Source organism: Aulonocara stuartgranti, assembly GCF_965226115.1.
Source record: "Aulonocara stuartgranti genome assembly, chromosome: 3".
Classification (NCBI taxonomy): domain Eukaryota; kingdom Metazoa; phylum Chordata; class Actinopteri; order Cichliformes; family Cichlidae; genus Aulonocara; species Aulonocara stuartgranti.
The window spans coordinates 42,345,905-42,489,206 of NC_138941.1; the positions used below are offsets into that span (position 1 = coordinate 42,345,905).

The 143,302-nt window shown below is 43.4% G+C and overlaps 5 protein-coding genes across 16 annotated transcripts in view; 2 read left to right on the top strand and 3 right to left on the bottom strand.

Moving 5' to 3' along the window:
* Positions 1–1,208: 1,208 nt before the first annotated feature.
* On the top strand, positions 1,209–11,937 carry rbm14b (RNA binding motif protein 14b). Of its 5 annotated transcripts, none has more exons than XR_014274560.1 (6): positions 1,211–1,456; positions 3,978–4,088; positions 5,540–5,892; positions 6,143–7,190; positions 7,370–10,727; positions 11,455–11,937. XR_014274560.1 is itself a non-coding variant. In XM_082523430.1 (5 exons), the coding sequence occupies exons 3-5, from the start codon at positions 5,544–5,546 to the stop codon at positions 7,698–7,700; spliced, it is 1,728 nt and encodes a 575-aa protein (XP_082379556.1). In that variant the 5' UTR covers positions 1,211–1,456; positions 3,978–4,088; positions 5,540–5,543; the 3' UTR covers positions 7,701–11,937. The 5 variants fall into 5 exon arrangements, 3 of the variants coding, with proteins under 3 accessions (XP_082379557.1, XP_082379556.1, XP_082379558.1); XR_014274561.1 differs by having other exon boundaries at positions 11,516–11,937; XM_082523430.1 differs by having other exon boundaries at positions 7,370–11,937.
* A 3,283-nt stretch (positions 11,938–15,220) lies between these two features.
* Positions 15,221–52,122, top strand: actn3b (actinin alpha 3b). The gene is made up of 21 exons (XM_082526434.1): positions 15,221–15,615; positions 36,033–36,147; positions 37,352–37,471; positions 37,570–37,656; positions 39,595–39,682; positions 39,895–39,973; positions 40,410–40,491; positions 41,431–41,516; positions 41,736–41,828; positions 42,276–42,506; positions 43,226–43,373; positions 44,227–44,377; positions 45,443–45,551; positions 46,578–46,718; positions 47,040–47,222; positions 47,801–47,935; positions 48,104–48,283; positions 48,396–48,542; positions 48,761–48,826; positions 48,952–49,110; positions 50,653–52,122. Exons 1-21 carry the CDS (start codon positions 15,481–15,483, stop codon positions 50,809–50,811), a joined length of 2,694 nt encoding a protein of 897 aa, XP_082382560.1. The 5' UTR covers positions 15,221–15,480; the 3' UTR covers positions 50,812–52,122.
* On the bottom strand, positions 51,253–64,480 carry prkd4 (protein kinase D4). Of its 2 annotated transcripts, XM_082526436.1 has the most exons (19): positions 64,321–64,480; positions 63,761–63,927; positions 60,333–60,471; positions 59,598–59,729; positions 59,344–59,498; positions 58,978–59,173; positions 57,454–57,537; positions 56,782–56,935; positions 56,387–56,510; positions 56,184–56,261; positions 55,585–55,795; positions 55,447–55,472; positions 55,296–55,368; positions 54,915–55,021; positions 53,615–53,776; positions 53,369–53,467; positions 53,028–53,295; positions 52,612–52,697; positions 51,253–52,419 (listed from the first exon to the last, which is right to left on the bottom strand). In XM_082526436.1, exons 2-19 carry the CDS (start codon positions 63,914–63,916, stop codon positions 52,255–52,257), a joined length of 2,415 nt encoding a protein of 804 aa, XP_082382562.1. In that variant the 5' UTR covers positions 63,917–63,927; positions 64,321–64,480; the 3' UTR covers positions 51,253–52,254. The 2 variants fall into 2 exon arrangements, with proteins under 2 accessions (XP_082382562.1, XP_082382561.1); XM_082526435.1 differs by having other exon boundaries at positions 55,296–55,472.
* Positions 64,481–64,654: 174 nt separating this feature from the next.
* klc2 (kinesin light chain 2) lies at positions 64,655–77,793 on the bottom strand. Of its 2 annotated transcripts, none has more exons than XM_082526450.1 (14): positions 77,555–77,793; positions 74,419–74,664; positions 73,641–73,968; positions 72,300–72,516; positions 72,005–72,194; positions 71,674–71,847; positions 71,017–71,116; positions 70,153–70,202; positions 69,942–70,009; positions 69,333–69,441; positions 68,906–69,055; positions 68,594–68,718; positions 67,920–67,977; positions 64,655–67,774 (listed from the first exon to the last, which is right to left on the bottom strand). In XM_082526450.1, exons 2-14 carry the CDS (start codon positions 74,644–74,646, stop codon positions 67,691–67,693), a joined length of 1,881 nt encoding a protein of 626 aa, XP_082382576.1. In that variant the 5' UTR covers positions 74,647–74,664; positions 77,555–77,793; the 3' UTR covers positions 64,655–67,690. The 2 variants fall into 2 exon arrangements, with proteins under 2 accessions (XP_082382576.1, XP_082382575.1); XM_082526449.1 differs by lacking the exon at positions 77,555–77,793 and adding an exon at positions 77,052–77,396.
* Positions 77,794–82,828: 5,035 nt separating this feature from the next.
* Positions 82,829–143,302, bottom strand: part of pacs1 (phosphofurin acidic cluster sorting protein 1) — a 72,003-nt gene continuing 11,529 nt past the window's right edge. Inside the window, exons 1-24 of one of the 6 annotated variants that reach the window (XM_082526228.1) lie at positions 125,088–125,163; positions 110,641–110,728; positions 107,966–108,055; positions 106,038–106,163; positions 99,525–99,669; positions 99,320–99,411; positions 97,843–97,920; positions 94,573–94,632; positions 90,622–90,782; positions 90,052–90,145; positions 88,765–88,848; positions 88,413–88,534; positions 87,799–87,934; positions 87,365–87,469; positions 87,134–87,240; positions 85,736–85,890; positions 85,382–85,492; positions 85,192–85,294; positions 85,063–85,105; positions 84,931–84,973; positions 84,708–84,849; positions 83,723–83,961; positions 83,136–83,255; positions 82,829–83,051 (exon numbers count right to left, since the gene is read on the bottom strand). In XM_082526228.1, the coding sequence (XP_082382354.1) occupies positions 82,933–83,051; positions 83,136–83,255; positions 83,723–83,961; positions 84,708–84,849; positions 84,931–84,973; positions 85,063–85,105; positions 85,192–85,294; positions 85,382–85,492; positions 85,736–85,890; positions 87,134–87,240; positions 87,365–87,469; positions 87,799–87,934; positions 88,413–88,534; positions 88,765–88,848; positions 90,052–90,145; positions 90,622–90,782; positions 94,573–94,632; positions 97,843–97,920; positions 99,320–99,411; positions 99,525–99,669; positions 106,038–106,163; positions 107,966–108,055; positions 110,641–110,697 (2,532 nt within the window). In that variant the 5' untranslated portion in view covers positions 110,698–110,728; positions 125,088–125,163 and the 3' untranslated portion in view covers positions 82,829–82,932. Of the gene's footprint in view, positions 83,052–83,135; positions 83,256–83,722; positions 83,962–84,707; positions 84,850–84,930; positions 84,974–85,062; positions 85,106–85,191; positions 85,493–85,735; positions 85,891–87,133; positions 87,241–87,364; positions 87,470–87,798; positions 87,935–88,412; positions 88,535–88,764; positions 88,849–90,051; positions 90,146–90,621; positions 90,783–94,572; positions 94,633–97,842; positions 97,921–99,319; positions 99,412–99,524; positions 99,670–106,037; positions 106,164–107,965; positions 108,056–110,640; positions 110,729–125,087; positions 125,164–143,302 lie in introns of those variants that run through there. The other 5 variants (XM_082526226.1, XM_082526225.1, XM_082526224.1 and 2 more) reach the window with 5 other exon arrangements.

The window sequence follows — 143,302 nt, forward strand, 5'->3', positions numbered from 1 at the left end:
GTGTTTGATTTTAAAAATATTTAGAAAAAATCTGTGATGAAGGGGGAGACCGTCCCTCTCTCTGTGATCAACTCTGCAGGAGAGTTTAAAACGAGCCCAGGAGGGAGAGTGAAATTCCTTCCAGAGTGAAAGGGGGCGAGGGGGGGGGGTTAAAAAGTGACAGAGGGAGTCCTTGAAGGATTGTGTGCTCAGCTGTTTTTCTTTCCAACATGGAGAGTGAGGTTAGTGTTCCTTTATCACTGCTGCAGAGGGCGTTTGAGCCACACAGAGAGGGCAGCTGACAATCTCAGACACCCCCTCTCTGTTATCTTTTAGGAAAGTCGGACGGGTGAATCATGAAGTTGTCCAAACTGCTGCCCCTGCATATACCTCAGCCACATGTTGGTGCGCTGTCTGTGTCTGTGGCACATTTTGGATTGATTTTTTTTCCTCCAAATCGAGCATCTGTCTTGTTCTGCTGATGCTCGAATAAGTTTATCGAATTTCCCAGTAAATGTTCTGTCATTGTCCCTTTCTGTTTGAAGTGGCTGGGCTTTGAATGAAGACTCATTGTTATAGCTGGACACCCAAAAACAGCTGTATTTTTTTAATCTAATATCAAAGCAGGAAGCACAAATCCAAATGTTTGATTTACAGCTAAATAAATCAACACAACTACGGATCAGTTAATAAGTGTGTCTTTTTAATTGGGACCACTAGTGCTGTGTGATACTGTAAATACAGGGCCAGGATTACTGATACCGATACTTTTAACCTATAAAGGCAGCTTATGTATTAGAGAGCAGTGTGTCATGCTTTATGAGATGAATCATCATCAGTCTGCAAAATCTGCACACGTCAGTGACCTAAAAACATAGATTTTCACAATACACAAAAGTCTATTACCACACGCTTCGAATGTGGGTTTTGGCGACCTGAAACATAAATGTTTCTGAAGCAACTTGTCTTGTTTAAATTTGCTATGGGCTATAAATAAAATAATAAAATAGGGTTTTGGACACTTTCCTCTAACACACACCACCACCTATCTAATAATAAATAAATAAATACATAACACAATTCTGTGGGCTACATACTCAACAAATAATACGTAAAAATATCGATCTCATCGTGCCAATATCGATCCATTACCAATACCGGCGTTGATATCGATACTATCGATATTAGGATCGCACATAAACAATAATCCTGCACTTGGATGTAAACGTGCCATCATTAATTGAGCCCCCCTCGCTTGTTGTTTGGGGGCTTTGTTCATCTGTAAAACACAAAGGCTCATGCGAGTCTCTGTGTGTGCTTGAGTCATTTTGGTGGCTCTTCTTTTGTGAGGATTCAGCATCCTCCCGGTGCAGCAGCAGCAGCAGCAGCAGCCCTCCCCCTCTGCAGCCTCTCCAGCAGTATGCCCGACGTTCAAACGGAAGCAGGCGCTACCATTTTGAAACACAGCACCGCTTAGGTAAGATGGTAGATCCTTTTATTTAATCGCCTTTTCTGCACCCTTATTCTCATGTGGGAGCTCGTTAAAGCCCGCCGTCTAAAAGCTGTGAGGGGGCTGCTGGTTTCGGCGCTGTTGTAGGGACGGAGAGCTTTAGATCGCCTCGCCGTTTCACTGTGTTCATTCCTGTGCGGGAGGAAGAAGGGGAGGGAGAAAAAATGTGTTGTTACATTGTATCGATCTGCCACCGAGAGTCATACCGTTGTATCAGGTATTAGTATTGATCATCGACGCCTCGCAATAGGAAGTGAAAGTAAGTGTGTTTAATGCGTGTCCGTGGCTGTTTGGCTGTCGGGACTTTGTTTGGCTTTGCTTTGAATCGCCGAGCGGAACCAAACAAGCATCTCGCTCTCTCTCCCTCTCTCTCTCGTGTCTCCATTCACAAAAACACTGACAGCCTGTCCGACCAACTCGTCTCGTGTCTTTTTGGTATTTGTGAGCTGGTAAATAAAGCGAGCTGTGGGAAATATGTCGACTCAGCGCCGTGCTGCGTCATCACAAAGCAGCTTTCCCCCACCACCACCTCTGGTTTATGCTTCACTTGAACCCAGTGTTAGTGCAGCAGCCATACTGTATGTGAGCGGGGTTCACCCAGTATGGAGAGCGGGTATCTGTGGTGGTACTGGTGGTGGTGCTGATGGTGTATTCGGTAAACTCAAACCAAAAAAACTAGAAACCCAGTTGTGTGGTGTTGGGGTGGGGAGGTGGGTTGTCCTGTAAAACATGTACAGGCTGAAGTGAAGGAGATCCCTACTATGCTCGCTTCTTGCTCCATATTTTTATTCTTGGGCCCTGTTCACGTTATTTACAACTGAAGAAATTCCTGGTGCAGCCAAACTGTCTTCTGATTGGCTGCCCCTCGCAAACAGAAGCTTCCTGTTAAATGCAGAAACAATTCAAAATCCTGCTCCTCACATACAAGGTCTTGGATATTCAGTCCCCATCTTATCTTAATAACCTTGTAGTACCATATAACCTTATTAGGGCAATTCGCTCTCGCTCTGCAGGCCTACTTGTTGTTCCTAGAGTATTTAAAAGTAGAATGGGAGGCAGAGCCTTCAGTTTTCAGGCCCCTCTTCTTTGGAACCAGCTTCCAGTTTGGATTCAGGAGACAGACACTATCTCTACTTTTCAGATTAGGCTTAAAACTTTCCTTTTTGATAAAGCATATAGTTAGGGCTGGACCAGGTGACCCTGACACCTCCCTTATTTATGCTGCAATAGGTGTAGGCTGTTGGGGGACTCCCATGATGCACTGAGTTGTTCTTCTTCAGTCACCTTTTTGAATCACTGTGTGTTTATACACCTCACTGGAACGATGTCAAGCTCTCTTCCACAGCATGTCTTTGTCACAGATGGCTGCCCCTCCCCGAGCCTGGTTCTGCTGGAGGTTTCTTCCTGTTAAAAGGGAGTTTTTCCTTCCCACTGTTGCCAAGTGCTTGCTCAAAATGATTGTTAAGCTTTTCTCTGGATAGTTATGGGGTCTTAAAATTACAATACAAAGCACCTTGAGGCGGCTGCTGCAGTGATTTGTCGCTATATAAACAAAACTAAATTTAAACCAAAGATGAGCGGAGCTTCTGTGCTCATATACAGAGGTGTGTCATCTTCGGGTCAGATGACACAAAGTGGTTTCTGGCATAGAAGGAAGTACTGTGTGTATTTAGAAAAGAGCCCAGTGACAAGATTGTGTGTAAGTGGACATGGAGGACGAGGTGGAGGAACTCTGAGACTTCTCAGACTGACCATGTTGGATATGTATGCTCGGAGTTCCTTTCTGAAGGTGCAAAATATAGGGAGGAAAATATATAAATCAAGTGTGCAAACTGGTTTACTGTTTGTGACACACAGTTTACTGCTAATTTAAGATTTAACGGAGGACAAAGCTTGCCCTATTTTTTGTGTTTAACATTGAAATGAACTGATTGCGCTTGTGCTTGGAAAACGGAACAGCTTTTGTAAACCACACGCAAAACTTACCACACTTACAAGTACTATTTGGGGATTGCGCTAACATGCTTTTTCCACCCCGTTCAGTAATTGTGTCTTTAAACTGACTCTGAAACTGTGGACACAATCTCGCTGTCTGATGTCTAATGATTGAGAAGTCATTATCCAAAGAGCGTACGCGGGGTAATCCTCCTTTCTGACTCTCAGAATCACCAAATTTTGCATTACTGTTTGCTAAAGATCTGTTTTTCACTGTGTCAGTCTCATTTTTCTTTAACATAATTTTGTATTATTTTATCATATTCCATATAAAACTTTGTAAATATTCAATATGAGCCCCTGTCCTGTTTATTGTAGATTATACTACTTTTATTATTATTCTTAATGCTGCCGAAAACACGAAGCATTAATATGGGTAAAATACATCTTAAATGTAGCCAAAATCAAAGGTTTATTTACTCAGATAATTAATCATTAAGTAAAATATCCATCTATCTAGTCATCTTACAAAATTCACTTATTTTCTTTGCAGCATGACCTAAAACAAGAGACGCTGGGTCCACTGGAAGCGATTTGTTCCTCTCGTGTCACTTACAAACTGACGGCTCATCACTTGCAAACGTTCCAGGATCCGGTTGCCTAGGTAACCCACTAATATGCATACTGACAGGTCATATGGTAATCAACACTATCCTGTGCTCACACTGACAGTTGCCTGGAAGTTGAGAAAAGATGCTGAAGTCACCAGCTGTCCTCTTTCACTTTATGTGCTCCATGATCACCACATTGCTTCTGGTGTGGATGCATCTTAGGGCCGGGATTATGCTTTCCCCGTCAGTCCGCTAGGGTCCATTCAGGTCCGCTCCACATAAACGTCATCATCAAATGGTGAGCGAGTCCACAGTGGAGTATAGTCGAGGTCTTAGTCATCAGCAGGGTGTTTACCGAGGTCACAAAGCGAGGAAGCAGAAGACCATTTTCCAATAGAGGCCTACGCAACCAGAAACCACAGACGTCGCCCCCTGCTGGCTATTAATATGAATGCATGTTTGAGGCACTTTGACTTAGCTACTTATCAGAAAGTTGAACGCTACATCCATATTTGTGCCTGAGATGACCATATTAGGCATATTTCCTCTAGTGAGATCACACAGAACCAGGAATCGACAACACTGTATCAAACTGAGCTTTTAAGCCTGATTTATCTCACAGGGATTATTTCTACATATGTGGACCTCATTACAAGAAACTTTCACCACAATTAATATGAACATTCGGTGTTATAACGGTGTATGTGTGACAGAAAAATGAGGAAAACTGTGATAGGTTCTCTTTAAAGCACCCGGATTCATGAAAGTCACTATAAATGCGTCGTGAGTTTAGGAGCAGCACTGCTCCTTGAAGTTGTTGGTGCAAAATGCTCCTTTCGCCTGTGTCTCCTCTGTATGAGGGTGACTCATAGCTGCATGGGTAGTCACAGCCTGCTTCTCGCGAGTGAGAGCGACGTCTCCTTAAGCGAACTCTGTGATCTCTGTGGCATTTATTGTAAATGTTTAGCGGTTATTCGCTAGCACGATCTCCACTGCTCTGTTTTTACATAATATGACTTTATCTGACCTCAGCGGGCAACTCTGAGGCAAATCTGTGGTCAGTGTGGTATTCAATTTGAGGAATTTGAATGTTAATCTGCCTCCTCATTCATGCATAAAGGTTCTTTATCAAGAGTGTGTGTATATATGGGTGCGTTTAACGTTTTCTCCAAATAGCAAGTTTCTGGGTTTTTCTCTTTTACTCTTTAAGCTAAAAATTGATCGCTTCTTTCATCTGTGATTTTTTTTTTTAGTCGTCTAAAAATAAATAAAAGCTTTAGGCTTGAGATAATGACATTTCCAAGCTTTTGATGCTCATACACTGTGTCTGCTTTTCACCCCTGTAGTCTTCTCCTTGTCAGACTAACGCTGAGCCAAAGGTGTGTCTTCATGCTCACTCAGTAACTGTCACGTCTGGGGCAGCTGATAGTCATACCGTGTTGCTAATCCTTTCACTTATCTCTAAACAAACAGTCAAAGCGATGCTCCCTCTGTTTCTCCACAGCGCCATGGACAAGAGCCACACAGTGAAGCTCTTCGTGGGTAACCTGGCATTGGACACCACGCAGGAAGAGCTGTCGGCCATCTTCGAACCCTACGGTCAAGTGGTCAGCTGCAGCGTGCTGCGGCAGTTCGCCTTTGTGCATCTGCAGGGGGAGGGTGCTGCGGAGCGGGCCATCCGGGAGCTCAATGGACGGGAGTTTCGTGGTCGGAATTTGGTGGTGGAGGAATCGAGGGGGAGGCCGCTGCACTCCACCAAGGTGTTTGTGGGTAATCTGAGCGGCATGTGCACCACAGAAGACCTCCAGCAGCTGTTCCAGACGTTCGGGAAAGTCCTCGAATGTGACAAAGTCAAAGGTAAGCCAGGTCTCTACTCACAGTTGAAGTGAAGTTAAAGTTTAGATTCTGTTTTATGGTTTAATTACAGCTGCTGAATTGCTGGGAGCGCCTGAAAAAGACTGCAGAGTGCAAAGTTCAAAGTTAAAGCTAATGCCCCGATTGTAAAGTTGTGCACTTTCCTTTGGCACAGTTCATTTTCCTAGTAAGCAAATGTGATCCTTATTATTATCAGTGCACTGAATCACATCCAGCCATTGCTTTTCCACAGGCTATGCTTTTGTTCACATGGAAAACAAGGAAGATGCGCTACAGGCCATCGAAGCCCTGCACGGCACCTCCTTCAAGGGCCGGCCCCTGTCCGTAGAGCTCTCCAAGGTCCAGCCCAGCAAGCAGGCGCCGACGGGGAAGATCCCGTGTGTGAACTGTGGGAAGCAGGGCCACTATGCTGGAGAATGCCCTGTGGGGAAACCTTCTCTGGAGCAGTACCAGAGTCAGGCAGCGGTCTTGGCTGCTGCCGCCGCTGCGGCCGCCGGCCTACCGCTGCAGGTCCAGCAAAGCGTGCACAATTCAGTCTACAACACCTCCACCTTTGATCCCACTTATGCTGCTCTCACAGGGATTACCACCGGGACACGCACAGATGGGAACCCGGTAAATCCAGCTGTTTATGGTGCCCTTGCCAGCCAGGTGTACGGTGCCAACGTTGCCAATCAGCTTTACGGAACGGTGGCCAATCAGGCCGCTCTCACGTCAGGGGCCACGCAGGTATACAGCTCCATGACACCTAATATTTACGGTCAGGTGGCTGCGTCCCCAGCAGCCGCCGCTGCTGCTGCCGCCGCTGCCGCTGCCTACACAACTCCGGTTTACACCCCGACAATGGCCAACCACCCCGTCTATCTGGCCGCGGCTCCTGGGATAGAAATGCCAACAGCGGCAGCCGCCATTAATCCTGCCTACTCTGTAGCGCCTGCGATTTACAGCGCCGCCGCACCAGCCTACGCTCAGTTAAGCGCCATGGGAGCAGCGGACCCGACTACGGCTATCTTTGAGGCTGCCAGGCAGGCGCATTACTTCGCCCAGGGCCAGCAGGTTGTGGCTGAGCAGCAGACGGCAGCTGCCGCCACAGCAGCAGCTGTGGCAAAGTCCGGAGAGAGGGATCGCAGTCCACTGCGAAGGTCGGCACCTCTGCTTCCGGACCCTGTGATGAAGCCATTTATGTACCAGAGGGCCAAGCCACGCCGTCCCCTGCTCCCCACGCCAGCTGGTCGAGCAGCTGAAGAGGCAGTGGAAGCCGCAGAAGACCCCATGGCCAGGTAGGATATAATCTTTGATTCTGTTTCCTGCTAAGCAGCAGATGTGAAATAATGACAGAGATCGTTAACTTTCATGTTTTTTTTTGGTTTTAGCTCATGGTTCACTGTTCACTGCAAACTATTTTCTCTTCAACTAAATTTGTCCTTAACCTAACCATCTCTGTCCTCCCCCGTCTTAGGTACTACGCGGAGTACTACCAGCAGCTCCAGCAGTACCCACAGTTCCAGTATGCCTACGCATCACCGAGCGCAGTGACCGCCATCCCTGGCATGCCGGGAATGCAGGCCATGCAAGCGGTCCAAGCAGTTCAGGCTGTCCCCGCGATGCAAGCCCAGCCCGTCACCACGCTGGACGCACTCAGGCCAGTGGTCCCCGCCGCTGCGGCAGTGGCAGCCGCCATGGCTGCGCCCAGGGTGTATGAGCCGCCGTTGCCGCCGCCCACGCGCAAGGAGGCCATCCTCCGCCGCCCCGAACTCTCCCTTCACACGCCTGAGCCCCCCTTCCGATAGTCGCACACAACTCTCTGCCCGCCCCTCCCTCTTTGCCCTGAACCCCTCCCACCCTTCACCCTCCCTCACCCGCCCCAATCTCCTCTTCCAACCCCAAACTTGACCACCTTACAGCAGCTGTATGTACGTGTGTGTGTGTGTGGGTGTGTGTGTGTGTGTGTCTGGGGGCTCTAAGTGTGTGGTATTAAACTGGGGACTCCTTGGTTTATTAACCTGCTTTAGGAGAAACTTGATACGCCAGCCTTGGTTCAGTTTGCACGCACACACAGTGCAGCCACCGAAAGGGAGGCTTTCATCTGTCGCGCGGGCATTCTTTGTGCTTCTCAGTTTTACTTTTTTATCGTGCCAGTCTCACACGTGTGCCAGTATTAGGCCGACCCGCTCGGCCGTTTCATATATGCCTTTATTTCCGCAAACCCAGTTATGATTTTCTAAGGCCGAGACCTTCGATTGACGACATCAGCCATCCTCCTTAGGCCTAGATGATCAGTTAGGGCAGCTAATTTGAAACCTTTTTTGCCTTATGTTGAAGAGTTTCAATTTGCAACGTAACCAGATGGAAAGTCAGGGCGACGCTCTCGCGCGTGACGGCTGCGCTGCGTCGCGTCCGGCCGAACCAAGGTTGAGTCTTCTTTGTTTTTTGGTTTGTTTGGGGGTTTTTTTCGAGGGACGTTTTGTCTTGAATGTGACGTGGGCTGTGACGCGTGTGAGCGAGTGAGAGGTGAGGGCTTGCTGACCTTGCAGCGCACAAACGCAGCAGCAAAAAAAGAAAATAAAACTTTGCCGAAAAGGAAAGGAGAGAAAAAAAAGAGTAAAGCACACATAAACGTACTGTAATGTATGTTTGGATCTCCCCTTTGACTCCCTTTTTTTTTTTCTGAACCCCCCCTCCTCCCCTCCCGCTCCACCCTTACTCTAACTGCAGCAATGAAAGACACTGCTTCACCTCTCCCTCTCTCGCTCTTTGTAATTACAGCTGCCTACCTCTTACAGCAAATTTCAATGTCTATTCTTTTCTATTGTGTTCTCTTATATTGTCGGCAGTTCCCGCTCCTTGTAAAGGGACAGGGTCAGCAGTTTAGAGGGGGAGGAGCCAGATATTACCGACAGTGACTTTTTTTTGTAGATGTTCCGTATGGAGTCCATCATTTTCAGAGGCCTTTTTTAAAAATAGTGTAAATGTGTTTTTTGTTGTTTACCTGTGACGTAAGTCAGCCTGGGATGTGATGAACTGTAAACGGTGGTGAAAGGAGGGAGAAAAAAATCAATGTGTTACTACTGAGGGAGCAGTTTACAAAAGGATCTTTTAATCGCATCCTGTTGGAAACCACGATGGTATGTGACAAGCTCAATCATGTGCCTATAAAGCCTCGAGTGAAGTGCATTAAGTGGAGGGACCTCCCATTTTTAAGTGCTTTTGACATTATTTTTTAATCGTTTCAAGGAGGGCGGGGGGAGCCCGACCTCCAGAGCTTTAGTATCCAGAAGGCTTGGAGAGCGAGCGAAGCTTTCTCTGGGATTTGTTTCACAGCTCTTAAAAGAAAAAGCCACAAACCGAGCCTTCACGGGTTCGTTACTTTACTAACTGCTGGTTAAAGCAGAAACGACAGTGATAGCACCAATGAAGTGAGAGGTGGGGCAGCGTCGTCCACGTGCTTCTTTGACCCTCCGAATACCAGACCAGCTTTAGATTGCGATTGCAAAAAAGGGAAAAGAGCGAAAGTGTCTGTTTTAATATATCTGTTAGAGCTTGTAGAACTGGACTTTGACGAGTGGCAAATCCCACCCGCGTAGCTCTGCGTTTCATTAAAACAGCCACTTTCAAAGTATTTTGCAACTGCTATGTGACGGCGGTCTGCTGCACACGCCCCTTTACTGCCCTCCCGTTCCCCCCTCCTCCTCCCCTCCTCTCTCTCCCCCTGTGTTTTTTTTTTTCTTTCTTTCTTTCTTTTTGTTTTTTAGCGGTTGAGCGACTTCTTTGCATCTCACGGTGTAATCTCTCTCTGTGTCGTATATACAGAACACATACCAGTTGCATCCTTTGTAGAACTATGTGGTTTGCGAAATGTCTTGTTTGCCATGTTTGAGATCGTATTTTTTAGAGAAGTATTTTCATTTTTTTTTTGCCTTCTTTTTAAGAAAAATATAAAAAGTCAAAAGTTTAAAAAAAAAATCATTCAAAAAAAAATCAGCATGCTTTTTATTGAGAATATGTATTACTATAAACCTTATTATAATAAAGAATGTTTTGGCTGACACTAATGTGGTAAAAGAAAGCAAAGGGTTTGGACATTTCCCCTTCTTCTTCTTCTTCTTGTTTATGTTGTTCTTCTCCCACTATCTGTTTCTCTTGTGTAAAATGACCACCAGACCCATTTGACTGGGGACCCAAGGGGGAGACAGGTGTAGATGCTGGCCCAGCTTTGCTCTCTTTGGTCGGGGTAAGTGCAGGTTGGTGCTCCTTTCCTCTCTCCAGCCTCTCAAACTCAGTGCAAACCAACTCAACCAAAGGGTTTTGGGGTTCATTTGCATTTGAGAACATGCATTTCAGCGATTCCTTCTGGCTCTGTAACATTAAAAGTTAAAAAAAGGATTTTTCTTGTAGAAATGATGTTTTGGCACAGTGAGAGCTGGGGAGAGGCACACAGATAGAATGGCCTGGGTGCATTTTGATCTGTGGAGCAGTCCTGTTTCCTTGGGCGGGGGGGTTTGATGGGTGTGTGTCTGGTCTGGTCTGGTATCTCCCCTGCTGTACCAAATTCTCCCTCTCCGTGTGTCTCTGTGTCCTCTCTGCTCTCAGACCTGCATGTGTGATAATCTGTAACTCTGCCGCACAAACAAACAAACAAACAAGCCCCACGTCAGTCCAGCTCTTGACTAACTATCTCAACTGAAATAGGTCACCGTGCCGCCTGGAACGGCCGGGGTGCAGCCGTGCGTGAGCGTGGCGGCGTGAGCCATGGGGACGACTTTTAGCGCGACGCCAACGCAGCGGGAACTCGTTCTCTCTCTCTCTTCACCACCAAGGTAAATAAAAAAAGTTTACAAAAAAACAAAACGCAACAACAGCAGGAAAGAAATCCTAAAGAGCACTGACTTCCCCTCTCCCAACCTGCCGCCCCCTCCTTTGACTGTGCCTTGAACAAACACTCCTTCCCCACCTCCCTCCTCTCCACACTGCCATCGCCACCTTCCTCCCCCACCTCCCCCAGTCCGTAACTCCTCCTCTGCTGCAGTGGCGGTGCCGCGGCTACAGCCTTGGGCTTCTCCTCTGTGGGTTTGGTGGGCAGGGTTTGGGTGGGGTTAGGACCCCTGCACAGGTCTCAGTCAAGTCTTGCAATCAGCTTTAGGAGGCGACTGGCGCGCCCTCTCTGTCCTGCTGGTGTGTGTCTGTGTGTGTGTGTTAAAGAGAAAACAGCTTCTTTTTTTGTTTGTCTATTTTTCTGTGGGCGGTATTTCATTGATTGGTGAGGCTTGACACCCCCACCCCACACACCCTCCCCCCTGCCCTCGCCACCGTCGTATTCGCCGCCCTTGCCCCTTCCCTGCCCGCCCCGGTTCCCTCCTTCTTCCCCCTTCCCTCTCTCATACCTCCTCCTCCTTAACCCCGCCCTCCTGTGCGCCTCTCCTTTCCGCCGTTCACACACAAATACACAGCGCTTTTTTTTTTTTTCTTCCCCCCTACTCCCGCCGCCACCGCCGTCGCCACCACCACCACCTTGGATCTGGGTTTGTGGCTCTGGCTCGGACTCAGACTTCCCAGAACCACCCACCTAAACCCAAACTACCCACCCACCCTCCTTTTGTTACCGTAGTGGCCTGGGCGTGCCAACGGACAGTGTATGTGTGGTGGCCCGCCGCCGGACTCAGTAACACGACACAGAGAGACTTCAGTGTTGGACGAGCCGCTTTGCTGAAACTGTTGAATGATGGGTTTGCGCCACACAGCTGTGGAAGGAATCGTAACTCCCATAAGACCTTAGCGCCATGACAAAACGAGATAAACCAACAGGGGGTTTGCCTTGGGTCCCTCACAGCCTGTGTGCCAATCAGAAACGTCCTATAAGATCGGCTAATGAGGCCAGTCTGACCTGTAGATTCTCACCAATCTCGGGACTCCTGTAGGACTTTTCTGGTACGGCAGCTCTGTTTCTCTAATCCTAGTGTCAGCTGGACCGGCTGGATATGTGCTATGAGTGACTTGTATGAGGTGTGGCTATTAAATAATGAGACGTCACACCGGTTTGACTCACAGAAGCTCTGTTTTGTTGTTTAACAGCCACGCCTCGTCTACATTCTTACCTGTTAAGACTATTGATGCACACACACAGTCCCGCACACACTCGCTGTATGTCAGATGAGTTTGTCTCACATTTGCTCCGACCGCTGCGAGACGGAGTCGAGACAAGCGTGGCGCTGCCTTTCTGTCCGCCTAACAAACTAAAAGGAGGTGGGGAGGATTGAGTAGATGACTTACTGATAAGGTGAGTTGGTAGTGGAAGGATCCTTTGGCCCAATGCTACTTTCTAACCTCACCTTTCTGATCTTGGAGCATCCCATAATAGAGTCACTGGCCAGAACCTTATCAAAAGAGAACGTTGTCGCACACGGTGTCTGTGCTAATAATAACGAGCCCTAGAATCTGATGTCTCTGTTGCTTGGATACAAAGTGCAAAAAAAACTGATTTTTTTTTTTTGCATTCACAGACACATTAAGTTTTTTTAAAAAACACAAATGATGAGTTCATCATGTGTGGATGCATTTAGAGGCACATAGAGGCCAGTTTTATTTCTCTCCAAAGGACCGCTGTGTAGGACTTAGTGGCGTTCGAGGACTGGACGTGTAGTGCAGGATCCATAGTCCTACATTAGTGCACATTTGCCTAGAAGGAAGGATTGTGGGTATTTGACAGATGCAGAGGCCATGTGTAGATGTGGTGAAAGACCAAAAAGCACATATCCTGATATCCTGAATGCTGATTGGCCGAAAAGCTGGCTCGAACAGGAAAGGGAGCAATAGTGCAGTTCACCACAAAGAGGAACAACTGTGTCCATTTTCATTGCTTTCAGTCACTCGGTTTCACTTTACTACAAAGGACCAACGAAAGCACAAAAACAAGGGTAGCCTGTGTCACTAAATGCTGCACACATTTACAACCAGGCTGCCATGGCAACAGCACGCAACCACAGCGTGAAGTTGTGAGTCTGCAGACCTCAGCGTAGCACAGATTAGAGAAAACGTGAAGGGCTCTTTACACTAGTGAAAACAAACACAACTATGAGTACTGCATGTAATACTGTATGTAATATAGTCACAGGCGATTGCCCCCTCCCTGAGCATGGTCCGTCTGGAGGTTTCTTCCTGTTAAAAGGGAGTTTTTCCTTCCCACTGTCGCCAAAGTGCTTGCTCAAAGAGGGTCGTCTGATCGTTGGGGTCCTCTCTGTTAATGTAGGGTGTTACCTTCCAATCTAAAGCACCTTGAGGCGACTGCTGTTGTGATTTGGCGCTATATCGATAAAATTGAACTGAGTACTGTATTCTGTTTCCACGAGTAAATCCTACACACTGGTCCTTTAAGCAGTGCAGCTGATGAAACCCCTCCTCAGCCTCCATGATCAGGGCACACCGTGCTCCAGTTTTTTTTCCCCCTCCAGCCACCTCACCCCTCCCCTCCAACTCTGCCGGCTCCTCACTAAAAAGGCTTCTTCTGGTGCTTGTGAGTCTAGGCTTCCCGTGCTTGGGTGAATGCAGCCACGCATCTCTTAAACACCCCGACCCCCCCGCGCACCCTCTTGCTCTGAATTCACAGACAGAGCTGCAGCCTCCTCTCTACTTCCACTTCCTCACCCAAACTCCCCCTGCCTTCTGTGGTTTGGACAGCTGAAGAACTGAGATACTCTGCACACACACACACACACACACACACACACACACACACACATTTATATAGATATATATTTGTGTATTGTGTTGTTTTTTTGATGGGATCCCACAGGGTACAGCAGACACCGGCAGAGATGTACATCGGGAACAGAACCCACTCCGGCTTAGGTTTGAGCCCAGCCGTCACACTGTAGACCGTGATGCCTTTTTTAGTTGAAGCAGGTTTCATTAACGAGACTTTTCTAGGTCATCTAGCACAGATGTGAATCACAGAATCACACTTCTAATGATGCTTATCCTCTCTTCAGATAAAAGCGTCAGGAGTGTCTTATCTCACACGTTACCTCGTATAGAGGGGGGCAGACAGCATGTGAATGCCAGCAGGATGCAGTGCAGCTCAATACAAAAATCACTGCATTTATTGATCATTTATAAGGTTTTTTTCCCCTCATAACTGCAGTAATAGTGTGTTGGCTGGCATTAGAGTGAAAGGCGTTCATGTTATTTTGTCCACCCTTCTGCCCTTATATGATTACAGGCCACCTGAGGCCAAGCCCATCTTTTTTTTTCTCCCTCTCCACGGACCATTTCATTGTCAGCAGTCCCACGGTGGCATTATGTTTAGCCATTTCAGTTCCCTCGTCTCAGCAGCTGCTCAGTCACAAACCTAATTGTAACCACAAATAGTCGCGCAGTAGCTAAGCTTCTTCAAGTAGGTTAATGGACCAAGCTTAGTGTAGTTAAACGAAACGCCTCAGTTAATTACAATATTAATCGTTCTAGTTTCCAAAGACGTCAGGGGTGACAGAATAGTGTGTCATCTCAAGAGGAGAGCAATCGGGATCTGCTCCTCTTTCAAAGAAATCGAATCCAGCACAACGCTGAACGATGAGGGGATTTTCACACCGTGAATGTCGGATCAAACATTTGCGTCAACATGTTTACTGTGAATGACAAATCCTGATATGAAGACAATTATACTGTATGGTTGTGTGTGCATATATTTATGCCTTTTGGTCTGTATTTCTTAAGATGTTGAGGTATTTTTTTTCAGTCTGCATGAACAAAAATCATGAATAAATCTTTTTGTTTCTCATATAATTTGCCTGAGTTTGTTGTTATTTGGTGCTTGATCCTTTGCTGTGTAGTTTAGGACAGCAGGAACTATGCATTTTACCTGCAGCCTAATTTTAGAGTGAGGAATAAGATGGCGTGAGCTGCTGCCAGTGAGAGCAGTGCAGGGAGGAGCTGCTTTGCCTGGGGTTAGATTGAGCTGGAGCCAGAGGGGAGAAGTTGTCAAAATCTCAGAAATGGGTGTCTTAATTTTATTGACTCATGTGGGGTTTGTTTTTTGTTTTTTAAAGAATACATGACTCAGTTGTTTGAATTTGTAGGTAGGCTGAAAGCACAGAGGCCTGGCTTTGCCATTGAGGATCATTAACAGCAACAGGTGCATTGCACAGGCCATAAAAACCTCTCTGCTGAAAGGAGGCGTTATTGACATACTTCCACACCACTCACGAGCCCCCTCATCCCTACCCGCGGGAGACCACCCCGCCTTTCACACCTTTTTAGGCCCAGAACCTGATACCCACGCTGTCGGTTCTCATACTTATTGGGGTGCGGTCACGTGTGCCACTTTTGACCAGGAAAGGAGCACCGGCCAGCAGGGTCTTCTGGTAGTGGGAGCACCACCTCCGCACAGGCACCTCGCACCAGTGGAGTCTGGTCTCTGCAGCCCCTAACTCTCTCTCTCCCCCCGCGAAAGCGAGACCTCTAAGTCTCAAGGAGGTTGTTTGGCCTCACGGCGTCATCTTCGTCGTTTCTATTGCTGATTATTTTTTTTATTACCAATAAGCTGAGGGGGACGCGTAAAGTCCTGACTGAGGCGGAACCATGACAGCTGTCGAAACCCAAATAACATACACCAACTCCTACACGATCCAACATGAAGACGCGTACATGACCCAGGAGGAGGACTGGGACAGGGATCTGCTGCTGGACCCCGCCTGGGAGAAGCAGCAGCGGAAGGTAGGTTTGGATAAAGCGGTTTCGAGTAGCGCTTGTACCGACGTGCGTAATTACGCACAGATCGAACCTCTTCGCTCGCATTCAAGTCAGTGAGCGGCGCTTTAAAAAAAATGCTTTTAACACGTTAACAAGGCAGACTGAATTTAATTTGGGAGTCAGTGGTGTTGGTCTAATTGTGTGAAGTCTAATATGAAACTGCGCCTTCGCTGGCCTCACACCTGGCACTTCAGTCCTGCTTGAAGCTGTGTGGGCAGATATTTTAGGCTGTGGAACTTTCTCAGTGTTGTCTTTCAGTTACCCCTGATTGCCTTGCAGACTGTCTAAATATATTACCACCTCCCGGAGGTTTTTGTTTTCTTACTTTGCCTGCGTTTTTTACTTAACTTTTAAAGTACATGCGAGTTTATAGGGATATAAGGACATTAAGCCAACCTGGAGATAAGGATGCAAAGGATGGCGTAAAAGCAGAGGGGAAATACTCACAATAATTATACCATTTGTTAAGTTACATTAGACCAATATAAGTATGCCTTTTTTAATTATCTATACCACAACTTCCTGTTAAAACAGCCTGTTATGTTACTGAGGAATATTACATTTTATGACTTAAAAAGTAAAGCAACAACTCTTAAAGTATGTCTTTAATCTTATTTTGAAACCCATACTGAACGAGAGTTGGGGCGGGGTGGGGTTAGGCCAACCTTTAAGGTCGCATGGAGAAAGAGCATGACAGGTGTGTTTAATGAGCTGCTGGAGCAAAAGTCAAGTGACACAGGTGATGTCTGGCACGGCACACTGGGACAAAAACAACACTGGCAAAGGTTAATGAGCTACACTTTTGTCTTTGAGGTGTTCACCTTGCACACAAATGACCCACTGCGATGTTTCAGTTCAGTGAACAGACTGAACTGATTTTCATGTTTGGTATTTTTGATCCTAAGGGTTTGTAATTGGTCGCCATGTTGGATGACCACAGCCTTCACCTACCAGGAAGCCCGGGCTGGAAATAGCCATCAGGAAGATTTCTGTTTCATATAATGAAAGAGAGCTACTAAAACATATTCAAATTAAACAGGAAGTTTCAGCTGTTTGCCGCACCTGACTCAAAGTCATTAGCCTTCTCTTCCTAGCTGGCATGTCAGAAATGCAAAGGGAGCAAGGATACATTCAGTTAACATGATTTCATAGAGATGTTAATCCTGTAAAACCAGAAATAATTACCAGCAAATTTTAAGCTCGATTTTTTTTTTTTTATTGAATCTGGAAAAAAGAGAGTAAAAATAATTGTGCATATATGAGAGTTAAGTTGTATCATTTTTAGCTACATTTGGCTTTTTTGTATAATTTATTGCTCACAGCCTGTTAAACAAAGACATGTTTTAATATAGTCAAAAGAAACTCATAAAATGTGATACAGTTAATGTTATAAGGTTTCACTTTTTTTTTTAAAGGTTTTCTTGTGTTGCTGTACAGTTTGGCTCAAGAAAAGTAAAAGCTGAGACTTTGGCTTCAGCTAATGCAGAGACGGCACATGACTTTACTCTAAAGATGACACATTTGGACAAATGAGGTTTAAATCAGCAATAGAACCTTCAAAAAGTTCAACATAACTTCCAGCTGCTGTTTGTGTTCAGCTGAGCTGAAGAGAGCAAAAAGAAAAATCACCTTTGTGAAATATGTCTAATATTCTTTTTGAGTATTTCAGGAATCGCATGCTTCTATTCCCATCTCTGACAGTTATTGAAGTGTAGGGACCGTGCTTGCTTCCATATCCTGCTGTACTCAAAGACATAACCTAATCTAACCTGTAACCAGCACCTAATCTGGGTATAGATCAGTGAAACGGGCACATTTTACGGCATCAGCTGCAGTGAATCTGCAGAATTCTTCCGTCAATGAAAAATGTCTCCCAGAGCTGAAGTGCAGTGACAGGCTGAGAGACCTCAACAGATGGTAGCAGAGAGGAGAGAGAGAGATGGATGGCAAGGCTGTTAAGTATACACCCCGGGTTGGTTTCACAGACCCACAAATAAACGTCTTCCTAAAAATACTTCTTAACTTGCTTGGCTCCAACTTGCCCCCGTCCCCCGCTTACTTTCTCTTTATCGCTGTGTCTTTTCTTTGAAAACTTCCTTCGCCACCATTTTTGGAATATTTGCACATCTCTTGTGATTGTGCCTTTTTTAAACTGATTAAAAATGTTGCCTTTCTTACTTTGTCTCATGCGGACCACCAGCCTTTTACGCTCGGGGTCATAAAACAGGCCTTGAATAAACCTCTACAGCCCAGCGAGTCTTTAGTCTTCACCCCTCATCCTCCCCGGGGAGCCGGTCATGGTACTCCACTGCACTCCTTGGCATGTAAAATCTAGCTTAAGGAGCTGATATCAGCCCATAAATATAGCCGGCGCTTCATTCTGCAGTGCCGAGAATATGAAAGGGAAGCCTCGAAGCACCTGTTGTCTCCTCTGTCCCTGAAATTTCAGTGGAAAAAGCCGCTCACCACTTGCTGCAGTAGTAAAATGTTTGTCAACACACAGTGATGCCGAATCTGATACCACACATTAGAAATGGTGTGTGTCTGAATTGTACATGCTGACACTGGTTTATATTTATCATAGAGCATGGCTCCTTCTTTGCTAACTAAGTGATTCATGACTTGATTTGGACGAGGCATTTGATTTAAGAGGAGCTGGCAAAAATTGTGTTAGATATTGCATCTAGGGGAAAGCTGTCGGAAGGAAATATGAGATATGAAAGGCCGGAGTGATGAGATCTGGCTGCATCTTATCTTGGCGAGCTTCTCTCCTCAAAGCAACTATAATCCTGGAAATAAGGAGGGCTGATCCAAGTGGATGGAGGAAACCGGTCCGGTTAGAGCCAGAAGTTCTTTTCGTGGGCTTTCGGAGCTTTATTGATGTCTGCCTCAAACAGATGACAGGCTGACAGGTCCAGCTCCACCGCATCTGCAAAAAGAAGTGATTGCTGTAGGCGCAATCAATATCTGTTTAAAGATTTACTCTCACTGCAGAGGGCTGCAGAAGACTGCGCTCACAAGAACACATGGAATGGCTTTTTATTTGAAAAGGCGATGCTTTCGTCCTCCTGTGCAGTAGATCCCTCTGTTGGCACGCAGCACTGAGCTAACTAGAAAGTAGAAACTATCATTATGCTAAAAAATAAATAAATGAATAAAGATTCAGTGCTATGACTTAAGTCATCTTCTGTTTCACATTGTTAAAGAGTTCAGCTGCTAATTCACTAAGTAAAGCTGCCTGGTGACGCTCATGTTGGCAGTAATCTAAAAATATCCATTACATGAGGTTATCAGCAGCCGTGTGCTTAGCTGACCTGTTAGCAATAAAAGCTCAGTATACGTACACACAGAATAAATTAGACTGGGCAAGTTGAAAAGTATTTAAAAAGAATAATAATCATTTATTTTTCCCCGCACTGACACACTGTTGGTAATATAGGAGAGGTGGCTTAAACTGATACCTAGTTTTAGCCTAGCTTCCATGTGCCCACACAGAACTGTCTGTGCAGCCGTACTAAAGACGGATCGATATCTTAGGCGACTATAACATTCAGTATTAACCAATCACAGATAAGAGTGGTGCCAAGTCGAGCTGTGTCTTCTAGTTAAGTTGCTATTTTTTTACGATCAGTAGCTGGTAAGACTCCGTGATTTTTTTTTTCTCCCCTTTTCAGTATTTTCCCTCAACCCCTAACCAGTCTCAGCAGATGGCCCCGCCCCTCCCTGAGCCTGGCTCTGCTGGAGGTTTCTTCCTGTTAAAAGGGAGTTTTTTCCTTCCCACTGTTGCCAAAGTGCTCACTCATCTTCTGATTGTTGGGTTTTCTCTATTATTGTAGAGTCTTTACCTTAGAGTATCAAGCCCCTTGAGGGAACTGCTGTGATCAAGTGCTACAGTAATACAATTGAATTGAATTACACTAACACACTATTTTAATCGAGATCTAATGAATGGGTGTTCGACGAAGTATCGGGGGAGGACAAGTTCTGCGTGATGAGGCCCAATCAGGAGTAAAATGCAGGTATCTGTGTCATCTCCACTCCAACACAACACATCATGTTCTTGTTCTGCAAACAGAAGCATAATTAGAAAAGGGGAAATAATCATATAGAAAAACCCTTTTCACAAATCCTGTTGGAAAACACACTAAATCTCTCAACATGTTAGAAAAAGAGAAATCTGCAAAAAATTTGGGCTAAATTTAATCAGTTCCCCCGTGCACATCGAGGCCTTTGTAAAAACGCAACAACAGCCTCTAGACATGTTTTAAAGTAGAATTCTATTATTAAGTGGAAGCCTCTCATAGTCTATCATATCATAGTGTTTGTTTATTTTCATTTTCTACAGCAGCACTGAGTTTGTCCAGTCATCTCACATTAAGTGATCTTCAACCTAATTCTAAGATCAGATCTTTATTTAACATCTTTGTTGTCATTGTTGCAGAATCAATGAGAAATTGTTTAGCAGCACAGATCTAAACTATATATTAATAACAATATAAAAATATACACTCTCACACAGACTTACAATATGGTGCAACATCATAATTATGAACTCTGCTTCTAAGATTTGCAGTGAAACATTTGTTTTCTCTCTGCTTTCCTGTTGCGTTACATTTTCTTTCACACGGTGCAAAATGAAGTGGTCCAAACAGCGTCCACCATCAGAGCCAACTGTTATGACGTTAGATTGAGTAATGTGATATTTACCCACTCAGCCTAATGTAAAGTCCTTCTGTGTGGGCCAGGAGAGATCTTAACAGGCTGAATAATCCAGTCTATTCTTGTCTAATCTCATTTTATTACATTTCAACGAGGGATCACCAGCGTGGCAGGCAGACCGGGTCGTTGATATCTCATACTTGATGCTCGGAGACGGCGCTAAAGCAGTGGACCTCCTCAGAGACGACGATTTGAAAAAGCATCATGCGGACATTTATGTTAAAAAATGAATCTCCAAAGATTAGCGACATTAATTATGCCTTAAATGTCAGCAATGCTGCAGCACGGCTCCACATAAAAGCTACTTATCAACTTTTCAATGCTTCAGCAGCCTGGCTGCTGTCTGCTACCTCGATGCTCATCGTTAAACTCAACAATCACAGCATCATCGAAGCATTTGCATCATATATCATCAAGTGAGTTGATGAAAAAAGGTAACAGAATGGAGCAGAGAGTCTTTCTAGAGACTTCATCTGCTCCACTTTATAATAATTTGCATCTTTATTGCAGATCTGATTTGTAATTTGGCTCATCAGGCCCCCTTTACTCATCCCTGCTCACCGCCTGTGCTTCTCTACCTAATCCCAAGATGCATCTGAGAGAAGAGGCATCTTACGTTCCCCTCCCATAATTCACTCAGTCATGTGACATGTGAAGGAACAGTAACACCGCTAATGTGATCGCAGTGTGTTTTAATTTCCCAGACCTGTGGAGCTTGCACTTATTTAGGAGCTCAGAGGAGACGTTTTGGTGCTCGCAGCCAAAGAAAAATTGACAGGGATGCCATCTGAAACATAGTTGCTGCTTCTACAACACTTTATCACAATAAAGCCCTTTGTCGTATCTGTATTGATCACTAAATAAGACATTTCTTAAAACAAGAGAATTGCCCTGCAAACTTTGCAGAACTTTTTCAGTTTTACTCTTAAATTGTGTCCATGTATACCGTATCTGTTTTTGTGCACCTGTATGAGAGCTCAACGTAAGCGGAGAGGTGAGAGAGCCCGCAGTCAGATCAAATAGCAGTTGCTATTCTAGAAGTTGTGTCCATGTAGGGAGGCTTCTATAAACTGCTTTAGTGCAGGCGCAGGAGCCCGAGGAGGCAGTGGGAATGGCTGAGGACTGTATCTCTTATGTGTGTGTGTGCGTGTGTGTGTGGAGGGCTACTTCTTCATGGTGTTACACTGTATGCACTGCATGATTTGTGAGTTCTTGTAAGGAATGAAACAGTCTGATGGCAGAAAGTTGTTGCAGAGTCTTGTAACGGTAAAAGCAGATACATGATACGAGCATGGTGCAGCGTCGGAGTCAAAAGAAGAAATGGTGATTGATGAGCTGTGAGAGCCGCCATCTTGATCTAATCACAGCCTGTATGGAATAAAAGGGTATAAAGTGGTAGATGAAAACTGCCGGAGTGACCACGGCGGTGCTGCCTTGCAGTTCTGTGCATCAAACTGAGCTAAAGCAGCACGCAGGTATGTTTGAGTTTCACACCTCCCAGTTTCAGCTGTTCGTACTCCTCAGGCTCATTCCTGGTGTTGAAAATGGAGAAAATGCTGCATGAGAGAAGACAACAGAAGCCCGCCAAGCGCCGTGCCCCTCGGTAACTAAACACACCTAGAGGACAGATGGCCAAACACCTGCAAAATGTCACCTCAGGTCCAGGCAGTGTGTATGCTATTGAGTTTTCATGTAGTAATGAGACGAATGAGACACCTGAACCTGTCTTTATAAAAAGTGAGCTAAGCTCATAATGTTAGGGCTGAGTGCTTGCTGCATGCACTGGATATTTATAGGCCGCAGAGGATGAGATGGTGAGTCTGTGCCTCATGATAGGACTGAGGTCACAGGGATATCATTATGTGCTTTATAATGGCTTTAAAAGCTGTATGCTATTCTGTGGAGGCAGCTCCAGTTTCAAATACCAAAAACCAAAGCAAAATAACAGAGTTATTTACTTAACTGACAGTCAGCTGTAAATGTATATATTTTACTTTATTAAAGGTTTTAAGACGAGCTTATGGGTCGAGTGTTGCACAGCAGCAGCCTCCAGGTTCTATATTCATGCAAAATGACTTACAGATGTTCCTATTAAAACGGCGTCTTTATTAATGTCTGTGAAGGTTCTCAGTCATCCAGGTCATCGTAGTCAAAGGAGCTTGGAAAGAAAAGCGTCTGGACTTCTTTAAGTTGCTTGAAGACGTTTCACCTCTCATCCGAGAAGCTTCTTCAGTTCTAAGGTCAAATGGTGGAGAGTCCAGTGGGAGTTTCCCCCCACAGAGGGACAAAAGGACCCCCTGATGATCCTCTAATCACCTGAGACAAGGTGGGAAACTGGGCGTCCCAATCAGCCAGAGTTTCGGGTGTGTTCATTGTGAAACCTGGCCCCACCTTATCATGCGAATTCCTGAGGTCAGATGGCCCAGGATGTGAGTGGGCGTTAAGGCGTCTGGGACGGGATCTCAAAACGGACTCTCCACCATTTGACCTTAGAACTGAAGAAGCTTCTCGGATGAGAGGTGAAACGTCTTCAAGCAACTTAAAGAAGTCCAGACGCTTTTCTTTGCAAGCTCCTTTGTCTTTATTAATGGTTAATGTCGAGAAGAGTTCTAGCAGGTCATATTTAAAAGAAATACCGAAAAGAAAATTAAATGGCAAGAAAACGTAATTTTTATTTGACTAATTTTACCCTCGTGTGTCCTTCCGAAACAGATGTGGGCTTTTTATCATCGGCCTGCTCCAATGATTGCTTATGTCTGAGCTCACCACATGGATGCAAACTGAGGAATGACGAAGCAGCCGTCATGTGTGCTCATTCTGGCTTTAGCTTCACAACCCGCAAATAACAAAATGAAACCAGAGTTGTGGGATCGCCTGACCCGAGGATTCAATAGCCTTTTTGTGGTTCTCTAATGGAGGCCGAAGTCAAAATCACAAGGTCATCTGTGACTTGCTCTTTTGGCTAAATGAATGCTGAGAATTGTAGCTGGGGCGCATCTACTAGAGGCAGCCTCAGATCAGTTTCACACACCATTTTTTTTTTTCACGGTCGAGGTTTCTGTCGAGATGGAATTAGCTGACCCCAGATCTGCCTGGAGAGTTTTGCCTCTTATTACAGAGAAAGAACTTGCCTACTGAAATTAGAAACAACCCCCCGCCACCACCACCACCACCACCCCCCCCCCCCCCCCCCATCCTCAGTCGCAGGCGCACTGTCATAAATCCTCCGCAACCACTTACACCAATTTATCTCCCCTCAGTCTTCAAGTCCAGAGCTCATTAAACGACAAAAGAGTCGACATGCAGCCACCGTGAACCTGTACACTCACCTTTATTCTCCACCATCAATCACACAGTCAATTCACCTGCTCACTCATGTACCAAGAAAGAGGCTGAAAGCTGTAATAGAGTGAACAATGCAAGATAAGGATGGCGCGAGTGTGTGTGTGTGTGTGTGTGTGTGTGTGTGTGTGTGTGTGTGTGTGTGTGTGTGTGTGTGTGTGTGTGTGTGTGTGTGTGTGTGTGTGTGTGTGTGTGTGTGTGCTGCAGTGCCAGCAGAAAATAAGGGTTATTATATACACCCCAGCTGACAATTTAAAGTAACAGCACTGTGAAAAAAAACTTTTCACTTTGATTGGTAGTTTTTCAAGTAATTAAAGTAGTACATCAGACATTGCTTCCACATAGCTGGCAATATAAAGAGAGCTTTACAAGACTGCTGGCTGGCTTTTGTGTTATCTGGCATGAAAGTTCACACTGAAATTCATATCAGCCACAGGATTAATCAAGTCCTTTTGTTTGCACTGTGAGTTTGTAGTTTTGGGTGAAATTACTCAACAAATATTGGATGGTTGTCATTTAATTGCTTTTTGTAATCTCTGACTCCTGCCACAGTCAGTTTAGAGCCAAATACCACAGACTGTATGTAGAAGATGGATGTAGCCACTAGGGATGTCACCAGAGCCAATACTTATACTTTTTGATGCCAAAATCCTGAAAACACGGTGGTACTGTGGAGACAACACGCCACTACAAGTATTCTTGTGCGTCCTTACATGATGAAGGGCACCCACAAGCACAAGGAAAAACTACATGTGGAAGACGGCGACTAGCAAAGCCGCTGAGATAGCTTTGCCCCAAATTATCGATAGCTGGATATGGAAGTACGTTGTGTTATGCTGAAACACACGTTACTTTTTTGTTTGAGAGAACTTTGCCGTTTAGAAATCAACCAGCGCGCCACATGCTGAACCGTTTGTAGTGGCTAATGTTGTGTTGGGGATGTAATGAATCCCAAAGATTTAGTATTTGGTGCTAATATGAGTAGAGTTAGCTTGTTCCTAATTCAAGATGAAATTAAAGAAAGATGAAACAAAATGTGTATTTAGACAAAAAATATTCCTTATCAACATTATATTTTATTGACAATAAACAATAAAACGTTAGAATCTTTGCCGAGTAGCCTGCTAATGTTAGCATTAGCTTTTATTGTAAACATTTTACAATATGGATCAAAGCTGACTTCACATCAGTAATGCAGCTGTCTCAAACTAAACATTATAGTGTATTTCAGGATAAAATGAGAAGGATGACACTTTGTACCTTTCTAAATATGAAGTTAAACTTACTATTATTTAAACAGATCTGAATGTTGGCCTTTTAGCTGCTTTGCTAAATTGGAAGGATTTCCTTCCTTGGTCTGAAAAACCAAAAAGTTTGCATATTGCAATTTGGAAATCAGTTATTATCCGATGATGTGGGCGTCCGTTCAGCATGTAAGGGTAGACTAGGACACATGTAGCTTTATACTGCCCCCTTCAGGTCTGGAAGACCACTTCGGTACATACCCTGCCAACGGCTACGTTACCAAAGAAAAACAAGTACCGTAAGTATCGGTTCTGGTGACATTCCTACTTTGTATATATTTTATATATCTTGCTAATTAGCAACCATTTTGTGAGAAACATGGCATTTGGCACTGACTGCTAAATGTCTCTTATCGTGAAATCCCAACTAGCCACTATAAATCATGTTAGAGGTCACATGACTCACATTCTGAGGTCTATAAATTTTACTTAATTAATTAATTTGATGTGTAAATGTAATTTTCTCATAGATTTACATTTACAACCAGACAACCTGCCACCTGCTGGCGTTTAGGTGGGTTTTGAAGATACTTTAAATTTTCATATTTCAGACCAGAAGTTCTCCATCCATCTTTCACGCATCTGTCTCTAATGATTATGTTCCCACAACACTGCAAGACAATCATATGATGTACAATATACGTGATATCTCTGTCACTGAGGAGAAAATGTCCCTTAAAAGTCCCAAAGAGGCAATTATGGATTCTATATGTTTACTTCACTGTAGTTCCATCTGTGTGGGCAGCATTATTGTCTGCTGATTTTATTACCTCTGATTGGATTTCCCCTGCTCTCTGCAAGTTTCTTCTTCTGCACTGCAAATTAGTTAACTTTACCCTGGATCATTTGATTTGGTTATTCGACCTCTCAGGACAAACTGTTGATAATGATGATGGCTGACATCGGCCTGTTGATAACTGTATTGCATTGTTGTGGCTGAGTTACTTCGTGGCAGACAGAGAAGCTTATATAAAAGCATGAATCACAAAAAGCTACCAGACAACTTTAAATCATTTGTCCCCGAAGACGCTGCAAAGTGAACTGAGATGACGTGCAACTGAGGGAAATGCCAAGAATCTGTCCTCTAAATAATTGCGTTCACTTTTCTGTCCTTTCTCTTCTTTTGTCTTTTTTACATAAAACCAACATTTTGAAAAACGTGCATCTGTGCTGCTGCCAGCATTTCCAGTTCACATCGTACACTCGTGCATAGATTGCGCTTGTAAGGGTATGCTGTTAAATTCTGGCTGGCATTTGTGGCTCGCATCATCATTCTGGTAGTGCAGCAACCTGGAGCCACGCAGCAGTGGAACACAATGTGAGGCAGCATAATGGAGCCGGGAGGGACACGATGTTTCCCCTCCTCCTCACGGAGTCGAAGCAATTAATATGACAACTCAGACAGATGGTTGTGTCAGAGCGAGTGATTGACTAAACCAGGTTAGCCATCCTGTCCCTTGGGTGGTGTTCAGACATGGACACACAATAAATGGAATACCTGATCTGGAAGCGACTGCCAATCTCTAAGGTGGCAAACTTGAGTGCTCTGAATCCGATCAAAATGCAGCACATGATGCCGCTTATCCAATATGTCCATACAAAACTCATCCTTAAATCTTTAAACGTTACCATAATGGGTGGAGTGCTGTTGTCTTTCCCCACCTGTTCACTCACCTGTTAAAGTCTCACGTGCACCCAGCATATCTCACTGGCATCTGGCACCTTGCACACACTGTCACACACACTGACTGGACGAGGTGTCCTAGTCCCTTTTATCCTCTAAACGCAGGCATAAATCCACAGGTTGGGACGCACCGGTGTTGCATTGGCGGCCAGCGCTGGCCTTGTTGTCAGCAGGATCTTTGGGTATAAGGCTGTTAATCCTTCACAGAGAAGCAGCAGAAAGGAAGGCTGATAAATTCATGCTGGGTACAGGTTCAGACCGAAAATGCAACTTAGAACTGCTCGTGCAGTACTTTTACCTGACACTGGCTGATATCCATCCATCCAGTAACTGCTTAACCAGTTCAAGCTGGAAAAATGTGAATCTTCATTTGCTTTTTCCCCAAATATGAGTCACTGTTGGCTGAGTCTGTTGCTTTATGCAGTTCTTTCTTTCAAATTCAGCTGGTGCCAGTTAACCGTTTCATCCAGCTTTGTTTGTCCACTGATTATTTACTTTGATTAGCTCGTTATTTTCCTTTTTCTTAACAGATATGAATTGAATTTTGTGTGGTTTGGTTTTATTTGAAATCCAATCTAAGCATGTGTCACAGCAGTGGTCAGCTGGCCTGTTAGAGGTGTGTTTAGGATACATTACGTCATTTTCCCAAATCATCCCCGTGGCATCGAAGTTCAGGGCTCCGGATCTCTTTTTGAGGGGTGGGGTGTATTTAAAGACTATAAGGGGGGCGGGTGGGGTGAAGTGCTGGTGGTTCCTAAATATTGGTGACACCTGTTGTGTGTTGTAACCGTTAGCCTCCTCCACTTCAGTCCTGTCACTTTATCAACTCTTAAAACCTCGGTGGAGGAACTTGGTGCAGTTGTTGTTTACTAGAGAGCTCTGATGTGAGGAAAGTGATGTCAGACACACATAGCTGAAAATATAGTTCCTCATTGTAAAGCTCTAGTTTTGCCATTAAGAGGCTGAAAGGAAAAGATGATGTTTCTAATTCTCTCCATTAGGTGTAGCTGACAGCTGAACACCTTTTTATTAGTGTGGATTTGAGTTTGCCTCTCTCACACACACGCCAACAGTCGTAGTTTCAGAAGTGCTGTGATTTTCTTCTTTACTGACACTTGTTTGAGATGACGAGCCTTGATGGGAGTGTTGTTTGTCCACTCAGAGCTCATATGGCTCAACCGCGGCTGTTCCAGTCTGTCAGAAGTGTCGTGATTGAGGACTTACATAAGCGCCGTCAGTGTTTTCATGTGCAAATCCTGGAAATGTCATCATGTCAGCAGCTCTCCAAAGTATTTTACAAATGTGAACAGCGGCGTCGATGCAAGAGGCTTATTTATTTGGGTTTTTAATTTTTTGGTTTTTGAGTGTGATCAAGAGGAGAGCTCGGCAGTGCTCACAGAGAGCAGGCTGTGCACTTTGGCCATACAGTGACACAGAAACACAGCCTGTGACATTTCCTGCTCTCTCTGTCAGTGTAGTTAAATCACAGCAGCTTGTGTGGTGCAAGCAAACCTCACAGAATATTTTACTGAGTTATTTATGCATTATATGTAAATTAAACCAAAAACTGATGACGAGACGGATTATTGTAGCTTAAAAACGCAGCGAATGAAATGAGCAGGAGCAGTTCAGGGGTTGTGTCTGTGTGTGTTTTTAATAAGTACTGACCTGTGGTCTGTTGACTCTGGAAGCTGCAGCTTTTGATTGCAGAGGGGGAAAGGGTGCATCTGCTGCTCTCTGTGCAAACAGTCATTGCTGCCCGACAGGTGGACTGACGTGCTCGCGGTTCAAAATCGACACGGCTATAAATAGATTTATGGCTTTTGGTAGTTTTCAGAGCAATAATTGCATCTTCAGTGCTCACAGCAGTATATACATTATTTTTATTGTCTTCCTCTGAATTTAATCTTCCTCTGGATTTAATCTTAGCCCTGAATCACAAGCATAAATACCTCGTAAATAAAAGAGCGCAGTGTTTTCATGCATGTGAGTGAGCTGTCACCGGTTTGTACATGGGTGCTGAACAGTGTGACCAAAGGTAGCTGTAGTGGACAGGTGTGAATGGGGTCCCAAATGTCAGCCCTGCAGGCAGGCTATTTTTAAAGTGGCACAGACATAAATACCTGGGCTAAATTAAGGCTGGGCACATGCAGGTGTACTGTGGGAAGACTGGCTCTTTCCTTTCAGACCACACGAACAGATTTTTATATAAAACATACTGACACAACATCATGTGAACACTTTCCTCATATGTTTGACTCATTTTGGATGATTTAATAAAGTCTGATTTGTAAACGCTGCTCAAACTATCATCAAAATGAATGATTAGCTGCAGTATGAAACTGCACTCTCATTGGATAATAAACAACCACAAGTATTAGCCAATAAGCATGGGGTTTCACAGTCATACCTGCCCCTTGTCGTCACATTGGGGTGGGGGGTGCAAGCAGAAATGCTCAGAAACTATGAGTGATGCCACAGGAGCTACGCTGGGCTAGGCCCATCTAAAGAAGGCAGCCACTCAGTCTCTTTACGTCCCATGACTTTTCTCATGTTTTACTCTGGACTATTCACCTGATCTGGTTGGGAAAGACCTGTGATTGGCTCCACTCATAAGCTCAAATCCTAAACATCCAGCGCAGAGACTCCACTTCAGTCACAACATGCTGACAGGTTATAGATTTTCAACAAACCCTTTGCTTTCTGTACTATGGAGAACTCAGACTTTATAGAGCTGGGCTCAAAACACTTTAGTTACAAACCACAGGACAAATGCTAGAGAATGAAAAAGAATACTTTTCTGTGCACCCTCACCATTATTCTTTATTTAAACTAACGAAAGTTGAAAGAATGAGGTTAGGGGCTTAGAGTTGAGCGCAGCAGTGAAAGCGTCCTGTCTTCCTCCATCATGGCCTCGCTAAGTGATGCTCTAAAACGCAGCACTTACTGACAATAACAGAGACTTCCGAAAATGGTTTACAATTGATTTAACTGCTTTTCTACCACCAAGTGCTGCCAATTTGTTTTTCTAACGCTCTGCTTGTTGTTTTTAATTCTGCTCCACATCACAGACCTTATAATTTCCCTCCACAATCAGCAGATTAAAACGCACCAAATCTTAAGACTGGCACACAAAGAAATGCAGAGATGATCTGCGCTGGCAGTGTTCCCTGTAAGCCACATCGCTGTGCACATTTTTATTCCAGACAAACATATTTCTGTAATTGGATCAGCCTCGTGTGATCGAAGGCACTAATTAGTGAAATCAGCTACTGTAGACTTTTGTAATTAAATCTAAACACTCTTTTGGGGGAAAAAAAAAGGCCTGCAGCCAGCGACGCAGTAGTGCAAAGAGGTGAGGTGTAAGCTGAGCTTGTCCTGAAGGTTTATGTAATTATGCATCTTATTAGAAGTGATTTATATTTATTTATCTATGTATTATTTTCTTATTTATTTAGATTTCCTTAGGAGAGGCTGAGGCAGAGAAATCGAGCTATGAAAGTGCAAAGACAGGGTTGATATATGTGGAGCAGCACTCAGTCTGGACTAATCATCAAGTCAACTACAGCTGACTGTGTGTGTGTGTGTGTGTGTCTGTGTGTGTGATGGTCAGCTGTGGAAGGCTATTTTGTGCACGCAGGGCGCTGAGATTTATGCGGGAGGTAAACTCAATATAATCCCACTTTACGGCCGCCGTGTCATGCGGCACTCACTTTATGATGGAAGGCTTTTCTTAAATGTAACCTCATTAAAAGAAGCATTACTAAAAGCATCTCCTAACGTTTGACATATCGACATTCTAATAATCCTTCATTTTAAATATAGTTTTATAATCATTAGCCGACATTTTTCATAATAGCAAAAAGGGTTCACAGCTGGAAGATGATGTTTAAGGTGTCGGGGAAAAGAGGATGTTTTTGAGCTTTGGCACTGATTCTTCAAATTATAATCAATCAGTCGTCTTGATATCATTTTTACATTCATGTCTTTTTTAATGAAACGTGAGAATCGTCAGTCTGTGTTCCTACCCCCACCTATGGCCGAGCTCACGAGGGTTAATATGTGAAAGAATGATACAGTAATGTGCTTCATATAAAGAGCAGCAGGCAGGGCTCAGAAGGGAGCTGCTACTCCTCTACCTTTAAAGGAGCTGGCTGAGGTGGTTTGTGCGTCTGATAATGATGATGCTTGTTCCAGAGTGAGGTGTTCTACCTACTGGAAGGAGACCAGGACACTCTGGAGAGAGTACATCTTCAAGAAGGTGTCTATGGAGCAGGCGGTCTGGGCATCTCTGGTTAGCGGTCGTGCTGTCATCTACTGGAGCTAGAGCTCCAGCTAGTGGCAGCTAGCTCCTAACATCTTAGCAGCTAACGGGCATTGTGTAGTCAGAAAGTATGAATATTAACTCTAACCAGAGGTTGTTCTGCCACTTGCTGATGAGGGCACCAGCCTTTAATCATCTAGTCTACATTAGTCGTGCTTATCCCTCCAACAAAGTAATTAATCTGCATCTTCTGCTAGCATGTGTGTTCTTTTCAGGAGCCGTAAAGAGCTTGCGGTTGCGTCAGCTCTGTGATGAACAGCCTGGGTAGCTGACATTATCAGGAGCTCATAGCCCGTTGAGATGGGAGGAAGAATGTGTGGGAACGTGTGTGTGTGTGTCAGATGTATTTGGAGGGTGGGGGGTCTGCAGCCCTGGGTCTCCTGGGGGGACGTAGTCATGACGGGCATTCAGCTGGGCTACACTGTGACCTCATTTTACAAGTAAAAAGGTCCCAGCTGAGCTGAGCCAGGACGGACCAACAGGTGCAGACAGACAGAAGAAAGAAGAGGGGAGGGGGGAGGATGCTGGGATGGAGGGTGACTTCATGCCGGCGGACTTTGACGACCACCACAGGCGTTACAGCAGACCGAGGAGGGGCCGGCTGGCGGGTGGGGGGAGATAATGAAGCGGTACAGCACAGACGGAGAAAAGTATCAGCTGTAGTTTCACATGTGTCACAGTTAATTGTTGTTTTTTTATCTGAGGCTCATGCAGCGTTTTGGATTTAATGAATCTGTGATTGTGTTTGTGTCTCCAGGTTAAGTGAATCCTTAATTTCACTTAGCGCCACGTCAGCTTCTAACAGCTTTCCCTTTGATGTAGACGCGGCATCACCCCTCTCATCTTTCCCACACTTTCTCAAGTTATTATTTTATATCTCATCATATTCTTAAATCCATTCCTTCCTCCTCCTCCTCCTCCTCCTGTCTTGGACTCTTACAGTTCACCTCAGGAATCCTGCCTTCTCAGCTGTCCACTGGTGTCCCATGGCAATCCGATTTAGCCTCCGCCACCTCCCCTCACTCCTTGCCCCTCCCCTCCCCTTCGCAGCTCTTTCTCCTCCTTTTCCACCTATTTTAGCCTCCACACCTACCGCCCACCTCCCTGCCTCCACCTCCTCCGTTCTCCGTCACACACCTCCTTGTCCCCTCTCCAGTTTGGCCGGGTGGTCTGTGCGTGCTGGATTAGGAGTCTGTCTAAATTTGGTCATGCATGGCAAAGGAGATGAGCACCTGCTGGTTGGACAGGCGGTCTCTTCTCCCCTCCAGACCCTTACATCAAATTACAGCAGGGCTTGGGCATTCCTGTCACTCCTCTCCGCTCCTCCGCTTTGCTGCTTCTTTGTCTACGAGTCTCCTTTTCTTTGACCTTCAATCTCAAATTCAGATTGAATCCATTTTTGATTTCCAGGTGTGACAAATTTAGTTTCCAAATGTCCAAATCTGGCAAAAGACAGTGATTCTAATAGTAAAACTACTTGTACTGGAGTATAAAAATACTTGGTCAAAAGTAAAAGTTTTCTTCTGTGCGATTACAAATTAGGCCAGATCGCACAAAACACTAAATCTCACAGAATATTTAACTAAATCCAAACAGCTGGTCAATAAAACCCAAAACACTGTAATGGGAAACATTTAAAGTAGCTTAAGATGGAAATATTATGCAAAGAAACCAAGTCTCTAATTTGCATTTAAATAAGGTACTTCCACTGATGACCGTTGATCCTAAGATCACATCAAAAGTTCTTTTTTATAGTCTTCAAAAAAGTTTTTTTTTTTTTTAAGTCAAAAACATGCATTCGAACTCATAATGTTTAGGTAATCATTTTTGGCCTTTTTTTAATGTATACATGACCCATGAATCGCCTGAGCCTAAAAAAGGCTTCTAGTGGTGATCAAGTGTTGTGAATACACATAACAGACAACTTAGCAAAGAACCGATTTTAATTTGTATCTTTAGGAAATTTGTTATTAGCAGCTTCTCGTAAAAACACACAACTTGTTCCCATTTATTTAGCTGAATTTAAGCAAAATACCAAAGATTCCCAAAGGGCTGTAAGCAGAAACCTTGGCATGGTGTGCAGTCTCTCCTTTAAAAAAAATAGGAAACTGGACTAGTGGAGGACATAAGAAGGCCTCTCAGGCCTAAGATGCTCTCTGCAGCAGATGGACAGTATTTGAAAGTCATATTCTTAAGAAATAGGGGGGAAAAAACCTAGCAAAGATCTGATACAGGACCTCCATTCGGCTCTTCAGGTACTCCATTTAGTGTCTCAGTGGAAGGGTGGCTGTGAAGAAGCCATTCTTAAGAAACATGATGATTGAGGTATCCCAAATTGCACAAGAACTGGACTGAAAATCGATAGCAACAGGTGTGATGAAGTCACGAATCCAGATTTTACATCATCGGTATGTGCACAGGTCAGGAGAGAGGTACAACTGTGAGTCTGCAGTCACCCGTAAAACGCAGTGGACCCTCTGTCATGGTTTGGGCTGTATTGCAGCCAGTGGTGTTGAAGATTTTGCCAAAATTGAAGAATTATGAGCACAGAAAGTACCACCAGATTTTGAGCACCATGTAATATCATCTGGAAACGGCTTCATTTTTCAGCAAACAGACTGCCATTGCAATAAAAGCTGTTGTGGATTGGCCTCCTTAGAGCCCTGACTTCAACACTGTAGCAGTGTGGGATCATTTCGACAGAGAACAGAACAAAAGGCAGAAACATCCAAGGAAGAGCTTTGAATGTCCTTCAAGAAGCCTGGAGAACTATTCCTGCTTAAAGAAATGGAAAGACTGACTAAGAGAGTTCAGACTGTGTTGAAGAATAAACGCGGTCAAACTGAATATTGGCTTCTAAGCAACTCTGTATAAAGTATATTATAAATCATCACATGCTTACATTGCATCTGTTTAATTATAAGAAACTTTCAGCCCATCACCAGTCTCCTCCAGGAAGGAGAGAAAATCAGTGTGAGTGAAGCAGAGTCAGCCCTGAAAACTCTTTATGTAACGGTTTATCTATAAAATGTCAAAAAAATGATGAATATGTTCAGTTTGCATTTACATAACAGCGGGCAGAAAATCATTAGAGCTGTGAAACAGGAACAAGGAAATTTGCTTCAATTAGTCATCAGGTTAATTCATTTTTCACTCCATCAACTAATTAGATAATCATTTCAGCTCTAGAGCACATGCAGAGATGAGCAGTGTCTACTCTCCCCCACATGCTGTACTTTCCCTTCACTCTAATTTGCTACTTTTTCTCCTCTTCCACTCAGACATCTCTCTGTCTTATCTGTGTCTCTGGTACTTTGCGTCTTTGCTTTTCTGTCCGCGCAGGCAGATGCAGACGCGAGGCCCGGAAGCTCATATAGGCATAAACACACACCCACTTACTTTAAAGGGCACATGCATTTTGATTCCTGGGCTATTTAATGTGCTTTGCTGTGTTGGGAAATTTATGTTTTTACCTACTGAGCACAAACCCTGTTTCATTGCTACTTTATACATCTCCCTCTCTCTCTGTGTCTCTCCTCACTCCACCCACACAATCATCTGTAGTTAGTTATTCAGCTCATGTACTTATTCTGCTTCGACACCCCCGCATCCTCCAAACCCTGGCAAAGTTTTGGCTCTACAGCAGAAGCCCTAACGCACACTCACACCCCTGAGTTTGAACACAAGCGCACACACACGTTTTTGTTTTTTTTTTCAGATTAAAGCTAAACAGCATGGAAAGCCTCTCAGAAATACCTTTCAGCAGCTGATTGATTGATTGAATGGCGCACTGAATTGTCCCCTGCACGTACGCCTGACGCCATTAGGCAGTTTTCCAGACAGACCGAAGGCAAGCACTCAGCGCTTAAGAGCCATTTCTGTCTATTACACACGCCACCATCACTCAGTGAGCAGCTTGGTTTCCAAAACGGGTGATTTGTAGCTACTGAAAGACGTATCGCCCGAGTAAAATGTGTGATTTTTTTTTTTAAATTTATTTATTTTTTAATAACAGGTACCTTCCTGAACACTTGCAGACTTCACTTTACTGCACTTGAATGTCCAGCTGTTGAAATGGATGGCGCTGATGCTGAGGAGTCTTTTGCATGTGTAACAAATGACCATTGAGCAGCACAAGTTTGTTTTATTTATTTATCGAGGCTTCAGTTCACCAGCTTAACGTGGCAGCCTCTACCAGCAGCAAACGTATACCTTCTAACTGACAACTGGCAGCCCACTGGCAACCCCAGCAACTCCCCCCACCCTTTCCACCTTGGTCTCTCCCAGAATCTTTAAATAGTCTTCAGACCCCCTGGGACACATGCTAATCAGCAGAATTAGTGGCTAGTATTATCTCTTTATCCTCATCATGTGTCTGGAAAATAGAATCATTAAAATGTTCAATAAATAATCATTAAATATTTAAGAGTTCTCATGTGAAAGTATGTTTCGTGGTGTGCACATGTTTCCTAAAGTGCAGAGTCCTAATTAAAATGCAAAAGTGTCCAGAAATGCATCCATTATTAGTTAAACCAAGCATACAAATGACTCAAACACCTCTTGGTAATTATCACATGTTAGTTCTGCAGATTACACCTGTTTATTACAGTGAGCGTCGTTCATCCTCTTATGAATTCATCTGGGAAGTTCCACAGCTTCAAAAAGCACACGTCAGAATGATCTGAGCCCAAAGTCAGATTGAACTAAGATCAAGCGGCCGTCAAACTGACACAAGTGTCAGAGTGTGACTGCGCCCGCTCTCCCTCAGCAGCCGCAGTCGCAGAAAGGTCACAGATTAAAGAGGACAGCTCGGGCCTCGCTAAGCATTTTGTGACCCCGGTTTCAAAGGGGAAGCATCAAATTGTGTGTGTAAAGTTTGTAAAACCGTGTGTTTCTGGCTCTCTGTGTGATGTATGTGTGTGCGTGCACGGCAGGTCAAGTCTGTGAATGCAAATGTGTAATATGTGGTACATATGACCTGTGAGCCTCCGTCTCTTCTCTCCTTTAGACCTTCACAGCTTGGTGTAACTCCCACTTGAGGAAGGCCGGGACACAGATTGAGAACATTGAAGAGGATTTCAGAAATGGCCTCAAACTCATGCTGCTGCTGGAGGTCATATCAGGTGGATGTCATTGAGAGCACACACCCATGCATGTATACACATTTAAAAACTGAATGATACCGGATCACATACTTGGATTTGGCACATCCTTGTGGTAAGAAAAGAGCAGATCTTTTGCTATTTTGGTGACACTTCTTTTTTTTTTTTTTTTTTTTTTTTTTTTGTCATTTTCTTTGTAGAATGAGACTGATGTTGATTACTCAAACTCCTAAACATTGTTGGTTTCACTCCCACTCTGTACCTTCTTCCATCTATAAAATCCAGCAGTCATCATCACTTTATATATAATTTTCTATAATTCCTGTCAGACTATAGTAATGATTTACTCATTTGCATAATGATGGAGAACAGCAAAAAAATCTGTTTTAAAACAGTTAGTTGAAAATAAGAAGACTGTATCTCAAAGATGGAGACGTTTAAAAAAAACAAATAAAGTACTTGCATTCTTTCTTGTGGCCACCAGGGGGAGACTGAACAAAGTCTGACTGTAAAGGAAATCTAAGAGGAACATTAAACTATCACTCACGTGATTTTATGACATCAATGAAAACTTTCAGTGTTAGTTTCTATTTCAAGTTTTAAGTCATATTTTTTAAATTTCTGACTGTTGTATCAGAAAGAATCATCTAACGAACATAGAAACTTGTGGTAAATTTTAAAATGTATGGCTGAATACTTCCGTCGCTACCTGCCAGCAACCACGTGAAACTCATGAATCCGCGCTTTCTAACAGTACGTGTGTCAAATGTTACCAGTGAACGCTGCAGGATTACAGCTTTTTGGAGTCGGATCATTCTTTTTAATAAACTCTGTATAGGATAAAGTAGGCGGTTCTACCTTGTGATTGACTAGTTCGCAGCATTTCCCTGGTAGGTCTACTTGTCTTTTGTGATGTCTGGTTTAAAAACGAGCAAACCAAAAAAACTGAGATGGTGATGATCAAAATCCAGAGCTAGAATATTGAAAACTGTAGACTACATAGTAACAGGTGGTGTCACATTGGCTACATCTCTGCAGGTTTCATGAATGGAATTACTCTTATAATTCATAACTGTGTTCTTTGGTAAATAAACTAACACAAACAAGTAAAATTGAGATCACATGTTCTTGGAGATGGTGTATTTTTCCTTGACACTTAGCTTAAAAAATAACTACTGAGCAGCTTGATGGACGAGCTAATAAATCTGTTCCTCGTCTTTCTCAGGTGAGAGGCTGCCCAAACCCGACAAAGGCAAGATGCGTTTCCACAAGATCGCCAACGTTAACAAAGCTTTGGACTTCATCTGCAGCAAGGGGGTCAAGCTGGTGTCTATTGGTGCTGAGGGTGAGACAAGACCTTTAAAATGAGTCTGAGTTTTATCTGATTAATTCATCAGGATCTGCTAAGACGAGTAACACGCGTCCGTGTGTTTGGTTTTGTAGAAATCGTCGACGGTAACGTGAAGATGACTCTTGGTATGATCTGGACCATCATCCTGCGTTTTGCCATCCAGGACATCTCTGTGGAAGGTGTGTTTCCATAAAGCAACACTGAATTTTTTAAGCTTAAATTAACTTTTTTAGTGGTTGTCACTTAAATAGTGAGATAATGCACGAGTTATGAGTTTGCAATTAGTCTTTGCAAGAGTTTGGCCAAACTGCTGGAGCAGTCACCATGCCTGAGCACAACAGACAGAGACAGTTGTCTGTGTCTCAAATACAGTCACGTGAACGCAAAGTTAAACACATCTTGCTAGAATACACAAAATCTCTGTGTGTTTATTTGTTTCTTTGGCTGCCAACTCCTCCCACACAATCAGGAGCTGAACAACCAAACTTGGCACACAGGTGCATCTCAGGCCCCTGAAGCACCGTTTTCAGCTTTACAACACTTTATAAAAGCACCATATCATTTTTATTTCACAATAATAACATTTAGCTTATATCCACAACTCTTAATTTGTGCATAATTTTTTATGATGCCAAAATGTTGCCTGGCAACCACCTAGCAATGAGCTAAAATGACCTGTGTTTTTGCCTTTATGCACTTTATGAAAGCAAACCAACAGCACGAGCACTGCAGCTTGGATATGTCTAGTCAGTCAAATCTGTGAAGGGCATTCTGAGTCATCTTCTTAGGAAATGAGATAAACCACACACACACACACACACACACACACACACACACACACACACACACACACACACAAGTGTATATATACTGTTAAAACTGTAGATGCTCATATTCAACATCTCCTTGAGACTTCTCAGCACTCAGTTTCAGACCATTCTACTCTCAGCTCTGTATGATGTCACTAAGAGCAGATATCCTAATATGGTCATCTTCTGTTTGCAAAGGAAAGCCAATCAAAGAGGAAGAGGAAATAAAATGTCTAGTTTCTGACAGAGAATGAACCAAGGCCCAGTTTTAGCTAAATAAAGCTTATTTCAAACTGTATGGTCATGCAAAGCTATCTTAAGTAATGTAATAATATCTTAAATTGCGTGCACACTAGAAATGATTTGCAGCACCATAGCAACCAATGACCACAGAAAGTGAATGACATGCAGCAGAGCTACAGGTACCACTGTGGACAGGAAGTGGGCACGATCAGAAGTAAACTTTAGCCAAGCAACTGAAACGACTACCCATGAAAGTTAAGAACCGCGATGATTGGCACATGACCTGGTAGTAAATATATTAGAGGGTCACCTAGGCAACGGCAGCCTGGAATATCCTAAGCAACCAGCCGCGGGCTTCAAAGCGATGCACAGAGAGTGAAGCGCTTCCAGTGTGGATGCAGTTTTAGAATAAAACGATGAAGCTGGAAATGAGTGTAGTAGATTTAATGCCTTTAACTCTGTGCGTGCGTGTGTGTGCGTGCGTGTGTGTGGGTGTGGGGTGATTTGTTGCTTCCTTGTTTGGTAATCCCACCCCTGGGCTGCATTTGCACCTCATGCCATTTTATTTTAACCTTAATGCTGTCAGCAGGTCAACCCACAATAAATTCTTGTTTACAAAGACTCCGACCTTGTTCACTCTGTCCTTCCACACTCCGCCCCCACACCCCCCACACCCCCACGCCCCCACTTACCTTCAAGTCATCTCCTTTAGCTTAGCTTTTATTGCTTCCGCTCTTCAATCTTCTTCTGCTGTCATACAGCTTGACTTTCTTCGCCATCGACCTCGCTCTAACCTCTCATAACTCCTCTTCCCTCCACTAGTGCAGGAAATTATCTTTAAGCCACCCGTCAGACGAGCTTGAGAAATATATTGACTGCTGCTAACATCATACAGCTTTTTTTAATGCCAGATCTTGATCCTAAACATCTTTGTGCAGTATTTAAACTTTTGACAGCCCCAATCACTCTCTGTCATCCTCTTCCTGACTGTTATTCTTCTTCTCTTAATGTTCAAAATAACACAAACCCTCATCTAAAATCATCTCCTCTTCTCAACTTTTTCAGAGACCTCTGCTAAGGAGGGTCTGCTGCTGTGGTGCCAGAGGAAGACTGCCCCCTACAGGAACGTCAATGTACAGAACTTCCACATTAGGTGGGTGAGCGATGCCGACCTGTGGCATCAGCAGGGAACTGCAATCATTCAGCTTATACTTCTGTCTGATGCTGATTTCTTTTCCTCTTTATGTTTTCCTCGCTCCATGTCACCCACTGATCATCTACTCTCCTTCTTTTCTCCTCACGCCTCTTTGCCTGCCGCTGTTTCCTCACTCATGCCTCCCTCCTTCCTCTTCTTCTTCTTCTCAGTTGGAAGGATGGCCTGGCCCTGTGTGCCCTCATCCACAGACACAGACCCGACCTCATTGACTACTCCAAACTGAGAAAGGTGGCCCATCCTTCTCTACTTTCCCCTCTATTTTCAACCTTTATACTGAACCTTGATTAATGCAGTCTTTTTATGTCTTTTCACTTTCATCATTGAAGCTCTGTTAGAAATATTTTTTCCTGTGAACTGATTTCAGCTCATTAAAAAGAACCCAAAAAGACAACCCATCACAATACTGCACTTGTAGATCACAAGCTTGATTAAGAGTGTTAATAAGAATATTTGCCAAAATTGCATCCCTTAAAATTGGATGTGATGCGACAGAATTGGAAACTGCGCTGCTGTTTGCTCGCCAAAATATTGCCAAAACTCTGAAACTGAAACATTTCTTAATGAGGTTTATTTCTCGCCTTCAAAACACTCATCAGAACTGTCGTGGCTGGCGTGCTTCCCCGTGTAGTCTTTTGTGTGTGACACTGATTGTGTGTTTCTTCAGGACGACCCCATCGGTAACCTGAACACCGCCTTCGAGGTGGCTGAGAAGTACCTGGACATCCCGAAGATGCTCGACGCTGAAGGTGAGGCCACGAGACGTCAACGTGACGGAGCAGTGCAGGAAGCGGGTTCTGTCTTGTTATGCTGACACACACGGTGATGAGCTCAGCTGCAGCGAGATGCATGATGGCAGACACGGTGGCTCCGGCTTGCTCGGAAAATTCAATCATCTTCATTGAAAAAACGAATGCATTTTAAATCACTTTAAATGCATCTACTCAGGAACCAGCGGCTCTGACCTTGGAAATATCACTGCTTTGTAGGCAGATGTCCTAAAACGAGTGATTAATGCAAGAATAAATCATAATGCTCTTTACGCTTCACGGTCACATTTTAATTCAGCATATTTAACTGAGGTGGGAGTCACCAGTCACCAAGTTTGCAGTTACACACACTCTGTTTCTGACAATTAACTGCAATAAAAACTCAAAACTCACGTCTGTTGCTGTTTACGTCAGTAATTCACATTTAACTGTGACAGTTGCACTCAGTAAACCTCCTGGTCTACAGAAATATAACGAGGACACAAACAGCTGGCAGCCAGTTAGGATCAAAGATCCGTTCAGACTGATGGCAGCATGTTGGTAATCTGTCTGCATTTCTAAGTTATTTGCAAACCTTGATCAGTCTCTCTGAGAGTGACTGCAGTCAGTCCAGGTCAGACTGTGGCTGCTTCCTACCAGGTGAGATGAGTTCTGGTTCTTTAGTGAAATATTTAGTGTCCCTGCATCGATACAATATTGCCACACTAAGCTGTATCAAATTTTTAAATATTTAATAAAAATGTTATTTAAAAAATGCTTTTTAAACCTGACAAAGTGGCTTTTCAGAATAAAATGCAGTAAAAACGAATCAAACGTCTGCTCTGCTTTCCTGCCCTGTGGATCATTCTTTCAAACCTTTGCCAAGACTATTTTAAAATAATATAATAATAAAGCTCAACATTGTTTTTGCACCTTCAGATATCGTGAACACACCCAAACCTGACGAGAAGGCCATCATGACCTACGTGTCCTGCTTCTACCACGCCTTCGCCGGCGCAGAACAGGTGAGCTGGTGTCGCCTCACTTCTCCACGTTTCATGCCGTTATTTTTCTGTGGATCGACGAGCTCGGAGCACAAACCGAATGAGCAAGTGTTCCCTTTGTAATTGAATAAATCAGATGACACACGTGAAACGCGGTCATCGTGACGTAACGTCAGCGCTGAGTAAACGTGCGAGCTGCGTGAATCTGGGTAAATCAGCTGTTGCTACTCTCCCTCTCAGGCCGAGACAGCTGCCAACCGTATCTGCAAGGTGCTGGCCGTCAACCAGGAGAACGAGAAACTGATGGAGGAGTACGAGAAGCTGGCCAGCGAGGTGAGAAACCGCTGCGACCGCACAACTCCCACTCTCAGTCTGTCCCACACTTCTCCTCACTCTTTCTGCTCCTTCACTGAAGTCGTTTTATGAAAATCGATTTTTTTTCTCAGTTATAGAAGCATAAAAGGGAAAGTTGACAACTAAGCGCATTTATGCAGAAAGTGCGGTGGAATATGAGCAACTTTTTCCTATGTACGGAAATGAAGGGTGGCTCAAGACTTTTGCACAGCATTGTATCTTTAAATAATCAAAAACATGCGAGTAGCTGATATACAAAGCAGCTAGAACTGATGCACAAACATGACCCTAAATAAAGACTTTCTTTCACTAAAGACATACAGAATATAGGTCATAAAGGTCATATGATGTGTGTGGGTGTGCATGTAAACTGCAGACTGAAGTAATCAGAGTACTCTGAGTAACCTTTGCGTTTCTCTTCTGCAGCTTCTCGAGTGGATCCGTCGCACCATCCCCTGGCTGGAGAACCGCGTGGCGGAGCAGACCATGCGCGCCATGCAGCAGAAGCTGGAGGATTTCCGTGACTACCGTCGCGTCCACAAGCCGCCCCGCGTGCAGGAGAAATGCCAGCTGGAGATCAACTTCAACACCCTGCAGACCAAGCTGAGGCTCAGCAACAGGCCCGCCTTCATGCCCTCTGAGGGCAAGATGGTGTCGGTGAGCAAGGAGGACGACTTAATGCATCACTCAGGATTTTCAAGCTCACACATCAGTTGAAAGATTAAATTCTTTGTGTGTTACTTTGGAAAGGATTTTATGAGACGTAGAGTTTGAAAAAAGAGACCAAAACAACAAAGTCACACTTCAGTTGGTGGTTAGACACGGGCACTTCTGTTCGAGGTGCTCTTTGAAAACGCCAAAGCACTCCCCTTTCAAAATAAAATCAAAATTCCTTCATTTTCATGGCAAGGTTATGTAATGACTCCAACACATCATCGGGGAATAAAACAGAGATAATGAGCACACTGAATCTTTTCTAGTAGTTTGTCACCAACAGGGACTTCCACATATAGTGTCCCACCAGCAGGCAAGCTTCCACCTAAGGGTGAGTGGAGTACGATCCAGCCCAAACATTCACCCAGATTCAGCTCAAATTAGTCAAGAAGAAGGATAAAAGGATAAAAAGAAAAAAATAGTTTCTTCATCATCTTCTTTGTATAAAGCAAAACTTCAAAGAGACTCTCTTTTCAGCTACTGCTTTCTGAGAAATTTACAGATATTAAAAACCTCTCGAGGTCTACAATCTCAAATCAATTCAGAGTCAGAGTACGGCGGGCCGCCACGAGCTCTTAATTCCCCTCGAACGTGTCGATAATACGCCTAACACTCCTCCTCCTCAGCACAGGGTAATAATGAAAGCGCTCCCTCTCCTTCAGGACATCGCAAATGCCTGGAAAGGTCTGGAGCAGGTGGAGAAGGGTTACGAGGAGTGGCTGCTGACAGAGATCCGCCGCCTGGAGAGACTCGACCACCTGGCCGAGAAGTTCAAGCAGAAGTGCGCCATGCACGAGGCCTGGACTACAGGTAGGTGGTGGATAGATTTTGTATTTTATTTAGCTCACAATATAACGCACTTTAAAGCGAGTGCTGCCACTATATAAATAAACTGAATTAAAGAGAGATCTTCGCACCAAGCAAAGATCTCATATCACTCCAGTTTTTGGTGATCGGGCCTTTCGGGCAGCGGCACCGAGGTTGTGAAATTCTCTCCCGCTGGTTTTACGCTGTGCAGACGCCATTGATTCGTTTAAAAAGCAGCTGAAGACATTTTTATATAGGCAAGCTTTTAATTAATTTGTTGTATTTTACTGTTTTACATTGTTATTTGTTGCATTTCCATTCTTTTCATTTTCTTTGCTGTAAAGCACTTTGTGATTTATCTGCGAGAAGCTCTTTATAAAAAATGTTACTTACTGTTTGCTTCCTTAAAGAGTGACAAATGCGGATCCTTCTTAGCGTAGTCATTTACACAGTGACTCGACGATTGAAAGGTCGCCTTTTTGTGTAAAGAAACATTTATCGAATATTAAACATGCTCTTGTCCTCTCCTCGTTGTTTTTATATTTGACGTATCAAACTATTCTTGTTTTGTAGCTTTTTTTTTACCTCCGTTAATCGCGAGTCTTCACACTTTACTGTGTAATAAGGCAAAGCAGCAAAAGATAACCCTCAAAACCACATCAAAGCACCATAAATGGCCCAGTAAGATTATACAGAGCAATTAAAAAGGATCTAATGATTCATGGGGACACTGAAACGATACAGCGAGTGGGAGATATAAAAATCTGAGCGAGAGCTGTAAAACTTTAAAAGCTTGTGGGCCCGACTTTTACTTGTTACCGTCTTTAAAGTAACTGTGTGTGTGTGTGTGTTTCAGGTAAGGAGGATCTTCTGTCCCAGAAGGACTACGAGTCGGCCTCTCTGATGGAGATCAGAGCCCTGATGAGGAAGCACGAGGCCTTCGAGAGCGACCTCGCCGCTCACCAGGACAGGGTGGAGCAGATCGCCGCCATCGCTCAGGAGCTGAAGTGAGAGCGTGTGACGAGATGTGTCCTAATGCCGGACGTTAAGGTCACGGGGAGGAAGAGAGATGTTGAAAATCATGATGGGTGGGGGCGGGGGTGGAGAAAGCATTATCCCAATTATTCTGCATAATGGGAAGAAGAGCAGGGGAAGAAAGCGAGTAGCTGAAGTGACGGCAGGGATGTCGAGAGCAGACGAGAACACGAACGCAGCCAGGAACAAAAGATGCAACAGATGAGTGGAAAATATTAATGAGAGATAAGAAAGATGAAAGGGTGCTTCACGAGAGAGCGGAAACCTCTGATCTCGCCATTTACTTATCCTCCGCAGCTCCTCGGGGCTTTTTTTTTCTCCGAGATAGCCTTGAGATGATTTCTTTGATGTTACAGTATATGAGCAGATCGGCACTGTAAAGCTGAAAAAATGTACAGTATAATTTATCAGCGAGGACTTCAAAAGCACAAATCATGACCTCGGTATCAAGAAAGAAAAGTTCTTAGATGCCCCTCAACTCAAAGGAGGGCGAAATATCTATGCATTTAATAAAAGGGCATCAAATATTCGGGTTATTTGGAGAAATGAGATCACTTCACAGAAGAGTTTCCTCAACTTTACCTTACTTTAGATCAGGGGTGTCAAACATAAGGCCCTGATCCGACCCACTGGACGGCTTTGGAAAATGTGAAAGAGGACAAACATTTTAGACTTTGAACTGTTGGCTATTCATACCACACCAAAGTAATTTAATTATAGATTTCTCTAATTTTACACTTCATTTTTTAATATTTAACTCCAGAGAGCTTAAACTTTATCATGTAGAACAACTGAGACTCACTGTTTATATTCAGCTTGTTTTTCTTATATTAAGAAATCTCATTGGTTAAACGTGCAGCTAAATTTCTTTACACTGACTGAAAGGAGAGTTTCACTCATCTGACAAACGTGATTATTCGTAATGATGATTTATTAGCGGGTTTAGCTGAGTTTCAGCTAATATTATTACCATTTTGTAAATATTTGTGTGATAATGGTCTATGTACTCGTCTGTTTTGTTGTTTGTCTCTCTCCAGTGAGCTGGACTACCACGATGCTGCTACAGTCAACACCCGCTGCCAGGGTATCTGTGACCAGTGGGACAATCTGGGCACTCTCACCCAGAAGAGGAGGGATTCACTGGAGGTAAAACTAAACAGCAATCAGCTGCTTATGTAAACAACTCACTGAACACGTTACAGTTTTTTTGTCTGGAAAGACAGCTGGGATCGTCTCCAGCCTTCCTGAGACTGAGCTGGATGAGTGGAAATGAGTGCATGAATGATGAGGGAGGCGATGGGGAGGATGCGGGATGCACAACAGGTGGTGCAAAACTGCTGATTGCAGTTATTGTACACAGCAGGGGCTAGCAGCTGATTGGCTGGGAGGGTGTGGTCAGGCTTAGACGATTGGATAATAAGAGTGACACTAAAAAAAATTACATAAATGATTTTGAGAGTGTGGGAAACTAAAAATAAAATAACATGTTTTACACAGAGATAAAATTTTGATTAGTGTAATATGAATCTGAGTTTTGGTGATTAGAGGCCAACACTCGGAGCAGGCGGCAGTGGAGGAAAGTCATTTCAGCTTCAGTTGTAGTGCACAGGTCCAGAGATCTGAGTACACTTTTATATGGTTCGAATATTATAAATAGAAACTCAACAATACGCTGCGAGCAAGCAAGAAAACACCTCCAGCTGAACGAGTTTCTGGGGTGGTAGTCTGCCTCAGGGAGAGCAGGGGGTCAGGAGGAGAGTGTAGGGACAAAAAGGAGAGAGTTGAGAAGCAGCAGGTAAACCGTGGGCAGCTCTCTGAGATCAGAAAGCAGCGGAAACATGGTGGGAAAGAGGACAAAGGAGCGTTTCCATGTGAACAGACTGAAAAGCAGAATACCAGTGATTACAGGAAGTGACAGAGTTACAGGAAGTAGGCAGAAAGATCTGGAAATTGTGAAGTTGTGAGGTTTTATAAGCACAGGACACCAGACAAATACAGCTAATGTGATTCAGGGCGTCTTGATTTTTATCAGCAAATTCGGCTTAATGTTTTCACGATGCTCAGCGAGCAGTGACAAAAACAACACGAAGAGTGCAAATGGCAGATTCCCTCCGTGTTTGTATGCACACGTCTGCTTCAGCATCACGAGTGTGTTTCTGTCTGTGACGGCAGCGTGTGGAGAAGCTGTGGGAGACCATTGACCAGCTGTACCTGGAGTTCGCCAAGCGTGCGGCACCCTTCAACAACTGGATGGACGGAGCCATGGAGGACCTGCAGGACATGTTCATTGTCCACAGCATTGAAGAGATCCAGGTAACCATCTGATTCAGTTTTATTTATATAGCACCAAATCACAACAACAGTCCCCTCACACTGTTTTATATTGTAAGATAGAAACCCTAGAATAATACAGAGAAAGCCCAACAATTAGACGACTCCCTGTGAGCAAGCACTTGGCAACAGTGGGAATGAAAAACTCCCTTTTAGCAGGAAGAAACCTCCAGCAGAACCAGGCTCTTTTCTTTTTCTCAGACATTTAAATCTGTACCAAAGGAAGAAGTTGTACAAAAAAACATACACTCTGTCTTTCTTTTTTCTAATACACCACCTTATATTTGTTTTCCTCCCGCACAGAGTCTGATCACAGCTCACGACCAGTTCAAGGCTACTCTGCCCGAGGCCGACAAGGAGCGCATGGCCACTCTGGGCATCCACAACGAGATCCTGAAGATCGCCCAGACCTACGGCATCAAGCTGTCCGGGATCAACCCGTACACCAACCTCTCCTCCCAGGACATCAGCACTAAGTGGGACACTGTGAGTCAAGTCAAACGGACCCCACAAACACAGCGTTTGTAGAAGGAGCAAATTAATTATTATATCGCAGACACAATGAGGAGCGTGGCTGCTCTTTAATCTGCTTTCAGCAAGTTAGCATTATGTAGCAGCAAATGTCAACCTGGCTCTCTCTCTCTCTCTGTGTGTACACTCCATTTGGTCATCCAGCTAATATTAGCACAGTGCAAAGATAGCGACAGGTCAGGAATAGTACAGTACATGTGGGTTAGAGTGACACTCAGCACTGCTGGCTGTGAGGCTCTCAGGGGAAATCAAAATAACTCCACAGGACAGCCTGTCGGTGCAGCCGTAGTGCGACACACATCAGACCATCTGTGCTCAAGAAACAATTTTTTTTTCTTTCTATCTGGGCAATCATGAAGTTACAATCTGGAGTGAAAAACTATGTATACAGACTTGGAAAAAGTGACAGCAACATTCAGTTAATTTAAAGATGCAGTGATGCAAGCGTAGAAATGGAAGAGGTGACAACATGTTTAAGTAAACTGTAATAATGTAAGTTACACACAGTCACCAGATATAAACTGTGTGTGCAGGTGAAGCACTTCGTGCCCCTCAGAGACCAAATGCTCCAGGAGGAGGTGGCCAGGCAGCAGGCCAATGAGAGACTGAGGCGCCAGTTCGCCGCTCAGGCCAACATCATCGGACCCTGGATTCAAACCAAGATGGAGGTACGAGATGGGGGTGCTTGGGTAACCAGTGCTGTGTGTAAATCTGCACGGTCGGATCAACGTGATCTGTGGGAACAGTAACGCTCAGCTGTTGCTACAAAATAATGCAGTAAAATATGTGAAAGTATGGTGAGTGCCGCATTTCCTCATTGATTCCTGTCTCTGCAGGAGATCAGCCACGTGTCTGTGGACATCGCCGGCTCCCTGGAGGAACAGATGAACAGCCTGAAGCAGTACGAGCAGAACATCATCAACTACAAATCCAACATCGACAAACTGGAGGGAGACCACCAGCTCATCCAGGAGTCCCTCATCTTCGACAACAAGCACACCAACTACACCATGGAGGTGTGCATGCAGACCGCAGCGCGATCTGCAGATGGGCTTAGCTCTCACTCCTCTCTACTCAAAGCGTACGCTACCTCTGTTTTAATTTCCTCCCATTCCCTCTCCACTGCAGCACATCCGTGTGGGCTGGGAGCAGCTGCTCACCACTATCGCCAGAACCATCAACGAGGTGGAGAACCAGATCCTGACCCGCGACGCCAAGGGCATCAGCCAGGAGCAGCTCAACGAGTTCAGGGCCTCCTTCAACCACTTCGACAGGGTGAGGCGACACCGTAGGTCGAGGAGAAGAGAGCGGTGCTTCGTATAGTTTTCAAACTTTTCCTTTGGCATTTCCTATTTAAGAGGCTGAAAAAGTTTCGATACGTCGCTTAAGTTCATGCTCATTGATGTTTTAGCATCACTAATGAGTGAATTCATTAATTACTACGACTCTTTGGCACAGTAATGAAAGCGATACTTTGTGCTGTTCCTTTGCAGAAGAGAAACGGCATGATGGACCCAGACGACTTCCGTGCCTGTCTCATCTCCATGGGTTACGATCTGGTCAGTGGTCAGGCGCTCATAGGCTTGACTTGTACAACAACTTGAGCGTAGTTCAAATGTAAACTATAAGGATTTACTGATTCGTTTGCGCAGTAACGATTGCTGATTGTTGCTTTTGCTGACAGGGTGAGGTGGAGTTTGCACGTATCATGACCCTGGTGGACCCCAACAACACGGGCGTTGTGACCTTCCAGGCCTTCATCGACTTCATGACCCGTGAGACCGCCGAGACCGACACTGCAGAACAAGTCATGGCCTCCTTCAAGATCCTGGCTTCAGACAAGGTGAGCAGATGGATACAGCATCTTCTTACCTTATATCATCTAACTGGTCTTCTTATTTAGCCTGTACAGAGCTTCCAGTGCAGCCAGAGGACACATTGATATGGACAAAAGTACTGGGGCACATAAAAAGAGCGACACAGACAGGGAAACTCATGTAGCGAAGCTCCCGGCACACATTTTTAGTGCTGATGTTAATAAAACCTTTACAGATTTACAGTTTATTGCATTTCAGAAATGCATAATTTCCTTTCAAATTCCGATGGTTAGCCTGCATCCAAACGTGACCGGTTAGGGCAGCCATTGCCAAAGTCAAGAGTGCTACTGCACTCCTTCAAAAAACAAAAAAATTCAATGGATCTGAAATCAACACAAGAGACAGTGACGTTTATCCTTGAAAATTTTATTTAAAAAAACAACATAAAAACACAGACTGTTGGCTATAAATCTCTAATGCTACACAGTCATATGCTGAGTTAAATCCTAAGTATGACCCACCTACCACTGGGACACTCAGAGTAATGAGTAACATCACAGTCAACTCCTCCTGTTACCAGTTTGCATTCACCTTTTATATAAATAAATACATTCATATAAATATGTAACTGTACATACTTTCATTCGTAGCCCACACTTTAGAAATCACTGAGTTTGGGGAACTCAGACCACAAACGGATAACATAAAGGCTCTGGTATCAAACACCTTGTCACCACTGATACAGTATCTATTTACAGTGAGAGTAACGTATTAGCTGTGATCCAGGAGCGCTGTGGTTTTGTTATAAGAAAGTCAAGTTGCTGGATAGGCTGTAAGTGACCCAGGCTGGAGTCGGCTTTGTGAAGTGAAAATTTAAGCAATAAACAAGAAACCAGCTTTCGAAAGCTGAAAGAAAAACTATGAGACAGCATATTTCTTATTAATGAATATGGTTTCTAACCCAACAGGCTATATAAATAGTATAATTTGGCTTAATTATAACAAGTTCAATAAATTAAACAAAAACAAATCTGACAAATCAGGTTTTTGGTCATCGGTATGATTGTATCGGCACTGATGTGTTGATACTTTGTATGTAGGTTGATGAGACTTTTTGAAATGTTCACGTTCATAGAAAACACCTCTGGCAAGGGGAGGTGATGCTGTGGCACCTAAATGCTTATATCCCCAAATAACTCAGTCCAAACTGAGGCAACTCACTCAGGTATGCAAGGAAGAAATTATACAGAAGCACTCTTTATCTCACTCCAAGCTTTTTCTTTGATTACATACGCAACCCGGATTCTCTGAGTGTCCCGATCGAAACAAAGAGCAAAATTTCCCCTTAAATCTGGGAGAAACATCGCGATTTATCTTGTACAGCTTTATTTCAACAGCAAGTCCGTAATTTAAATTCAGGTTTTCATCTTTCCAAATTCGAACTGCAGGACTGTTTGCCTGAACCTTGAGTCATCGTTCTCCGATCCTCACAGATGCACCAGTACATTTGTAACAGGAGACAATAGCTCCTCGTGAATCACACCTCGCCCCCTCTCTCTCTCCCGCAGAATTACATCACGGTGGAGGAGCTGCGCAGGGAGCTGCCTCCCGAGCAGGCGGAGTACTGCATCACCCGCATGACCAGGTACGTCGGACCGGACTGTCCCTCCGGCGCCCTGGACTACATCTCCTTCTCCAGTGCCCTCTACGGAGAGAGCGACTTATAAGCGCAGCTGCTTCTCTTCACGTCCTCCTCCTCCTCCTCACCCCTTCTTCCCAGCTTCTCTTATTTCTCCTGTCTGGAGAGAGCGATTTTAAACCCTTCCACTGTCCCTTTAAAACACGTTATTCTTTTTTTTTTCCCCCACCACCTTCTCAAATCTTAACTTTATTCCCCTCTTCCTAACTCCGCCCATCCCTCTTTTTAAAACACAGGAACACTGCTCAGAGGGGAAGAGCAGAAGACTTTGCTCAGACCTCACAAACTCTGTTCAGGCTGCTCAGCTCCTCTCTCGTTTAAAAGAAAAGAAGAAGAAAAAACAGGTGTACCAGTTATTGCACTGAACTTATGTAAGCAGCATACATAATGACATACCTGCCTTCACAAGGCTTTAAAGAGAAGGAGGCAACGAGAGAGAACGAAAGTTAGATTATTTTTGAGCAAAGCCGTGTGCTCTTCCCCTCTCCTCCTTTTTTTTTTTTTTTTTTTTTTTTGTAGAAGGGTGATCAAAGAAGAAAACGTGATTGGTCAGTTGGCTTGGTTGGTTGTGTATTTGTGCAGATGCATGCTATGTTGAAGTTTAGAAAAAAAAAAAACGGCCTTTTGAGTCACCGACTCGCCCTCACACGAACCCCCGCAGGAGCCCGTTCACGAGTTCAGTCAGCAGAGGAGCGAGGCCTGTCGGGTGCTACTGAAAACTCTCACCACAGCACTGTGAAACCTGAATGTTAGCAAAGATGCGATTTAACCTGGAGATCTTAAAGCCTTAAGAAACTCAGGAACACACGGAGGACGAATGGGAGCGCCGAGTATTAAAAGACACAGGTGGGGGGAACGGGAGGAGAGCGCCGTGGCTGGGCGGTGACTCGGGAACGGATACAGAAAGATGAGCTGTTATGGCCAGAGAGAGCGACCTCTCCCACACGCCTCTCTTATTAAACTCCTTTTTTTAGCCTTTTTTTGGGCTAATTGTAAAATTACGAGGAGAAGGGGGACAGAGACAGAGAGAGGTGTCAGACAGGGCATCAGGAAAGTTGTGGATGAAACTGGAAGAATCAAAACTGTACGTGGAACCATAGCAGGCGTACTCACAACACAGGGTTTAGGGTAGCATTTGAAGAGAAGAGGTCAGCCACGACGATCGCTGTGTTAGGCTCCTCCCTGTGCATGATCTCGATATCTTAACTCATCTGTGCTCCATTTTCCTCCTCCTCCCCCTCATCCCTAACTCATGCTGTCTCATCACTGATGCCACTCTTTCAGTCATATGTTAAAAACCTCAACTTGAAAATAAAAAAGGAAAATTATATTATTAAAACCACACGTGTTTGTGTCTTTATTACTTTTCTCCCGTTTGATCCGCGGCCTCACTGCTGAATGTTTTTTTTTTTTTTTAAATGTAGCTGCACAGTCTGATAAAGTGTCCGACCCTTAACCTCTGTGCTCGAGGTCACATGTCCAATTCTTTGTTGGGGTCACAGCAGAGGCGGGAGGGGAAGTCCAGCCCCATCTCTGCAGCGTAGAAGCGCCATCGGTCCTCGTCGCCTCGATGCGTCAGGTACCTGCAGCCCATCCTGAGCTCGAACTCCCGGAGGTCGCACCACAGCTGGAAGTTCTGCAGTAGCGAGAGGAGAGCGTGCATGACTCATACACATCTATACATCAGGACTATTAGAAACCTGATCAGGAGCATCTGAGCATCCTGGTCAACACCTATGAACGCAGTAACACTAGATCGAGTTAATTCTGTTGTTTCACACTACAAAATTAAACGATTCTCAATGATAGCGTTTGTAAAGTGTCCGACCTGCAGCCAGCTGTGTCCCAGCGCTTTGCCCACGGTGAACCGCCGTCTCACCGACACCTGCAGCAGGTTATTGATGAGGCTCACAGCTGGGGAGGAAATGAGACGGAGAAGGATTTTCAAAAAGAGGATTTGCTCACTGGAGCCACCCAGTGGAGAACCAGGAGAATAACAGGACTCAAGCATGACACTATAAACTGTATGTGTGGGCAGACATGGATCAAACTAAAGAAAATATATTTAAATGTTTAAAACGACGCAAAACTGTGGGCTGACATGGCAACTTCCCGACGTGGAGTTTGTAGTGTGTGAAACCTTTAACAGGGAAAGCATAATAAACTCTCATCATCACTATGTTGAGAAACTGTAAACCCAGCTCACAAAGAAGTTTTAAAACTAAAGAAAAACACCGTTCATACCCTCCAGTGAGATGGGGGCCCAGGTTTGGCGCGGGTACATGAAGGTGGCGTTGGTGATCTGCTGCCGGATGTCCTCATCTTCATTAAAGGGAAACGTGCCGCTCAGGCTGACGTACATGATGACGCCGACAGACCACATGTCCAGAGAGCGGTTGTAGCCGTTGCTGCTGATCACCTCGGGTGCCAGGTAGGCCGGAGTCCCCACGACGGAGCGCCGGAAAGACTTCTCCCCTATGATCCGGGCGAAGCCGAAGTCGCACAGCTTCACCTGCGGCACAGAGGCAGAGCTGATTAAATAAGATGCCGTGTGCTGTATCGGGAACTAAAGTGCAAAATCCCACCAGAGGTAAGGGGTCTGAAGTGGCCAGCAGTACGTTCTCAGGTTTCAGGTCACAGTGAGCGATGTGCTTCAAGTGCAGGTACCGCAGAGCCTCCAGAATCTGAAGCACACGTTTGAGAATTTCACATTTAATTTTGGGATAAACAGAAACATTAAAGGTCCCTGCATCTTTGTTAAAACAAGAAGAAGAAAAACAAGGACATCCTCTAGACACCCCTGGAGTGTTTCTCAGATCGGGATCTCGTACCTGCATGACGAGGAAGCGAGTGATGCGTTCAGGGAGTCGACCTTTCTCGCTGGACAGAATCATCTCCAGCATGTCTCCGTGCAGCTTCTCCATTACAACAAACACGTGCTCGACAGTTTCGAACATGCCCTCCAACAGAACCACGCCGGGGTGCGACAGATTCTGGAAAACACGCACGTCAGTAAATCACCTGATCGTGACTATAACACTAAAAATCAACCGAAAATCTGCAACACTTCAATCAAATGTGTTGAGTTAATGAGGAAGCAGTGAGGAAGGAATCGGGAACAATGTGACAGTTATTTGTACTTGTGCTAATAACTCACTAATAACTGATGATTATTTACTAATCATGTCCACAACCATCTGTTCATCAATAAACATTCACCAGACACTTTATTAGGCAGGTTGGACCTCCTTTTTCCTCCACAGCAAGATTTTGGTCCACACTGTCATGACAGCATCACACGGTTACTGCAGATTTAGCCTCAGGCCTGTTCTTAGCTGACAGGAGTGCACCTGGCGAGTGGCTCTTTGAGTTACTGTTGCTTTCCTTTCAGCTCAAAGCAGTCGGCCCACTCTCCTCTGACATCAGGAGCCTGTTTTTACCAGAAGACTCTGGATATTTGTCTCATTTTCAGGCCATTCCCTGTAAACTAGTGATGGTTGTGTGGGAAAATCTCAGCAGATCAAAAAATCTGAGATTAAAGTCAGAATTCTGAATTTTGATGAAAAAGTCAGAATTCTGAGTTTAATCTCAGATTTGTTTTTTCCAGTGGCCCTAATCCTCTTCCGTAGTTAATCCATCAGGATTTAAACCAGATTAAGTAACTGTCACTAATATATCCAAGCTAGTTCTTCTACAGTGATGTAATGGATCAGGAGTTATTAAAGCAATGATGAATGGCTCTTTAACCCCTTAATGCCTAATATATCGTTTTTGATGCATGAGGTTTTGAGGCATTTACATCATCAGTGTGATTTTATTTTCCCCTCAAAAACCAAAATAAAGAGCACAACACATTTTTAAGCAATACATTTTGAAAAAATAAACTAAAATGCCAAATGCGGCCAATATGATACCAATTAAAACTCATATATGCAAATTAATACTTAATTCATTCTAAATAAATTGGCAAAAAGTTTGAAAAAAATGTGAATTTTCTGACAATTATGTCACAGATTATCGTTTTAAAGGTTAACCATCAGGTTGTTCCTGGTTTGTTCCTCACGTGTTTTCAGTAACTTGTTACATTTTTTGTGTCATTTCTTGTAAAGTGTATAAAAACCGCATTAAAACCTGTAAGATGGCCACTTCGTTTCTCAGCTGCGTCTCCTGTTTGGTGGGGAAACGCGTCTTGTCGATGACCTTGATGGCAACTGTTCGACCCGACTTCCTGTGAGTTCCTGAAGAAGAAAAAGAAAAGAGACGTGATAATGAAGCAAAGGAGCATTTGTAGCTTAGCAATAACAGAAAGACATTTGATGAAAAAGTTTGTTTTGAGCAACATTTCAGCCTCTGAAGTCTCTGATTTCTTTGGTGTCTTTTGAAACTGTTTCTTCTGTACTGTGTATTTTCAGATCACTGCATAAAGACAGTGACAGTCATAGAAAACAGGATTTTCTTGTACTCCACGTGTTCAGTTCTCTGGACATAACAACATAATGAGAATCAGCTGACCTCCGTACACCACGCCAAACTGTCCCGACCCCAGCACCTCGTCTGTACAGATCTGATACACCGAGCTGATGTCCTGAAACACACACAAACACACTTCGACACTCTGTAACACTCCTCTAACGTGTGCACGATAAACTCGCTCAAATCTTACCGCATTGCGTCTGTATCGGTATTGATCTGTAATCAGAGAGAGGAAGTCTTGTTAACTGAATGTTGCGGGTCCATATCCATCACTGTTACCATATTCAGAGTAAGATCTGATATTAATATCTGATGTTTTCTGACTCACCCTGGATCTCATCTTTGTGTCCTCTGCTGCTCTCCACTGGCATCATAGCCTGCCGGATGGCGCTCTCCCAGGCTGCCCCCTCCTCGCCGGCTATCACGCAGTACACCAGCGACACAGTCACCAGCTCGAACGAGTGAGCGCTGCCGTCTGATGGTGGCACGGAGAGCTGGGTGGGGCCTCGGACCCCGAGCACCTCGGACAGAGAGATCTCCTGCAGAGGAGGTTTAAAGCTATTATCCATGGCCTGCTCCTACATAATGTTTCTATAATCAAAGTAACATCTGTCAGGCTATCATTGTCTGATTTTCACTGCACTACAAACTTCTTAAAGTACGTTTAAAACGAAGGAGATAAAATGAACATACACAAAATACAATACTGTCCTCTTTAAAGTAAACACTGCTCAGAGCGCGAGCTGCCTCGGTGGATGTTTGCACTGTTTACACAGTGACACAGTGGGAGGAACAACACTGGCACACTGCAGGAACATTTCTGCATACATGTTAATGACAGAGGCCTTTGATACGAGTGGGAGTGAGCGTGCAGCACACAGGATGCTGCTTTGTCTGTTTCCGTCTTATATCATGCAACTATCATACCTTGTAGAACTTCGTGGTGTTTTCATTCTGGTACAGAGTCATGCTCTTCCAGTCCAAGATCCAGTAATGGCGTTTCCTCTGAGTAAAGACACGACCGAGTTAAAAGCCGATGAAAATGTGATTCTGCTTCACAAATATCATAACCTGAGCAAAACATTTTGCTTTTTTGAACGTTTCCAGATCTGAAAGAGTGTGTTCCTCACCAATGTGTCTGTGTTGGTGTGGTGGACCAGCCACCCCTCTCTCAGGACTCCTCCGCCTCTCCTCTTAGTGTGATGCACCGACTGGACGAGCCTCATCAGGGGGATGTTGCTGCTGAAACAAGGACTGGCGGGCGGAAAAAGAGAGGGAGGACAAAATAAAGGTCCGTTTGGAGATGGTGAATTAAACAGAAGTCGCCTCTAGGTGGCAGCGTGCGCCACAAACAAAGCCGAGAAAACCCAGATATAAACGACAGGGACGATAAACGTCTGTTTTATAATACGTGAATTTGGGCGACGTGTGATTCAGACGCCTGACATCGTTCGGACGCTGTCTGCACCAGCAGACAGCTTTTAGCTGGGATTAGATCATCAGAAAAACTTAGTGCCCCTCTGACCTCATCGGCTCTCGCAGCTGCTCGACTTCCCCGGTCTCTGCCTGTGAGTCATCATCGGTGAACATGTCATCGTCGCAGATCTCTGTGGTGCTGGTGATCACTGACTCATTGTCCTCCAAGTCTGGTTGGCAGCTGTTATCAGCTGCTGGGCTCTCTGGAAATGTGACATCAGCAACTAATGAACAGCTACATTTAATTCTATTTATATTATTTACACGATTAGGGCCATAAAATACCAACAAATAATGAGGTAAAAATAGCAAACAAATAAGTTCAAGATGAACCGAACAAAAGAAAATGTCAGATTTTTCTCAATAAATGACTTAAAATGCATCTGAAATACTGCTGATCAGTTACCCGTCTTTGTTTTCTCTTTTTTACATATTCTCTGGTGAAATCATTTCATCTCATTTCTCATCAGGCTCAGTTTACCTGACTCATCATGCAGCTAATCATCACCGCTACTCGGAGGAATGTGACGTTTCTGAGATGCTAATTTAGAGTGAGGCCTGAATCTATCAAATGTTCCTGGGAAACAGGGTGAATCAGCTTCGACTCATGCTGACAGCATCAGAGTCAGGCCCCTTTTCAAAGAGCCATGGTCTAACACAGCCACAAGCCCAGAATATGAAATGAAAACCAGACCTCAGACCTCCAGGGACCGTCACTCACCTTCCCCGTTCATGCCGTTCCTCTCTCCGGGACAGTCTCTGGGGACTAAAGGCTCACAGCGCCGATGGCAGTTAAACCTGCAGTCTGGAAAAACCATGGAGGAGACGTGGGAGGTTTAAAAAGGCTGACAGAAAAAGGAAGAGTGCTGGAGTCTGGAAAGATACAAACTCATGAGTCAGAATATTGCGGTCAGCTTTTTTCGTGATGAAAATGAATGTCGTCTGAGATTCGAGACATCTGCGACACATCCAGGCATTTAGGTAAAATTAGATTCAACCCAATCTGCTTACGTAAGTACGTGGGATACACAAGCTCCTTGACAAAACAAGTGTTTGCTGTGTAATCGTGAGCCTCCAAGTCAAGCATTACTAATCAAAGTCAAAGCTTTGCAGGAACAGAGCACCAAAAATGGCCACAAGATCTGAACGCATAACATTATCAGGTTTGTAAAGAAGGAGGCCTGTCACCCACTCTTTCACAGGAGTGGGTGACAATAAGATTCAAAGGTGACCTGTTGTGCTATCTATACCTTTAGACCACATGTGTCGAGATCCAGGCCAGCAGGTTGTGGTGAGACAGCTGTGTGGCAGCTCACTTGTACAAGTGTAAATTATGCAGGACTAAACTTTGCAGAGACTAATAAACTTTCTGTGCACTTGTAGAGAACTTCCTGTGAGCCAAATTGTGCGGGAAATACATTTTACAGGAAATCTGATGTGATTCTCATTTCCTATTGACTAAATGGACTAAGTCCACCAACCCTGACGTAGACTGGGTTTGTTATGGGGGTTTTTCAGCGACGTCAACCTTCTCTTAACACTTGTGCTGTCTTGTGCTAATTTCCTTCTACCAAACGAAACGTGCAGCTGGCTAAAATAAGAGCTCAGCTGAGGTGTAAACCATTAATATTTACATCCTGTCATGGCGTCACAGCAAGAGAGTCTCACTGCAGTAGATGCATGCCATCTACTTTCTGATACAGCTGGCTGACAGCACAATTAGAAAAAGACTGACGGAGTATGGCTTGTTTGGAGACAAAGCCTCTTCTCTCTAATTAGAACATTGGAGCACAGATGATGTTTGGAAAGTTCCATCTGAACAAACCACCAGACCTCTGGAACAACGTCCTTTGCACTGACGAGATGCACAAAACCACGTTGAGAGGAAACCAAACACGTCGCAGTCACTGAGTCGACCATTAACACCAGAGTATACCGAAGTATTGTAGAGGCAAATATGATGCCGTCTGTCTGACAGATAAAGCTTAGACAAAGTTGAATCATGTAACAGGACAATGATCACAAGCACAGCAGCAAATCTACAGATCTATGCATAAACGAATCGCTGCAAACCTCAGTGAACTGAAACAACGCTGCAAAAAAAGTCAGACGCAATTTCTCCCATAAAAATGTGAGAAACTGATAAAGTCACACAGGACATGAATAATACAAGTTATTGCTGCTAAAGGAGGTTGAACAAGTTACTGAAACATGGGATGTGCTTAGTTTTTCTCCTCCTTCTCACCTGAGCACTGCAGCCCCTGCCTGAAGAGGCCTTTGAGCAGCCGGTGGCAGTACTGGCAGACGGTGGGTTTGGTGTAGCTGTGGATGTGGAAGGTGTGAGGGACCTGAGCCCTGCTCCAGTCGCTGTACCCGACTCCCAGCCACACCGGAGCCTCGGCCCAGGATGGAGGCCTGGACGCGGGCTTGGACTTGCTGATCTGGAGAAAGATGCAAAGTGAAAGATATCAACTTAGAATAACTGAAAGAAATCTATTGTGTGAATATGTGATTCGATTATACCAGTAAAGGTTACAGGTGTGTTGGAGAAACAAACAAATCCAGGGTTGCAAAAACACTTATCTGCTTTACAATCACAGCAGTTCCTCACCTCTTCTAGACTCCCGCCTGCCTGATTGGACAGCGAGTGTGTGCGAGGTCGCCGGGGTGGAAACAGGGAAAAGCTGGTGCTAACCTGACGCCGTGCTCGGCTACAGTTACTGGGCAACTGCAAAGCACAGCGTTTATGAAAGTCTAATCCACAACCTGTAAAGAGATAAAAGTAAAAACAAAAAACTTTAACAACACTCAAGTATCAGTGAAGAGACGATACCACCACATGATGAAGTGTGAAAGCGCCTTTACCGTCACATTTTAAACCCTGCCGAACGAGGCCCCACAGCATCTCTCCACAGTGGTGACAGAAAGTGGGGGTCCGGTACGACTGCACCGCCAAGGAGTGTGGACGCATCGTCACCTGCGTCACGGAGGCTGATCCTGAATCACAGAGAGGACTCGTTACACCAACAGACATCCACACTCCAGGCATTTACTGCTAAGACTCCGCTATAGTAGCTTTGCATGATTCACAGCTCAAAATAATCCTCATTTGTCTTATACTGGTCCTTGGTGCAGGCGCTCGACTCGTCTGAAACAAGCAGTTTTAACTTCGTCCGCCCGCCCACTGCCCCCCGTGAAAATAGGTTTGGAACAGTAGGAGAGTTGGACTCATTTAAAACTGACCATTTAAAACCACCTACTGGTGGTGGTCAGAGGGCCCGGTGGCGCCAGTGTTCGGCAGCCTCGCCTCTGTCAGTGCACCGCAGAGTGGCTGTGGCTACAATGTAGCTTGCCATCACCAGTGTGTGAATGGGTGGATGACTGAATGTAGTGTAAAGCGCTTTGGGGTCCTTAGGGACTAGTAAAGCGCTATACAAATACAGGCCATTTACCATTCAAGAGCTTCTCTCCAAACCCCTGGACAGAAACAGCATTTTACATGCATGAATAAACTATATGTCACCCAAACAAATGAGGTACACGTAGTACCACCAAATCTCACCAAGTGTCCACCTGCCTCTGTAAACCTCAAACACTAACCTGAAACGATGACCTCAATGAGGTCGCCATCCTGCAGCTCGTCGGAGTCGGTCAGCCGCTGCAGCAACTGCTCGGAGGCGGCTTGATGTCTGAACAGCAGAATCTTCTCCCCGACACCCACCACACTGCAGTCTGGAGCCTAAACACGCGAAGGAACAAAAACCGCAGTCTCAGGTTGAGTCACTATTGAAGCAACAAGATCAATTTAAACCCCCAGAAGGGCTCCGGTAATGTGACGATTTGCTTTCTGAGTAAATGAAACAAGTTATTAAGCAATATGGGGGAAAAAAGAGTAAGTTTTTCCACAAATGGAGTAATTTAAATATTTGAAATCAGAACAAGTGTGGTTTGGGAAACTGGACACAGCAAAGAAAGCCACCTGCAGCCTGTCAGTCGTGATTTTCCATTTTCACGTCTGCACGGCGGTAAAGAACAAAACCACATTAAGATGAGCATGCAGACTGAAGACAGCTCTGAAGGGAAACCTGAGTGATGCACCACAGGTAGAGAGTGACTCCACCACGTTCAGCGTTATAGAAATAAATAATCTGTGTGCATCTGTCGCCAAAGTACGACTGAGGAAGAGAGATAAGAAGGCTGCGAAGTAGCTCAAGCTTTGCTTTTCTATCTGAATCATCATTTAGGGATGATAAGAACAGCAGATTCAAAGATGTGACACTGCAGGTCAATTCATTATTTAAACATGTTCAACTGCTCTATCTAATCAGCCAATCATACTGCAGCTCAGTGAATTTCAGCACGTGGCGATCAAGACGACCGGGTGAAGTTAAAATTGAGCCACAAATGAGGAAAAAACGTGATTTAAGTAACTTTAACGTGGCATGGCTGTTGGTTTCAGACAGGTTAGTCTGAGTATTTCAGAAACTGCTGATCAGCTGGGATTTTTCCACACAACCATGTCTAACCAGTTCTCTGGGCCGAACTGTTTCATATTGACAAGAAGGCAAATAAACACTCGTTACAACCAACGTATGCAGAAGAGCGTACACATCAAACCTTGAATCAGATGGGCTACAGCAGAAGAACACCGCACAGGAAGCCACTCCTAGCTAAGAACAGGAAACCGACGTGACAGTTCGCACAGGCCTCACTAAAACTGGACAACAGAAGATCAGAAAAATGTTGTCTGGTCTGACGAGTCTCGATTGGAACATTTTGATGGTAGGGTCTGAATTCATCGATGGCTCTAGCTGCTGAAGGTGGCGTGATGGTGTTGGGGATAGAACAGCTGAGCATCAAACTCCACAGCCTGCTTGAGCGTTGGTGCCGACCATGTCCATTCCTAACAGCAGTACTCATTCAGGTGATGCAAAGCATTGCGTTATTAAGGCGAACATTTACACCAATAGAACAAACCTAATGTGTCCATTACTTCCCCCCTGCCTCAAAGTGCATAAGTGGAATTGTGCTTTATGTGACCCTAAAGGTAAAGCAAATACCTGCTAGGTTTCAGTGTTGGAGATGCGGGTGTTCACCCATCATTGACACAGTGACTATAATGAATGTAAAACGTGCACAAGTGACACACACACACACACGATGAGCTGACCTACTGCCTGGAAACTCAAGACGCGTCTCAGTCAGAGGGGAGAAGCTGTGGTTGGAAAGTTTTGTGCGCTCGTGTCGACCACAGTCCCTGTAACCGAGGAAGTGCAAAGACCAGCCCAGTGACAGTGAGATGAAGCCCCTGCAACACCTGCAATTCACAACTTTCTTTATTTAACCTCAACTACAGTTTTACTCCACCGTCTGTGCGCTGGCACTTGGGTATAGATTTTACTGTATAAACAAGTATAGAGTACCCGTTAATTCTAAATACATCTCTGGTGGGTGGAGAAAATCTGTTAAATGGCGAGTTTATATCTTCTATTTTTTAAAACTTGTCATTTAGTTTTCCGGAACAAATTGTATTCACAAACACCCTCAAAAATCTGAAGGTGGTTGGGTGACACCCACTTCACAATACTAAATGTTGGTGAAATTACACCACCATACAGAGTGCTGCATACACAACAGCACAAAACCACCAAACTCTGCAGACAAAAACCACACTCCATGCACAAACCTACATTACCTTCCTTCATAAATAAGTTGACCTTTCATAGTCCACTTCCTGACAGTTCTGAGAGGCCTGAGAGATTTGAAACATCATCACAATATTTTCCAAGTGGGACTGTGTTATGGGTCAGGGCGCGTTGTGACAGCTCAGCACTTCATTCTAATTAATATCTTTTTTCATCACCTTCTCGCTTCTGACTCTTTGCACGCAGTTTGTTCCTACAGCTGTGGCATCTGAGCAAACCACATGTCAGTCAGTTTTGACCAGTATCGAATGGCAGTTAAAAAAAACAAAAACTCCAAAACAAAAGAAAAAAAGGAAACAGAACAAAGCTAGACGTAATCTGCACGGCTACCAGCTAAAAATGAGGTCGACTCAGAAAAAGCTGCTCTCTTTAAAGTGCTTTAAACCCCAACTGCAGCTGAAGACGATAACACTTCTCTAGAATTGGTCCAACTACCAAAAAATGCCGCAACAGAATACCCACAATGCATTTCAAAAGGCTCTTTCATGAGCATCTCTCGTGCCTCCTAAATAGTGACGGCTTTCAGATTCGCACATCTGCAGGTTGTTATGCACTTTCGCTTTTTGTTTTTGTACAACTCTATGAAGTTATTATTGTCCAGCTCCATATATTTAATATTGTTGGACTCTGTGTTACAGTAGCTTTGCATATAATGGCCCTCACTTCATCCTTAGCACCTCTCCCGACTTTCTGTTTAAGCAAACTGTCTTCTCATTGGCTGCCCCTCATAAACACGTTTGAATTTCTGGGAGGTGGCACATGTTTGCTCGCTGTTACAGTTGTGTGGTTGAGAAGACCCCTCTCTTTGATATCGGCTCATCTGACAACACACTACTGTGAGTGTGTGTGTGTGTGTCTGTAAGAATAAAACATAGATAAACATCCATTTTAAAACTGGTGCATGGCCTCTTTAACGCTCGTGACTGATGATGAACTCTTCATGATCAGATGTATAGTCAAAGGAGCTTGCAAAGAAAAGCGTCTGGACTTCTTTAAGTTGCTTGAAGACGTTTCACCTCTCATCCGAGAAGCTTCTTCAGTTCTAAGGTCAAATGGTGGAGAGTCCCAGATATAAACCTAGTGGGAGTTTCCCCCCACAGAGGGACAAAAGGACCCCCTGATGATCCTCTAATCGCCTGAGCCAAGGTGTGAAACTGGGTGTGGGTCCCAATCAGCCAGAGTTTCGGATGAAACTCTGGCTGATTGGCTACGATGACCTGGATGACTGAGAACCTTCACAGACGATCAGATGTATAATACCGCCCCACCTCCTCGTGTCTTAGTGCTTTCGAGCCGGGAAACAACGCCACCCCGTGCGGTTACCTTGCGCTCTATGACCTCAGCAGCCAACCTCCGGGCATGACGGTAGCTCAGGTTGCCCGCAGGGACTCGAACCACCTCCCTGAACAGACCCAGCTGGAACTGGACCAGAACCGGTGCTGTGAGACTACTGGGACTCGAGGGAGTCAGTGTAGACATGGAGAGAGAGCCTGCAGGAGGAAAAGTGGATCAAGTTAATGTGGGGTTGAAGGTGTGACCTGAGAGAAAGCTGAAGAGGTTCAACGTGAAACTCCAAAACAAAGCACTACGCAGGCCCCTGGAAATCTACTCCATCTTAACCTTATAGCTCTTGTTTGAAATAGTTCCTGTTTAACGTTCAGGTGTCTAAAACTGAACACCCCAATTTCTCAATAAGAGATCTTTATCTCACCATCGCCCGAAATAGAAGGATATTTCAAGCAGCGAATGCTCTCTTCGACTAAAAAGACTTCTGTTGTAAAAGCTTTGATATAATAGGACATAACTTACTACACAATACTTTGATCAGGATAAACAAAGAGTTATTTTTAAATCAGATCAAGAACAAACTAAAAAGCACCAACCTTACGGTCTAATCTTGGTCTGGTCTTTGTCTTCGACGATCGAAGGACTGCGTCTCAACAGCACAACAGCTGATCAATCTATCATGGTGCTGCCGAGGCTCATCATGAGCTGCTGGTTGGTCTGGTTTCCTTTTTGTGGGGCTCGGCTGTCTGAGAAACAGGAAGTAACAAGAGAAGCACTCACCTCTGTGAAGGCTGCAAAAAGCACAGCGTACGGTTAACACCCCACACCCTGGCTGTCAAAACTTAAACACACACGTACTTTGAAATGGTTAAAACAATTCAGCGTGCACATTCGCCTTTGTAGACGTTTGGAAAACACACAGGAGGCGGATTTGGTTTGAAAAGTGGAATTTGCATTTATTGAACCTTTGATTAAAATACACATTAGGTTGGCCCCGTCATAATAAGATGCATGAAATCATCAGCAACAAAATAAAAACAAAGAAAAATAACAAAAAAAAAAAAGAGAGAAGGCCTGCGTACGTACATCACCATCAGTGGCTCTGAGTACATGCACTGATCTCCATACACATTTGGACAGACAGCACACAGAAATCAAGATTTCTCTTTTAAGCTTTGGATCAAATTGTTGCTGCTGCATTGATCACAAATTAATATTTACAGCCGTAGCAGTTTTGTTCTCCCACATGAGAAAATAGTGCATTAGCGGTGACATGTTTAAGGAGTCTGCATCTCCTGAAATCCCAGTTATTACACTGCACCGACCCAGGGTGTAGAAGTGAATGATTAATACCTTACAGTACTGGTAAGTATTGATATGATGGTGTGTACTGGAAAGAAGCACTGATCTTTACTGGATCTTCAGCTACAAACTAGTGTTTCACCATTTGATTTTTAAATATATATGTATATACACATAAACACACACATACAGTTAGACAGTGTTGAGATTGTGTGTATGGTTATAGGAGTCTTCCATCATTCTTATGAGTGAATAAGTGACAAACAGTAAACGCGTATATAAAGGTCATACATGTATAACTCTGTACATTATTTGCTGTGAACAACACTTAAAGCACTTTATGTTTTTCCAGCGTCTTTCCAAAGCTCTTCCACTCACTTCTTTTTAACTCCGTCCTGCACTTTCGGTACTCCTCCTTTCCTCCGTTCATTAAACCTGCACCATCACGCACGTTCTGAAGCAGACAGGATAAACTTAGCGCCACTCAGAGATCGAAGGCTAATTAAAAATTAAAAAGAAAAAAAGCGTGCCTTCGGTTTCCGTAGCTGCGTGGCGATGGCAAAACAGCCTCACACGAACCTGCCTTCACCTTTTTAGAACTCACATTCACCTTTTCGTTTACTTTCTCGTCATGAAGTCAAGTCAAGGAAAAACTTGAGGGTGTAACATCACTTGCTGACCCTAATTTTGCTTTAACATGATAAGAAGTACATTCGGCGGATAGTTCTCCTGATAGTAGCGTCCTGGCTTGCAAACAACAACAATCCACCAGACCCCGCACAATCAACATTAAAAATCAACATTCAAATAACCAGCTGTTTGTACCGTCGACATAAAAGCTCAGAGCCAAAACAAAAAAATCGCTTCAGAACAACAAAAAAAGTCAGCGAGGACGGACCACCATCAGCCAGCTCCCTGCGAGGGTTTGATTACGACTGATGACTGATCCACCCAGGAGAAAAAAAAAAGAAATAAAGAAATGTAACAATAAGGACTGATTTGCACAAAATGATGCACATTCAACAACAGTAAATACAGAAAAAACTACAACAAACTCACAAGAGGAATGACAGTAAACACATCAGCTGATGGGCTGCATCAGCTCTGATCAAATAATTAAGAGGGTTACCCACAGCTTTAAAAGACACTTTCACTTCAATATCCTGCTGTAATGATTGTAAACACATTATTTTTAAACATCAAATTTTCTTTATTATTTAGTCGCATGAAGCTCAGGTAAAAGGTACCAAAACAAACTTTGATTAAACTCCCTGTTGAGGCTTCAGGGACACCGAGGAGTCAAATACTGCCGTTTTAGAGTCAACTCATCGCACATGGACTCCTGTAAAGGACTTTTTTTCCCAACAGAAATGCTATGAAAGGCAGAATTTTAACATAAAACATGATCTTTTCCTAAACCTGCAGTGCAAAATAGGACATGGGACATGAAACAGTATGTCCTGGATTACGCACGACCCCTAAAAGCTCTTTTAACGTGACTTTAAATTAAGTCACTAGGAACGCAACGGCATCATTTTAGAGGATGTGAACCCCCAAAAATTTAAAAAAAAAAAAAAAAAAAATCTTTCCTCAAATGAATTTTCTGTCCCGTTTTCTGTCTTTTGACTCATGAAAAACTGCAGTTTCTGCCCCCAAACGCTGTCACAACCCAATCCAGTGGAAATGAATAACCTTTCCCATCAAAGTATGCTCAGTAGATCGCAAGATTGTTGCTAGAAATACAGTACTGTCACATTTAAAGCACACGATTATAGTGAAACTTTGACGACTTGGTATCGGACATGAACAGTTGAGGTAATACATTTATCAACATTTAGTGTCACGGATACAATCAACCAATGCCCATTAACCTTTCACCTTCACATCACTCCATTCTTTTCCTTCATCTCCAGTCTCCGCCCTTCATACAGGTAGTGTTTTACTTCTAAATGAGACCCTCTTTACCAGAAATAAAGTGTAAACAAACAAACAAAGAAAGAAATCAGTGCACTATACACACAGAATCAAATACCAAATAATTTAAATCTGTATTTACATAAAAAAGGCATAAAGTGAGGTTGAAATGGTTAGTGCTAATGATGCTTGTATCCTCTTGTTACACCTCTGCTCTATCTTTCAGGTAGTACCGTTTTTACCATCTGCAATATGCTTCAGGTGGATGGTTAGTGTCTGTGTCTACTTCATGCTACTGGTGAAACTGGACTGGACCTGGATTATAATTAGCCCACCTAAGGTTGAGTTTCTGCACATAAGAGATCTGGACTGAAGGAACCGACCTGTCATAACGCACGATGCTCTGCTACGGTGCTGTGAGTGGAAAAACCCCCAAAAACCCCCCAGAAAAAACACGAGGCGTTCAGGTGCAGACGTTCCACGAACTAGTAAGCAGCATGCTCGTAAATGTGTATCTAAATATTCTCTTTTCTGATCGATGGCAGCGTTTTATACAGCGAAGCAGCGGCGTCTCAGAGGACGACCTCGAGTGTGGAGCTAATGCTTTCCCTCCTCCCCAGTGTTCTTTAAAAAAATATGCTGCAGGCGCAAAGTGTTTGATCTGGCGTTGAGCTTTAAGTGTGTAGTTGGACCAAACCGAGCTGCAAACAGCCTCTCCTCCTCGGGCCGCTTCTGCCTCCCGTCTCCGGTCTAGCCGAGCAGGGAGCTGCGTCTGGATAGGTCTACGTTGCTGGCGCTTAGCCCCCTGCTGTCTGAGAGTCCAGAGTTGACATCCTGCAGGCAGATCAGGTCGTGTTAGTATTTGGGTTAGGAAACGCTGTGCATATTCTGTCAGGTAACAGATAATCACCTGGACTCGATATTTAATTCGAAAGATAGAATTTCCTGAGTGAAATTGCAGCTGTGAGGAATAAAGTACCTGTGTGGTTTCCTCGGTGCTCTTATTGAGGAAGTTAAGGGAGCTGGCTCTCTTCATTCTGTACAGAAACACACGATTACCAGTGAACTCAAACCACAAACTTCAGTAATGAGTTAAAGACAGAAAGTGTTTTTACAAAACTGAGTGATTTGAGTAATATTTAGGAATGGACAAGGCAGACCACCCATCATGGTTCCCGAGCAATTAAGGCTTCATCGTGGATCTTATTTACAAGGTCACGCAACCTTCATGCTCAATTGTAAATGTTATACTCAACTATATACCCACTGGACCCTTTATTAGGTACGCCTTTATAGTACCAGGTTGGACCCCGTTTCTCTTTCAGAGCTGCCTCAATTCGACAACGTGCTGGAAACATGACTCATTACTTCTTCATGTTGACACAACAGCATCACACAGTTGATGCAGATTTCCTGCTTGCACATTCATTATGAGAATCATCCTTGTGCTTCAACGTCCTGTGTGTTCAACGATGTTCATCTTTGTTTCAGTTTCGTATGTTTCAGTTTTGAACAGTGTTATAATTGGTCTGAATTTTTTGAAGATGTACTTTTAGCTTTGGGAACTGAAGTGCGAATGTAATTTGGACTGGCGAGAAGAAAAACTGAAGTAACCATAACTATAACCTGACTGCACAGCTGCAGTAGTCTTACCCTGGGTTGCGGGGTTCTTGAGGACCGCTGCCCTGCAGCTTCTTCACCAGCATTTCGCTGCTCCTTCTCAGAGCATCACGAATCTTACCGAAGGAGCCGCTGCGGCGCAGAGACCCGTTACCATCCTGAGGGCGAGATGTGCAACAGTAAAACTTTAGAAAAACACCTCCTTTAAGGCACGCTAGAACAGACTCACAGACAAGGATTTCCACAGTACTTTATGAAATTATTCACACTGTGGTTTACGCTGTAGTCACATCCAGTCAATGTGAACACATACTGCTACTTTATTAGCTTCCAAACTTATGTTACCCCGTTCCACTCAGCCGAGTCGTCGCCCTCGTTCTCCCCTCTCTGTCCACCAGGTCCGTTCGTTCCCTCCCTGCTGTGTCGTCTGTCGCTCCCAGAGCCTCCGTCCTTCAGCAGCTCCACCACCTTACTCTGGTTAATGGCATCAATACCCTGAGAGAGGAAAATAAAGACAAGGGTGATGCAAGGGCCTGAAAAAAAACCCTTTTATACAACAGCAGACGCAGCATGTGTTCTTTACTATGTGCAAACATTAGTACGACTGATCTTTAAATCACTTTGGCACACAGTTTATGAGCCAATAAATCGTAGCTGGAATGCCTGTTGAACAAATCCGCTCGCTTAACTGAAAAATCCCTGAAAAGAGCCCAGATGACTAATCTAAAGGCGGTAATTCAAACGGCCGTCGTCGAGAGGGTTCCTGTTGCACCTGTTTGCGTGACTTGCTGGCGCACTCCTCCAGTGTTTCTGCGGCCTCCAGTTTGCCCTGGCGACGGTACAAAGCTCCCAAGCTTTTGAGGGTTGTGTTCACTGTTGGGCTGTTGAGAAAGAAAGAAATCCAGCTTTTTTTTTCTTTAGATCTTTTAAAAGTAACCTAATCCATCAATCAGGGTTAAACAATCAAGCGTTAGACCTTTCCCAAACTGAACCACAAAGCAAACACTCTCTGCTGCTTTGAGAAGTTTACTGTTACACAGTCTGCAAAGTATCTGCTCCTTAAACAAAAGGGATGGAAATGTGCCGTTTCTACTATAAAACTAGAAGAATGACGAACCACAGACTGATAAAGTCAGTGGTTTAACTTCTAGTCTTTTGAGGCAAACATAGATTTGTAATGAGCTTTGTTTCCCTTCCTTTTTGGTGATGATAGTTTCCCTGTTCTGTTCCTCTGTGTTACCATTTTTCATCTTTTTAAAAAGACAAAAAGGCCATCAGATCAGAGCAGCCTCCCTTGGTAGACATTCACAGTTAGGTCACATACATGATCAGACAGTTTAGACTTTGACCTGTTTCCAGTGGATCTAAATGTCTGATTTACCTGTCCACCTTGCAGGCCTTGTACCAGCTCCCATACTCTACATATGGGCCTGAGTCCTTGCGTTTGCCCTGAAAGAAAGAGTGACACAGATTAATATTAAACGAGTCAGAAAGCAGGAGGAGACAAGTACAAAATGCTGGTCCGATAGGCAGCAAGTTAAAACAACAAAAAAACCTTGTCCTTATACCCACTGTATGTGTTGCCTGCCTACCTTGCTCTCTTCTCTTTCCTCAGCGTGCATCCAGATTGGTTTATTATCATCTGCAACAGGCAGAAATATCACATAATTACTTTTTTTATACAAGAACATCATGTGTGGGCCACCAAACCCACACTGAAGAGGACTTAAGATGCTTTTTATTGTTCTGCACTGTTAAAATCATAAAAATAACCCAATAACTATGAATGACACTTCAGTCTGCTGGATATCCTCTAATATGGTCTGTAATTTGGTCATTTCAGGCACATTTTCCATGGCTGCCCTTCAAAAGCAGTTGCAGTCAAATAAAAAAACGTTGGGTTAAAAGGGAAATAATAGTTATGATTAAGGAGGAACTGTCTAGAGTCCTGAAATACAGCATGGAGTTGGATTTGAGTTTAAAAAGTATTTTAATTGTCCTGAAAAATGACCTAAATCCTGAAATTACCCATTTTTAGTTTGAGGTAATGCCTCTCTGTCTATGTAAACACATTTGATTTCATGTAAACAAGCAGCTGTCACTCACCAAACCCAGCTAAAGCCCGCTCTCGTGCTGAGCATGTGAGCACATAAGGGTTTGATAGACTTAGCTGGATAGGCGGGAGGAAACCATCAGCATTAAGCTGCTTTGCGAGCTTCAGTGTAATCCTCTGACTTGCTGAGAACTCAGAGCGATGCGGCCGTCAGGGTGTGACCAAACCACAGCCTGAATCTAAAAAAACAAGGCTAACAGGAAGACTTCTGATGTAAATTGAGCCTGACTCACAGCCTGCTCCTCTCTGCCCAGTCCTGGCAATTTGAGTAACTCTGTGACCAGCAGGATCTGATACAGTCACTTCAGTGTGACTCAGCTGTTTGCCTGTTGGCTCTACTTACTGTTGACAGAGCCAAACTCCTTCTCGTGCGCCCTGGTCAAAATCTCTTTGTACAGAGCTTCAGCGTCTGCAAATTTCCCCTGCTTCAGGTAGCATGTGGCCTAAAGAGAAACAGGAAGCACCGACAATCCTGATCAGATCAATAAAATATCTTAGAAATAGGTGAAATAGTCACAGGGGAAAAAAACTATAAAGGTAGTGAAACAGTGAAGAGGCAGAAGGGTGTTCAAATGATAGACTGTATATAAAAGATGGGCATAGCCAACATTAGATTTTAACTGGTCCCAGTGAGAAGCCCCAAGGTGAACGCTTAGCTGTTGTCCTTTTGACTGACACAGGACGCTCATAAGACAGCAGCTTGTCAATCAAACATAAATCAATATTTTCTTTATCCTCCTTTTTGGCTCTGAAGGGAAAATATAAAAAAATTACTGAATGCGACACGATGTTCAGACTTTAATCCCGTGACTGAGACCAGAAGCTCATCAGGGCAGCGTTTACTACCGTCTTAAATCACGTGAACAGCAGGGGAGTTTTCCCAAAGACCTTTACAGAACCAGACACATTTTTACAACCAGAGGAGTCGCCCCCTGCTGGCCATTTTACACCCTGACGCTACATCTATCTTTACAGTCTGTAGTGCAAATTAAGTTCCCACCAGGTTATTTTTGGTTTTGGCCACATTGGGGTCATCAGCTCCGAGCTTGGATTCGTAGATCTCCAGGGCTCGTCCGTAGTAGTACTCCACCTCGTCGTACTTGCCCTGGTTCTGACACAGTAGGGCCAGGTTGTTCAGCTGCTTAGCCACGTCTGGATGGTACTTCCCCAGCACCTGGTTACAACAGTGAGACAACCACACATTTGCAAAACAAACTACAATCACGTGACCACATGGAGACTGTCTGGGTAACTTGTCTGCTTATGTACCCTTTATATCAAAAGGTGATTCAGTTGCTAAAACACAAATATGAACAAAACTGCAATTGTACCTTCTCTCTGATCTCCAGTGCTCTCTTGCAGAGAGGCTCAGCCTCCTTGTATTTGCCCCTCTTGCCATATAATACAGCGAGATTGTTGAGGGTTGCAGCCACAGCTGGGTGGTCCTTCCCCAGTGTCTTCTCCCTGATGGCTAAAGCGTCATTCAGAAGATGAGCGGCTTCTTTGTATTTGTTCTGGTCCCTGGAGCACAAAACACAAAGCACAGACCCATGGCGCTGTGTTCAGAGGCTTTATTTTACAACAATGAATAGTTTATGAAAAGCGTCCACACTCTCAAGCCCCCACCTGTACACCAGAGCCAGGATGTTGAGCATAGTGGCGACGTCTGGATGGTCATGCCCAGATGTCTTCTCCAGGTCCTCCAGGGCTTGCTTGCACAGCGGCACAGCCACCTCGTACCTCCCCTGAGAGGCGTACTGGATCACCAGGTTGTGCAGCGTCCTGAGGCGCGCCGGGATCTCGTAGCCTCCCTGCTGGGCTGCCACCTCTCCACTGGGCTGGGCTGTGACACGAAGCACAGCATGGTCGAGAATAAGCAAAACTACCTACTAGAAGTTTTTAAAGCGTTACATGAAGTTCTCAAATGAATTATTTGTTCAGTACTCCATCAGTTTTCAAAAATAGTAACTAAGTTACTGTCAGATCCAAGCAGAACATATGGTGGATAAAAAACATGAAGTCAGATCTGCTGTAGTGATCAGCACTCCAGCAGGAAATGGAGGAAGCTTCTGTAACAAGATTTTCTTTTCCTTTATATAATTTGATGATAGTCATGTTCTCCAAAAAGTAGATAAAGCCTTTTAAAAGCTATGTGTTGTACTCTCTACCCTCTCTCCTGCTTGTTATGCTCTTGCTGCTGCTGAACGCTAACTAGCCATTCAGACTATGGCTGAATGTATATTTCACTGTAAGAGCGAATGAAGGTTCAGCACGTAGCGTGTGGTTAATTTGCAGGAAAGCTAAAGACGCTGCATACACTGACACAACTGATTTATCTTTGTATGTGCTGTGTTGAAGAGCTGCTAAAAAACCTATAGCACAGAAGTTTGAACTATTTAAATGACTTGCAGTTCAGACTTCAGGGCTACAGGTGCTATATTATTAAGATAAAAAATAAAGCAATGATTAAAAACTGTAAAACTAAAATAAAATGTCTGCCCACTCTTAACTCACATGTGTATGCATGCCAGATGTTTCCTTGAAGTAGCTGCAGCATGAGTAGATCAGACAAGGCGGCTTGTGGTCGGTCATCATTACATGTGCATAGGTGAACGCTGCACAGTGACTGAACACCCAGTGAGCTACCAGTTATCTCTTCCTGTGGTGTACCACATTCGGCACTCTCTCTGTTAAACTGGGCCGTGGACAGCCTGTACTGTGAACCGATGATTAACCTCATCAAATCGTTATATCATAATTCATTCAAACTGTCTTGGTCACATGGGAGCCAAAAACAAACAATCCCTACATAACATGTGCGCCTCTCAGAATCATTCTTGTATTAAATGACAGATTTCAGCTTTATGTGAGGCTTTGACTGGCTTGAGCACAAATTCATCAGTAAAATCCCAATGTACTCATCTTAAAATGAGTCATCCCATTAAGGCCTCTCTGCTGATGTCATACCTGGTCCCTGGTCATCATCATTAGGGAATAAGTCATCCAGGTTATCCTTTGAAGCGTCTCCGCCTGTGCTGCCGCCCGAGCTCTGGTTCTTCTCCTCGGAGGGCGACACGTCGTCGTCGAACTTCTTGATCTGGTTCATGAACTCCAGGTGCTTCTTCTCCTCCTCCAGCTGGGCGACGCTCTGCTCGCTGCGCTGCAGCTTGTGCTGCGTTCCAGCCAACTCGTCCCGCAGCCACTGGTTCTCCTGGCAGAGGCGGCGCACCTGAGCACGCAGCTTCTGCTTCTCCGACTCCACGGCGCTCAGGTGGCTGGACAGGGCGATGATCACCTGGTGTAAAAGGAAATTGTAAAAATCACAAAAATATCTGTTTGTTTGTTTCTTTGTGCACCAACTCTGCCACATGATCAAGAGGTGAACAAACACCTTGGTCCACAGATACACATTAGGAGGTTCTTATCTATATCACATATTAAGATGCTGCCTAGCAACAGGTTAGAACGACCTGCATTCAGCATGTATGCACCAATCACACCTTACAAGGATCGTATAATTTTTGTTTCAAAAGACTTCATTTATATCAACAAAGCTTCTTTCATGCATGATATATCACAAAGCCATCAGGCCGCCTAGTGACGATCCAAGATGTCCTGTTTATTGCCTTTGTAAAAAAAAAAAAACCCTTATAAAAGCATCCTATTGTATTAGGTTCACAATAGAGTGTGAACTTCAGTGTACAATTCAGTGTAAACGTCAAAAACCTAAGTGTCTGTCTCTCACCTGTGCCTCTCCCAGACCCAGCTCAATGGCTTCCAGACTCTTGCGCAGCAGCCCCGACTTCTCTTGTGCAACAGGTGGCTGGGTGCAGTCCAGCAGAGAGTTTAGGAGCTGGGCGTGCTCGCCACGTAGCGTCTCCAGACCCTGCATGACGGTCTTAGTGTTAAGGACGATCTCATCCTGGCTCAGTCGCTCCAGGGCTTCTTCACGTGGATACACCATGGTGGACATTGCCAGGTTTCACACACACTGTGAGAAAAGGGAAGGAAAACCTACATTTACTTACATTTCTGATTCACATTCTGCCCTGCTTGAAACCCTCAAAACATTAGGTGTTCAGTGTAACCACATCCTGCCACAGAAGGTGGCAAAGAAACAGAAACGAGCGATGATTAATTTGCGGCGTGAGGACATAATGACACAAAAGATGAGACAAATAGTGGAGTAATATTATGACTCAAACCCAGCGCTGCCGACAGTTCCTCTATCCACCTGCTCATGAATGAGAAATACCACACCGGAAACACTTAAGGACATGATGTGGCGCAAACAAAAGTAATGAGGAGAACAAAATGAGAAACACTGACAACGCGAATGAAGGGACTGTTCCTGAGATTCATTTCCTGTTTGGCATCATCCTGTAAATGATGGAGTTAAAAGAGATGGATGAAAAACAAAAACCACGCAGCACAAGCGTGTCTTGTTATGAACAGAAGGCACGCTGTATAAAAGTTTCCCGACATCAGACAGAAAGAGAAAGGTTGTCTGTGAGATTGTATACTGGACGGATAATTAAAGTAAATTTAGCCTGAAACAAACACAGACCAGCAAATCCAATTAACAGGAGAAGTGATCAGTGAACAAAGCTAACCTTGTGAGGGCGGGGCAACGATTATCACAGCGGCGTCGGATTTAGAGCCAGACGGACATCTGGATGAAATGTTATTTTAAACTAAGACAAATGTCCCAACATCTGTAGCAGCATAACTGAGCAGTCGTAGGTTAGAAATTGGATTCATACATTGTATACAAATAAGTAAAAGACTCTTAAAAAGCCAGCAAATAGATCAAATTATAGCCTCAGAGAATATTAGACTTTAAACTTGAGTTTCCTTCTCCAATTACATCTTTATCTCTAAAAAAAGATTACTTTTTAGTGTAACTTTGCTACTTTAACCTCAGAAAAATTCTGTTATTTAAGTTGGAATTTTTCTGCCCTTCATAAATTTACATCTTTAATACAAAAAAACATTGGAGCATATTTTTTCTTTGTATGTATGCCAGATAATAAACTAACCAATTTACTCTTAGAACATCCATCTTTTCTTTTTCTTCACATATTCACAGCTCTAACCTTTAGAAAAGTGTATTTTTACAGTAATTTTTATGTTTTTTCCTAATACATTTATGTATTTTTACCTTTTTTTTTTAAATCTCAGAATATCAAACTTCTTTCCTGTAATTCTCAATCATACATTTACAACTTTAACTGATCTCTCACAACCTAAAGGCAGATCTTTAAATTGACTTCCTGATCTTCTGGGAGTACTCACAGTAAATGTAGTGCTATATGGTCTTTAAATCATTAGTCATGATTAGTCATGTCCATGATGAGCCTGGCAGATACACGTGTGCACTGTGAATCCTTCCAGCCAGGAAAAGAGAAACATTCATGCTGCGTATTAATATTTAGATAACATTTACAAAGTCCAATATCCAAACCGTGGGCCACTTCTGGCACAGTAAACGGCGACTTTCCGCCTTGAGCATGCGCACTGTCTCCATATTGACCAGATGTAAGTGAAAGGGTTGCAGCCGCAGCAGGAGGAGAAAGAGGTCGTCAGAGGAGCCAAATGTGCAACATCGTGACTTTCTCTCTCTCCCAGCTTTGATGGAGGAGGCGCACCTGTTCTCTCCTGCTCCCTCCCTTCCTCTCTCACCCATCCTCCTCTCCCACCCCCTCCCATCTTGCCTCATACACTTGACTGCAATGCACCAATATTCACGCTTCCTTTCAAGTCCACCGCTTCACAAATGCAGAAGAACAGAGCTAACTGTGCGGGCGGACAAACGAGCGGCAGCAGGAAATGATCGCGATCGCACACCCCTCACGTTTGAATTAAACCCTTCAGAGCCATGAATAAAGGCAGGAGCCGGTGGATGGCCGAGGCCTAATGCCGGGGAGGAAGTCAGCAGATCAGTGAAGGTGACCGACAGCAGAGAGCACTGCTCAAAAAGCATAAAGCTACAACAGACGATGAACATAAGGCCAAATAAATGCCTGTCCATCGCTGAAAACGTGTTGATGTGTCTGGTCCCGACATGCAGCCTGTTTGTAAACAGTGCAGGCCCGATCCTCCAAGGTGTTACACAACACAGAGATGCGTATCATTATTATATCATTATCATCATCAGCACACGCAGGGCTGCATTATTTACAATATGCACACATAATCCCGCAACAAACACCACGTAAAGAGCGATGCTTCATTTCTAGCGACAGATTTATCGACCTGGCCGTCCCACTGCTACAAATATACCGACAAACTGCCCTCATGCAACATAAACTACAATCTATTCTGACCGTTTAAGTGCACCGTAGTGCAAGTATTATTATTGTTTATCCTCAGTTTTACCTTCATCGAAGATAAACGCAGCAATTACAGAGCCTCGAACAAAGCGGCAGCACAATGTTGTGATGCTCCGGACAGACCCGCGTCAAGTTTACCAAAACGAACAAGCGTCCGGTGCCGGTTTTTCAAAATAAAACTCCATTTACAGTTAGACAAGTGGCAATGGGACGATAACGGCATCCAAGGACGAAACGGAGAGTGCTCTCTCAACGCTGAGCAACTTGTACTAATACACGAAAACACGGTCCGCTTGTTTTTCTAAAATTCACTTCACAAAGCAGCCATTAAATTAAAATTAGCTTTACTTTGAAGACTGCTGGGTGACGAGAGCTGCCGCTAGCACACCTGCTTTGTTGAATTAACACGCCTGCAGTTATTTGTAGATAAACCGAAATAGCTCGCGCACGCTACTGAGTTTACTTTAATGCGATTACGGCAACAAGTTTAACTGAGCTAAAAGCCACCTTGGCTAGCTGCTGTTTACGTTTTTCTTCACTTTAACTTACCCAGCTGTCACTTGACAGTAGATGACGGGGTGGACACAGCTAATATTTAGCTGTGTTTTTAACTTTAACCTCGGTGTTCACAGAATAAACGACTGAACCTTTATTCGGCATAAAACTGATTATTTTGTGGATGTGCTTCAAAATTTGACAGAGAAAACGAAATGGCTGAGTTCCCAGAGACCCCAACCAAAGATTGAAAAAGCACTAAGATGATTCACGTTCGACATTTTTCAGTCAAGGCGGGGAATACATCTTGCGCATGCGTATAGTCGAGTTGTCGCTCTCGCAACATCCGAGCGTCTGAATTTTTCAGTTTCCCTCAAGACTCTATTTAATATAATAACCTAAATTGACATGGTGTAAATTATTATGCTATTTGCATGGTATTGTTTAGTAACATTAAGGTAAAATAGGAAAACGTAATTGCTCCTATTCTCTATCTTACATGTTAAGCACCTTGGCATACCCTTGGTTTTTAAGTGTGCTTTATAAAGTTTATTATTATTATTTATTGTAAAACGTTCACTCGGCGACATCTTTATATAGATGATTAGTTACGATAAAAGATTGTTTTAAAAAAATAAAAGCAACAACAATACAAACACTTGATATGAATAATGAATTTTTAAAACTCGTAGACTATTTACAAAACAGAAGTTTGGATATAATTCTCTTGGTTTGCTAAAGCTCTTTGTCCGATGATGTCACCAGCATCCTCCATCCACAGGACCCGCTGCCTTGTTTCATAAGTATCATGTGCTAAGCTTAATTTATACTTTTTACACTTTATGTATTCATCAGAAATCTGATTTTACTCTCCAACAAAGACTATAATTAGTAAAGTTCCCATTATTTCTGCAATTTTACGTCATTGAGCAGCACATATTAAGTGATATTTACCCAGACAGGCTACAGTGTCTGCATCAGTTTGTTCCACTTCAGAAATAAGCTGTATGGAGCTGTAGTACAAGCACACATCTGTAGTCCAGTAAGAGGAGACAGGGCTACAAATCAAGAATATCTTTATTTAAAAAAAACAATGAAACAATGAAACACTTCCACTTCTCATCCCACATCTGTTTGATTGACAAACGTAATCATGAAAAAAGCGGTACTACAAAACATGTCAAATTAAAAAAAACAAAAGCAAAAAAATAAAGAATACAATATAACAAGTACTATTCTGATATGTACAAGCATCATTGTTTCTTATAGTATTGTTATAGGCAAAAGGCAAAAAAGCTGAAGACTGCTGCTGAAGAAATGATGGTATGTGCAAAATACTCTTCACAAGTCCACAAGCTCAGGGCGCTCTGTTCTGAGCAGAACCTCGGTCGGGTAGAAATCTACTGCTTTCACAGGTAACTCACATTTTCATGAAGACAGGTGGCAAAATTAAATTAAATTAAAACGTGTGAGGGGGTAATGGCATGCTCTCAGAAAGGTGAGCTTGTGGAGGCTTGGTGAAGAAGAAGACTCATCACCAGAAGGATGGCAGAGAGAGAAAGACACTGCTGACCACTGACAGATTACTGATGGACCGAACAGCTCCTAATCTCTAACCACGACTAGTCAAGGACAGAAGAACCATCGTCACAAACACATTGACACAGGTACAGAGGTACAGGTATTAAAAAAAAAAAAAGAAAAAGAAATACACAGCAACACTTTCAGGACTTACACACACAGAACAACCAGCTTGTTCAGAGAGACGGCAGGAGAACATGTAAATGGGGTGAAATCAGTTTTTGTTAGGTGATAAGGAATGAGACTGTGTTGACAATGCAATAACTTCAAAACAAGGATCACTTTGTTGTTAATGTAGGGTGTTTTCAGGCTATCAGCATCCACCAAAAACCTACATATCTCTGGATAGTCTCACAATTTCTTCACATTTTAGTTTCTGGCAGTGATTTTTAATACCTCTAATGCTCAGTTTCAGTGATCTCCCTCTGAGCGCACAAGTTGAAGAGGCATGACAAGACTACGCTTAATTTCAGGAAATCGCATCATTGCAATAATTTGACTAACAATACTACAAGGCAAAGAGCATTTTGACTCAATTAGAGGTCTCTTCCAACAGCAGATACTCGAGCCCAGCTACAATTTACATTAAAAAGTTGAAGGTTTCGTTCCAAATATTGTACAAATTTCGCAAATTTAAAAATGCCGTACCACACTTCCATACTAAAGTTAGAAAAACCTACTATTTCAACACTACGAGTTCATACATTTAGCAAATAGTTTTGAGGTTCCCATGTAGTGGGGAAAAGAACCACTGCCTCGTTGACTGAGTCCTAATATACATTATATGGACAAAAGTATTGAGACACACCTCCTAATGTTTGAATTCAACTGTTTTCAGACCCGTTGCCACAAAAATCATTCATCTAGCCAGACAGTCTGCCTTTACAACATCTGTGAAAGAATGGGCGGGTGCAAAGAGCTCACTGAATTTGAGTGAGGTGCTGTAACAGGGTGCCACCATTGAAGTATTTCCCTCTTTAATATCCCACTGTCAGCTGTAAGTACTATTACTAAACAGGAGTAACCATGGCAACTTATCCACGAAGTTCCCGACCACATAAAGTTACAGAGTGGGGTCACCGAGCGATGAGGGATATGGCATAGACATTAACATCAGCACAAAAACTGTGCGCCGGGAGCTTCACAGCATGCGTTTCCATGTGTAACATGTAGCTGACTCAGGTCTTTTGTCCATATAGTGCATCTAGTATTTTAATCATTATTTTCACAGTTCTTATTTTGCTGACCTAACGATGCAGAAACTCAACTCTGGCTGACTTTACTGGAAGGAGTTAAAATGTGGAGTGGGAACTGTTTTAGTTTCTAAAGGGGGGGGACACAACAGAATATGCTTTTAGCTCAGTTTTGGTCTCCACCAACTCTTATTTGACGCATCATTGCAATAAAGTAGTACTAAAAGTTTGTTCTATTTTCTTAGCAAAGGTCTTTGATTTGTTTCAGCAAATGCAGCATTTTACGCTTAAGCCAGTATCTTTTAAAGGAATTAGTAGTGGAATGAAACCTCCTGTTTTTAGTTTGGATCGAGCAACCTCTACGTCAAACCACAGTCCATCATCCAGGAACCCTAAAACCCGACATATTGTATGTAAGGCAGCTCTCTGTCTGTAAGGGCCTTCAGTGGTTGTCATCACGAGGAAAAAGAGGAGCCTCATTTCTAAAAGTCTGTGATCTCTACTGTCTTAACAAAACTAATCAGTCGTTCACACGTAAACTGAATTCAATACATTCAAATTTTTTTGAAATCCCTAAAAAAAAAAGAAAAAAGAAAAGAAAAAAAATCAATCCGCAGCTAGCTGAGTGTTTGCTCGGCGGTGACCACTCGTTAGCGAAGCGTTGTGTAACAGGAGAGGAAAAACAGAGATGGACATGTGCCGCCGACATCACAACTGTAACACTTTAAACGCCGACACAGGAGAAAAAGAAACAAAAAAAAACACTTTGACATTGACTTTCAAACAAACCAAAAAAAAAGTCATTTAAACCAAGAAATTGGCATTAACACTATTTTAAAAAAGCTGTATTAGTAATACTTCACTGGAGAGTGTTACGATGTAGGTGACACAAGGCAGAATCATTAAAAACAACTTATAAATCCACAAACATTCTTAGATTTTAGCTCCAATGGTTCCCTCTGTCATTAAAAGTTCAGTTAACCTTCAAGCTTGTCCAATTTTTACTGTTTAATCAAGAAAAACAAACTGTATTCGCCTTGTGCCAGTCTACAAAGTGAACAAGATGACCACTGCAGCTTTTGCAGCTCTAATCGAATAGTCACTGACATCAACACACACGCACACTTACACACCAGCTGCATGCCCTCTGTCACATGGTAAAAAAACAATTCCTCCTCTCAAGTGATTTTTTTTTTAAAGTTTCTGATCACATTACATGTATTTCACACCACACACACACAAACACACACTTGTTACCAGTTACTGTACACTCACTAATCACCTCATGACATCCTAGAGAAAGCGTGTAGTGGAGAGGCAAAAACAAACAACAACGAAAAAAGGTCAGTAAGGAGCCGAAAGACAACGAGCACGCTCTGTGAGAGTTTCCACCAGGTCTGCTGTTCCCACTGAAAACAAAGCTGCCAGTCTAGCCAATAAAATGAAGACAGGTTGTTTTTTTTTCAGGGGGGGGGGGGGAGACATCGGCCACAACGTTGTGCTTCACTGCAAGTAACTAACTCCCATTTTTACAGCACGAACACTGAAAGAAAAAACAACAGCTTTTCCCGTTAAGTGCTGTAAGAGTTTCGGATGGTTTAAACATGCATTTTGCTGCTTTCTGTTGCATATGTATTTATTTCTGCTGTTAACGAGAGTTAAACCTTTATTGTTATTTTGTTAAACACCCAAAACGGTCCACGTGTAATCGTACGGTAAGTGCATAGCAAATAAAGATGAAAGAAAATGCACACTACGGTAGCCCCTGCCCTGATGTCTTGGATCTCTTCACAGTAACAAACACTATGCATCACGACACAGCTTTGCAGGGAAGGGTTGGACATTTCTCACTACTGCACTTTTTTTTAAAGGACACTTGACATTTACAGGTTGTTGTTTTTTTCTCTCTTTTTTTTGTTTTTTTTAAGAGGAAATATTTGCCATTAGACATCCAAATCACCTACAGAGGAAATATATATATAGATATAGTATGGAAGCCCTTGAAATTAAAAAATAAACCAACAGGATTTGTTGAAGGGCATTTTTTTTTCTGTTAACATAGGGTGAGGGGGGGGGGGGAATCCATTAAACGCCAGCTTTGTTATTTGGCTGCACGTTCTTAGTGACTTGTGCACACGCTGAGGCGCTGTTGCACTAGTTTGGAGTTTGTTTGCGGCACATGGTTGGTGTATCTGTTAGTTTAGAGCATGCACGTGAGGATCGGGGGTCTTCTGAGGGGGGCGGGGGCAGTCTTTGAAACCGGTGAGTGGTTGCATGCTGCTGCATTCCATAGAACGGAAACATAAAAGGCAGTTAGCTAATAATCTTGTGCTGTAGTCCCCTTGTAAACACACACACACACACCCACACACACACATACTGTACATTCACGTGTGCATGCATACTCACGGAGCACACCAACACACACAGAAAGGGGGCAATAATAAAGTGACTAGTAACAGCACTGCACCCCAGCGCTGCCCTCCCTCCTCTCCCTAAAGACAAATAAGACAACTGAAGCCAAAATGAGATTAAGGAAAAGGAGAAAGTCCAGCTGCTTTATGTCCTCCCTCAGCTCTGCGGGCGGCTGAGAGGTGGGGTTTGTGTGGAGGGCAGTCGAAAGGTCAGGTCCGGTTAGAGGAGTCGAGGCGCTCGGCCCTACGAGGGAGGCTTGCTGTAGCCGAAAAGTCCGACAGGTAGGTATTTGACGTGAGTGGGCCACTGGGCGGCCAGCTGGAAGAACTTGACGTCGTTCCACTCGACGCAGTCTATGGACACTGGTGGGAGATGGAAACGACGGTGAGGATAAGCTACAATGTGAGCAGGAAAGAAACAAAGCTGCTCGCGATCATCCAGCTCACCTTTCAGGATGGTCTGCTGCTGCTTGGCCGAGCAGATGAGTCGACTGATGCCTTCGATGACCTGGCTCTTGGAGTCTACGTCCTTCTCTTTGGGCTTCTTCCCCAAGAAGATGGTAGGAACTGAAGGGAGGAACAAACACCAGAGTCAAAGTGCTGTGTGATGGAGGGAGACGGCGACTGGGTGGCAGTGTGTGAGTCTAGATTTAGACTGGCTTACTTCAATTGCATTTAAATCTCTAGTATCCCACTACAGAGGACACATATATATACCCTGCTTCTCAGAGTATGCGCTCTGAACATGGATCTGAGGGATTCCTTTTAAAGACTTGTCCAAAGGGCTTTGCAGTAACTATTTTAGGGCCTGTCTGCAGGGAACCTGGCTAACTGCAACAAGCCTGCAAGTCAAAAACACTTATTTAGTGATAACAATGTAATATGGCCTCAGTCTGTGCTGAATGCAATACAGGGATCATTGTAAGAAAGAAATCAGTGAAATTAATCAATCGTTATTAATATTACAAATTTTAGTTTCAAGTGAAGCCATAATCATAAAAATGATTTAAAGCATCAGATTTGCAACGCCTCACCTTTTTTGTTCTTCTCCTTGGTGACCACAGTCATGGCCATGGTGCTGACCTGGGCCTGTGGATCGCTGCTGCCCCCGCCTGGTAGCCTGCTGACCTGCAGCGAGCGGAAGGCGCTCTTCAGCGTGTTCTTGCAGCCCGTGTCGCGTCGCTCTCCCTCCCGCCGCTTCTCTGCCAGAGAGGCCAGCCAGTAATCCACCTGCAGGCCGATGGCGTCCACGCCGTGGGACATGCTGGGGCTCCTGTGGACAGACAGCGCGTGCATGAGCGACTTCCTCAGGCCCTTCGTGACAACTATAAAGCATCGTAACTGAACTTTCCTATTATTCTCTGGTCTCTCATATCAAACTTGTGAAGAACTTAATTATTAACATATTTATCTGACATTATTTGTAGTTTTTAGTTTCAGCAGAATACACAGATGCAGTGAGGGGTTCTGCTCTGGTCCAATTATGAGACATACATACATCTAACTTTTCTTTACATCACAAACACATTTGTAAGATAATTTAACAGCTTCACGAGCAGACCGACTTGAATCTGAGAGCTGAATTTCATTCATCATGTTCAACACACTCCCCAAAAAATTTCTGCAGAGGACGAAATGTAAAAGATCAGATCAGTGATCTCTGCAGAGAGGCACTGCAGCAAAAAAAACATCTGATTCAGTGGCTGAAGCATCAAAGAGAGCCTCGATTGGGAAGAGGATCTCAGAGAAACACGAACAACTCGCTGCCTGTTTGCTTAAAGAACAAGCAGACGGCTGATTAAAAGGCATTTATCCCTCTGCCACAGCTCAGTACTGACAGCATCATCAACATGCATGCTGACAGCTGAGACATCAACAGAAAAACATACACAAATGCAGAAAATCAACCTGAATAAAATAAACGGTTCTTTAAATATCTACATCTGAGGACTTGATTTAAAGCACATCAGTATAATTACAAGATCCTGTAAAGAAATATGAATGTTAGAGAACTCTTACCCTTGAACTGTGAGCACGCTCCCCATGGAGGGAGAGGAGGGAGGCGTGGCTGTCTCTTTGATCATCCCGGTGGGAGAGCCGTGGGAGGGTGGTGATGTGGAGGGGACAGCGAGGCTCACTGCTACACCCTCCTCTGCATCTCCTTCATAACCCAAATGGAAATAACGTGAAACCCTAAATCGAATTCTTTTTTAACATCTTTTGACGTTTTCCAAACACTCACCTGTTGGAGACTGACCAGACTCGATCAGACCAACCTTCACCACCTGGAAAACAAGAAGGGATGTCAGCCAAAGATCCTGAAGATGAGCAGCAGCAAAGGTAAAAAGTTCCCACTCAAGAGTAGAATTCTCACCCCAATAAAAGGAATGAACTTCTGGTAGGAGTCTTCATCTCGCCTGGGAAAAGGACAGTGAGCGGTGTTTGTTAAAGAAGACCTAAAAGATCAAAGATCTGGCGCGTGTTCGCTGACATCTGTACTCACGTTCTGTGCTTGCAGGTTAGCATGGCCTCGGCGATGGGCAGCTGGTGTGTTACTGTAGCTCCGCTGATGTATTGGGAAATTCTTCCTGCCACATCCAACTGATCTGCAGGAGAAAATAAAACAATTGGAGAAGTGAATAAACGTGCGAAACGCTGAAGTACGTCCTGAGGGGAGACGGCACGTGTGGTACCTGTCTGCGGCGGCTCTGAGCGACTGAACATGTCTCTCCACGCCCCGTCCAGAAAGGAGGAGCTGTAGCGATTGTCGAGGGCTCCGAGGTGTTTAGCCACAGGATGAGAGCCTGATGAACATAATGAAAGAGCGGGAAGGAGGAAGGATCGAGGAGTTTAATGAGCTAACACGACTGCCTGTTCCTCCTACCAATGTGCCAACAAGCAAGACATACTAACAAGTTACAGCATTTCCCAAAGTCCAATTAGCATGCAGACAAGTGACTGTGTGCACCAGACATCACTTCCTGCAAAGCAGTAAAACTTCGCTGCGGTCTGACTCTGCAGGAGGAGACAAAAGCAGGCTCTCTCACCCAGCGGCACCACCAGGAAGCGCATGTGGTTCAGCCAGTCAGATGTCTTGTTGGCGAGCTGGGTGACGAAGAACTGCAGGATGGCTCCCAGGTAGCTCTGGCTGCCCACCGCCACCACCTTCACTGGTCTGGGCATGGACGAGTTACAGTTGCAGCTACAGGGAAAAAGAAAGAGAGAGAGAGAGAAATACTCATTACTCAAGAAACAAAAAGTTTGATCATTGTCTCAAAACATACTAAGAACATTCCTGTTTTAAGAAACACAACCTAATCTCTATTGGAAAATATCCTAAAAAAATAGATTTCTTATTACAGTGTGTCCTACAGATGTACAGATGTGCCTTGGTGCACATCTGAGATGAAGCACATCAAACTAGTGAGAATTCATTCAGTGCTCAGGAACCCAGACTGTGGGCGTTTTTAAAGGACATAGTACACACAGGTGTATGAAAGCTCTAGTTTTAAGGACGTTTCCTGTGTGGATTGCCCTTCATTTTTTATACTGAATTCCATTTGAAGTCAGAAATCCAGAGTTCCTACTAATTTTCAGCCAGAACACCCTCTCAAGATACACTATCCCACTCGGAAAGCTGGAGAAGCCAATCTAACTCCAACTTCACAATCCAAGATGGCAGCTCAGAGCGTAAACTGCACTAAGACTGTGGAACTGGTCCTCTGTACTATTACTGATGTGTATTCATGACTTGCTAAATAATCACTGACCAGGCTCTATCCATGAATGTGCTGCAGAGGTGTTTTTAACAGCAGAAATACAGGCACTGCGTTGCACTCCAGGTACTGTTACTGATGGCTAGCAAGCTAAATAAAACCTGTTATTGTGGCTGTACTGTAATGGGTTTGACTTCAGTCCCAGCTCCTGCATTAGAAAAAGAAACATGAAGCCCCTTTTATTCCCAGACTACAATCTAACTCACATTATTTAAGGCAAAATAATCATTTTATATTTCTAACTATTGCTCTGATGACATTTCCTTTATGTTCAGGCAAATTTCATGCCAACAGTGCAAACACAAACCAGAAGAATTCCCACATGTGTGGGAGAGAGTGATAAGCAGAGGGACAAGCCGACGTGATGGATGCAGATATGGGAGACATAAAGTTTTTGTTGCTTTTATAAAGCAAAGTGAGTCACAGGGGCAAAAAAAGGAGGAGGAGAACAGAAGGAGCAAAATATATAAGGGTCAAAGGAAGAACAGAAGTCAGAAAAATAAGGCTCAGAGCAAGAAGAAAGACTAAACAGATGAGTCACTCTGCACACCAATGAGTCTAGCTCGCTCTGTGTGTGTGTGTGTGTGTGTGTGTGTGTGTGTGTGTGTGTGTGTGTGTGTGTGTGTGTGTGTGTGTGTGTGTGTGTTAGATTCGATCAGAAAAACTCACAACTTCTGGATGCGAGTGAGCACGGCAGACAGCACCGCCTGTATTTCAGCTGCTGAGCACGTGCAGACCACCGGGTGTCTCTGTACCTGGAGCTGCTCTGCAACATACTGCAATACATGAAAGAGGAGATGTGCAGTCAAAAAAAAAAAAAAAAGGAAAGAAATAGGAATAAAAAAGAAAAAGAACGAACCAAATCCACCCAAAGTTATTACGGAAAGCTGCAGGCCTTACCTGCCCCTGCCAGTCTGTGCTGTTGACCAAAATGAGGCTCTCTGGGAGCGCCGAGTCCGACAACAAAATCTGGTTAAGCTGATCGTACACTGCTTTCCTCAGAACCTACACACACACACACACACACACACACAGAGTACATAAATCTCCCCACAGCGACACATTTGCTCTTCAGATGACTCATCACCACATACATAATTCATTTCTGAGCTCCAGGCCGGTCGTACATTATCAGAATTCATGTGTTTTATTTTTTTTAAAAACGCGTGGGTCATAAGCAGACGGAGAACAAAGGAAGATTTTTTTGTTAATTCCTCTGTGGGAAACAACCACAATACGCAGGTTTATTTTTGTATACATGGTTGAAACGATGATGCTGAAATCCTGGAAAGAGCTAAAGCGAAATGAGATTTTATAACCGTTCAGTGTCGTACCGGCGTGCTGTGTCCCAGCTCCGGGGACCTCTCAGAGTCGGAGCTGTTGGTCCGCTCACTGAGAGGTTTGGACAGCTGTCTCTCCTTCATCGGAGTGCTAATGCGCTTCTGCCTTGGTGTATGGCCTCCATCCAACCTGGTGGGGAAAAAAGTCAAACTCAAGAAATAAGAAGTTCAGGATTTTTCAGCATAGTCGCCTCTGAGGCCTCATTTTTCCTTTCATTTTATAAGCTTTACTTAGAGATCCTGAGTTGCCCTCAGAATTTACCAACCACAGGGTTTGTAAGCATGTTCATTAAAAGAAGGGGTTAATGCCTGAATTTGTAGCAGATCCAGTGTACAGTTATAATGATATAGGATTGTCTTTAGCGTACATTACATTTTTTGTAAACTAAATGCCCTCCTGGCAGACTTGGGGGATCCAATCTGGCACTAACTCTGCTGATCACTTAACCTTTCACCTTTCTGTCCAAACATATATTTATTATGGCTCTAAAAAACAAGATGGCAGGGGTCATTACTCAAGCTAAAACTGAGCTGATTAGTAAAGAGGCCAACGCACAGATTAAAACAGCTAAACAAATGTATCTGGGACTAAGCCTTGGGTGACTTACCTCGGCGATGCCATCGGCTGTGCTTCACCTTTGCTGCTCTTAATGGGTGTACGGGGTTTTTCTGCCACGGACACCATGATGCACGGGCCGACTTCAGCGAACAGCTCCTGGTCTGTTAGCTCCTACACACAAACAGACACACACAGTCCACAGACAGGCTGTCAGTGTCAAAGAAAGGAGATACTGGCACCCACTTTTTTGTGTTTCTTCTGCTCTCTCAATCTGTCTCGCTTGCAGCACAGATGGCGGCGAATCCGCCTCAGAGTGATACCGACAAAGATCCCAGCACAACATTAACTCTCCCTCTTTGACACACTGACACTCATTTAAAAACACACGAGGAAAGTCGTACCAGCGTGTCGGTCTCAGACGGGATCTCATCCAGGTTGCGGCTTCGGGAAGGTTTCATCTTCTCCAGAAGAGGCTGCTCCCCCTGCTGGGAACAGAAGGGAGAGGCAGTCAGTCTACGGGCTTAATGAGCCTCGAGATTTGGTAAACAAGAAGGAGCAGAGCTCTCGGCTCTCGGCTTCAGGGAGAAAACTCAACAGCAGTTACGCCCAGAAGATGTTGGTTTTCGTCTGCCGTTTTAGGCCAGACGAAGCATTCTACACAAATAATTAGATAGGACCTACTTACTGAAGTGAAAGCAGCTCCTTCATCTTCCAAACACATATTTGAGAAAGTGTCCCAACAGCAGTCAGAACCTAAAAGCTTATTTCATTATGAAGGGAGGAACTGGAGCTGCCTGAAGCACATCCAGTGCCATCCATTCAAACTGAGAGACTAAACCCTTTTTATTCAGCAGATGGTCACCGTCAAAGACTTATTGAATTTCTGCTCCATTAAGGAAATGCTAGCGTGAAACATTTTTCAAATTTCACATTTCCACTGCGCTCCCCGCCGTGCTGACTGTCACCGGCTTTAGATTCTGGATATTTAGCACATCAATGCAGAGTCGCATGCTGTTTTTCATGCTACTTGCTTCATTTCATGCTGCATTCTTCACGTACTTTATGGTACTATGTGCTACTTAGTCACACTGTTTTACTACAGCTTTATTGTTTTGCTATCCTGCCACTAGAAGCACTTTGCAATCTTAGGTTAATGCCGTATCGCTCAGCTTCTCGTGTACTTTTACTATGACTTCTTAAGGGCCCAAGAAATAGAAGAAGTTATAGTATTCACAAGAAATCTTGAGCCAACCCTACGTTCTTTATGTTTGGCTAATAAAATGAGGAATGTGCAGCAATTTATTGAAATATGAATGAAGCATATTTAAGGACAGACTGCACAGCGTGCTGAGATATGCCAAGTTTTCAGCAAATTACGTGTTTTAGTTGTAACAATAGTAGTAGAGCCTACAAAGGGATGGCTCAAGACTTGTGCACAGTACCGTATATCCAACACTACTAAATTAAATTGTGTATCAAGTTTTTTTCCCCACAAGGTAACGTCAATGTAGAGAAAATACAAATACTCTTGAGTTTTTGCTGAGACGGACACAGGTCTCACTTTACACCAACGAGGCGAGCGCTGCATTTGGACACAGGTTTGAAAGCGTTCCGGTTGTAAAGTCAGATATCCTTCGTGAAGAGTTCACTGCGCTCTAACAGGTGAGGCGTTTCAGTGAGTTACTCACCGGGCTGAACGTGTCTCTGCCCAAACTGCCTTTGCTGTTCAGGCTGCCGATCTCCGTCTGAGAGCTCGACTGAGACATTCCCTCAAAGAACGGCCTGAGCAAACACACACACACACACACACACACACACACACACACACACACGTTAACTTTTTATTCAGATACTTACATAACACACATTTATTTTTTAATGATAGACAGAAAGAAAGAGCAGAACAGAAGAAAGTCAAGTAACAGCGGTAAGACTTCTGGGTTCTGGGTCACTCTGAGGCTTTCTGATGTTATTGAAAATAATGACTCAGACTGGGCAGCGATTCTGTGTCGTTTAAGTATGCAAAGAAGAATTTTTGAGCAAAATAATTATTATTCAAAAGTTCTGATCAAAGTTAAAACTGACCCAGTTTTGGCTCATGCCAAGCTTTTAATCTGTGGCTGTAATGAGCAGCTTCGCCCAACAGAGGGGGCTCTGAATTGTTAATGAAAGTCCTCTCTGTGTGCTCGTCAGTGTGTGCGGGTGAAGCGGGAGTGTGGGGATGAATATTAATGTCGCGTCTGTGCCAGTGCTCGTACCTCAGCTTAGGTTTGGGCGTGCTCAGGATGCTGTCGGTCTCGTCCAGCTCCGGCCCGCTGTCGCTCGGGTTGTACATCTCCAGGCTGTCGTACAGCTCGTCCAGGTCCTCCTCCACCTCCTGGATCTGCTCCCTGGACACGTGCTCCAGGCCAAAACCAACCTGGGAGAGACGCACGGAGGAGCGGGTGACCAACACACACGGTCGCTGTGCAGCTTTGACACCTAGAGTTTCTGTTTATCACCTGAATCTGTCACTTCTCTTCACACAAAAAGCACATCGACGGCAGCCTCCCTTCCTTTAAATGAGCACTAATCTCTGTGCGTACAGGGGACAGACATGTTGATACCAGCTGTGAAACCAGACACGGATCACTGCCTGTTTCTCTGTTGACACCACGGGGCTTTGCAAGCCCGCAATTTCACAGAAGCTGAATATCAAAAGTGAAAGAAGCGAGATGCTTACATGCCACAGTGACCTGGCTAACATCAGAGCGAGTCAGGCAGCTCAGCCTAACTCCTAAACAGGGAGCCCAGTTATAGCAGTGATTTGGACTTAAAAGGTAAGTATTCATGCATGTAATCATAAGCAATACAAGCAGGGATAAACAGAAATAACACGAGTTTGTGTTTGGACCAGCACTCCACTCCAAAAATGTTCATTCAGCGTGGGAACAGAGACGTCACGTCTTTACGATTTAAAGCGCACTCAGGAGCCAGCCAGTAAACCACACACAATGGATAATCATTTGTATTGTTATCTGATGTGATAGCATAGCTGGTTCTGCTTTCATAATGTAACACTATCCGCCTGTGTGTGTGCGTGCATGTGTGTGAGATCACTGAGGGGGAAAAACAAGGTGGAGACGCATTCATTAGAAGCAACCACCTCAAAGTACTCCGACGGGTGTTTATATGTCTGTGGACAGACTTTTCATTGTGATTGTGTCATAGGCACACGCGTGGCTGGCATCTCAATGAAAGCAGACTTGGACGGCAGGATATTTCCTTAAGGAAAAACACCAGCGCTGTAAACAATATCATTTCAGTCGCTGGTACTGGGAATTTGTGTAAAGCACTACTGATCCATCAGTTCAATCACAAGCTGCACTTTTGTAATATTTGTTGAAATACATTGTGTTTTAACCTGCAGGAGGTCCTGAGTGTTTCAGATTGATGTGCATTCTCATGGAAAGTGTGTTTAGTGCATGATGTGAAGCTGTCCCCGCTGCTGCTATGGTGACGTTTTTCAACAAGTTTATGGTCTTTTTATGCATCAAATGACAGGTGAGGTGTCAGGCCCTTTGTAGTGTTATTGTTTGTCGAGGGGATTGATTTAGTTATTAGGCAGTTGGTCAAATAAGGTCAAAGTCTTACTGCCTTTAGTACACGTGGACTGATGGTGCATCAGAGGAATAACCGTGAGACGGCCTTGGTCTGAGAATTCTTTACTATCGAGTCAGATGTGATTTTATTGTAAAAATCATCTAGTTTGTTGTTCAACAAGGATAAGCTGGGGTAAAATTGGGTTTCTATTGCAGCGATGAGTTTCCAGATAGTTAATAATTAAACTTATGGCTGAATCTATAAGAATCCAACTATCCTCTGCTCCTTATCTGAGTTTGGGTCACAGGGACTCTGGGGCGGTGGGGGACTGAGTGTTTCTCAAGAGAGCCCAGAGGTATAATCTCTCCAGCTAGTCTCCTGGCAGCCTTCTCTCGGTAGGACATGGTTGAAACACCTCTTTTAGGTGACGTCCAGGAAGTATCCTAATCAGGACCACCTAAACTGACTCCTTTAGCCCACGGGGCCTTGACCTGAAAAGGCTACATTGGTCCGCAGGGGTTTGCTGCTTATTGGATTGAGCGGTGATCAGTGTGGAGGGCAATCCAATCCTCAGCTTCCATAACCAGTTTGCAGTACATGGAGCGTCACTTCTACCAAACCATCATTAAATAATCAGGTCAGATTTGACCAGAGGCCCTCGTCAGATTAGATCACACAGACTGAACAAGACCCACCTCTGAACTCCACTTTTGTTTCAATCTCAACTAAACACCTAAAAATTTTATAACTCTGTCTTGTGATGTTTTCCCAGTGACAAAATCTGTACACAAACAGACATAAACAACAAATATCAAACCGCCTTCGTGGTACTTAAAAAGTAGCAGAAAGAGTTTTGCTAGGATCAGCAATGTTTGTAATCACATGAATAAAGCAGAAGTAGATTTTCTGCAACACTGGTCACAGCAATACACATGGAACATTTTACAATAACAGTGATCTGAGTAATTAAAATAAAAGACGTCACATGTTCAGGCTTTGCCTCTGCACACCATTACAGCAGATCTTAAAACAGCTTTAATTAAAGAAAGTGTTGCATTCAATGTTCAGGAATTACAGACATTTTTATAACCAGTCTCCTGTTTTCAGATGCTCCAAATTAACCGAACACAAGTCTAGAAGGCTGAAGTGTAGAGCTTATGGACGTCAGAAAATGCCGTTTCCTCACTTGGGATGCTTTGTTAGACCTTTAATGCAGCCGCTGCTTTTTTGTGGGTCTCTGCCTTCAGTAGCCAAAAATCTGCTCGGCTGAGTTGAGCTTAGGTGACTGACTTGAAGAAAATCACATTTATTTGCTTTAAGAATCTCTTGAGTTGCTTTTGCAGTTTGCTTTGGGTCATTATTTGCACTATGAAGCACTGTGTGACCAGTTCTGCAGCATATGACTGAATCTGAGCAGAACGTACAGCCCTGTGCACTTCACAGTTCATCCTGCTGCTTGCATCTGCAGTCACATCATTAACAAACACTACTGACCCAGTTCCACTGGCAGCCATACATGCCCTCGCCCTAACACTGCTGCCACTATGCTTCTCTTCCCATCATTCTGCTACTTTTTCATCTTAGTTTGATCCGTCCACAAAAAACTCTCCAGAACTGTGCGTGCTCTTATACATGTTTTCAGTCCAAGTCTGATGTGACTTAAGTGAAACCGCTGATGGTTTTCGTGCACTTTGGCCGTCTTCTGTGCTCTTTTAGGCTTTTTAGTGTAGCTGAGCTGCTGAGTGCATCCATTCTTTCTAACAATGCACCAGACTGTAGATTCTTTTCGCTACTGAAGTTTTTGCTCTTTCTGTGACAGGTTTCCCGAGATTTGCAGGCTTAATGACGGCATACTTCACTTGCACCGACATCTCTTGGGCCTCATATTTAAAATCCCAGTGAAAAGCTACCAAATACAAGTTTAATTAACTCCAGATCTTTTATCCTCTTAATTTGTCATTGAATAATGAATGGATGGGCATCATCTGGCTGCTGTGCAGCGAGTTATCCAATTAATTAAAAAAAAAAACCTCGACTTAAAGCTGAAAATCTGCACGTTAATACCAAATCTGAAACTCCTCTGTGGTGGTGTGCAGACACAAAACTACACAAACAATCCAACTGTATGAAATCAAACAAAATCAATATGTCGTACACGCTTATACAAATAAAATAGCAATATTCCAATTTGCAATTTTGAAAAGCGACACGAGCAAGCACAGACGAACAAAATTCGATTTGTAAAGACACAGAGGGAAGGTAATGAAATTTTAATAGATTGTAACACACACGCACCCACTTTGAGACAGCACACACATATTTTGCTTGACAGAAGCACACAAACACACACACACAAACATCTTTGTTCTATTTTAAATTACAATGTCATTGTGAGCTGCCAGCTGAATCTCAGTTGTTCTGCCACATCTCTCCCACACATCTCCGTGTGTCTTCAAAGCTCAACTGAAATACACGTCGACTCCCAACAACCTGGCAAACGCACACTCTGAACCTCGCACATAAAGCCGAAGTGTGGACGTGTGATATAAGTGATCAGGAAGGAAGAAGAGCCACGGAGAGGGGAGGGGAATAGAAGAGAGAAAAACAACGGAGAAATGAGCACCCACCTCATCTGTGACTTTAAACCTTTTCAGCAAAGCGACAAACTTCTGTTTGATGTTGGGTTGCTGTGAGAGAGAAAATGGAAAAAAAGGCACAACGTGAAACTCGGATAGATGTTCATATCAGTGTGTGTGCGTGTGTGTGGGGGGAGAACACGACAGCCTAGGGAAAACCGACAGGAGGCAATCTCCACGCACTTTTCACGCCTGATGAGTCAAAACAGCAGCAGTTAATGGATGCAGCATCACTTCTGCAAAGGAAAAATGTGCCTCGTGTTATTACACTGGAATATGTGAGAGCGGGCCCGTTACCGAGGTTATCCAAGTCGACGCTTCCCAACACGAGATGCGTTTCCTGAATAATCGCAAAGGACTGATTATCTTATTCAAAAAGTGATCTGAAAAAGGAAGACGTAACATTTACTGAACGCGAGTCTGGAGTTTTTCTTGAAACGTGCGACATCTGTCCGACTCGGCAGTTCAAAATTCAATTACATTTTTGCGTGCGTGACATTTGTGAGCCAGACGAGATTATCCTGCAAAAAGGAAGCGGATCTTCAAATGCACAAGTTATTTTTACCTCAAAAACTAAATCCAAGACTATTTCTAAAACACTACACTTTTTATAACCTGTAATAACCATTTGACGGCCTCATAGGTGAGTTGATATGCTTACTAACTAATTTGCACACGCAGCAGTTGCAGAGAAATGTTATAACTTATTGAGCCACCTGGTCTCTTGTATTAGCCTCTGGCTCATACTCTACAAACACATCACATAACGCCACCGTTGCTTTAAATGATAATGTAGTAAGCTCCAAGCAGCTGGTGACATTGTTGCACTTGCTCTGTTGACACAAAATAACTGCAATATGTTTAGAATAGGGTTTTTTTTTCAATGTTGCAGTAAAGCTAAAGCAACTAAATACAATGTATTCACAAATAACACATTCATTTCAGACATAAATGTATAAGAGTATACAAAAGGTTCAGCTAAACAAAAATCAGAAACAAAGAAGGAATAAATCACATGGTCTAGTATGAATGGCCATGCGGGAGGTTTGACACCAGTGCTCGAATGTATTTACTGTCACATGTCAATCAATGGTATCCTGCGTTCTCATTGGTAGTCACTTTAATTGCTCACTTCAACTGTCAGAAAAGTTAAACTCAAGACCCGCCCACTATGTATTGCCGGCGATCATTTCCCCCATGGTTATTTGAAGTCATGGATTTCTATGGGGACTGGTTGCCATGGTGCCGCCAGTCACTGTGTGAATACCCCTTAACTCTGGACGTACCCACCCACCTGTTAGCTGTCAGTTATTTTGCCAAATGTCACTAACAACATTCACTGTGTGGCCCTACAAACTGCCCATTCACCTCTAAGCTGTAATAGTAGCACACTGTAGCAGTAATAGAGGTAGTTTATAAGGTAGCGAGCAGCAACCACCATAGCAGCTTCTGCAGTTCCTCCAATCACCACTCGAGGATGCTTCTAGAAGCAAAGCACACAGACTTTCATATCCAAATGATCAACATCACTGCAGAACGTGCTTACAGCCCAGTCCAAAACCTGTTTTGATTTCAGCAGCACATTTTTTCTCCCTAACATCGATGTTCACAGTTGTATGACTCACCCACTGAAATATTAAGCAGCAACAAGTCTTAGCTGTTTGTCAGACAGGTGGATGCCAACAGAGGCGTAGCTGCAGCTCCCTGTGACTAACGTTTGTCCTTTCGGTATCTCTGTGTTCATCTATTTGTTAATGTGCATCAGTGATTTGTGGCTTTACTGGATTCTTACATAATTCTGCATAAATCTAATAAACACTATGATTTTTCGGGTATGTAATTACCTGGATCAGTCAAAAACAGATTATTCTGCATGAATATTTAATCTAGAAAGCAATTTACTAAATGTACTTTGCAAAAAATTTACTTTGATCCTATGATAGTGATCGAAATTTATATTAGTCAATGTGATTATTTCCCAACTGAGTTTACAAAGGCAGGACCTCTATTATTGTCCGCTGTGTTTTATAACTCATGACTTCGATGTCCTGATTGGACATGAAAAATACAGATAATGAACAAAAGGCATGGTTTCAAACGTTTGGCATCATCCTCTTATTCTGTGACATTAATTTAAATGCACAAAGTCAAGCAGCAAATACAGCCGACTCATAAACACACAACTGTCCTTGCAAACACTGCAGTTCACTGTTTAAATATGAAGATTATTCTACCTGAAGCCATCTTTGGGACACGGCATGTTTTTCTTTTTTAAAATTAGTGGAAACCCAACAATCTTCGCATGTGTGTAAATCTACTTCAGGCCAAACGTTAAAATAAAATTCTCAGCGTCGTTTTGGGTTTTAAAAAAAACAACAACCCAGAAACAAAACAAAAAAAGAAAGGATGAAAAACTCAGTTTGGATGTAAAACATGAAGGAAAAAAAAGTACAAAGCAAAGCTTTCATCTGCAAAACAAGTGGGTGTCTGAGTGGCTGTGGAGAGTGAGAGTGTTTTGGAGGATTTGTCGCAATTTGCTGCTACGCAGTGGAGAGGGTCGGCTTCATGCCGGACCTCCTGGGGACGCACAGGGTGCAGGGTCTGCTGTAGGGGCTTTTAAGAGCGAGTACATATTTAATGTGTGTGTAGCAGTGCAGGTGGTTAGTGTGTGCATGTGTGCGCGCACGTGTGTGTGTGTTCTATAGAATCTACAAAGGTGCCGCAATAACAGCCTCCTTAGACAAACACAAGCACGCACATACCAAATGCTGCCTTTCTTCTGCTAAGCTGCAGCTCTACCTTCATTTTTTCCAGGGTGATTTAAAAAAATTTAAATTGTGTTGTAATCTGTGCCTCCTGCTGAGCCTTTATGTACAGTTTATGTGTGCGCGTGTGTGTCCGTGCAGCCTCAGGTTAAAATCGGCCTGATTATACGTAGAGTGAATGAGCGGCAGAAAATGGATTTGCAGATAAACCAACACGGGAGCGAGCCAGGCCGAGAGAGAGAGACAGGAGCGGGAGGGGAGGTTGGGGCGAGCAGATAAGGAGGAGAGGTTGAATGAGGTGAGGCGAGAGGCTGCGCAGGAGGAGGGAGGGTTGTTGAGTCCAGTCAAATCAAATTTATCTGAAACGGCCGTCGCACGAAGCGGGTTTGCTGCAAAAGTGCTTCACGCACAAAACAAGCAGGTAGGCAGAAAAACGAGTATAAAAGAGAGGGAGGATGAAGGGGGAGATCAGGGAGGGGGCTTTTCTTCTCCTTACCCTGGTGATACCAGCGTTGGAAGGCAGCTTACGCCTCGGCTTCTTCTTCCTCACCTCCTCGTCTTCATCAAACAGATACTGAGAAGGAAAAAGTGAGAGAAACACGAATGAGAGGAAGACGAGGAGAGCAAGTGGTGTTTTAAAGGTTAGTTCAAGGTCGCCAACTCCAGCTATAAGAAAAAAAACTAATGAGTCTTAGCGACACAATTTGTCTGCGTGGTTACACTGTTGCTCCTGGTAACATGGATACATTGTTTTTTCATTCAGCTGCTGGCTGCCAACATGAAGCCAAAAACCACTATTTCTCTTTATTTTGTGTTTTTTGGTTGTCGTTCCTCCTTTTGTGCCAGCGAAACAAAGAAATCAGTTTTTAGGTTTCTGTAATTACTAATACTGTGACTTAAACCTTAGGTGCAGCTCTAATAGCTTAATCAGTAGGTCACTAAATGTATTCTTATTTTTCAATAGACTGATATCAGTAAACAAGGCCGTGTTGCCAGGTGACAAGTAGAGCAGAATAGATGTGGCTAACTTGGCCGACCCTGACGTTCAATTAAAATCAATTAAAACAACAGCTTGTGTTTATCCCCCCCATCTGTCTCTCATTTAGCAGTGTTGAAATGTCCCTCAAAACTCAGCTTAACTTGCCCTTGGTTATATTATCATCAAAACACACAAAAACCATGAAAACAAGAAACTGAACCCCAGCTCTGACCCGATCCCTGCTTCAGTATTGAAGTTAATTCTTCACCTCTCTACCGTAACGCCCTGCGCTCCGTTTATCCTCCCTCTTGGCGCTCGGATTCCCTCCGTCTCTCCCTTCTGCCTTTTCAATCTGGCCCCCAAAAGCCTCATTGCTCTCTTCTTATCTCTCCATGCTGTCTTTTTGCTCCTTTCAATCTCTCGCACCGATGGGCGCCAATTCCCCTTACGTCCCCCTGAGACCCACCGTCTTCTCTCTCGTAATCTCAGAAAGAAGGTAACATAATAAAGAAAGCACCAGTGCTCCGCTGATCATCACACCAGTGTCACTGTGAACTGATGCTCCTGGAGAAAACCCAATAACCCCGTCGGTTCGACCAAATCTGGACGACTCGCTTTTTCTGTCGTTCCTGTGTCTGCTTATACAAAAATATTTATTTGTAGACGTGGAAATCAGTGGGAATTATGGTATTGGTTCAAATGTGAGAGCTGGGTTTTTGATTTTTAGATGTTTTCATTCTTTATAAAGCTGTAAATATAAATTCTTTATGATCTGTGCTGCTCACATACTTTCAGCAGCCGCTTCCATGATGTAAAACAACTTGAAAATGGAGGGCGAGGCATTAATATTTAATTAAAACAACAACAACAAGCTCGTGTTGAAAAGTGTAGAAACCATATTAGCTCAAATGTGATGGCATTAAATGCTTTCCAAAGCAAGCAGAGTGACTGCAAGATTAACCATGAAGTGATTGTTGTCCTCATCTCAACACACCTGCCCGTGAATGGGGTCATCGCTGCCTTCCTGCTCTGACGAGTAGCTCTCCTCCTCTTCTTCAGAGTAGTTGTCGATGTCTGGAGAACGATCTAGGGAGACGCAGAAAAAGAGACGCCACTGAGGAATGGGAGCAAACTGACAGGAGGAGGGCAGACACAGACTATTAGAGAGAAAGATAGATTCGGTGAGATGATGTGCGCACCAGACATCTTTGCTTTAGGTCCCTCGTGATCGATGGGCTGACTCGACAGGGAGTAGACTCTGATCTCAGCCACGGGCACTGAGGCATCCTTCACCTGGCTGTGCAGCCCCAAGATCTGGGCACCCTCGCTGGGGTGCTGCATCACCTTGAGGAAGGAAAAAAGCAGCAGCGTTTAAACGAGATCAGAGTCAGCTGGATTAAATGTAAATGTATCCACATTCTAGCTACGTTTTTATCCACAAGTATCCACAACTTAGTGTGTGCTAGCCTGTATGAGATTTGAATAGAATCTCGACGTTCTCTTTAAAAGAAACTCTTCCCAAATGAGCGTCTGAATAGTCAAATAGCAGCATGCAAACAGAAAGAAGGAGACTGAAAAAACAAAGAAGTCAGATAATCTTTTTAACTGAATTATTGAGGATAAAATCTACTTATTTCCATTCTTGGTCTTCCTGTACAGACAAAGTAGGGATACACTGGACTATACATCATTTAAACAGCATTAGACGAGGAGGGGAAACAGCAGTGAAGCAATAGAGACTGGCATGAAAGCTCTGCAGATGGAGAGAACAATAAAGAAACCGGGAGACAAAACAAGGCTGAGGAAAATGAACAAAACCAGACGCCGACAGAGAAAGCACGCACAGGCGAGGCAGAGGCAATCAATTCTCTGTGCGGCTGCAGCAAAGAGCAGCGCCACGTCTGCTGTGTGTGTTTGTGCGTCTAACCGAGTGACACCCAGCCTCTCTCAGGAATCTGGTCACACTCGCACATTTAATGAAGTCTGAGCAGCTTATTATGGAGCCAGCCTTAGCCAAACATTCAAGGAGAGAGACGTTGTTGCCGTGCATCCATTCACCTACACTGGCGCACATGCTGCCGATAGGCTCCCGAAGCTTCCTGCAGCTGCTAATTTTAACCATTTTCTCAAAGAAAGACAATTATGCAAATCTATCAAACAGCATGAAGATGAACATGCGTGTCTGAGAGGAACACAGACGTAATTCGACTGCTTTTCCCCTCATGAAGACAGTAAAACCCACACAAGGATTCAGTGCAGGCGCATCTTCTGAATCTTTACGCAGTTTTAAAAATTAAAGTAGTTAAATGCCACCTGAGCTCATGATGCTTTATTTTCTTCACGTAGTAAAAAATTAAATAGCAGTAATGATGACTTTAACATGATTTTAATATATCTTCAAAGCCTAAAAGTCAGAAACATTTATAGATATTGATTAAATTAAGAAAAAGTAATGAAACCAATGTTTTATTTCTCAGTATCGTGAAAGCACACGGGCAATAAATGACAAGATGATTTTAAAGGAATTGTTATGTCATCTCGCTCTCACACTTCCACTTCTTACAAAATTGTGCATTTTATGGAGGATTTCATGGTGCTTAAAAAGTGACAACCAGTAATTTTACACCGCTAGATCTTTGAATAACCTCCCTCCACCAATGACATCACATAAAACCTCCAACTCAAAGTGAGCCTGTGTGGTTTGCACGCTCTACAAAAAAGAAAAAAAAAATTAACAGTAATTTAAAGCTTTAAAGTCTCGTACAAATAAAAAAAAATCACAAATCACACAATAAACCCCCTGTGAGCATCGTTCATGTACGAACAGATTTTGGTAGATGTCCAAATAGTCTGGAGATAGTTTGTAACAAAGGTAATAAGGAGTCGATTCCTACTGTGCAGGATTTAACAGTAAATCACAAGCTAACAGCTCTCTGAATGAATGAGTTTTGAGCTGTGTGTGAATCAGCTTCACTTTTAGATTCAGACTGGAAGCCTTTCACACCAATTGCCTCTAAAGTGTTTACTACCAGGTAAATCAAAGCCATTCGTTACTCTCATTATTAGTCGCTTTGATCGTTCGCCTTGAAGTTGAGAAAGTTTATCTTGAGTCCTGCCCACTAGTTGCTAGTTTGCCCATATTTTTACCACATTTTTGAACATAGTTGCTTCACTTTCTATCGTCTCTGATGGCTGTGAATCACTTCCAGAGTGGACGTAGTTTCAGTCCCCAAAGAAAAGTCCAACTTCAAAACATTAAAAAAGCAGCTTGACACCAAAAAAAAAAACCCTAAAATGTGTGGGTGGTCTACTGCTAACCTGCTCCTGTGCAGCCATCGATCTTTAACCACCTCACCAGCTTAAGCTTTTATTAGGGCTCAGGATCACGGCTGCTTGATTGACAGGTGAGAGGAGCGCAGGCTGACTGCTAAACTTCACCTCGGCCGCTTTGAGTTGCTAATCTCGACTTCAAGGTATCTGTGGTGTTGGTGGCTCTTGTAGCATTTTGTATGCAGACAAATAAAACAGCTTCCTGTGTGGTCCGAGACAATAAGAGCTTGTCAGAGAGGTCTGTGCTGTGTTTCTGTGAGTGTCTCATTAGTCTGTTATTGTGCACTAATTAGCGGCCATCCTTCTCTGTAATGTAAACATATAACACAGCGTATTGGCGCTCTTTACCAACTAAGCTTGCTACGACTTCAATAGAAAACTCAAAGCTGCAGAACAGTGCTTCACATCACACTGCCTACTCTGCCTCTGTATAACATTCATGGCCGTGTCACACTTGCTCTCAACAGTAACTTTGTCGACACACTTTCACTTAGACGTAACTTATGTAAGTATTTTATTATGGCCCATAACTGAAGGCAGCTGCTGAGCTTGTGTTCATTTATTCAAACAAAGCACTGATTGCAGTGAACACATACTGTGCAGTGTGACGGTTAAAGATAGCTATACTCAGTCTCCGAAATACATGGCAGCTTCTGAAAATCTCTGCAAAATGAACTTTGTGCATTTTTTCTGTGGATTAAATTTGCCATCCCACGAGGCATCGGGGGGCTTTGGCGCACATGTCTGTTGAGACACCATGAGTGTATAGAATAGTTAAAAACAAAAAAACGTAACTGAAATTAGACATTTTCAGCACTAACAGTCAAAATAAAAGAGTTGCGCAAATCTACAAATCTACTATGGCAACTAAATGAAAGGAAACTGAAGTGTGAAGAAAACTTCAAAATAAAAGCAAAATGAAAACAAATGAAGAATTCTAAATATGCAAAAACACGCAGCCACTGTTGAACAATGTTTAGTAACACTCGAGGAATTAAAGGTTCAGAGCCCGCTCAAACGAGACGTAGCGCATAACTACGACTGCAGTGAGTCCATCACTCCACTCAGAAATCGACTAACCCGTTAACCTGGTCCTCGACTCTCACCGTACCTTGTGGGTACAAAAATACTACTTTGTAGCAGTTAAACTGTGATATCCTTGGTATTTTTCGACGATTTATCTAAAGAAAAGGAAACAAATGATGTGTTCTTGCAACATGCTGATAGTAACAAAGCGCCTAAAGATACAATTGTTATCTGTACTGTGTAAACACAACACTGGTTAGTCCAGAGAGACTGGACTGAAAATATGTGGAAAAAGCAGCCAAACAAAAGCTTTTAAAGACCTTCAGAAATCCTGGAGAACTTTTGCTCCGTACCACATGAAAGGCTATTCAGAAGCAAAATATAAAGAAATGGGGAGTGGCTCAAGACTTTTGCGCCGTCCTGAACTTCTTCTGAGTTACCCTTCATTTGCTTCCCAACCAGTCACGGCTTCTTGAACCTGGTTCTGGAAGTTTCTTCCTGTCAAAAGGGAGTTCTTCCTTCCCACTGTCATCAAAGTGCTCGCTCATAGGGGCTCATCTGATTGTTGGGGTTTCTCTGTATTGTTATAGCCTTACAATGTAACGTATAAATAAAACTGAATTTGTAAGATTTCAGATTCAGAAGCAAAATGTTTCTGAAATCATGAACAGGTTCAGCAGTTCATTCTCCTCCTGCTGCTTGCAGGGTCAGTGGAAACTACCTGTCATATTAAGGCAGCACAGTGCCATAAACATGACATTTCTCTGTGACTCTGAAAGCCCACGTGTGTCCCCTGTAGCGTATTATTTTCCTGACACACACACAGAGCTTTAGGCAGAATATGGCAGCAGAGTAACTTCTGCTGTGGCTCAGAGGGAATGAGTTTGAACCTGCCGTACGTACGAGTCTGAATTTATGGCCTCTGCCCTTTATAAAGCACTCAACAGACAAATTGTCTGTTGAGACTGGCTCTGGAATAAAATGTGACTTTATTATATATGCAGGGACGGCCATGGACAGCCAGCAGGCACCAAAAACATAGTTTAATCAGGACTGGAAGTCTGACTTAGGGTTGGATGTATTATAACAGCTCACTCTACCGTATTTGGTTCAGTTCCATCTACAAAGACACTCCTGTAAACATGAGATCAGACCCGTTTGTTGAGTGACTGTGGATTTATGTTCTTTTCTCTCCATAAAACATTTTATGTGAAGCCAGAGAGTTGAAGGTGTTTTACACATTTAATAATCCTGACTTACACACACACACAGCTGGTGAAAGCTAACAGGCGTTCCTAAAGGACAAAGACCGTCCACACGTGCGCACACAAGTACAGACGGCATAAATCACCAGCCTTTTAAAGCAGTTTCATATCGGAGGAAGCAGGGAATGTGAGGAGCTTTTGGCAGAAGAGGCTGAAATTTAATTGTACGTTTGATTTATGGCGACATTTATGTCGGCCGAGAAGAGGACGCCGGGCCAGAGATCAAAATCCAGCGTCTGATTTGAAAGCGCACTCGGCGAATTGAGTTTACGTGAAGGTTAAATGAAGGTTGGCAATAAATACGTTTTGCGAGCCGCCGCTGTGAATGAAAATTTCCTGAATGACAAAGGAGGAGAGGAATGATGTGTATGAAGGGAGCTGCCACAAGAGAGGAGCATCGCGGATTATCGTGCTGGATATTAGCTTTAGAAAACGTTCTGCGAAGACCGGCTGAGAAATGAAGATCGGATTTAAGCAGAGGGCAGAAGCTGCATGTTTAGAGAGATGAGACCGTGACCGGTGGCTTGTTGGGTCAACAGCTCAGATCAGCTGGGACTTTTGTCTGGCTGCAAAGGATGAGACTCCACTGACTCAACAGCTCGCAGCTGACGCACCCTCAAACATGCAGCTTAACCTCCATCTGCTGCCTCAGAGGCGCCCAGTGCTGGAAATGTAAGAATAAATAATAATACTATAGCCACACGTCTGTTAAAGCAAAGTGCAATCGCTCACCTGCCTGATACTCATTTCCCTGCAATGCTGACACAAACACGAGATTCTGCAAAGTCGCAACTCTGCGCTTCACCTCTTTGAAGACCGCAGAGAAATGTAACTGCTGCTGAGAGGACGCGCGGCCGTCTCACAGTCGGCGTTTCACTTTGAATTTTCTACATTTTTGGGAACGAGCTCAATCTTGAACACTGTCAGAGGATTTCGTCTGTTTTTCAGCTGGACTTAAAGACAAACAGATGGAAATTTGGCCATAAATCAAGAATGATAGAATTTAATGATATCACGATATTTGGTAGCACGGCGGTGCAGTGGTTAGCACCGTTAGTGGGGTTAGCTTAATTGGTGACTCTAAATTGCCTGTAGGTGTGAATGTAAGTGTGAATGGTCTGCGACAGACTGGCGACCTGCCCAGGTTGTACCCCGCCTCTTACCCTTTGGCAGCGGTAGTATGGTGGTACATCCCTGAATTAGATAAATGGAAGAAAACAGATGTATGGATGTTTAACCGACATGTTTGGAAGCTGGTAAGAAGTGATTTCAAATGATCACTGATTGGTTGATTTAATTGCCCCCTTCCCTACGTGTTGGATACTTAAGATACATTTTCTCGCTCTCCTGTAATCATAACACTCTGCCTAAAATAGAGCTTTTGTGGACAAAAACACAACACAAACGCTGCTTTTCTCTGCCTCTTTCTCTCTCACACAAACGTCCGAACAATCATTAAGACTCTCCCTCCTTCCACATCTTAAATTATCTATCTCCATTCAGCTCCCTTTGTCCTCTTATTTACCTCCAATTGTTTGCTAGCAGCTAGTAGCAGTCAAACTCTGACAATAGAAACGATCCCGCTGCCTTTTCTCCAGAAATTGTTCGCTCTAGTTTTGACTCGTCACAGTCTTTTTGTTTGGAGAGCACTACAACTGTGCAAAAGTGCCGCGAACAAGGTCAGCTGGCACAGATGTCTCCTATAAGAGCTTCGGGCTAAACATTATTTTCCATCACTCGCCGATGAATCATCTATAAATGTTTCAACAAAAAGCTGCAGCACTGCTTCCAGTAAAGAAACGCTGAGGGTTTATTTATGGGTTTAAATAAATGCACATTGCTATTCAAAGAAGCTAAACCTAATTTAGAAAAACACATTTAGAAAGATAAAAAAAGGCCAACGGGAGACGTATTGAATGTAGCTCAAATGTCCCATTTTCACAGGTTTATTCTACATGCAATAAATGCAGCACATTTAAGGCATTTGAGGAAACGTCAGGAATAATCAAGGAGGAAGAAGCTGAAGAGGAAAGTGATCAGATTTAAAGGTTAAGAAAAACAGAATAAATCACCTCTGCAGGTTTACGTTACCTCGGCCATGTTGATTAGACCCAAAGCCAGGGTCTTGTAGCCCAGGATGGTCCTGTTCTTGTATCGCTTGCGCCTCTGCAGCATGATCTGAAGCTTGTTGGCATCTCTCTTTAAGAAATGTGGATACTGCAGGTAGAAACACACACACACACACACACACACAACACAACACTTATTTCCTGAATGAATTCAGATGTTTCAATAAATAATGTTTATTTCTCAGGACTTGATAATTAGACTGATCCAAACGGCTTCTTGTATAAGTCCCCTCACACACACTGACCTCGCTCAGCATCCCCAGGTGTCAAACTACTTAGTCTGAGCCCAACTATGACATAACCCATCATTAACGATCTCAGCAGCTGCACTATAAATGGAACCAAACTCGCTCCTGTAACAATGTTTAAAGCCGTGAAACGACTCCGGTGGCTCGATTTTAATAAGCTTCCTCTCCGCAGCGCTGCTGCTGTAGGAAGTTTAATGTATAATGTATAATGCCTGGCTCGGTGCACTCGGCAAGCTCCAGAGAGAGAAACTCCCTGACCTTTTAGCAGCGTTTTAGAGTCATGGAAATCGGAAAGCATGATTTAGAGCACAAGAAAACCTCGCTGGGAACTACATTAACCACGCTCTGCCTTAATGCACTCCGTATTGTTGCTGTATGGAGAGTTGCAGGCGACACTTCTGCAGCTTTGTGTAGACTTTTCCAAACTATCCCAAACTGTTTTAATATCACAGGTGCAAATGCGTCAGAGCTAAAGGATCCGCTTCCCTGATCTTCCCTCATCTAGCAACGCCAAAGTTTTCCAGGTTTGTAAAGATACAGTACTGTGCAAAAGTCTTAAGCCACTCCACATTTCTTTATGTTTTGCTAATAAAATTGGAAATAGGTGCAACAGTTTACTGAGGCGTGTAAAAACATACATAATGGAGTATATAAGGCAAAAACTGAGTTTGCACAATTCTGATGAGCTTGAAAGTCAATATTTGGTACGACCACCTTTACTCTTCATCACAGCCTGAACTCTCTGAGGAAGCTTTCTTCCCATTTCTTTAAGTAGACTTCAGGAATAGTTCTCCAGGTTTATTGAAGGACATTCAAAGCTTCTTTGGATGTTTCTGCCTTTTGTTCTGTTCTCTGTCAAGATGATCCCACACTGCTCTGGGGAGCCCAATCCATGACTGATAGTGCTTCATTGTGTGTTTTTCTATCCAGGTGTGCTTTCACTGTACTGACAGTGCTTCGTGAATTATTGCTACACTGAAAACTGAAGCCAATTTCACTCAGACACTGTACAGATGGTATTGCATGGCAGATCAAAACATGACTGTACATTTCTGCGTTCATAATTCCCCAATTTTGACAAGACCCGCAACATCACTGTCTGAAATGCAGCCCAAACCATGACGGAGCCATGTTTTACAGATGGCTGCAGACACTCACTGTTATGAGTTCTGACCTTTTCTGGACACAAAATTTAAAATATGAATTTTGGATTAATGACTCTATCAGACCTGTTACCACTGATTTTCACTTAGAGAACTTAAAATTGGTTATTTGCTAAGTTGTCTGTCACATGTAGACACAACACTGGTTCATCTCTTGATTTCGGCGCCAAATAAATATTGCTGTGAAAAGGATCGGGTACAAAGGCTGGAGTGAAAATGAAAATCAGCCATTGTCAAACAAACACAGAGACCTTCAGACGGCCTGGGGAACATTTGATCCAAACCACTATGAAAAAATTACAAGAAGGCTCCTCGGTAAAATATAAAAAAAATGACGGTTGGCTCAAGACTTTTGCATTTCTGAAGCTAGAGATTCAATTTTTTGTGTTATTGTTGTTTCTATGTTTTCTGTAAAACCAGAAAGTTATTGTTTGGCTGTGATTGATGGGTCCCTGATCTCGCTGAACCTTTGTTCGTACCTGGAGGGAGAAGGTGAGCTGCAGATCGGTCTCCGTCAGTCCTGCTGAGGACAGCAAGATCTCATTGGAGCGCAGGATCCGCTTGGAGCCCTGAAGACGAGACACAGACTGATGACTACAGAAGAAACGGTGAAAGTAAAGAAAGCAAGCAAGAAAAAAAGAGAAAGATTTCTATTAGCGTGCCCTAGCTAACCCCAGCAGACTCAAAACAACAGACTCATCATTATCATCAGCCATGCACAGCCGGAGGAGGAGGTGAGTAAGGAGAAATGCCTGGACTAGTAGGAGGAGTTGGCCGTCCGACTGCGGTCTGGAGTGTGGAGCCTTCCTGCTGCTGCGGAGTCGGGGCGCTCTGCCTCCCCCCACCGCAGGGAAAAGGGAAACACCACCTGGGTCTGGGTGCAGTTCCCCCCTCCAGGGGCGGGGGCACCTAGACCCGGTTTGTAGAGTACGCTTGGGGAGTGTGATCGTGTGTACAACGTCTCTTTATGTCTGTCTCCACGTTGGTTGAGTGTGGAGTAAGTGCATATGAGAGCATGAGGGTGGGAATGGATGTTTGTATCTGTGTGTGCCTGTATGTCTGTGTCTATATGTCAGGTTGGGTGTCAGGCGCCACCTCTCTGGGGACATCTCAGGCCCTCCAAGGTTTGGAGGCCTATCTCCCCCTACCACCACTTCCCCTGCCAGTGGCGGACCCCCTCAGACATCGGTGCGTTGGTGGTTCTTTGTGTCCGGGGATGGGCGTCCAGGTACACACCGGCTCACTCCTTGGTGGCCGCTTATCGGGGCCTGGAGCCTGGGGCTCGCTCGGGCCACTTCGGAGGTGGGGTGACCCCGGCCTCTCGGCCTGGGGCTCGGTCACTCAGGCACAGCTGGCTGCCGGCGGAGCTCACGGGCGCGTCACTGCAACTCCCCCTGGCTTCTGCTCCGCGGCTGCTGAGTGAGCCCTCATCTGGGACTCTCCTCAGCTCTTTCTGGGACAGTGGCGCAGCTGCCCCTCTGTTGGTCTTCCTTGGTCTCTTGTGTTCTGGGGGCCTCTGGATGTCTGGAGTTTTGATCTCCTCCACACCTGCTTCATGCCCTGGAGGACGGGGCTGTGGCCCCCCCACACCCTCTAGCAGATTATTACATGAAGGAACCTTTTAAAAAAACAAAAAACAAGCGCGTCCATGCTCACAGGTGTACACACGGGTGCTCACACACACAAACTACACCCTTTTTGGCTCCTACCTCAAAGCACACTGTGTTCTGTTGATCTTATGTGCTGCACAATAATGTTTAACATTTAGTATTTACTGTCATATTCCCATATATCATTGTGATGTTGTTTATTCTATTACTCTTGTTCTCTTCTGCTTGCTTTCTTTTTTCTTTCTCAGCAGGTGATCCAGGTGATTGATATATGCATTTTTTTTCTCTGCCCGTTCGGTTGGTTTTTGTTTTTTGCCCTTCTCCCCCGTCCCTCTTCTCAGCTGTTTCTCTTTCCCTCTTTCTTTCTCCCCTTCTTACCTCCAGTCAAGTCTGTCCCGTATTCAGTAAGTGAAAATAAAATAAACAATAAAAGGTGAATCAAATGGACCATTACGACAAGGCTGGGATGGTCAGTTTGGTAAAGTAAATCCGTTGGGCATCTTTCTTTGCCTTTAGACAACAATTCTGATGGCAAAAGAGCCAAACGGGACAGGCCAAAAAAATAAAAAATAAAAAAAAATTAAAAAATGCCTGATAGGAGAAAGCAGGGCTGGAAGACTGAGCGAGCGGCAGCCGCATGGAAAAAGAATTAAACCAGCTTAAAGAGCCTTATGTGAGAGAGCAGCAGAGAATTTAATGGTTTACTTAGAAAACAAGACGATAGCAATCAAGACTGAAAACGAGCCAGCGAGTAGAAGTTTGGAGTGGAGCCCTGGCATTAGAGAGAGAAATGACAACAAAATGTGACAAAATGCAGTATTTTTGAAGTATTCTGTGCTAACTTTAACTAACTTGGCCGCCTGCGCTGCCAAAAAGCTCTCCAATGGTCAGAAAAAGTGGGATTTGGCAGCGCTGCTCCTTCAGCCAGTTCTAAGAGAAAAGCACCCGGCTAATGAGGCATTTCAGAAAGCAGCTTGGCTGCAAAACAACGAGGAGGAAGCGTGTCTGCGTCCAATGAAACCGACTCAGCAAAACAATAAACGGCTTTACAGAAAAGCCAAACGGGGCAACAAAGGCTGAGTCTTTCGGGTTTTTCCCCAGGTGGGGAGTTGGTTCGTTTTTCATCGTCTGCTCGTTAAGCATAGTTGAAAGTGGAAATCTTTGAATCCTATAATGTCATTTAATGATTAAAGATAAAGATAAATGTTCAACTCAAGCAGACTTTGACATAACAGGATGTAACCTTGGGGAGGATTTCATTTCTAGGAAAGTTCAGTCAGACTTTAAAAAAATTGATTTTGTTTCCTGGAACTGAGCTTCGAGGTATGATTTTAGTGCCCATCATCTAATTCTGTTTTGGTTATTACTCAGTTATCGCTCATAGACTGTTCACAGGGATCTGTATGTGTAATCTTTAAAGTTGTTTTATTCTGTTTGCAGAAACTTTTTCTTTTGATGCATTTCTAAAATAATGCCTCCATAAAACTCCAGCCTCCGTGTACAGCAGGTGCGTTTCACCTCGTGCTTCTGGAGACGTCTCGTACCTGCAGTTTGACCGCGATGACGACTGAGGTGAGGTCCTTATCCAGCTCCTTCAGCATGATCAGCTTCTTCAGGGTCAGATTGAAAAGCCTGCAGGAAACCACACACAACGACACTAAAATTAGATTCGATATCCAGCGCCCTCGCACTGCTGAGCCCTGAGCTGTGCAGGGAACAGATGGATGTCTGATGACCTGTTGATCACTTTGCTTGTGCTGCGAACTGAGTCTCTGGAATCGGGAGTGTTCAGAAGCTGTCTGGAAAAACTTTAACTGAACGCCTCAGTGCTCACATTTGCACGTGAAGATATTTTTGCCAGCTACTTATCTGTCCGCGTTTACTGTCGATGAGATTATTTCAGCCTAGGAACATTTAAACTTCAATTCACCCCAAAAAGCTTAATATAGAGCAAAGAGTTAAAAAATAAAAGGAAATGAGCAAAAAAAAATTGCAAAACAAAAAACTGAGGCAATTTGTCTGCAGCACAAACAAATCAACTTCCTCTGCACAATAAGTTACAAGCTTGAAGCGATGATTAGGGGAAAATATTAGAATTACACCAAAGTACTCTTATTAAAGTTCTCTTATGGACAGAAAAGAAGAAATATTTGACCTGACAAAGTCACTGAGTGTTAGCCACTTTGAACTGAGAGCTAGCTAACACCAGGTATCTTTAATCAGGGTTGATATTCTAGCCAATCCAGATAAATGTAATAGTCTGTATAGAGCTTTACAGTAAACCATTGTCCCTGTTAGACTCAGATACGATTATAAAAGGGGGCACTCTTTCTGGCTAACAACCCATTTATCGAAAGCTGCTAGCCAATAAGAATGCAGCATCCTTAATTTTGTTGTGGTTCTGACCATCTTTTATATACAGTCTATTAAATCAAACAAGTATGAAACTGAAGTTGGCTGTAAGTGAGCTATAACACACGATTATTATTATTCACGCATATCTGCTTAAAAATGATGTCATTGCACAGTTTGTCGAGGCGTATGCACAACACTGTCTGCAGCACATGCAGCTGGGAGTCAACTGTGTATATTCACTAGAGAAACAGTATCAGCTGATATATACAGAGGAGGTTTGAGCACTGACAGCCAAAATCCAGCATCAGTCACACTTTGTTGTGGACCACATACATGTCTGTATTATGGCCTAAAAGCCAGCTTGTGGTAATTTGTCACTTCCTGTCTCCTCTCCGTTCACCCTGTCCCTCTCATCAGGGCCATCAAACACAGCAAAAATAAAACAGGACTTTAGAAGAGGCGTTGAGCGCAGTTCTGCTTTATCTGTTGGCAGGCTGTTAAAAAACAAAATACTCCAGCCCACGATGAAAATGGATTGCTATTTTTGTCAAAGTTAAAAATGTCCCATTCAAATGACACCAACACTTACGTCAGCACACATAAACAACGACAAAAAACAAAAATCCTGCCGGATGTCTTCCATCTGAAAAAAAAAACAGCTAAGAAACGAGAGATTGGCCTCAGGTTTCCTGACACTTAGAAGAAATACTCAAAATGCCAGTGTTCAAAAACACAAAGGGACATACAAGACCAGGAGCATTTAAAGACCTGAAACCGAATCACTGAAAAGACACACACACACACATTCTCGTTTTGATATCTTAGTGAGGACATCTAATTGACATAATGCTATTCCTAGCCGCTTACCCTAACCATCAAAAATGTATGCTTAACCCTTAACGCGTAGCCTAAACCCAACCATAACCTAACTTTAACCCTGACCAAAAAAACACATTTTGGGGTTTTTTTTGGTCCCCACAAAGACGTCTAAACAAGTACAAATACACACACACACACACACACACACACACACCTCCCCAATAGCACCCGGGGGTCAGTCTGTTCAATAATTCATCTCCAGGGCTTAAGGGACAGAAAGTAAACCGCTAGAATAAACCTGACAGAGCAACCTGGAGGAAATCAAGAAGAAACATGGAAGCTAAAAACCAAACAAAAAACAAAAGCAAAGGACACACAAAGAGAAAAAGACACAAATGCATTGTGCCAATAAATTATATACAGGAAAAGACAGGACAACAACAGACAAGAGGGAGGAAGAGGAAAAGACGCAAATGACAAATAACAAACAGAGATGTGGAAACAGCCGTGAATACAGAGGAGGAGGAGGAAACAAAAAGCAGGCAGGCACAAAAGGGAGAGGAGAAAGGAAGCGAGGCTGAGGCATGAAAATTGAGGGAGACATCACCAGAGAGAACAGAGGAGTGGGGATGACAGAGGCTGGCAAAATGTGCGCCGAGAGATGAACTGTCTGACATCGCAAATGGAAAAACAAAACATCTTTTCTTTTCTAGGGCGATATTTAAAAGCAGCGGATGGAGAGCAAGATAGTTTAAACGGTCAGTTATGTAAATATTCGCCACACCCTGCACCGATCAATCGCCCAGAGAGGACAGAGGTCACATCTAAAGAGCCGCGCTGTTACCCAAAACATAGACAAGAGCCTCTTTTGATGTCACACTAAAAAGGCGGAGGGCGAGGACAGGAAAATTGCTCCGCATTTCTCCCTCAGCTCTCTCTCGTCTCACCTGGGCCTTCTCCTAAATCCACCCCACTTACTCGCCTTTCATCTTTCTTTAAGTGCTCCCTACCCAACCACCGAAATTGACAAGTGGCCCCCGACTGCTGATGCAACCGCTGGAAAAAGAAAGAAAGAAAGTCAGCGACAAACACAGAGAGCCTTTTCTGAACGCAGAGGTTTTCTAGTTTCACGATCAAAGCAGCCAGGAGAGGCTAAAGCTATGAATAAAAAAACTATCAATTTTTATCTCCGATAGAAAAGGCCAGCTAAGACTTCTGCTTACACCTGCTGGATCTGAGTGGAATGAATCGAGGTGGAGAGGGAGCAGAAGAGGCCGGGTGCCAGTGGTCGATCGGAGATGGGGCTGAAGCACCTGGGGCGAAGGGAGGTGTGGGTAGAAAGTGGATGAGGGAGACGCACAGATATACACAGAGAGAAAAACAAACTGCAAACACACAAATCAGCAAGAAAAAACTGTTAAAAGGTTACTACAAGCAACCACCCAACACTTAGAACTGCTCCAGTATGACTTTCTCACAATTATTTTATCGCTTATTTTCCAAAAAGCCCCAGAGTTTGGTTTCAAATCTTCTTCTTCCGTTGCTCCCTTTGATGGGTCGCCCCCGCAGATCATCTGCCTCCATCTCACCCTCTCCATAGTTTGGTTTTAAATATTAAATGCCAAATGTTGACATTTAGAAGAATTTTGCCTGGGTGAAAGTAAAATAATCTGGTCATCAAAGGTCTCAGTCACATGGTGTAGAGACCGGTTGCTAGGGAAAAAGGTGTATTAACCAACCGGCTGCAAGCTGCTGGAACTTAATGGGTGAAATCTGGTCACAGAGAAGGATATGGTGATAGCGGCAACCTCTTTGCAACTGCTTTGTTTGCTAGCAGGTGACAACTTTTGAAGGATGACACCAATTTGTCTGCAAACACCTGCCAAATGGCAATTAAATCAGAAAAAGTGCAACGCAAACAGGAAACGGACAACCGTTCAATTTGAGCGGTAAGGCACGACTTTTACTTTCAACGCAAACATTTTCTGTTTGCGGTTTGCAACACGCTAAGTTTCTCCAAGAGTAGTTGGTGAGTTGTTTGCAAACAAGTCTGCAATCGGCTAGCAACTAATACATCACCATCTCTGCAGTAGATGTTGTGGCAACCAACTGGTTAGCCAGAGGTTTAGCTGGGCGATCACAATCGATACCAAAGCGACTGCATTGGTCACATAGTGGGAAACAACTGGTCTCCAAACAATCCCAGACCCTCTCTGTCACTCCCAGGACAGAATGGTAAAGGTTTACAAAGAATACCCATCTAATTTATGAATGCAGACAGATAGCAAACACGCTGCAGTCAAAGCGCCTGCTTCAGTCCTGCATGCCAAATATCCTTGGGCAAGATGCTAACACCAAGTTGCTCTCTGATGCATCGATCAGGGTTTAAATGATAGACAGAAAGCGCCTACATTGGAAAAGCATGGAAAAAAGTGCTTGTATGAATGGGTGAATGAGGCAAGTTGTACAAAAGCAGTCTGAGTGCTCAGAGTAGAAAAGCTCTATATAAGAACTATTCCATTTACCATTAACCTGCACAGCTTCACATAAATAATTAGCATTAGCATATATCTACTTGGCATGGTAATATATAAGAAATAGCTTTGCTAACTGCTATTTTCTACATTTTCCCTCTTATATTTCCATCTAACTAAAAGCAGAGCAGCCTGTAAATCATCTACGACACCAGAGTCAAGGCTACAGAAATGTTAAGAATCCACACAGTAACTTTTAATTTACTGCAGTAATTGGTTCACCACAAAAACTAGTTCAGTGCTTTATTGCTTGTGTTATATAACAGCTTCAAGAATTCAGATTTCCCTCGAGAGGAACTTACTACTTTACTTGTTGCTCTGTAAATGGATGCGAGGAGCGCTGGGATTTCTGCACAGTCTGAAACACGAGTTTTCCATTAAAGCATCGCGTAGACACCAAGTTTTATTCTTTTCCACTGTTATTTATGCTGTTGTTTAACTACTGTAAATCCCCTACAGGATTAAAGAAAATGCTGCACCAGCCTTCACTGCCACGGTGATCGGACCAGTAACCATAGTCGGCGAGGGGAATCACATGGTAAAGGTCAAAACAGTCCGCCCGCCACCAGCACTTCCTCTGTGGTTCACCTCTCACTCCTGCCCTGGCTCCTCGACAGCTTGTCACTACACTTTAAAAGTCACTGCCCGTTATCATCAACCCGAACAAAGGAACAGACTCGAGCAGAGCATGACTGAAAGAAAAATAAATCGGCATGTGATGGAAACGGAGAGAGCGGCGTCTACACTCACACACCCGAAAAAGGGAGCACGGCTTCATCTTTCATCCCCAAATAATTACAAACCTGCTTCTGTTGCTTAACAGCTGGGATAGAATTATGGGCTGAGATGCATAATGGAAAAGACAAGAAACGAATTTGTCTCTTAGAGAGTCGAACTACGCCAGGATTGTGATTTCTTTCCACAAAGATGTAAATCTCTTTGCTCCAAACTGATTGTTACTCTGCTGTGAAAAGTATTTGTCCCCTTCTTCTTCTTTTATATAAATTTAAACTGCGATTAAACAGATTTTTGGTAAGCTGAACTTCAGCAGTACAAAAACTGCATTTTGTCTTTACTCACGCTGTTTATGTCCAATATTAAAATGTTTTTGATTATCTGAAAATAAGAAAGCCAGAAGGGTGTAAATACCTTTTTACAGCACTACACATATTTGGTATGATATTTGGTTTCCAGACTTTTGGAATGAGCTGAGGAGAAACGTCGCCTCTGACATACTGTTGTTGTGGAAGCAGAAGAAAATGCATCTGCTTTAAGTTTTGATGATGTTGGATCAACTGTTCAAACGTGAATTCACAGCAGTGTATATACACACACACACACACACACACACACACGTGTTTAGGACCAATTCGGTGAGTTTTGTGGTTTTTGTTGACAATAACAAAAATCCTGTATGTCAATCTAAGCCTTAAACAGCTGGAAATAGAGAAGCTCCATGGAGCTCTGACTGGGCGTGACCGTCGCCACGCCAACTGTGTAGTAATTTGTGAAAAGTGTCTCTGTGGTTTGTCTAAACTTCCTGATTGTGTCATCCAGTGCTTCCCGCCCCACCTGTGTGAGTCCTAACAGTAAAGTACAAGTAGGGGTCAAGTAATGCCACTTCTGCTCCCTCTACATCTTGAAGCCAACACTGCCTCTTATCAGTTTAATAAAACAATGCATTAACTCAAGAATGCAAGATCAAAAGGAGCCACTTTAACCTTATAATATCCATCATATTGCATAATAATCAATATTTTTAAAAAAAAAAAAAAAAGCAACACAGACACACAAACGTGTACAAATTTGTCTGCTGGCTTCAACAGCACCATCGAACAAGCCTCAGCCCTGCAAATGTAAAACCTGATGTGGAAGTGCCTCAAGCTGCACTTCCTTCAATTGCTGCCAGCTCCAAAAAAACAAATCTATCAGGAAAACCTCCAACTTTGCTTGTAAAACATGTGCCAACACATTTTTCCTGTAACGCACGAGTTTCACTTCTCTAACACAAGTGGTTCTAAAGAAAAGGAGGGTGGGCGTGCACAGGATTACATTTTGACTTGACTTTTCTTGTTATCAGCAACATTTTTTCAGCCTTAAAACAGCAGAAAAGATGGCAACAAAAAGCAAGCCAGGCACCCAAGTCCCGTTACAAACCTATGGGTTACAGAACTATGTGTTTTTAAAGCAGGAGTGCTCAAAGCACAGTGTTTAATTTCACATACATATATTCAAACATCAGTTTTTGTGAGGGGGATTCCCCCAGTGCACTCACATCAGCTAAGCTGACATTGATGGAGTACCCAGAGGAAACCCAAGGAACTCCACACAGACCAGCCGGCTGTATGTTCAGGATGTGCAACTTTGTCCTGTTCAAAGTTAGTTTTTCCTTCATCTAAAAAGGTCAGTGGCAATAAAACCTGCAGTTCCATGAATGGTGATTTGATGCTAGCTCCAAAATTGAGTGAATATTTATACTTTTGTTTGGAGGGGAGGGAGTTTCACACATTTTCACATTCTGTAAATGAAATTAAGTAGGCAAAATGTACTGGGTGACTTCATTTGGGTGTAAAACGCTTCACTTCTTTGCCTTCAAGCGTATCAAAACAGTCTCCACAGCAGCTAAAGCTTCCTCGGCTGTGATGCAAATTTCAGCTTGAACATTTACGGCTTTCTGAAAACTGCTGATCCGCATGGTGTGGTTGAAATCTGCAGGAAAAACAATAAGCGAGCATGCAGGCTCTTAATTGAGCTGCTGCATAATTAACTAATTTCCAGGGAAAGTTGTGAATATCATACAGACTGTTATTTTTTTCAATTTTTATAACATTTTCAATAGAAATATGTGATAACCTGAAAAAAAGAAAACCTGATCTGATGCATCTTTAGTTTATCAGTTCTCTCCAGAAACTTTTCTTTGGGTGTTTCTGCTATTTTGTGTTGTGAACCCGCGTTATGTTTTGCATGTCCTCACCGATGAGGTGAGTGCATCGGTTTATCACAGAAACTCTTTCTGGTTCTACGGGACAAACTGAAGAAGACCTCCACATCTGACTCACTGCAGCTAAATTAATGTTTAATGCCCCTTTGACTGAAAACACCTCGTGTTTTCCCCACAGTCGCAGATATTTGTTCATTTGTTTAGGGAAAAAGGCATGGGCGGATGAAACGAGGGCTCTGACGGAGGCAGAGAACGGCTCGATAATGTCTGTGGGAAGACTGACCTCTGATATTCTGTAAAGGTCAGTCTCTGTAGAAACAGACAGCATGTCTATCAGACGCACACACAAAACAAAGTATCAAACTTGAAAAACGAAAAGCAAGCTAGGCCAGGAAAGAAAGAAAAAAGCCTTACCTCAAGTCATTTTAGGCCTCATTTAACTGATTAATGTGCCAGTTATGAGCTATTTTCCAATTAGCTAAATAATCTTCCACGTCTGCATAATTACAAAAAAAATTACACTCATTACTACTCAGTCCAAGGGGATATCTTCACACTTCAAACAGCACTAGAAAAGAACAAAACAAAGCACCTTTTCATGTGAAAAAATAAGTTATTATAATCAAAATGGGAAAAAAAACCATAATAATAAAAGAAGTACTCTGACTAATGGAGCTTTTACCAGCAAATGTTTGGCATTTTCAGTAACACTATCGACATGGGTAGCACTGTGGAAGGCAGTTTAATCCAAAACAAATGATTTCCATGAGGCGTTGTTGATATGCAGGGCCCCCATGGGATGAATATTACCAACTCCTGCAGTTATCTGATAGGTTTTTGGTTGTTTTTGTTAACTGAGGTTTCATCCTGGTTATAACATGCATGCTTATAACTAGAGATGGACCGATCCGATATTACGTATCGGTATCGGTCCGATACTGACCTAAATTACTGGATCGGATATCGGAGAAAAATAAAAAATGTAATCCGATCCATTAAATATCACGAAAGCACCTCACAAAACTTGCAACACGCCGTAACTCACCTCAGAACGTATGCATCACGTGATAGAGCGGCTGTGGCATGCGGGACCTGTCGGTGGTCTGGATAGCATGTGGAGCTTCGCTAGCAACCTGGCATTTCATCTCCGACAAAGTTATCCCCGAGAGAAGTAAAGCAAGTGTGTAAGTCCATCTCTGAATGTTTGTAAAGCATTCCCACGTTAAGCTTAACAAACGACTGCCTCTCGCTCTCCGGCTGCTACTTCAATCGTGAAACTGCTTAAATCAGCTGATCGGCTTTTCTGTCGGGAGTCCGTCTTTGTTTTTGGCCCACTTTGCGCCAGAAAGAGCAAACCAGCGGCTGAACAACAGCAGCACGTTTAAGCTTGATAAGCTGTTGTTAGAATTTATTTAATATTAATTTCTACACCAGGATCTTTTTCTACGTAGCTGACGCTGGTAACTGTGCAGGGGCGGATCTAGCAAAGTTTAGCCAGGGGGGCCGATAGGGCATTAACTGGGAAAAGGGGGCACAAAGACATACTTTTCTTTCTTATTCTCATTTAAAATGTCTAGCTTTTAATAAATAATTATCTGACACCCAAAGTTTTAATTTGATGTAAAATGAATAGAAGTCAATTACTGTATATAGTAACTATTAAGTCTAATATATATACCCTAGTAAGCTATAGTACTTTTTACTTTGGGAAGGTACCATCTGTGCAGTCTGCAATTTTGTTGAAGAAAGATGTTGAATCTATTTAATATTTCTTGAAAAATAATTGATTTCTGTGCATTTTTTTTCACACTGCATCAAATTAAGGTTGATTACGTTGATTAAGCATCATGAGGTGGAGCGTGAGGGGTGGTTCCCTATTTTTTATTTATTAAATTTTGTTGTTGCTGGGAGTTGGAACCCTATTAGTTAGGTTGCTTAATATTTACACTAAGTACTCTTTAAAATACCAGAATAGGGAGGATGGTGTAGGTCTAAGTTTATTAGATTGATCAGTATTGCTGAACTATGAAATATTTTTTTTGTATACAGGTATAACAGAATAGCTTTAGTGTAGTTGTTGTTTTAAACTTGAGTATGAACTTGCAGACTTGCAAAATGCAGCAAGATATTTTAAAAAACAGTTTTGTTGATTAAAAAACACTATATCGGATACATATCGGTATCGGCAGATATCCAAATTTATGATATCGGTATCGGTATCGGACATAAAAAAGTGGTATCGTGCCATCTCTACTTATAACATGCATGCTTATAACATGCATGCTTATAACATTAAATCAAATAATGCAACAGCACCATTGCCTTTAGTCAATAGGCACATATCCCACAATTATATATTATTACATATTATTCTTTAACATGTCAATGTTGTTGAAACAGGAGCTTTAGTGACCGTCATACGGTGTTGTTCAGTGTTGTGAGCGTCAGCTCTTTCAGCTGCTAGTGAGTGAGGCTGTGAAGTTGTGTCTCAGCTGGAGGAGGCAAAAACGGCACTCTTCCAATCGATACTGTTGCAAGCGAGTACCTGATCCGATAGTAATGGTTTTTCCAGTATCGATTAGTATCTCCGAGTATAAATTTTTTTTGACAACCCTAATTGTGACATTCATGGTTTACAGACTTTATCTTTCCTAGTGCTCTCATTCAGAGGCATCATTTTTCCTTGGGAAGGATGGCTGGAGGCTCATCTCGTCTCAGTGTTATGGAACTATTTACGATATTACAAAAAAAAGACTCTCGAGTTTGTCTTTCCACACATGTCAGCTTGAAGAATGACTCAAATTATCGATGAGATTATTTTCTGGAACTGACTCATCATTTCGGTCCCAGATTACTTTATCCTCTATAACAAAGCGGCGCCCCAGGAGTGGGTCGGTCATTAAAAAGTGAAACACCAAACCACGTTCTGCTTTTCTCATCATCCAGATTTAATTACACCAATTAACTGATACTTCCGCAAGTGATTCTGACAACATTAAATAAACTTGAAGGGAAATAAAACATTATCAACAAATGAAAGCAATACACACAAATGAGGATTTCACTAATGTCAGGATGTGGCTTCGGCACATGAGGCTGCGAGCGTCTAAACGTGCGTGGGTATAAAAGGTCTGCTTCTTTAAGGAGGAAGGTACCTATGGTTTCCTTGACGACAGTCAGTCATGAGCGGTGTGACCTTGCCGTGTCACGCAAGGAAAATAACATGCTAAGTACACACGGCAGAAAGAAAAGAGCCGCCCTTGCACCGACCTTCACATCGAGCATTTTATTTTAAACCCTTCCCTTCCGTGTGACCATGTGACTTCTCCTGCTAATTTTCTATTCTTTAATGGTCTTCATCCTTCCTCCCTTCCTACAGCTCACCTCCTCCTGCTTCCTACTTAAGGACAGCTGCTCTCCTTCTCCCTTGCTCGCATAACTGTAACTCAACTCCACTCTTTTCACTGCTGCGCCCAATCTCCTTTCTTAAGTAACGTGGCGTTGCCTCCACCTCTCAGTAATGGTGATCGATGGCAGGGCCTGATCTGTTTGGGGGGGGGGGGGGGGGGGGGGGGGGGGGGAGACTAAGAGTCGTGCCCTTCTTCTTTATTATCATTCTGTTACATGGATTAGTCTGTCCTTGACGCACAGCAGGGCAAAATGCCCATTTTCAACACAGTGCAACACACACACGCGCGCGCGCACACACACACACACACACACACACAGACACACACACACAGAGTGAGATGTGTATTGATCAGATGAATATTTCTATCATCTCTAAGAGCAGAGATTTCATCACAATCAGGAGGATTTGGGGATAATTAATCGAAAACTCGAGATTGAAAACTGAGTTTAAGCACAAAAATCCTCGTCAATAAAAAAAAGAAACTATCCTTGAGGTTTTCCTGTGTAGTACAAGAATGACTTACTGTGTAAAGATGACCTGTGCTATCACTGGTCATTATATAAACTCATTATCCAGTGGTAGCTCCTCTGGATCTTTTGGATAGATGACAGACGCCTCACCTTGGCAGCAGCTCACCAGCCCTTTGGCTGGATGAGCTAATAAAACAAGATTAATATTATTACTCTGTTACTATAGAGTAATAGATAGATATACATAAACAATGCAACAAGCTGATGCATCTTGTGAAAAGTAATGAACAAAATCAAGACTATGAATAGAAATCTAGGCATGTGATGCCTGGCAGCACTGCAGCATTATATGGTATGCAAAATTACATATAAAATCATTAAAGTGATGGTTAAAGAAGCATAGTAAACTAATATATATGTGTAAAACACTCAGTCACCTGACTGTGATTTATGAACTCTGACGGCTGTGTATTATATGTTATGTCATAGAAGGAAGCACAAAAACAGAACAGCCTGATGCTACAGCGGGCCACGCCCATTTCTGTGGTTACTCTGAATTTCCCACCACCTCCCAGGAACACCTGAACGCACCTTTCCTAATAACTGCCATTCACATTACCACCAAAACATGGCATTTCCTCAAAAAAAGGCAAAGAAAAAAAAAGAACATATCGTTCACAAAAGCTGCTTAAAGCACTTTAAAAACCCACAGAAACCAACTACTGGCACAAAACCAGAAAGAGAAGTTGATGACACATGTTATGGGCATAGCTAAGAGCTCAATCACATGAGAGTATTTCATCAGAGCGGCTTTGTGTTAAACACCCGATTTCACATTCAGCTTGATCTTTTTTGTCGCTCAGATCTGATTTTCCATCAAAGCGCGAGCAGCACAAATGAAATCGCCCGTGTTCTTTTTAATTCTGAAGCAGCGCACTTTCATGTGGTCCTAAAAATCAGATACAGCTCTGATATTTCACAATTTTGAAGAGTCAAAATTCAGACTTCTTAAACATTGAGTGCCCTGATGTGAGTCTTGCGAAAAGGTGCTGGGAGATGTAGTTAAAAGTAGCCTTTACTGGGAAAAATAAACCAGTCAATTTAAAAAAAAAATGTCTCTGGCTTCTGCTTTCATATCAGCCTTCACCTCTTATCCCCTGTCACTTTGCTGCTGGCTGATTTATGGACATGGATTTGTGGACAAACACACACTTAAAAAAAACAGAAAGAAAGAAAAAAGGCCCTGGAGATAGAGGAGGGAAAAAACAAAACCAGTTATCCAAAGGTAAAGGCCAGAAAAAAAATGGACTTTGATCTTTGCCTCCTGCCTATGTGACTTTGAAAGTGTTTCTGTGTGTTTTTGAGCATGTGAATGTGGGAGGTGTTGTAAAACCTCACAAGGGTATGTTTTGATCTCAAGGTCTTCAATAATCGCCAACTCTCATACACTAAAGAAACACGCACACACGTCCTACATATACGCAGAGGAACAAAAGACATTAAAAATAACTTGTGCATGAAATCCAGAGCACACATACGCAGACGCAGAACAGAATGTAAACAAAAAGAGACAGAAGATAGAGAATGAATGGAAAGAGAGAGAACATATTTCACTGCGTGGACTCTACAGGCAGCAGAAATAACAAGCATTTGGTTTTTCACTAACAGCAGTCTTAAAATAGCGCTTGGCTGAGTGGATGCAGCCTGTAAAGATGTCAACAGCTCTGAAGAGCGAATCAATTTTTTTTCTCTTTGCTTTTATATTAAGATGAAAACAGCATAATTCGTCTGAAAAACAGGTCTCAAACTCACACCGTGTGCTATTACGACAAAAGGAAGAGTGTGTCGGCACAGCGGGGAGCTTTAGTCTGGAAATATAAATAGACGGATAGATTGGAGGAATCAAGCGCCGCTCAGTCAATACTTTGTATTTGCTCGTGCATGTGTGTGTGGGGTGTGTGACTCATCAAAAATAACAATGCAAGGTAACCTTCATTAGCCGGAAATTATTCTACTTGGAAACGCTGCAGAAAGTCTGAGTCAGAAAGTGTTGGTCCACAAGTCTGCACCCTATTTATGCCACAAGAGCGTCCTATTATACCCTCATTTATTTTGGTGGTTCACTTTTTCCACACATCACACACCTCAGAATAGTTAAAGTCTACAATCATTAAATCATTACTAGATGCAGGTTGAAATGAGGATTTTTACTCAATTTCATCTTGGCTGTGGTCAAAGATACTCAGTGCAGTTATTTACTGTGTTGAGGTAAAATATGCTAGGAAAAGAAAACAGTTTAAAAATAGCCAAGTTTTGTTTAATGTACTCTCAAAATACTTAATTTATAAAATGTTATGTCTGAAAATACCAGCTAATGTAAATGATTACTGAAAGACTTTATAAAAGGACTGAATTAGCATTTCTTTTATAGCACGGTTGTCGATAGTGCTAGCTAGCTTAAGCAGCGCTTGTTTCATAAAGTTTTTAGATATTTTTAAAAATGTTCATTAACAATACTGATACCCTAGCAATAGCAATAACCCTAGCAGTAGCAATAACAAAACTGCAGTCTAAGGCAATCAAAGATATTATTTGGCTTTAGAAATAACCAAAAAAAAACGTTACTAGAAAACTTATGCTAATATTAGCATCTATTACCCATTTGTTAGTTTTTAATACTTAAAAAAAATCCAGGCCTTTTAAATCAAACAAGCCTTAAAAAGGCAGGTACAACTAAATTAGAGTAGAAGAACTGGTAGAAAAATAAGGTAACATAAGAAAGACGCGTCCACACCGCTACCAAAAGTAGCTACTCGTTCGCACTGCGGACAATAAAACTGTATACAGTGAAAATAAAATACAGTGAATTTAAATAAACACATGTATCAAAACACATCAAAAAGACCTACAGAGGTGGAACCTCTGCAAACACACCCTTAAAGCACAGTTAATTTAGGCTACACCATTGGAGTCATCTGTGGAAACCAGCCTGATATAATGCACGAACATGACCGACTAATATCATTAACCCCGACAACAAATACCATCTACTCTTCTAATGTTTCAGTTGAATTTACTCAAGTATAACAGAAATATTTGGTTATAAAACAAAAGGGATCATGCTAACATACAGACAGTTCTTTCCTATGAAACCATCACTCAGATCAACCAGCCTGCAGAGTGAGTCATAAAGCTCTGCATCCTGCTCTACTTCTTATCCGTGACCCTCTGACAGGTCTGTGACAGCCAATTAGCAGCTGGAGAAGGCGGGCCTTTCGGGGAAAAGCGGGGAAGGGGTGAAGCATGACGTTGGGTGTCCAAGACGTCACTCAATTAGGAGAGATGATTGCTTTAAGGTGGAGATGGGCTGGACCCAAACCAACAGACAGAGCAGTGAGTTTGTGCAGGTGTGTGTGCATGTGTGTGTGCGTGTGTGTGTGTGTGTGTTTATAGCCTATACCGCCCTTAGCCTGCACAGATGATTAGCATTCTGGTCACAGCAGCAGTCAGACTCCACTGAGGCTGAAGCTTCCTCCATCCTCGCCCACAGTGGTGCAGCAGACCAGTGCTCAAGTAACATTACAATAAACAAACAATACAGCAGCAATAAGCAGGAAGGAAACATGTTTTTGCACAATGTACTTTGTTAGAGAATGAATACATTTGATTTTTTTAATGTGCACAGGAGAGTCAGTGTTTTGGGGTTTGTTTGGTTTTTTTTGTTTTGTTTTTTACAAAGATCAACTCATTTTTTAGGACATTTTCTTAATCACCTGGGAGAAAACTGTCTTGCAGCCAGAAGAAACAGACTACAGAAATCCTTTAAACCCTCTGTAACTGCACTCTCATGGCTCGCTAACTAGGGCTGCCACGATTAGTCGACTATCGAAATCGTCGACGACAAATTTAATAGTCGACGCGCCGTTTGAAGCTTTGTAAGATCCCAAAAGACGCAGGAATAAGTAGTAGGATTTAAGAGGACTGAAACAGAAGATGGCAGCACTGCATGAAGAAGGATGCCAGCTGCCGTTAAACCTCGAAGAAGAAGAAGAAGAAGCTGTGTCCAGAATTCATAGCGCAGCCCAGCTCAGGTTCCAACAATGGCGGCAGCTACTTACGTAGTTTTAATATTACTCTTATTATTCTTTCTGGGTCACAAAATAAACGTTTAACATATTTTCAGGCGAGAATGTAGCTGTGTAAACCTCAAACATCTGCTCAGTTTATCAAGACACCGCATACTTTCAAAAGCGCTCCGACGTTTTCGGAGACGTCTGTTACCCACTAGCTCGATAGCTAGCCAGGGGCAAGGCTCACTAGAGCCGTGAGAACACCGGACTCCTGACCAATCATTTTCAAACCCACCGCCGTCTTTCGCTACTCAGGTTAAACATATATATAAGTCACTTAGACAACTTAAAAATGTTATTGTTTGGCTTTTTTCAGTATTTTATTTGTTCCTGAGTAAATCGGTTTGGCTGAGATTAAAGTTATAGTTTTTACACAGCTGAATAAACGTCAAGCAGACAGCTGATTATCAGAAGTGTGAGATGGTCAAGAATATACTCCAGTGTCCTGTTATATTTTAGGTAGCAAGGAGCAGACGGCTGAGTTTATTAAATTTCACCGAAACAAACTGCAAATTTCATTAAAATTTAATAAACTATCAGCTTGTCTTTATTTTTAGTTAGCACATACCTTAAACACTTAAAGCTGTAAGCTAATGATAGTTATATAAGAGAAGATGCTGCTGGTGCAATAAGCTGTACGTTTTACGTACAATGGATGATGATCTGACTAGTCGACTATCAAAATAATCGTTTGTGGCAGCCCTATCGCTAACACATCTAAGAGCACAAACTCAGTGCATTTAGACATGTAGACATGATGAAGACGACCTGCTGAAGTTCAAATTGAGCATCAGAATAAGGAAGATATGTGATTTATGTAATTTTTCCACACAGACCTCACTATAGTTCAGACCACTATGAGAGTGGCCTGAAAAAAGTGAAAAATAGAAACTATCCAGTGAGCAGCAGCTCTCTGGGTTAAAAATTGATGTAAGAGGTCAGCAGGGAGTTGGCAGACTGCTTTGCTGATAAGAAAGCAACGGTAACGCAAATAACCACTTGTTATAACCGAGGAATGCAGAAGAGCATCTCTGAATGCACCACAGGTTGCACCTTAAAGCATAGATTCTTCCTACCACTTTAGCCTGATGCTGGTTGCGTAATGATGTAAGGGCACACTTTGGCACTCTTAGTGCCAACAGAGCACCAACTAAAACCCACAGCCGGCCTGAGTATTGCTGCTGAACATTTCTATTCCATTACAACCAGTGTACCCATTTTCTGACACAACACCATGTCATGAAGCTTAAATCTGCCAGAGTCATCATCGTTACCAGCAGTACACAATGTCATCAGATGTTCCCGAGACCAGTTCTCAGCAGCTGACTCATTATGCATTATTAATTAGTTTAAGGTTAAAAACAGCTTCTTTAGCTCCAGCCTTTAAAGGTTCTGTTGAAGACCTTCATTGAATTTTTCTAAGTAGGTGGTTTGATCTTTATTAAGATCAAACTTTTTTTATGATTTCCACAGAGGCTGAACGCTTGACATTTCAACAAAAATAAAAAGCTATATTCAGAAAATGTAATATCGGCTGCAAGTGGGAGGAAGCACATTTGACATCGTCTGACTCACGGAGCTGGACATGTCGTGGTTTCATCTGATGAACAACTTGGTTGTCAAAAGAATCAAAGCTGCACTCGTTTCTATTCTCGTGAGTCATTTAGAGATACGGCAACTAAAAATGTGACATTTGGGTTCGGTATTTATTATACACCACAAACCAAATTTGTACAGCTCTAAACTGGCTCTACCGACCAGGGAAGCACTTATAACTAAATGTAGACATTTCTAAGATCTGCATTTCCTGCTAGACCTACAGTCTGATTCAGCCTCACGCAGTAGCAACAGTTTCAGCCAAGGGAAACGTCTGGATGATGTGCTCTGAGTCAACATACAAACAGCAGCAGCAGCCTGCTGGCATATCATCTGTAGTCAGTCGCAGTCGGAGCTGTCCCGATTCAAATCTTATCAGTGTTTGTCCAAACGGCGTCCAATCCCGCTGACACACATTACAAACTGATAGCACTGCCTGCTCATTACAGCCAGGGAGGCAAGCAAACATGCACACAGAGGAGGCTAATTATGGTCCAGCTGATCAATATGCATGAATGCTTTACTATTTAGCACGTAGAAAATGAGGAAGGAAGACAGAAAAAAATAGAGAGAGAAGGGAAAATGTTTTATATTTTTTAAGGAAATGAGCAGCAGGAGAGCGTGGCACTAATTCAGTGCTTTGAATACAGTGCGTATTGATCGAATGAAGATGGCACTAGATTAGAGGTCGGTGAGCTTTTCTGTTGTCCTAACATCTGGTGGTTTCCCACCAATAACAGATTCAGTTCATGTGAAAACGCTGCATGTTCAGATGAACTGAATCAGCTTTTTGGGATTTCCTTTCCTGGATTATTAAGCATGCATCAAGACACAACAACAGACAGGTCAAAGGTTAGGCGCCTGTTAACATCCTCCCTGCAGAATACAGGCTGCATGGCCCAAACTGAACACACAGGCGCGCGCTCTCATAGGTCTTATCATAATACTGACTTAAAGCATTAAAAACAAGATAATCATCGTCTTGATTTCCAACAGTTCCCCCATCCCTCTGACTGTTCAACCTCTGACATCACTGCCCATCAGTGAGTCAACAGATCACATTCAAACATGGATATATTTAATGTCTACAAAATCTTTAATCTCCAAATGAAATCAGATTTTATGTTAGCAGTAATGTATGTAGGACATCAATCACACAAAATAGTTTGACCTTGAAGCAGATTCTTGACATCTCTATTAAAACTTCTTATTGTGATCAGGCTTAAACATCCAACAAAAATGAGCCAATCAAAAGAGGAAAGCAGAAAAATGCAGTCCTCCATGTCCCGCTAACACATCTGGCATTTTAGAAGGACCAAGTGTCTTTAATCAGGGTCAAGTGTTAAAGTCACAGGCGTTAATGTGGCCTATACTTCTTCTGAACCAGCCCACTGATGCATCACACCTTTGAGGGCTACTGAACTCATTAGGTTAGATTTGTAATATCTAGGCCAAGTTCACACCTGGCTTTGACACAGATCCCATCCCCCTGCTCTATATGCAAATCTGCTCTATATGCAAAGAAAAGCCATCAATGACCAGACGATGGAAATCAGATGGCTTGTTTTAATGTAGTTGACACGGACATGCAGAGGGCTCTAAAGTACAGTCGCCTAATCTTCCAGGTTCAATCCCAGAAGTAGACATAAGTCCCTTTGGGATTGCACCGGGAAGGGCATCCAGAGTAATAAAAATGTTTTCAAACACGTGGAGCTCCCACAACCCTTTGTGTCAACCTTTTGTGAATAAGAAAGCAGCCGGACTATACATATGTAGACAATTTTATAGAAAAATAAGACGAAAAAAAATAACGCAATAGCTTTAAATCGTTCTTGAATTCCAACTTCAGTCTGTGGCTCATTCGTTCCCCTGTGAACACTTAAATTCAGAGTGTGTTTTGTCTTGCAAAGGGCTGATGGAGGAATGAGAGTGAGCAACATGGCAAAAACAAAGAGAAGAAGTCACAGAAATAACATCCCGCTGAAAATAAATACGTTCCGTCCATAGCTTTCATTTAACAGCGACTCTCAACGCGCTATAAAAGCTTTATAAATTACCAAAAAAGGTTCAACATTAATAGAGCCGAACCTCACCTTGGCACACAAGTATTACTGTTTTCAATAAATAAAAACAGTAATACTAAGCTACTTTTCATCAGCTAATGGGCTCTGGGAGAGACGGCGGCCTCTTGTCGTCCTAATCTTTCCGTCCACGTCTGCTTTTGTTGTTTTAGTTTCAGGAGCTTTTGCGACAATCTGGGAGAAGTGCTTTTTAAGTAAGGGGCTATAATTAAATGTGCTGTGAGACGCGCGAGTGCAGAGCACCTACTGAGGATCAGCTTGGCGATTAAAGAGACTTTTTTCCCTCCTTTTTTAAAAACCTGAATATTCTGTTCAGGAATATTAGATGCAAAATGAAGCCGTCAATCTGTTCCTCCTCTGTGGCATTTCCCTTTTCCATGTGTGTGCATGCATGAGTTTGCATGAGAGAAACAGGCAGAAACTGCTTCTATCAATAATTGCCTTAAATTGAGTGTTTAGGTGGGTTTCAGTGTAAACCTAATCAATCCATTCTGAAGGTGTGTCCCTTCCATCAAAGGATGGCAGGCTCTTTACAGCTGGGTCACAGTCACACTGGCGTAATGCATTAGGACCTCCTGCAAGCGTGCACTCCTCTGCATACTCCTCATTTCCCCCTCTTTTCTCATATCTCCTTCAAGCTGTCCAACACTGTTCGCCAACAAAAAGCAGGACTCTCTCTCTCCTTCTGCCTCTCATCTCCTGCCCACTTCCCACTCTCCATCCGAGGCTTTTTCCATTTCTCCTCTGGCAATCGGCGATTCTCCATCCTCTCCATCTGTCTCATCAGATAGCGCCTCTGTTTCCTTCCATCCCATCACGCAGCTCCTCCTTCCTCTCCTCTTGTTTTTAATGGGTTTGTTTTTCCCCTCCACAGTTGATACCAACATCGGATTTTCAGTCGTTTGGTCACGTTCCAGTCCGGCCCACACTCCACACGTCCTGGCTCTCTCGGTCGTGTCTATTTTGGTTTCGATTCTTGCCTGGTTGCTGTGCTGACGGTCTTTTGGTTTATGAGCTACAAAGCTAAATTGATTGTGCCAAATACCCTCATTAATTAACAGGATGAATGTCCTGGGCAGTGGGACCTCTGTGCTGTTTACAGCAGCAGCAGCAGAATAACTGGGGCGTCCTCATGGTTTAGTGGTCTAACAAGCACATCACATCATGCATCTGCACGTCCGCTGTGTCTGCGGTGGTTACGCTCTGGTTTTTTCTTTTTGTTTGTTGTTGTTGCACACCACTGTTGCCCCAATTACTGAGCTCAAAGTTCTTCACAAGAGGAAATAGATCATTACCACAAGATGACAACAAAAGCTTGAGCAGCGTAATACCCGAGCACAGTGACGTAAAACGCTTATCTCACCGCCTTAATTGACAAGAACGACAAATCACATCCTCCATCTATGCGAGGAGAAGCTATTAATAAGATGTAGCTGCAGTTGCAAGGATGCTGTGTTGTACATCATGGCTAACAGTAAATGTGCATGAATGTAAAACTTGGTTTGGGGTCATTTAGTAACAGAGTATCCATTACACAGCTTGTTGATCAGGGGAGAACTGATGAAGGCTTACTTTGCGTAAAGTAATGAAAAGGCTTTATTGGCTAACTTGTTATTTACCAGTAATCAGCCCCTTAATGGGACTCAAATACCAAGATGAAAATGAGCAAAGAGCAGATCTGAGCGTGAAACCGCACACTCACAGGCCAGTGAGCACATCCTCCAGAAATCTCCTGTCAAGACACTTAAAACGACCAGAATTTGCAAAATATACTTAAAGTTTTGCCCAAACCACCAAAAGCTCTTCAGTAAAGTGTTTACAGAAGAAGTCAACACTGTAGCATTCACAGCCATCACATTAGGGGAATCCTGTTTAAAGTTTTACCGTCACTTTTTAGAACCGATTTATCAGCATCCCAATATTATCATTATCTGCACATTCATCAGCATTTTTTTTTTCAAATCAAATCAAATCACTTTTTATTGTCACATCACATGTGCAGGCACACTGGCACAGCACATGCGAGTGAAATTCTTGTGTGCGAGCCCCACAAGCAACAGAGATGTGCAAACACAACAACACAAACGAGCAAAATACAAGAATGGCCAACCTGAAACTAATAAATATATGTACAATATATAATAGTGTATGCATTTCTGGATGCGTATACTAAATATTTTCCTACGTGTGTGTGTGTGTGTGTGTGTGTGTGTGTGTGTGTGTGTGTGTGTGTGTATACACATTTTTACAAATTAAATAGTAAAAAAATAAAATAAAATAATAATAATAATAATAATAATAAAATATATAAAATATACAGAGTTGAATATGTGCAAAACAAGTGGCATTTATATACAGTGTGGAGTGCATAATGTTGAAGTTCCAGTAGTGAAGCTGAGGTGTCTATGACGTGTTCAGCAGTCTGATGGCCTGATGGAAAAAGCTGTCTCTCAGTCTGCTGGTACGGGACCGGATGCTGCAGAACCTCCTTCCTGATGGAAGCAGTCTGAACAGTTTATGGCTGGGGTGACTGGAGTCCTTGATGATCCTCCCCGCTTTCCTCAGGCACCGCTTCCTGTAGATGTCTTGGAGGGAGGGAAGCTCACCTCCAATTATCCGTTCAGAGCACCGCACTACTCGCTGGAGAGCTTTGCAGTTGTAGGCGGTGCTGTTGCCATACCAGGTGGTGATGCATCCAGTGAGGATGCTCTCAATGGCACAGCGATAGAAGGTCCTGAGGATGCGGGGGCTCATGCCGAATCTTTTCAGTCTCCTGAGAAAGAAGAGGCGCTGCTGGGCCTTCTTCACTGTTTTGTTTGTGTGTACTGACCACGTAAGATCCTCAGCCAGGTGTACGCCAAGGAACCGGAAGCTGCTCACTCTCTCCACAGCAGCGCCGTTGATGGTGATGGGGGTGTGTACTTCTCTGCACCTCCGGAAGTCCACTATCAACTCCTTTGTCTTTGCGACGTTGAGGGTGAGATGGTTGTCTTGACACCAGTGGGTCAGGGTGCTGACCTCCTCCCTGTAAGCCGTCTCATCACCGTTGGTGATAAGACCCACCACTGTAGTGTCGTCCGCAAACTTCACAATGATGTTGGAGCTGTTAGTGGCTGTGCAGTCGTAGGTGTAGAGTGAGTACAGGAGAGGGCTCAGTACACACCCCTGTGGAGCACCAGTGTTCAGTGTGATGGGGGATGAGGTGATGCTGCCCAGTCTGACCACCTGGCGTCTGTCAGACAGGAAGCTAAGGATCCAGCTGCAGAGGGAGCTGCTCAGTCCTAGATCCTGCAGTTTCCTGTCCAGCTTCGAGGGAACGATGGTATTGAATGCTGAGCTGTAATCTACAAACAGCATCCTCACATACGTGTCTCTCTTCTCCAGGTGTGACAGGGCAGTGTGTAGTGTCAGGGCTATGGCATCATCAGTGGACCTGTTGTGGCGGTATGCGAACTGTAGAGGGTCCAGTGAGTCGGGTAGTGCAGAGCAGATGAAGTCCCTGACCAGCTTCTCGAAGCATTTGCTTACGATGGGGGTCAGGGCTACAGGTCGCCAGTCGTTCAATGAGGAGATGGTGGAGGATTTGGGTACAGGGACGATGGTGGCCATTTTGAAGCAGGCTGGGACTACAGACAGAGAGAGGGAAAGGTTGAAGATGTGCGTGAACACTCCAGCCAGCTGAGCCGCGCATGACCTGAGGACGCGGCCGGGAATCCCGTCCGGACCAGTAGCTTTGCGTGCGTTCACCTTCCTGAAGCACTTCCGCACATCCTCCTCAGACACAGTGTGCGCACTGACGTCATCCGCGGTGCGCACACTGTCCGGTCTCATGGTGTTCGCTGTGTCGAATCTAGCGTAGAATACGTTTAGATCCTCACACAGACAGGCCGTGGTCTGCGGTGTGCTGGTTTTCCCTCTAAAGTCTGTGATCGTGTTAAGATGGCCAATGAATGAAAATGAAAGTAAAGAGATGAGAGAAGCACCCTTCAACCACAATATTACTGTTCATGTTGCAAAGCTTGTCCACCAATGGGCAAAATCCAACTTGCCTCTTACAATAGACACACAACAACAAGCTGATCTGAGAACAGTCGGGCAGAGTTAATAAATAACGACCCGTAGAAAATGTCAGGAAAAACTGCTGATGTTTAAATACTGGCATTAAAATCTGCTTCTATAACAGCAATCGCTGCAGAAGGAGAACACTGTTTAGACAAACCCCCAAAATAATTAGCTATAAAATAAAATGTTTAGTATACTGTCCCCATTAGTCCCACGCTTTGTGCCAATAGAACTTCTTAAGTGATTGTGACATCAGCTCAAATGCATCTGATGCAATGACGTCTGTGACGAGCGTAAAATAACCATTAAGCACTTGTTAAACTCATGTTTGGATTATAACACATTCCCTTGGCAAGTTTTCCATCTTGGCCTCAAAACGTTTCAGTGCTCCTGGTGGGATTCACAGTAACTCATGTGTGGCACTATAACCATACTTGGCATTTAATTAAACAGTACAGTGGCTCTGCGACGCTGAATACCAGTCATGACCATAACCTACAAGTCAACGTGTGACAAAAGCAACGGTCTTAAAAAGGTAGGATAAAACAGAAGAATAGTGTGTTTATTGACCTCACTGTGATATCTGCGCACATCAGTATGATCTACTGTGTCCTCCCATGTGAGCCTATGCTTGCTCACCTTGCTCCACCATCAATAACTATGTAATTATGTAACTATTATCAATAACTGTGCTGCAAGTGGAAGTGATGCAACACATTCCATCCATTTTCTTAACAGCCTATTAAGCCCCACCACTCCAGCCACTCAGAAGCCCATCCCAGCTGTCTCTGGGCAAGATGGAGGACACACTCCAGACAGCTCATCAGTCCAATGCAAGGCTAACACTGAGAGACAGACAACCCTTAATGTTCACAGACATAATTCAATTCAATTCAATTCAATTTTATTTATATAGCGCCAAATCACAACATAAGTCGCCTCAAGGCGCTTCATAGATACAGAGAAAAACCCAACAATCATATGACCCCCTATGAGCAAGCACTTTGGCAACAGTGGGAAGGAAAAACTCCCTTTTAACAGGAAGAAACCTCCGGCAGAACCAGGCTCAGGGAGGGGCGGCCATCTGCTGCGACCGGTTGGGGTGAGAGAAGGAAGACAGGATAAAGACATGCTGTGGAAGAGAGACAGAGGTTAATAACAGATATGATTCAATGCAGAGAGGTCTGTTAATACATAGTGAGTGAGAAAGGTGACTGGAAAGGAAAAACTCAATGCATCATGGGAATCCCCCGGCAGCCTACGTCTATTGCAGCATAACTAAGGGAGGATTCAGGGTCACCTGGTCCAGCCCTAACTATATGCTTTATCAAAAAGGAAAGTTTTAAGCCTAATCTTGAAAGTAGAGATAGTGTCTGTCTCCTGAATCCAAACTGGAAGCTGGTTCCACAGAAGAGGGGCCTGAAAACTGAAGGCTCTGCCTCCCATTCTACTTTTAAATACTCTAGGAACAACAAGTAGGCCTGCAGAGCGAGAGCGAAGTGCTCTAATAGGGTGATATGGTACTACAAGGTCATTGAGATAAGATGGGGCCTGATTATTTAAGACCTTGTATGTGAGGAGCAGGATTTTGAATTCAATTCTGGATTTAACAGGAAGCCAATGAATGGAAGCCAAAACAGGAGAAATATGCTCTCTCTTTCTAGTCCCTGTCAGGACTCTTGCTGCAGCATTTTGGATTAGTTGAAGGCTTTTCAGCGAGTTTTTTGGACATCCTGATAATAATGAATTACAGTAGTCCAGCCTGGAAGTAATAAATGCATGAACTAGTTTTTCAGTGTCACTCTGAGACAGGATATTTCTAATTTTAGAGATGTTGCGCAAATGGAAGAACGCAGTCTTACATATTTGTTTAATATGTGCATTGAAGGACATGTCCTGGTCAAAAATGACTCCAAGGTTCCTCACAGTGTTACTGGAGGCCAAGGTAATGCCATCCAGAGTAAGAATCTGGTTAGATACCATATTTCTAGGCTTTTCAGGGCCGAGTACAATAACCTCAGTTTGATCTGAATTAAGAAGCAGAAAGTTAGCGGCCATCCAGGTCTTTATGTCTTTAAGACATTCCTGCAGTTTAACTAATTGGTGTGTGTTATCTGGCTTCATGGACAGATAGAGCTGGGTGTCATCTGCATAGCAGTGAAAATGTATGCTATGTCTTCTAATGATGCTGCCTAAGGGAAGCATGTATAATGTAAACAGAATTGGTCCTATACTTGCCCTTTCACTTCAACGTCTTTTGTAACTATACATACTTCAATAGTTAATCAAACATGCATGTCTTTGGACTGTGGAGGACACGGAGAACATGCTAACTCCACACAGGAAGACCCCCAACCAGCTAGCAGAGTTCAAACAGAAGCCCTCCTGCTCTGAGGCGGCAGCTCCAACGCCCTGCTCCACCCTGTAGAGCATCAGTGATTGTTTTTCCTCGCCCCAAGCATACACCACACTTTGATGCAACAGTATCCATATGCTTCAACTCAGGAGATGACTCTGATGGAGACTGCTATGCCTACACCAGCATCATACCCATTACAGTAATCTCAAAGTGCGACATCAGATGGAAAAATCGCCATCTGCACACGTTTCAATTCAACAAGTGGAAGAAAAGAAATCTTTTCTGATGTGCTTTGTGAGCCTCTGACAATCAGCTATCTCCACCCTCTAAGCAGCTCTACATGCTGGTTATCTCCCGCACGCACACACCCTCTCCTGCTCTCCTCTCAAACCTGCCTGTGTCTACTTACGGTGCCCTGATCTCCTACGCATGCATGTGCGCTTGCATTGATGAGTAAGCACATTAGTCTTGCAGCACGTGTGTGTGTGTGCATGCATGTGGTAAATGTATGTGTCAGTCTGACTGTGTGGGAGAAGCAGAGAAATAGAGTGGGTGAGTGCGCACTGGCATAAGTAGGTTACAGGTAGTACATAACACGGTTATGATGTGTGTGCGCGTGTGTGTGTGCACACCGCATGGGTAATACTGTATGCATTACATGCATGAGCAACTATGTGTGCCCCTCGGTGAGTTTTCGGTTGCTCTGACTCATATTTATTCTGAAAGCAGAATACAAATTATTCCTCCTCAACAGTAAAATGTATATATACAGTGTGTGTGTGTGTGTGTGTGTGTGTGTGTGTGTGTGTGTGTGTGGGGGGGGGGGCCAGAGTGCTCATCAAAATTCCGTCATGGCTCTAGAGTGTGTGTTTTTACCCACAGCAGGGGAGTTATTTGAGTGTGTGACTGCATGTAGGTGGGCAGACCTTTCGTTTTTGATGTTTTATACTAGGCCATCTAGTACGCATATTCCAAACGTGGGTGGCTGCTGCCTCGTTTTGGAAGGAGTTCACTGTGAAGAGTGTTGGCAGCCCAGGTGGGGGCAAACAACAACAATCACCAAAAAGGTTTGGTTAGGCCACCAGTGTTCAGAGAAGTTGATGGAAGAGAATGAAATTTCCTCAAAGCAGAATAATTTTGGGTGATCAAGTTGAAACAAAATGCAGATTTAAAAAAAAAAAAAAGGAAAGAAGTAGAGCAGGCGAACCCGTGGGAGAAAGTGAAGGTGAACGTGTTGTCACGGATTATGGTTACGGTGCTGTGTTGTGAGGAGGTAAGGAAAAGAGCAGGTCACTCATAGAGCTGAATAAACATGAGCATGTGTATGTCCCGGGGTCCAGCGTTGCCATCTGCACACTAACATAATGCTCTGCATCTGGACTGAACCAAAACACACTCATAAAAAAACAAGCAACAAAACACACAGCCAATCACTCCTGCTTAAAAACCAACAACAACAAAAAAGTCTTCATCATCATCATCAACAACAGTACAGTTACAACACGTTTTGTGACTTTTTAAACACATGGCTTGTGGAAATGTATGAGGGGTTTTCTCAGCAATGGTGACAAATAGCAGCTAGTGAAACCGGCAGAACGCTACAAACAATGACGACACAAAACTTATGGCGCCTTCAAGAGGTGTTGTGGGATTCGTGTGTGTGTGCATGTGTGTTCATAAAAACAAAACAAAAAAAACAAGGCCACATAAATCCAACAACGATCATTACTGAAAATGTAAATTTTCCAAAGAGAGAGCCACGGCACAGCCAACCAGAGACTGACGCAAGGGCACAGATGAAGTTCACAACAAGTTAAACTATGTACCCAAAAATATATCTGTATTGTAGGGCTGCTCGATTATGGCAAAAATGATAATCACGATTATTTTCACTGAAATTGAGATCACGATTATTTGACGATATTTATTTAACCCTTTAAGACCTACCATAGAACCAAGTCCGCCAGAGCTTATATTATTTTTTTACATGCTGTAGTGCCATTTGTGGGAGCATTTCAAGTTGCTATACATCAATACAACTGTTATAGCCCATATTTTAATAATATGTATGCATTAAGTCCATAGTAATTACATAAATTGCAAAAAAGTGCAATAAACTACAAAAAAAATTGAAAATCGCTTTTGTTTTGTTTACATATATTTCTACTTGGAGAAATTTAAGAGGTTTATCCCTCAAAACTTTAAATACAATAAAGTTGCAAAAAATAGTTTCCCACCACAGGAAATTTATTTTGAGTGTCTTCATAGTTTTATTTTGGAGATACAGCAATTTTTATATACTGCAGGAAAAACAAAAAACAGTCCTATGATGCAAATTTGCAAAGAAAACAGCATGTGCATCATTTCACTGTGGGAAGTGTTACGAACAGCTGATAGGAACGGCAAAGCGTGTTTCTGGAATATTATGTTTTTGTTCCTGCAAGCGCTTTTTATGCAATTTTTGCAAAGCTATATGTGGAACGAAACCGTGACCGAGGACAAGCTGATGGCATCAGATGTAAGTACAACTCCTCCGGTTTCATATGCAAAACAAATTATTGCGCTAGCTTACACGGTTCAGGTTCTACAGGGATTTAACAATAGTTACGCAAAACGGAGCGTGCTGCTCTGACCAGCTTTAAAGGGTTAACAATGACTTTAAAAAATAATATAAAATAGTGTGCAACACCACTGAAGTTTTTTTTTTTTAAACTCTCTTTTCAACCAACGGCAGTCACTCTCCAAATAACTTCTGCTTAGCTTTCCGAGCTTCCCTCGGGTCCTCTTAATCAGCGGTCTCCAACCTTTTTTGCGCCACGGACGGTTTATGCCCGACAATATTTTCACGGACCGGCCTTTAAGGTGTCGCGGATAAATTAGGGAGGGGCTAATAATCGGCTCAGTCATTTTTAATGATCGTTGAAAGCCCAGATCGTAATCGTGATTAAAATTCGATTAATTGAGCAGCCCTACTGTATTGGCAGGTATATTTATTTGGGGGGGGCTAAGCTTATTGTAACCATAACCACAATTAGCTTAGCATTTGCACAATGTTCAATGCACACACTCGAGACTCACCCCTACAAGACGTTGTACTTCAGACACAGACGTAGCAGGTTGTCAAATTAAACAAATAAAGCAAAAGTATAAATATATATAAATATATATATATATATCACTATGACATTCAAAGTGCCACAGTCACACACTTCTTTACAGTCGTCTTCACCTCCTCCGCATGACACACAGCCCCTCCCCTCACTAGCAGCTGAACAGACGACACTGATCAACACTGAGGAATTTCCAGAGGTAAAGCTCCCTTTTCAAGAACAGTGAAGTATTAAAACAAGTTACCATAAATCTCATGATAAGCGTTACTATAGTAACCTGGCTGACTGGATTAATGGTGGTGTTTGTATTGTTCTGAAATGAAAAAGGGAATCGAGTATTTTCCAGGGTATTGACGTCGACTTCAAACATGTACTAGAATTTCAACACCCACAGATGGTGGTTTTATACACGTCCCAGTGACCACTGAAATTAAAGCTGCGGCTCTCTCCCCATTCAGGGTCTTGGTAAGTTTCAGTTCTTGTTTTTAGAGGGTCTTTGCGTCAACTGTGAGCCTAAATTGCATCCTTAATGAACCTCGGGGGGAAAAAAGCATTCATGTGTAATGTCTTTGTCCTCTTTATCAGCAGTTACAAAAGACGTTGAAGTGAAAGGGCAAACCTCACTAAAGCAGGAACTTCCAAACAGCACTCATTATTACTCTTCACCAATAAAACACAAACAAAATGATCAGTACTTTCCACTTTAAAAACTCATAACCACTATGAAAATTTCAGGTGCTTTTGGGAAATAGAAATTACTCACCTAGTTGTGCTACTGTTGTGCAGGAAAAACCCATTCACACATTTAGCAGTGAAGTGAATTACTGAGATTTTTTTTATATTCAGAAATTCCCTGGAAAATATGAACGTTAATCCAGAAAGAAAAGGCTTAGTTTTAGTATTTACCACATGTTTCTACATTTAACTAGCTGTAAATTGGATTGGATTGATCTGACTGATTAATCTGAGGTCTCAGAGGCTGTTGTTTACAACGTACGTTACACATTCTGCGGATACACAATATAGAAGCACTGCCATATCATCAATAGACCTTGGTCTGACCCTGAGTTGATAACATACAAAACTGAGCTGAGAACCGAAGCTGAAAACACGCCGATCGTTTGATTTAAACCTTCTCCTTCAAGTCTGTGCCGACTGAATGCCTATTCAGGCTATTAAATGTGAACATTCAACAAAAAAAACCCTCTAAAATCAAGGTTAGTTTACGTGTTTTCAGCGGAGAAAAACTGCACTTGTGTCGACATCTTTGTTCTAATTGTAAACAAGAGGCACTTCAGCCCATTTTCTTTAGTGCCGCTAGTGCAAGGCGAGCTTTCGGAAAAACCGCCGCTACAAGTGTTGGAGGGCACCACACCAACAGCCTACGTACTGTGAATGGTTTGCTTTGCAACAACTCCTACATGTGTGCATGTAAACTAGTTAAATTACTCCTCGTGAGAGCCATATTAGTACAAGTTGTACTTTAAGGCATTCCTAGAATTTCATTGGTGGCACTGACGAGTGACAAAAACCAAACGGCCGAGACACTTGTGAGCTTTGTGCCTTTTTTTTTTTATTCCCCCATCTCTACCTGACAGAGCAGACTGACACTGTTTAAAAAAGTGGCCCAGGGCATGTGTATTCATTTACAAAAGCTTAAAAAACAGCAGCCGCGTGACACGGCAGGCCTCACGGCAGTGATGTCTGTGCTAAATCTATGACAGCAGGTGCCAGAGATCAATAATGGCACCGTGAGTGTTGACTGCTCCAGAAACAACAGCGGCAGAGGTGAAAATGTACTCTGTGGCCATCACAGGTGTTGGGGAAAGGAAGCTGTGACTGTGGGGCAGAGCTGCAACGGTGGCCCCAAGAGGACAAAGAAGAAAGCTGGATGAGTTATAGACAAGACTAGGATGATGCCTCCGACAGAAGAGCTGAGATTTAGATACCGACTAGCTTTAATAGTGAGGAATGTGCCTGTGGTGGGAGAAGGATAAAGCAAAGACTGATGATGAGGAAACAGGAGGGAGAGAAAAGATTAGATAAAAAAAAGAGAGGAAAATAAAGTGAGAGGAGGAAAAAGGGGGAGCCATGTGGAGGATCTAATACCTCAATCAGCTCACGTCTCTTTGCCGTATCTCCTCCTTTTGCCCCAGCTGCTCCTTTCCCATTCACCCATTCACCCGGCTTTGATGTTCTTCCATTCTGATAAAGCCAGCCCACCACCCTCCCACTCTATTTCCACCTCCACACCTCCTCCTCTTTTTTCCTTTGTGTCTCACCTTCATCCACTCGAGCTCATTTTTTCTCCTTCACAGTCTAATCCTTCTTTTGCCTGCTCTCATCTTCACCTGCGGCTTCACGCTTCTTCCCCCTTGACTCCTCGCAACGGGGCACTCCTCCTGTCATTCTCATCAACTTCTGCTCGTCACCCTCCATCTGTCCTGGTTTATGATCCGTGCAAGACACTCGCAGACTCTCTCTGCTCTCTCCCTAACCCGACATTCAGGCTGAATGGCCATTTTGCCGCTGCTTCATTATTCAGGGCAAAAATCAGCTTTGATGTGCTACTAACAGATCACTGACTGCCATACTTGGATGTTCCAGAGTTTATAACAGCTAACCTTAGAGGTGCCATAAAGAACTAGAGCCCAAACAGTTCAGCTCTTTGATCGGTCCACAAAATGTAACTGCTGCTTTTTCAATCATTAATAGCTGTTAGAGTCATTTTTCATGTGACCCAGGTCAGAATAACCAGAACTACAGTTAAAATGACTCAAAGTCAGCACTGGGAGGCAAATACACCCAAATCTTGATCAGCAGCCCAGATGTCTCATCTAACACGTCTTTCGCCTGAAGGTTTTCACTTTCAACTGTTCACTTTCTTTGAGTTTACAAAAAAACGACACAATTATTGGTCAGGAAAAGATCACATCAGACTTAAAGATTTTTAAAATCACCATAATGTTATCATATCAGTCAGGCTCTCCTATTCAGGACCTGCTAAATGTGGAGGTGCAGGCTCTGACCTCACTTGTTGACAGGGATTGTTGTCAGCGGCTGCAGTCCAGGAGTTTGGAGCTTATAACTGTTCTGTTTTGCATATTCACAGGAGCTACAGCTTTACCTGTGCAAACAAAGTGAATGCTACAAGGTGCTAAAAGGTTTCAACGCTCTAAGACAAGCTCCAGAGTAAGATGTTGGCTTGTCTTCTTCTGCTGCTGAAGCCGCCCGACCCCCCTTTCCCTTCCCTCTCTAGCCTTTCTTTGCTGCGCTTCTGCAAAAAGCAAGTCACCCTCCTGACATGAGCTGACACTTAGCCTAAAGCAAGAATACCCTGCTAGGACACATACACACGCACGTACACACAGCAAAGCGTTACTTGATTTAAGCCGCGAGACGATTTACACTCTGTGAAGCATAAAGTGATATGCCAAGGCGCAAAAAATCAAGGAGAACGCGCTAAAAAACACACAGAAGCCCCATTTAACAGCAAGGTCAGTCAGGACGCCGATGCCAAAAATAATGACACGGCTGAAGCCGACCTTTGCCGTGAAAACGCAGCACAAGGCACACACATCCACTCGATCGCTATTTGGACTTCAAAGTAATGTGCAGGTGAGGCAGGCTGATTGAAGCACAGCTAAGAAAAAACAACATCCAGAGAAGACGATACTTAAGTGCAGCAATCAGTGAGAGAACAGTGTCAGCAAACACACACTCATAGCATTTACTGCAGAAGCAAGGTGAGGCAAGAACGAGCTGCACTGGAAAAAAAAGTAAAGATATGCAGGTGTGAGGTGAAGAAGGAGTTGCTTCGAGTGCTGCAGTGAGAGCATAAACAACATCTCACACACACAGAACACCAGCAGTGCATGGAAAACCTACACCGCCCAGCAACACACAGGTGAAGCGACTAAACTCTCATTACAATTCAGTCATGCGCTCGGAGAGCTTAGGTCCTGGCATTCACGAGGGATCCACCCCCAGAGGACTCAGGCAATATCAGGCAGGTGGTTATTACAGGGAGGCTGGTTGGTATAGGATGAGTTGAGGTGACTCAAATAGCGCTTATGAATTCAACTCAACACTGTGAGCATCGAAAAGTGGTTGAAAAAAGAAGAAAAAAAAATCCCCTCTTGGCCCCAACCTGCAATATGAGCAAAGAATAGAGCTCTTTGGCTTCAGAGCTGGTGCCTGGGTATATAATGGATATAGAAATGTAGTGGAATGGAAATTATTCCTATAAACACACTCACAACCTCATGTTTCCCTCTCTTGTTATTGTTGTTTTTAGATGTACACACTGCTCTGCCTGCCACAGAAACGCTACGTGC

Coding starts and splice junctions, on each gene's coding strand:
- rbm14b (XM_082523431.1), top strand. CDS start 5,544: ATGGACAAGAGCCACACAGTGAAGCTCTTCGTGGGTAACCTGGCATTG. Junction 5,893..6,142: donor CGAATGTGACAAAGTCAAAG/GTAAGCCAGGTC, acceptor GCTTTTCCACAG/GCTATGCTTTTGTTCACATG. Junction 7,191..7,369: donor GCAGAAGACCCCATGGCCAG/GTAGGATATAAT, acceptor CCCCCGTCTTAG/GTACTACGCGGAGTACTACC.
- actn3b (XM_082526434.1), top strand. CDS start 15,481: ATGACAGCTGTCGAAACCCAAATAACATACACCAACTCCTACACGATC. Junction 39,974..40,409: donor ACTACTCCAAACTGAGAAAG/GTGGCCCATCCT, acceptor GTGTTTCTTCAG/GACGACCCCATCGGTAACCT. Junction 48,284..48,395: donor ACACCAACTACACCATGGAG/GTGTGCATGCAG, acceptor TCTCCACTGCAG/CACATCCGTGTGGGCTGGGA.
- prkd4 (XM_082526435.1), bottom strand. CDS start 63,916: ATGTCTACACTGACTCCCTCGAGTCCCAGTAGTCTCACAGCACCGGTT. Junction 56,262..56,386: donor ACACCAACACAGACACATTG/GTGAGGAACACA, acceptor GTCTTTACTCAG/AGGAAACGCCATTACTGGAT. Junction 53,777..54,914: donor ACGAAGTGGCCATCTTACAG/GTTTTAATGCGG, acceptor CGTGTTTTCCAG/AATCTGTCGCACCCCGGCGT.
- klc2 (XM_082526450.1), bottom strand. CDS start 74,646: ATGTCCACCATGGTGTATCCACGTGAAGAAGCCCTGGAGCGACTGAGC. Junction 71,117..71,673: donor CCAAAACCAAAAATAACCTG/GTGGGAACTTAA, acceptor GTTTCTCTTTAG/GCCACATGCTACCTGAAGCA. Junction 70,203..71,016: donor GGAGTTTGGCTCTGTCAACA/GTAAGTAGAGCC, acceptor TGCCTGTTGCAG/ATGATAATAAACCAATCTGG.